Source organism: Sceloporus occidentalis, unplaced genomic scaffold (assembly GCF_023333645.1).
Source record: "Sceloporus occidentalis isolate IW3139 unplaced genomic scaffold, rSceOcc1.0.p SCAF_421, whole genome shotgun sequence".
Classification (NCBI taxonomy): domain Eukaryota; kingdom Metazoa; phylum Chordata; class Lepidosauria; order Squamata; family Phrynosomatidae; genus Sceloporus; species Sceloporus occidentalis.
In genome coordinates, this window is record NW_028317401.1 from 60,498 (window position 1) to 182,011 (window position 121,514).

The 121,514-nt window shown below is 51.5% G+C and overlaps 7 protein-coding genes and 1 pseudogene across 8 annotated transcripts; 6 read left to right on the forward strand and 2 right to left on the reverse strand.

The window, feature by feature from the left end:
• Nucleotides 1–4,035: 4,035 nt before the first annotated feature.
• LOC149272749 (heat shock factor 2-binding protein-like) lies at nucleotides 4,036–12,035 on the forward strand. Its single transcript, XM_089506763.1, has 8 exons — nucleotides 4,036–4,117; nucleotides 4,590–4,672; nucleotides 5,082–5,231; nucleotides 5,657–5,786; nucleotides 7,057–7,174; nucleotides 8,906–9,009; nucleotides 10,926–11,124; nucleotides 11,531–12,035. The coding sequence occupies exons 1-8, from the start codon at nucleotides 4,036–4,038 to the stop codon at nucleotides 12,033–12,035; spliced, it is 1,371 nt and encodes a 456-aa protein (XP_089362889.1).
• Nucleotides 12,036–21,625: 9,590 nt separating this feature from the next.
• Nucleotides 21,626–27,621, forward strand: LOC149272750 (putative serine/threonine-protein kinase SIK1B). Its single transcript, XM_089506764.1, has 15 exons — nucleotides 21,626–21,772; nucleotides 22,554–22,670; nucleotides 23,078–23,141; nucleotides 23,328–23,489; nucleotides 24,191–24,315; nucleotides 24,398–24,521; nucleotides 24,743–24,942; nucleotides 25,029–25,166; nucleotides 25,256–25,330; nucleotides 25,412–25,544; nucleotides 25,642–25,914; nucleotides 26,004–26,234; nucleotides 26,322–26,514; nucleotides 26,900–27,097; nucleotides 27,234–27,621. The coding sequence occupies exons 1-15, from the start codon at nucleotides 21,626–21,628 to the stop codon at nucleotides 27,619–27,621; spliced, it is 2,568 nt and encodes an 855-aa protein (XP_089362890.1).
• A 608-nt stretch (nucleotides 27,622–28,229) lies between these two features.
• Nucleotides 28,230–30,946, reverse strand: LOC149272751 (alpha-crystallin A chain). 2 transcript variants are annotated; one of them, XM_089506774.1, is made up of 3 exons: nucleotides 30,758–30,946; nucleotides 29,746–29,868; nucleotides 28,230–28,439 (listed from the first exon to the last, which is right to left on the reverse strand). In XM_089506774.1, the coding sequence occupies exons 1-3, from the start codon at nucleotides 30,944–30,946 to the stop codon at nucleotides 28,230–28,232; spliced, it is 522 nt and encodes a 173-aa protein (XP_089362900.1). The 2 variants fall into 2 exon arrangements, with proteins under 2 accessions (XP_089362900.1, XP_089362901.1); XM_089506775.1 differs by having other exon boundaries at nucleotides 29,746–29,858; nucleotides 30,754–30,946.
• Nucleotides 30,947–35,956: 5,010 nt separating this feature from the next.
• LOC149272752 (splicing factor U2AF 35 kDa subunit-like) lies at nucleotides 35,957–42,725 on the forward strand. The gene is made up of 8 exons (XM_089506772.1): nucleotides 35,957–36,000; nucleotides 36,951–37,038; nucleotides 37,532–37,598; nucleotides 40,753–40,802; nucleotides 41,136–41,234; nucleotides 41,929–42,062; nucleotides 42,146–42,238; nucleotides 42,593–42,725. The coding sequence occupies exons 1-8, from the start codon at nucleotides 35,957–35,959 to the stop codon at nucleotides 42,723–42,725; spliced, it is 708 nt and encodes a 235-aa protein (XP_089362898.1).
• Nucleotides 42,726–49,239: 6,514 nt separating this feature from the next.
• On the forward strand, nucleotides 49,240–55,489 carry LOC149272753 (cystathionine beta-synthase-like). Its single transcript, XM_089506773.1, has 15 exons — nucleotides 49,240–49,427; nucleotides 49,622–49,728; nucleotides 49,876–50,010; nucleotides 51,775–51,854; nucleotides 51,953–52,087; nucleotides 52,321–52,390; nucleotides 52,520–52,611; nucleotides 52,976–53,101; nucleotides 53,236–53,320; nucleotides 53,504–53,609; nucleotides 54,064–54,141; nucleotides 54,272–54,406; nucleotides 54,673–54,781; nucleotides 55,071–55,155; nucleotides 55,332–55,489. The coding sequence occupies exons 1-15, from the start codon at nucleotides 49,240–49,242 to the stop codon at nucleotides 55,487–55,489; spliced, it is 1,689 nt and encodes a 562-aa protein (XP_089362899.1).
• Nucleotides 55,490–60,071: 4,582 nt separating this feature from the next.
• On the forward strand, nucleotides 60,072–68,097 carry LOC149272754 (homeobox protein PKNOX1-like; annotated as a pseudogene).
• Nucleotides 68,098–73,528: 5,431 nt separating this feature from the next.
• Nucleotides 73,529–82,108, forward strand: LOC149272755 (tRNA (guanine-N(7)-)-methyltransferase non-catalytic subunit wdr4-like). The gene is made up of 11 exons (XM_089506765.1): nucleotides 73,529–73,596; nucleotides 74,007–74,069; nucleotides 74,627–74,776; nucleotides 74,892–75,048; nucleotides 75,349–75,461; nucleotides 79,619–79,679; nucleotides 80,073–80,192; nucleotides 80,255–80,319; nucleotides 80,833–81,013; nucleotides 81,152–81,221; nucleotides 81,945–82,108. The coding sequence occupies exons 1-11, from the start codon at nucleotides 73,529–73,531 to the stop codon at nucleotides 82,106–82,108; spliced, it is 1,212 nt and encodes a 403-aa protein (XP_089362891.1).
• A 763-nt stretch (nucleotides 82,109–82,871) lies between these two features.
• LOC149272756 (glucose-6-phosphate exchanger SLC37A1-like) lies at nucleotides 82,872–106,278 on the reverse strand. Its single transcript, XM_089506766.1, has 29 exons — nucleotides 106,223–106,278; nucleotides 105,905–105,986; nucleotides 105,472–105,601; nucleotides 105,212–105,290; nucleotides 104,313–104,448; nucleotides 103,880–103,956; nucleotides 103,434–103,600; nucleotides 102,805–102,842; nucleotides 102,219–102,296; nucleotides 101,649–101,783; nucleotides 101,477–101,567; nucleotides 100,972–101,034; nucleotides 100,384–100,469; nucleotides 99,223–99,271; nucleotides 98,842–98,915; nucleotides 97,984–98,062; nucleotides 97,659–97,756; nucleotides 97,217–97,319; nucleotides 96,468–96,552; nucleotides 90,571–90,622; nucleotides 89,950–90,018; nucleotides 89,391–89,477; nucleotides 88,149–88,184; nucleotides 87,466–87,548; nucleotides 86,088–86,244; nucleotides 85,084–85,188; nucleotides 84,098–84,226; nucleotides 83,566–83,643; nucleotides 82,872–82,913 (listed from the first exon to the last, which is right to left on the reverse strand). The coding sequence occupies exons 1-29, from the start codon at nucleotides 106,276–106,278 to the stop codon at nucleotides 82,872–82,874; spliced, it is 2,544 nt and encodes an 847-aa protein (XP_089362892.1).
• Nucleotides 106,279–121,514: the final 15,236 nt, after the last annotated feature.

The following is a 121,514-nucleotide window of genomic DNA, read 5'->3' on the forward strand; positions in this document are numbered from 1 at the left end:
TTTAATAACAAAAAGACAAAGATTACACAGTGCCAGAATTACAAAAAACAAGACATACAAAATAAAAATAAAACAGCAAACAGTTCTTAAAAACAAAGGGACTTAAACACAGGACCCTCACTCACGAGTTTCTCCAATAAGTAGGCCTGTGGGAACTCCTTAAATCCAGATGGTTTCTTATGATGTTGTTCTGATCACAGAATATCATGGAGTTCTGCTTTGAGGTCGCTGCTTTGTCCCTAAATCAGACTTTTGCAAGCAAACGCCCCTCTGACCACATGACTGATTATATGACACCATCCCCAAGAATCGGGTCCCATCTTTGATGTGCCAATAAGTTATGGTGGGGTAAAGGTGATGGAAACCCCTCCACTTAAGATAGGAATGGAATTCCTATAACTAAGGATCCTTATCTGTTAGGCCATGAATCACCACAGGGGTCCTTTGGGAAGATGACACCTCTAGCCAGAACAGATACAGAGGGCATTCACAAAGAAACACATTAAATCAACCTCAGATTAACTCATTGAATGCCTAAACAAATAAACTAACCACCTCTGCTGGGTTACCCTTCCATGCATCCACTACGTTATATGAGTTAATCATGACAATGACTGCCCCTAAAATTAACCCTTAACACCCCATTAAGCATAACTGCCCCCAAATTAACCCTAAACACCCCATTAAGCATAACTGTCCACAAATTAACACTAAAGACCCCATTAAGCATAACTGCCCCTAAATTAACGCTGAAGACCCCATTAAGCATAACTGCCCCTAAATTAACCCTAAACACCCCGTTAAGCATAACTGCCCCCAAATTAACCCTAAACACCCCATTAAGCATAACTGCCCCAAATTAACACTAAAGACCCCATTAAGCATAACTGCCCCCAAATTAACCCTAAACACCCCATTAAGCATAACTGCCCCCAAATTAACCCTAAACACCTCATTAAGCATAAATGCCCCTAAATTAATACTAAAGACCCCATTAAGCGTAACTGCCCCTAAATTATCCCTAAACACCCCATTAAGCATAACTGCCCCTAAATTAACACTAAAGACCCCATCAACCATACCAATTTATTAGGTAATTTATCTGGAGTACATGCAATTAATTTAGGGGCAGTTATGCTTAATGGAGTATTTAGGGTTAATTTCAGGGGCCGTTATGGTTAATGGGGTCTTTAGGGTTAATTTCAGGGGCTGTTATGGTTAATGGGATCTTTACGGTTAATTTCAGGGGCAGTTATGGTTGATGGGGTATAAGGGTTAATTTTATGCTGATGACTGAGGGTTAATTTAATTAATTTAATAAAGTTAACTGTAGGTGCAGGTATAGGTAAAGGGGGGCAAACTCAGGGGAATCTAAATCCTGGGGGCAGTGTGAACATTATTAATGTATTTATTTATAAAAGTATGGTATCAGTAATATTCTCTGAATGATTCGAATCTCTGTAAGATTCGGATCCTTGTAAGATCCGGATCCCTGTAAGATTCGAATCATTTGAATCATTCGACTCTTCGGATCATTCGACTCTTTGAACGACTCTCTGACTCTATGAGTCATCGTTCCTGTGTGAATTAATGAGCTGTAACCTGACCCCAGAGTCTGTGTCTGAGTGCTCTGCAGATGACTCACAGCTCTAGGATCAGGTTACAGCTGCATGATTCAGACTGAACCGCTATAAATGAATCGTTCAGTTTACTGAACCGATTCATCCGGATCACTAAAAAGAACCGGATCAAATGAACGATTCGTTCATGATCCGGACATCACTAGTCACAGAGTCAGGAGGGATAGAGCGCCCCCTGCTATGTCACAGAGACAGGAGGGATAGAGCATCCCCTGCTGTGTCATAGAGTCAGGAGGGATAGAGCGTCTCCTGCTGTGTCACAGAGACAGGAGGGATAGTGCGCCCCCTGCTGTGTCATAGAGTCAGGAGGGATAGAGTGTCCCCTGCTGTGTCATAGAGACAGGAGGGATAGAGCGCCCCCTGCTGTGTCATAGAGTCAGGAGGGATAGAGCGTCCCCTGCTGTGTCATAGAGACAGGAGGGATGGAGCCCCCCTCTGTTGTGTCATAGAGTCTGGGCAGGAAAGGATAGAGCGTCCTCCTGCTGTGTCATAGAGTCTAGGCAGGAGGGGATAGAGCGCCCTAGGCTGTTTCATAGAGATTAGACTGTTTTGTGTGAAGAAAATCATCTGTAGGTGAAATGCTGCTGCCCCTGCTGGCTGCCACAGGATGATGTGATTGGTTGTTTTCTCTCAATGTGATTGGTTGTTTTCGCTCCATGTGATTGGTTGTTTTCTCTCCCTATGATTGGTTGTGTTAGATATTCTTTGTCTTAAATATCTAGACTGTTCCAGTGACCAAATAGCAATAATAACCACAGCTTCTAAGATTGATGAACAGATGGTGGTCACAGGTAGTGTAGGCTTAGTATTCTTGGTGAGACGGAGGAGAAAGAGACCTTTCCCTTGAGTATTTATACCCCTTTACCTTCCGTTAGGGTATACATTGTTACTATATATGGGCAATATATGAAGTTAAGGAATCCTATTGAAGCATAGGATACACCGGCATTCCACAGAAGACCCTCTAAGCCAGGGGTGGGCAATTAATTTTCCCATGGGGCCACATGAGAAATTGGAATGGTTTTAGAGGGCCAGACCTCTACAAACTACAAACTCCGAAGCCTTGTCCATTTTGTTAACTTATGTGCTGTTTAATAAAGTTATTCAAGCCTACGTCATTGGTAGAGGTGCTTGAATAAGTAAGGCCTGAATAACTATTAGCACAGCACAGAAGTAAACAAAATGAACAAGGCTTCGGAGTGCATACCGTATTTTTCGCTCTATAAGACGCACCTGCTGATAAGACGCACCTAGATTTTAGAGGAGAAAAAAAAGGAAAAAATATTTTGAGCTAAAAAATGGGCTAAAATATTTATTACAATAACTGAATAAGCTATGAACACAGTAAGACACACGCAGTAAGACACACACAGACACAGTAAGACACACAGACACAGTAAGACACACACAGACACAGTGAGACACACACAGACACAGTAAGACACACACAGACACAGTGAGACACACACAGACACAGTAAGACACACACAGACACAGTAAGACACACACAGACACAGTGAGACACACACAGACACAGTGAGACACACACAGACACAGTAAGACACACACAGACACAGTGAGACACACACAGACACAGTAAGACACACACAGACACAGTGAGACACACACAGACACAGTAAGATACACACACACAGTAAGATACACACACACAGTAAGACACACACACACAGTAAGACCTCCCTCCCTAACCCCCCTTCTCAGTATCTCCCCTCTAACTCCCTAACCCCCCCTTCTCAGTATCTCCCCTCTAACTCCCTAACCCCCCCTTCTCAGGATCTCCCCCCCCGCCCCGGTCACTTACCTTAAACTCCTGTGTTGGAAGCGTGAGGCGTTTGTCTCGGGTGCCGGCGCTTCACTGCTGATCGCCGGCGTCTGACGTCATATGCCGGCGCCCAGCGTAAAGCGCCGGCACCCGAGACAAACGCTTCCAACACAGGAGTTTAAGGTAAGTGACCGGGGCGGGGGGGGACACCGGACTCATTGGTGAGTCACCAGGACACTCTTTGCGGGCCGGTCCGAGCTATTCAGCGGGCCGGATGTGGCCCGCGGGCCGTGCTTTGCCCAGGTCTGCTCTAAGCTATGTCACATAATTGATAACATATTGTGTTCCTAGCACTCAAGTTGCATTGAAGCCTAAAGTGTGTAGAACAGAATAAAAGCATAACAATGATTTCTTACAGGTTGTTTTCTCTCCATGTGATGGGTTGCATTCTCTCCCTGCGATTGGTTGTTTTCTCTTGCTGTGATTGGCTGTAGTATTTATTATAGTGTTTTTCTATTTTGTCTCCAGTATTGCGTTTCGATGTCTGGATCCTCAGGGGCAGAGTTTGTCCTCGTCAGAAGGCGGGACTTGGAACGTCTGACCACAGAAGTCATGCAGATGAAAGAGTTTCTGCCGCAGATCCTAAACCAGGAATTATTGTCTAATGTCCAGAGACTGGAGCAGGCGGAGAGCGGTGAGAGGGTCGTGCCAAGTGTCCCAGGCCTTGTGGTTCCTCCACTGCTTCTCAGATTCCGTGTTCATCGTCTGGTTGGCGAAGGGGTTAATATGCAAGTCATAGGCCTCTGTGGGGCATCTGGACAAGTGTCTCTCAAAGCATGGAGGGGTCCCAGGTGGTCCCTCCCATCACCGTGTCAGGGGGGGAATTAGTGCATCATGATCACCCGTCTGCTGTACCGCGGCACCGGTTATTAGCCCCTGACCGGGATAACAAACAGTTAACCAGCTTGTAGAAGGTGTTTAACGGAATGTGCCCTGCAGGCTCCCGTCTCAGGGTGTTGGGAGTTACCCTGGGGGCATGTTAAGCCCGGGCACATAATGGTAGGCCTACTGGTGCAGCTAAGGGTCATCTCCATTCAACATTCTGGATTTGGATGGGGTCACAGTGGCCTACAGTGTGACTGAGTATGACTTTCCTGACTCTGCAGCTCTGGATGTAAAGGAGTCGGACTGTGAACATTTCAGATCCCGCCTGGAAGCCGCTCAGAGTGAATGTTTGCAGGAGAAGGAGGTGAGGCAGGGGCCGTGTTGTGATATCGGGGGATCGGACTCGTGGCCCCGGCGTCCGGGAGATACTGGATCAGGAGGCTACAGTATTGCTGGATTTATCAGTGTGGGTCTCGGGTCCCTCTGTGGCGTCTCGGTTCCCTCTCGGGCATCTCGGGTCCCTCTGTGGCATCTCGGGTCCCTCTCTGGTGTCTCGGGTCCCTCTCTTTCTTGGCGTTGGGAGGAACCTGACACTCCGTTGGTTGGATTTTCTTTAGCGTTTTGTTACAATGTGACAGTCGCTCGCTGGTTTTGCTCGCCTCCCGACGCTGTCTCTTTCTCGCCCTCACTGTCTCTCCCTTATAGTTTCTTTCTCCTGATCCTTGTGGGCGCTCTACATCCTTTTATCTCTCTTTTTGTGTCCTTTTCTGCAGGAGAAGCTGTCTGTTCTGGCCCAGCTAAGCAGTCTCCAAGAGCAGTCTCTGCAGCAGGCTGAGTTCTGCACCCTCATGGGTTCCACTCTATGCACTTTACTGTGGGGGGTCTCTAGCCGAGAGGAGGTGGTGAGGAGCCTTCTGGGAGGGGTGAGTAAGGAAGGGGCAGATGCCGGGGTCACTCCAATGAATTCTTCCCCTGCAGAGTATGGCTGTATTATGGAGCAGTAAGAACAGGCGCTGCCCTGCTGGGCTTCCGACACTTGGCTGCGGATTACCCCCTGCAGCCTAACCGCAGCCATCAAATGATATCAGCGCCTAATCGCATGGCCTGCACCAGATGCAGCATTTCTGCAGGAAGCAGTCATCGTGATAAAGGATGCATGTTTGGAAATCACTCTTCCCTGCCCCTGCAGAATCCCTCAGGGCCGGTCCTTGTGCTGGATTCCTATCTGACGATAGCCGAGCACTCTCCTGCGCAGGCCCTGGCCCGTTGTCCGGCTCAGGCTTGCTCTCTGGCTCAGTGTTTGGCTCCCTGCTGGGCTCACTGTCCTGTGATCTCTGTTCCTCCTCAGGGGAAGGCAGTGGCATTTTTCGGCCTCGCGTCGCAGACTTTGTCCAGTTACGTGGAGTCTCTGGAGCAGCCGCAGGACGAGGAGGCTGAGGAGAGCCAGTTTGTTCTGGGTCTGGCTGGGACGATCACCAGTGAGAGCCACTTTGGAGGACAATGTGACATACAGTGCAACATCTGACCCTGGGGGACCCTGATTGCGTGACCCACACCTGGGGGGACCCTGATCGCGTGACCCACACCTGGGGGGGACCCTGATCGCGTGACCCACACCTGGGGGGGACCCTGATCGCGTGACCCACACCTGGGGGAGACCCTGATCACGTGACCCACACCTGGGGGAGACCCTGATCGCGTGACCCACACCTGGGGGAGACCCTGATCGCGTGACCCACACCTGGGGGAGACCCTGATCGCGTGACCCACACCTGGGGGAGACCCTGATCGCGTGACCCACACCTGGGGGAGACCCTGATCGCGTGACCCACACCTGGGGGAGACCCTGATCGCGTGACCCACACCTGGGGGGGACCCTGATCGGGGGACCCTGATCGCGTGACCCACACCTGGGGGGGGACCCTGATCGCGTGACCCACACCTGGGGGGGGACCCTGATCGCGTGACCCACACCTGGGGGGGACCCTGATCGCGTGACCCACACCTGGGGGGGGACCCTGATCGCGTGACCCACACCTGGGGGGGGACCCTAACGGCGCAAACAATACCTGGGGGGACCCTACCAGTGCAAGCCACACCTGTGGGGGACCCTACCAACGCAAGCAATACCTGCTGGGGAACCTACCAGCGGGAGCCATACATGGGGGGACCCTACCGGTGCAAGCCACACCTGGGGGGACCGTACCGGCGCGAGCCACACCTTGGGGGCACCCTAACAGCAAAAGCCACACCTGGGGGGACCCTACCAGCGCAAGTCACACCTGGGGGGACCCTACCGATGCGAGTCACACCTGGGGGGACCCTACCGGCGCAAGCCACACCTGGGGGGACCCTACCGGCGCGAGTCACATCTGGGGGGACCCTAATGGCGCAAGTCACACCTGGGGGGACCCTAACGGCGCAAGTGAAACATGGGGGGACCCTAACGGTGCGAGTCACACCTGGGGGGGACCCTAATGGGGAGCCTAACAGTGACAGACACGATCATAGAGATAGATGCTGGCAGAGACAATCACAGGGACAGAGACATAATCATAGCAAGAGAAACTGGCAGTGAGGGTGACATTGACACTTGATAGCAGAGACGGACGTAGACGGCACACTTCGGAGTTGGCTGTCTCTGTGTCGCTGTACGGGTGACTGTCTCAGTGATTGGCTCTCTGTGTACGCAGTTCTTTTTCTGTCTGAGGAATTTCCAACATAAAGGATGTTTTTTGGTGTCTCCAGATATTGCTGCTGTCTCTTTCGGACGAGAGTTCCTGGTGACCACCTGTAGAGATCTTCTAGAGACCTGGATTCACCTTCTGGGGAGGATCAAACCCGGGACCTGCTGTCGGCTCCGAGTGTGAGGACCCCCGTGATATATATATATCAATGTATACACCTATGCACGCAGACATATATATTAAATATATAAATATATATATATATATATATATATAGCACCGTGCAAAGGTTTTAGGCAGGTGTGAAGAATGCCGTAAAGTAAGAATTATTTTGAAATAGTTTATTTTTATCATTTAGCAAAATGCAAAGTGACATAAATAAAGAAAACTCCAAATTAAATCAGTATTTGGTGCGACTGCCGTTTGTCTTCAGAACAGCATCGGTTCTTCTCTGTGTCTTGCGCAGTATTTTCGTCAGGCAGGTCGTTCCTGACATCGGGGAGGAATAAATGCAGTTCTGTGGATTTTGTCTCTCGCACAGTATTTTAGGCAGGCAGGTCGTTCCAGACATCGGGGAGGAATAACCACAGTTCTGTGGATTTCAGCCCCTCAGTCGCTTCTCTCTTTTCGTATGATCCGAGTCTGGGCTCCATGAGGGCCAAACCATCACTTCCAGATCTCCTTGTTCTCCTTTACGGTGAAGATGGTTCTTAATGGCTTTGGCAGTATGTTTGGGGTCATCATGCTGCAGGATAAATTTGGAACCAAATAAATGCATCTTTTTTCACATTTTGACTCATCAGTCCAGAGCACCTGCTGCCATTTTTCTGCCACCCCCCAGTGCCTGTGTTGTTGTGAATAGTTGAGTCGCTTGGTCTTGTTTCCATGTCGGAAGTTTGGCTTCTGACACGACTTCTCCGGACAGTAGATGGCTGTACGAGGGTCCCACTGTTTTCTGCCAATGCTGGGCTGATGGCTCTGCTGGACATCTAACTGTGAAGGGAAGCACGATGTGTCTTTCATCTCCTGCAATGAGTTTCCTTGGCCGACCGCTGTGTCTTCGGCCCTCAACATCGCCTGTTTCTTTGTGCTTCTTCGAGAAAGCTTGTACAGAACATCTGGAAACCCCTGTCTGTCCTTGCTGACGCGGTAATACTGCCCTGAGGCTTGTTGCTGTGCTCAGTATCGTCCTGGTCAGCGAGTCTAGATGTTCCGCACCCATTTTTATTCCTCCTGCACAGCTGTTTCAGGAAAGGATTGTGTTTCAGGCTGCATATTAAATAGACGATCATTAGCACCTGTTCGTTATCATTGTTTAATCAAACACCTAACTCTATGCCTACAAACCCCTGAATGTGCCAGTGACCCCAGAAGAACTGATGCTGTTCACGTCAGGTTGCCCGGGGGCCCCGCTTGAGGTGTCTCCTGCTGGTGTCTCTCTCAGTGTCTCCTGCTGGTGTCTCTCAGTGTCTCCTGCTGGTATCTCCCTCTGTGTCTCTCTCTTAGTGTCTCCTGCTGGTGTCTCTCTTAGTGTCTCCTGCTGGTATCTCCCTCTGTGTGTCCTGCTGGTGTCTCTCTCAGTGTCTCCTGCTGGCGTCTCTCTCAGTGTCTCCTGCTGGTGTCTCTCTCAGTGTCTCCTGCTGGTGTCTCTCTCAGTGTCTTCTGCTGGTGTCTCTCTCTGTGTCTCCTGCTGGTGTCTCTCTCAGTGTCTCCTGCTGGTGTCTCTCGCAGTGTCTCCTGCTGGTGTCTCTCTCAGTGTCTTCTGCTGGTGTCTCTCTCTGTGTCTCCTGCTGGTGTCTCTCGCAGTGTCTCCTGCTGGTGTCTCTCGCAGTGTCTCCTGCTGGTGTCTCTCGCAGTGTCTCCTGCTGGTGTCTCTCTCAGTGTCTCATGCCGGTGTCTCTCTCTTACAGTCTCATGCTGATGTCTCTCTACAATGTATCTATTAATCGGAAGGGTGTTTCCTGGATGAGTCACAATGTCTCGTTAATCTCTCAGCTCCAGAGACTTCTAACAGGTGAGAAATACTGATTTCTTCAGCATGGGAGCCCTATATGTCACGTAAATACACACTGGATCCTATATATCTATACCATGTGATGTATATACGCAGGAGCCCTATATATAATGTGAAATATATTTATACCATGCGCCGTACATACACGCGAAATACTACATATGCACACTGGTACCCTATATAATTGTTAAACATCTACAAATGGGCCAAAACAATTTGGACATATTTTTCGGTTAGTTTTTGGCCCATTTGCCTCGGACGAAAATTCCGGGGGAATTTTTAAATCGGGAATGAAATTCGGCGACCGGTACCCACGTCTCTTACACTGTTACTCATTCACTCACCTGTTCACTCTCACACTCATTTACTCTCTCACATTCATCCACTCTCACACTGTCACTCACTCTCTCACACTGCTGACCACTTCCGCTTCTTCTTCCTCTTCTATCGTCTGCCTTCTATTATATCTTCAATTCTTAGTCTGGTATCTTCTTTCTTTGTCCGAATCTCCGCGGATATAACCCGTCAACTTCCACCCAAATGGCAGCGCTGCGGTGACGTCCTCCCTGATCCTCCAATCGGGTGAGAGTACAAAACCACAAGTGCCGTCATTTTGTCCTCACGTGAGCTGAGTGTGCGAATTAATGGGGACCCACACATTTTGGGCGGAAATTTACCAGCTTTTTGCTTCTTTCTTGTCCAAGTTGTGGGGGGTCTGGCCTCGTTTTCGGGGCTTCGTACGAATCACAGGATTTGGTAAATTTGCAATTCTTACGAATCCGATTGCAAACATCTAATATCTATACCATGTGCCATTTATCTGTGTGAACCCTATATATCTATACCATATATCCCTGTAAACCTATATATCTACACCATATAACCATGTAAACCCTATATATCTACACCATATATCCCTGTAAACTCTATATATTTACAACATATATGCCAGTAAACCCTATATATCTACACCATATATCCCTGTAAACCCTATATATCTACACCATATATCCCTGTGCACCTTATACATATATATATCTATACTATATGTCCCTGTAAACCCTATATATCTACACCATATATCCCTCTGAACCCTATATATCTACACCATATATCCCCATAAACCCTATGTATCTATACCATATATCCCTGTAAACCTTATATATCTATACCATATACCCCTGTAAACCTTATATATCTAAACCATGTGCTGTATTTTTGTTAATCTGGGGATCTGCTGATTTTGGGACCCTCGGCACTGTTAGAAAAATGCTTATGTGATCGTAAATATTATTGCTGACAAAGACATAAGAAAGTAGAAAATGTCTAGTCTATGATATATGCACGAGTTCCCGCCAACACGCCTACTCTTTGTTATTATATATATATATAATATGTGCTAAGGGTCAAGTCTGGGCCATTCTTAATTATGCAGCTTAAGAGGCGTAACCTGCTTGAAAAGTAACCAATCAGAACGATGCATGCTATTAGAAGTAGATAAGAGGTTAAATAAACCACATAATCCAAACATGTAATCAGACAACGCGTTGATGTATGTGTGTTGTATGCCTTGTCTCGATTCTGCGCATGATCTAAATAAATTAAAACTCTTTCTGAGGAGAATTCGACCATTATTTCAACCAACAGACATCTCATGATGGGGGGCACTGGGACCATAAGCTGTCCCCAGGTTGGGGGCTCCTTCCACTCGGGGTCTATAGGCAACAGGGACCCCCGTTTTTTAATTGTATGTCAGAGTTATTGAATATGGAGGGGCAGGAGATGAAGCCGTTTCCTGGACACGTTGGCTGCGCTGATGGGAGTTGCACCGACAGAGGGCCATGTTTTGTCACCATATGAAATACTTGCTTTGCACCTTTTGTTTCACACATGTCACACGCGTGTTCCCCCTGCAGATCAAGACCCTGATGTGTGCCTCCATACCCTGCGTCTCCTGCAGTCCGTGGCACTGGAGTCAGACGGACCACGCCACATGCAAAGTGAGCTGCACAAGTGTCTGCCCCGCATCGTGGAGCTGGCGCAGAGCCGGAGCGCCGAGCTGCAGACTGCAGCCGGAGAGCTGCTGGAGGAGATGAGAGCCCTGGAGGCAAAAGGGTAACTGGGGGCCCCAACCGCCCCGCGTACGATGCCACTTCCTGGAACTGATGCCCCTGCGTGTTGGGCTGTTGTGTTACTCTGTGTGTTTCGTTGCATAGCTTCCTGTGACATCACACCACATATTTTCTGCTGTTGTATGTGTGATGCCACTTCCTGCGAGATTTAGAAATGCGCCTGTTTTGCAATAAAGTGTGAGATTTGTGGTTCAAGGTCCGTCCCCCCCGTTTATATTCCTCCATCCCACCAAGTAATGTCTCTAACACTATTTCACATCTCAGGCCCCAGACACCGCGCTCCCAGGAGCCCCGTCCGCCGCACACCGCGCTCCCAGGAGCCCCGCACACCGCGCTCCCAGGAGCCCCGCACACCGCGCTCCCAGGAGCCCTGCACACCGCGCTCCCAGGAGCCCCGCACACCGCGCTCCCAGGAGCACCGCACACCGCGCTCCCAGGAGCCCCGTCCACCGGACACAGCGAATGTCGGACACCACGCCCCGAGTGTCCAGTCCGTCAGACACTGCGAGCCCCGGACACCGCGCCCTGAGAGCCCCGGACACCCCACCCCGAGAGCCCCGTCAGTCGGATAACGCGCCCCGTCCCCGAGAGCCCTTCTATCAGACCTGTGGCCCCAAGAGCCCCGTCTGTTGGACACCGTGCCCCGAAAGCCCCATACGGCGGGCGCCACGCCCCGAGAGCCCCGTCCACCAGACACCGGGCCGCGAGAGCCCTGTCCGTCGGACAACGGGCCCCCAGGAGCCCCGGATAACGCGCCCCGAGAGCCCCATCCGTCGGACAACGGGCTCCCAGGAGCCCTGGACAACACGCCCCGAGAGCCCCGTCTGTCGGACAACGGGCCCCCAGGAGCCCCAGATAACGCGCCCCGAGAGCCCGGTCCAGGGGACATACTAAAACGAATGACAAAATGGAATGCCCATAGACTTTAATGGGGAGGAATGCCCATAGACTATAATGGAAGGGAAAAGAATATTGATTTTGAAATAAAAGTTTAAAACATATCATTTAGATCTTTGGCACACATACTCCCCTAGCACAGACACAGGATCTAAAACTCAGATTATGTGGGATTATATCTTTTTTTCTATGGAATGACAGGTGAATGACAGTATTGATGGAATGCCCATAGGATATAATGGGAGAAAAATCAAACCTGTTTTTCAGACAAAACCCTCTGAAATATCATATCGATCTTTGGCACACATACTCCTCTAGTACAGGAATAGGTTCTAAACCTCATATTAAGTGAAATTATAGCTGTGTTCTATGGAATGACAGGTGAATGACAGTATTGATGGAATGCCCATAGGATATAATGGGAGAAAAATGTAACTTGTTTTTTAGAGAAAACCTGACATATTATATAGATCTTTGTCATGTATAATCCCCTAGTACAGTTATAGGTTCCAAATCTCATATTAAGTGGAATTATAGCTGTATTCTATGGAATGACAGGTGAATTACATTTTTTAGTGAATGCCCATAGGATATAATGGGAGAAAAATTAAATTGTTTTTTAGAGAAAACCCTCTGACATTTCATATAGATCTTTGCCATGTATATTCCCCTAGCACACACACATGATATAAAAATCAGATTATGTGGGATTATAGCTGTTTTCTATGGAATGACAGGGGAATGACAGTATTGAGTGAATGCCCATAGGATATAATGGGAGGAAAATCAAACCTGTTTTTCAGACAAAACCCTCTGAAATATCATATATATATTTGGCACATATACTCCCCTAGTACAGACACAGGGTCTAAAACTCATATTATGTGGGATTATAGCTGTTTTCTATGGAATGACAGGTGAATGACAGTATTGAGTGAATGCCCATAGGATATAATGGGAGGGAAATCAAACTTGTTTTTCAGAGAAATCCATCTGAAATATCATATAGATTTTTGTCATTTTGAACACTGGTGACACTTGTAATATGTTGGTCACCAGAATGAGGAATCTGCACTCACACCAAAGGAACTCTGGTGCTTAACTGTGCCAGGAAGGGCCAGATCCCCAGTAGATCAAAATAAATAAAGGCTCCAGGCACTCAAGGGTTCCAGCTCAGGCAGATTTATTAAAGGAAGACAGCAACAACGTTTCAACCTCACAATGAGGTCTTTATCAAGTCGATAAAACTGTCGATAAAATTTTGTTGAATTGAGTCCTCACACAAGTATGCCTTCCACTCTTCTCTGATAAAACATAAGTTTGCCAGTTGGTAACAAGCAGCTGCAATATTTTCTTTTGCTCTTTATTTTTCCTTCATGGAATCTATGACTATCACCTCCCTGGTATTAAAAAGGACTACACCAAGGCACCAGTGCTGTCGGGAGCCCCAGGAATCCGTGTTAAATTTTCCCCCAAGAAGCTGTAGAAAATGTCTGCTCTTCCTCGCACCAAACTTTGGTAAATGTAGGTGGGGCATCAAAATCTTTTCTGTAAGATTTCTCTGGCAGATGAAGTTGCTTCATCACAAAGCCATTGTCCGGGATCCAGTGTTTTCAAAATCTGTTCTTTTACTGTTTCTAGCAATTTGTTATCTGAATCTGTTGGTGGCAGCTTCCAGGGGGTTAAGTCATCCCACGCAACAAGTTCATTCATTTCATGCCCATCCTTCTTTGGCGTCGAGTGTTTAGGCCGTTGGCCCAAGGATTTGATGGAAATATCAAACTCAATCATGGCTATATGACTATGTGGCCGGTATAACTGAGCTGCAAAAGCAAATTCTGCATTTCTCACCACTAACTAAAGTAAACCATCTCATACTTACAGGCAATAGGAAGCAACTTTGAATAAAGTAAACATCGCCCTAGTAAATTAGATAAATGGTTTAAATGTTATAATGAGGCTTAAAGTGATATTTATTAATTAAAATAAACTGAGATAGTGGGTTCTATCCAATTATGTGAGAGAAATCAGTTATTGTTTTTTTATTAAATAGGTTGTATTTCCGTTGGTATTCAATGAGCTGAGATGGATAAATTTAAGCCTCTGAATAGAGCTGGATATTTCAATATGCTGATTTAGACCTGTGTTAAACTGGACCAAACTAGGCTAATTCGGCTGTTAAAACATTTCCAAATTAGCCCAGCATAATTCATAATTAAATTGGTAACATTTATTTAAAGGATGTGATTAACCCCAGCGTTTATTTTACAACGCTTTCCAAAAAACTACCAGATAAATTTCCATCTTTATTCATCTATAATTTCCTACCAACTCATTCAGCGCATCCCCAAAAATTATATATTGAGTTTTTAGAGGACAAGTAGGATCTTATATACACAAACCATTTAATATTGAAAACAAATTCTAAAAAATGCGAAGAAAATACCATTCTTTTCACAGTTGCTTCTATTAAAAAATATACATAGCCAGTGTAAAGTAAGTAGAATAAAAAATCTAACTTTATTTAGGTATTTACCTTGATTTTGGAAATACCTCCTATGCCTGGTATTTATATTTATTTTGGTAGTTACTGGGCAAAATATGAAAGATGTGCATCACTGTTTTCAAACATATATATATATATATATATATATATATATATATATATATATTATAGTTTGGCCCCAAAAGTATAGAAAAAGCTATACTGCTGTATAAAGGTATTCAGTGCCCTTCACTAATATTGACACACTTTGTAAATATGAGCAAAAAATGCTGTGAAAATTTGTCTTGTCGTATGTTTCCATTGATAGTTTACATTTTTTAGTACATCTGGGTGACTTGGAATAGGAAGTTGTTCAACCATGACTTCCTGTTTCACAGGGGTATAAATATTAGGTAACACATAGGCCAAATTCCCTTAGTCATTGATCATAATGGGTAAAACCAAAAAATATGGTGATGTGATGTGGGGCAAAAGATTGTTGAGCTTCACAAAATGGGAAATATTTTTTATTAGTGATATTGTGGATGGAAAGGGATGTCTTTTTGCAGATGACAAAAGTTTGCAACAGGGTTTATGTTCCTGGAGGGATAAACCAAATGGCAAATCATTTAGATAAACTGAAAAAATAGTCAGAGCTGTGGCATTGATAAATGCAAAGTAATGCACCCGTGCAAAACAACCCAAGGGCAGAGTATAGAATATTTGATACGGTCCTAACCTCAACGTGTGAGGAAAGGGATTTAGGGGTAATTATTTCAGAGGATATGATTTAAGTTTTTAAATACTTAAAGGGAGTTTATTTAAAAGGAGAAACATCAGAAAATATTTCTTAACTGAAAGGGTAGTGACTTCATGGAAGAGCCTTCCATCAGAAGTAGTAGATGTTAATACAGAGGTGTTTAAGAAAGCATAGGATAGGCATAAGGTTAAGCTAGATATAAGATAAGGCCAGGTACTAAGGAGAGTTTTAAGATGTTGGGCAGACTGGATGAGGCGAATGGTTGTTATCTGCCGTCACCTTCTATAAGTGGCTTTAAGAAAATGGCAAAAGCACTGAAAATGCCTACTTCCACCACCAGTGAAATAATTAAGGAGTTCCAGTCAACTGGAAATGTTATGAATTAAGGAACCTGGAAGGAAGAGTATGTGTGTCTATATTGTCTCAAAGCACTGTGAAGAGGATGGTTCTAGTCGCAAAAAAAATCTCCAAGGATCACAGCTGAAGAATTGCAGAAATAAGTTGCATCTTGGGGTCAGAAAATCTTCAAAAATACAATCCAACATCACCACAAGTTGTTTGGAAGGTTTGAAGAAAAAAGTTTCTACTCTCATCCAAAAACAAACTCAACTGGCTTCAGTTCGCCGGACACTACAACAACTTCGGGTTCTATGGTCGTGTGAAACCAAAGAACAGTTTTCTTGCCAATAAACACCAGTAGTGGGTTTAGCGCACACAGAGAGGTAGCCATATGGAAAAGGACCACATGCCCACGGTTAAATATGGTGGTAGCTTTTTTAATGTTTTGGGGCTGATAAAATCCATCCTACTATGGCCATCGCTGTCCCCTGATTTGAACTCCATAGAAAACATGTGGACAGTCCACCAGCGTCGACCTTGAAATTTAACAGATGGGGAGAGATTTTGTATGGAGGAATCTGAGATCCCTCGCCATGTATTCTCCAACCTCATCGGCATTATAGAAGACTCAGAGCTGTTATCTTGGCAAAGGGAGGTAAGCACAAAGTATTAACTAAAAGGGTGCCGATAATTCTGCCACAGATATATTTCATTTTTATTTATTTTTAAAAAAAAAACCTGTGTTGTGTTTGCAATTGTTTGATATCCATGATAGCAGAGCATTTCTGTGTATTATTTGAAGAAAAGATGAAAGGGTTAAACAATAAAGACAAATTTTCACAGCATTTTTAGCTCATTTTAAACCAAGGCTGCCTATGTTCGTGGAGGGCACTGTATACCTTTATACAGCAGTATAGCTTTTTCTGGCCACTTTTGTGGGTTAAATATTATATATATCCCAGTAACCCAGTAACTACCAAAATAAATACCAGCCATATGAGGTGTTTCCAAAATCAAGGCAAATACCTAAATACATTTTTTTCTTACTTTGCACTGGCTATGTATATTTTGTAATAGAATAAACTGTGAAAAATTGAATTTTTCCTATTTTTAGAATTTTTTTTCGTATTAAATAATGGTTTATGTATAAAATATTTTTTCAAATGAAGATCCTACTTGTCTTCTAAAAACACAATGTATAATTTGTAGGGATGTACTGAGTTGGCAGGAAATCATAGTTGAATAAAGATGGAAATGTATCTGATATTTTTTTGGAAAGCATTGTAAAAAAAAAAACAAAAAAAAAACCTGGTCTCTAACGGGTTAATCATAGCCCTAAATAAATATGTTACCAATTTAATTATGTATTATGCTGGGCTAATTTGGAAATGTTTTAACAGCAGAATACGACTAGTTTGGTCCAGTTTAACACATGTCTAAATCAGCATATTGAAATATCCAGCTCTATTCAGAGGCTTAAATTAATCTATCTCAGCTCATGGAATACCATAGACGGAAATACAACCTATTTAGTAAAAAAACCAATAACTGATTGTAACGGGTTCACCAAGAGAGCTGTAGCAACTCCCAGAGATCACCCACATGTATCCTCCTGTTGTCCCCGGAATCACTTCCAGCACCAGCCAGCATGCGCACCTTGGAACCCTGCTATGTGTACCCAATAAGTAGACACAACTACCTTGAACTGAGTACAGCAGGAATGAACAGTTTATTGATGTAAAAAATAGACTCATATAGCCACAGAACTTCATTAACATAAATTAACATTGATAAACAGGTAGACAACCCAACCTTTAATCCCATTTAGCTACTGAATTTCCCCCTGGTAGCCATCCTGTTAATGGGATTAGTTTAACAATGGAGTTCCTGCCTGTTTGGCAGCCAGGCTGGGGCCATCTCTGAGTACCTTGGGCCCCTGTATGACAGGTCATTCTGTCACACTGATTTATCTCACATAATTGGATAGAACCCACTATCTCATTTTATTTTAGTTAATAAGTATTACTTTAACCCTCATTATAAAATCTAAGCCATTTATATTGGCCACAAAGTCATGTAGCCATAATTGGTGAGGTGGTCATTTTAGTCTCCTTGAACTTGCGGTGCATCTTGATGATTTCGTCAAAAAAATTAAAATTTTTCCAGATCTTGTCGTATCGTTTGGGCATCTGGAAATAATTAAGGAAGCTGGTACACTTCTTCAAGTTTCCAATCAAGACACTACACTGCCACAGCTCCTGTCGTATGATACTACATTTAATGTTGGAGACTTTTACCTATCAACGTTGGTAATGAGAAATATTACTTTAATCAGTAACCCGATATTTCCTGTAGCTTTTCTTCTGCATGAGAGAAAATTCAAAGCCTACCATAGTGATTTCTTATGTGAACTTCTCAACAGTTTAAATGGACACCAGATTACATCTATTCCATTTGTTACTGACAGAGAAAGGGGTATTGCACAACCTCTGCAAACACATTTTCCAAAGATTCCTCATATCTTTTGTACAAATCACATTTTGAGAGATGTTGATACCTGGATAAAGAAACATAGCGGAAAAACCGACGACATTAAAGTTTTGAAAGACCACGTAGCCCAGATGATCGACAGTGAATGTTTCACACCCGTTACAATTTATTTAGGGTGCAGTGGAGCAAAGACTTTAGAAACTATTTTGATAAACAACTAAAGGATTGCATCTCCAAACATTCAGCAAAATTTGTAACATCCAAATTTGAAAATGATGGAAATGCAACTAACAACATCTCCGAAAGTTTAAACAAAGTTCTGAAAGACCAGACTGGATGGAAAGAAGCACCTGTTGATGTCCTTGTGCTTGCTATGTTTTACATGCAGTGCTATTATCTGCACGAATTTAAAAGAGCAAACTGTGGACTTGGCAACTATGAGCTAAAGAAACAATTTTCGTATCTTGAAAAAATAGTTGCAGATGTAAACTTCCCCACCTTTTACCCGCTAGAAACTATAATTGAGAACATTAAATCATCTTACCTGGCGCCAGTGAAAGGGATGGAGAAGGGAAAACATTACCGAATGAGTCAAAGATCTTTGGCAAAACATTGTCTAGAATCTAATGGTGTATCTCTGTGTCCACAATCATCTACCTTTGTTGTGCGCAGTATTAATGGCACACATGTACATGCTGTAAAGCTCCTACCAGAGCCTGCTTCTTGTTCGTGCCCCAGCACAGGGCTGTGTTATCACATCATAGCCGCTCAGCTGTCAATTGGATGTAAGGAATTACCAGATAAACAAACATATTCACCGTCAACGCTTTGCAAAAAGAAACGCGGACGATCAAAAAGATCTGGAAGAAAGAAGCCAAGGAAAGGAGATTATGATTACGATGTCGAGCCTGCACCAGATACCATTCTTTGCTGCTCGTCTGAAATAGGATTGTCACACGAAAGAAATACCAAAGAGGAGCCTGAGTTTGATATTTCCATCAAATCCTTGGGCCAATTGCCTAAACACTCAACGCCAAAGAAGGATGGGCATGAAATGAATGAACTTGTTGCGTGGGATGATTTAACCCCCTGGAAGCTGCCACCAACAGATTCAGATAACAAATTGCTAGAAACAGTAAAAGAACAGATTTTGAAAACACTGGATCCCGGACAATGGCTTTGTGATGAAGCAACTTCATCTGCCAGAGAAATCTTACAGAAAAGATTTTGATGCCCAGCTACATTTACCAAAGTTTGGTGCGAGGAAGAGCAGACATTTTCTACAGCTTCTCGGGGGAAATGTCGCCTTAAACAAAGACATTTTGTTGGTTCCTTTTAACACGGATTCCTGGGGCTCCGGACAGCACTGGGGCCTTGGTGTAGTCCTTTTTAATACCAGGGAGGTGATAGTCATAGATTCCATGAAGGAAAAAGAAAGAGCAAAAGAAAATATTGCAGCTGCTTGTTACCAACTGGCAAACTTATGTTTTATCAGAGAAGAGTGGAAGGCATACTTGTGTGAGGACTCAATTCAACAAAATAACAGTTTTATCGACTTGATAAAGACCTCATTGTGAGGTTGAAACGTTGTTGCTGTCTTCCTTTAATAAATCTGCCTGAGCTGGAACCCTTGAGTGCCTGGAGCCTTTATTTATTTTGATCTACTGGGGAGCTGGCCCTTCCTGGCACAGTTAAGCACCAGAGTTCCTTTGGTGTGAGTGCAGATTCCTCATTCTGGTGACCAACATATTACAAGCGTCACCAGTGTTCAAAATGACAAAAATCTATATGATATTTCAGATGGATTTCTCTGAAAAACAAGTTTGATTTCCCTCCCATTATATCCTATGGGCATTCACTCAATACTGTCATTCACCTGTCATTCCATAGAAAACAGCTATAATCCCGCATAATATGAGTTTTAGACCCTGTGTCTGTACTAGGAGAGTATATGTGCCAAATATATATATGATATTTCAGAGGGTTTTGTCTGAAAAACAGGTTTGATTTTCCTCCCATTATATCCTATGGGCATTCACTCAATACTGTCATTCCCCTGTCATTCCATAGAAAACAGCTATAATCCCACATAATCTGATTTTTATATCATGTGTGTGTGCTAGGGGAATATACATGGCAAAGATCTATATGAAATGTCAGAGGGTTTTCTCTAAAAAACAATTTAATTTTTCTCCCATTATATCCTATGGGCATTCACTAAAAAATGTAATTCACCTGTCATTCCATAGAATACAGCTATAATTCCACTTAATATGAGATTTGGAACCTATAACTGTACTAGGGGATTATACATGACAAAGATCTATATAATATGTCAGGTTTTCTCTAAAAAACAAGTTACATTTTTCTCCCATTATATCCTATGGGCATTCCATCAATACTGTCATTCACCTGTCATTCCATAGAACACAGCTATAATCCCACATGATATGAGTTTTAGATCACATGTGTGTGCTCGGGGAGTCTGTGTGCCAAAGATCTATATGATATTTCTTAAGCTTTTATTTCAAAATCAATTATTCTTTTCCCTTCCATTATAGTCTATGGGCATTCCTCCCCATTAAAGTCTATGGGCATCCCTCCCCATTATAGTCTATGGGCATTCCTCCCCATTAAAGTCTATGGGCATCCCTCCCCATTATAGTCTATGGGCATTCCTCCCCATTAAAGTCTATGGGCATCCCTCCCCATTATAGTCTATGGGCATTCCTCCCCATTATAGTCTATGGGCATCCCTCCCCATTAAAGTCTATGGGCATCCCTCCCCATTATAGTCTATGGGCATTCCTCCCCATTAAAGTCTATGGGCATTCCATTTTGTCATTCGTTTTAGTATGTCCCCGGTCCAGATAAACGTGCAATTACAGGGACCTTAAGGTCTACCATCCTACCGTTATGTAAATACCCTCAGAGCGTAAGCTCTTTGGGGCAGGTCCTCTTGTGCCAGGAAATGAAACCCCAGCCGGTGACAAATAAACAGGTGAGTGCAGGCAGACTTCACCCCTATCACCCTCGGCCTTCCTCACCCCTATAGCCCTGCGCCTGCTGTTCTCCGTTTCCGCCAATAGCGCCGCTGTGCGCTGAGATCACTGCGCATGCGTGGTCTGCTGACCCTGAAACCACCGGGTTACGCCGCCAGCTGCTCTCTGACGTCACCGACCGGTAACCACGGAGACAGAGACATCAATTCTCGCGTCAGAGACTCGAGTTACCTAGCAACGGGGCGGAGCACGAGGAATGTTGACGCTAGAGATACGTCAATAAGGCGGAGCTACGGAAAGGTCGGGGCGGGATTACGGGCGTGTCCTGGGCTCAGAGTCTCTCACACATGTCAGTCGGGGACAGACGCAGGAGAATGTGAGAGGGGCCCCGGGGTCACACGGCGGGTAAGTAACTGCCCCACTGTATCCCCCAACCGCCCCGGGATATTCCCCTCTGGTTGTGACCGCGTCGGCCGCTGACGCTCGGCTTTTGTTACAGGTAAAGTGCGACATGGTGATAATGCGAGATATCGGGGTCTCTGGGGCCACACCTGCCCGGCGGCCGCTCCGAGTCGGGTTCTATGATATTCAGAGGACACTCGGGAAAGGGAACTTTGCTGTTGTGAAGCTGGCCCGACATCGTGTCACCAACACACAGGTACGTGCTCCGGGGGGGGCGGGGTAGGTGGATTTACCCCAGGTATGTGCTCTGGTGGGGGGTAGGTGGCTTTACCCCTGGTATGTGCTCGGGTGGGCGGGGGGGTAGGTGGCTATAGCCCAGGTATGTGCTGGGTAGGTGGCTTTACCCCAGGTATGTGCTGGGGGGGGTAGGTGGCTTTACCCCAAGTACATGCTGTGGGGGGGGTAGGTGGCTTTACCCCACGTACGTGCTGGGGGGGTAGGTGGCTTTACCCCAGGTATGTGCTGGGGGGGTAGGTGGCTTTACCCCAGGTATGTGCTGGGGGGGGGTAGGTGGCTTTACCCCAGGTATGTGCTGGGGGGGGGTAGGTGGCTTTACCCCAGGTATGTGCTGGGGGGGTAGGTGGCTTTACCCCAGGTATGTGCTGGGGGGGTAGGTGGCTTTACCCCAGGTATGTGCTGGGGGGGGTCGGTGGCTTTACCCCAGGTATGTGCTGGGGGGGGTCGGTGGCTTTACCCCAGGTATGTGATGGGGGGGGTCGGTGGCTTTACCCCAGGTATGTGCTGGGGGGGGTCGGTGGCTTTACCCCAGGTATGTGCTGGGGGGGTAGGTGGCTTTACCCCAGGTATGTGCTGGGGGGGTAGGTGGCTTTACCCCAGGTACGTGCTGGGGGGGTAGGTGGCTTTACCCCAGGTACGTGCTGTGGGGAGGGGGTAGGTGGCTTTACCCCAGGTTGGCGCTGGGATGGGCAGTTGCTCGCTGTCAGGGCAGTTGCTCAGATCTGTGTTTCTCTCCCCAGGTCGCCATTAAAATAATTGATAAAACTCGGCTAAATGAGGAGAATCTGGAGAAGATCTACAGGGAGGTGGAGATCATGAAGAAACTGAAACACCCTCACATCATCCGACTGTACCAGGTACATCCACAGCCCCGCCCCTTTATCTGACTACCCGGTACATCCACAGCCCCGCCCCCTTATGTGACTGTACCTGGTAGATTCAAAGCCCCGCCCCTTAATCTGACTGTACCTGGTACATTTACAGCCCCGCCCCTTTATCTGACTACCCGGTACATCCACAACCCCCCCCTTATGTGACTGTACCTGGTACATTCACAGCCCTGCCCCTTAATCTGACTGTACCTGGTACATTCACAGCCCTGCCCCTTAATCTGACTGTACCTGGTACATTCACAGCCCCGCCCCTTTATCTGACTGTACCTGGTACATTTACAGTCCCGCCCCTTTATCTGACTGTACCGGTACATTCACAGCCCGCCCCCTAATCTGACTGTACTAGTTAATTATGCGTCTCCCGTCTGCAGGTTATGGAGACCAAAGACATGATCTACCTGGTGACAGAATACGCCCAAAATGGGGAGTTATTCGGTGAGTTTTTCTTCCTGGCTTCTAGTTTCCGGCCCTCGCGGGCCTCGTGAACCCATCCCCTATCCCCCAGCCTGTTCCGGCCCTCACGGGCCTCGTGAACCCATCTCTCACCCCCCAGCCTGGTCCGACCCTCACAGGCATTCAACTTTCTCTCCAGTCCTCCAAAAAATGCTATTTCCCCCCCAGATTACCTGGCGGTCCGCGGCCGTCTGACGGAGGACGAGGCCCGGAGGAAGTTCCTGCAGATCCTGTCGGCGGTGGAGTTCTGTCACGCGCACAACATCGTCCACCGAGACCTCAAGACCGAAAACCTGCTGCTGAGCGAGAACTCGGACATCAAACTGGCGGGTGAGAGCCCCTGAGCATGTGGGTGGACCCTTGAGGGTGTTGCAGGGGGGTGAGAGCCCCTGAGCATGTGGGTGGACCCTTGAGGGTGTGCCGGGGGGGGTGAGAGCCCCTGAGCATGCGGGTGGACCCTTGAGGGTGTGCCGGGGGGGTGAGAGCCCCTGAGCATGCGGGTGGACCCTTGAGGGCGTGCGGGTGGGTGAGAGCCCCTGAGCATGCGGGTGGACCCTTGAGGGCGTGCAGGTGGTGAGAGCCCCTGAGCATGCGCGTGGGTGAGAGCCCCTGAGCATGCGGGTGGACCCTTGAGGGCGTGCGGTGGGTGAGAGCCCCTGAGCATGCGGTTGGGTGAGAGCCCCTGAGCATGCGGGGGGACCCTTGAGGGCGTGCGGGTGGTGAGAGCCTCTGAGCATGCGGGTGGACCCTTGAGGGCGTGCGGGTGGTGAGAGCCCCTGAGCATGCGGGTGGACCCTTGAGGGCGTGCGGGTGGTGAGAGCCCCTGAGCATGCGGGTGGACCCTTGAGGGCGTGCGGGTGGTGAGAGCCCCTGAGCGTGCGGGTGGGTGAGAGCCCCTGAGCGTGCGGGTGGGTGAGAGCCCCTGAGCGTGCGGGTGGGTGAGAGCCCCTGAGCGTGCGGGTGGACCCTTGAGGGCGTGCTTTTGACCGCAGGCTTCGTACCTCTAATACCCGCGTTTTTTGTGCCCCCAGACTTTGGGTTCGGGAACTTCTATACGGACGGCTGCCCCCTGAGCACATGGTGCGGAAGCCCCCCGTACGCTGCTCCTGAAGTCTTCTTGGGGAAGGAGTACGAGGGTCCGCTGCTGGACGTGTGGGTGAGTGAGTGGCTGCCGTGACGGGGGGTATTTTAGAGCGCGCTCTGCTCTGTTCCTCACGTGTCGCGTGTCTCCCCGGCAGAGCCTCGGCGTCGTGCTCTACGTCTTACTCTGCGGATCGTTCCCGTTCGATGGACCCGACTTAGCGAAGCTGCGGCTGAGGGTGCTGGAAGGAAGGTTCCGGATCCCGTACTTTATGTCGCAGGGTAAGACGTCTGTGTGAAATGCCCCCGGGGTGACCTTTGCTGGTGCCCCCTGCGCATGCGCGGGAGGGATTCCAAAATGGTCGGACAAGAAGCTTTACTGACCGCTGGAATTCTGACTGCTGGATAGAGTGCGGCTCAGAGTAATGAGATGTGTAGTGGGGGTTCAGGGAGGCCTTTTCATGCGTCTGTCACGTTCGTCTCACCCAATGTCTCTCCGTCAGACTGCGAGTCCCTGATCCGCCGGATGTTGGCCGTGGACCCCGCCAAGCGGCTGAGCGTCGCCCAGATAAAGCAGCATCGGTGGGTGCAGGCGGGAAGCCCCCAGCCGCCCCCCTGCAGCACCTTCCCGTCACCCCAGCCATGTCTGCAGGCCCTCGGCATCATGCAGGGTCTGGGCATCGACCGAGAGCGAACCCTGCAGGTGAGACTGCCCCCCCCCCCCCCGTTTTCATTGCCTCCGCTCACATTGTCCCCACCCCCGCTCACATTCTTCCCTTCGCGTTGTAGTCCCTGCAGAACGGTCTGTATGATCACTACACTGCCATATATCACCTTCTGGTGGAGAAGCTGCAGCGGTCACGACCGACCCAGGGGGAATCTCTGCCTCCATCACAGAAGCTCCCGGCCCTGGCGGACAGCAATAAGGTGAGTGTGAGTGCGCCCTGGGTATGGATTGTGTGGAAGCCGCTGGGGTGTTTGTGGTCTGTATGTTTAGTTCTCCCTCTTCTCCGCAGGTGTGGCCCCCTGGGCCATCTCCTCTCCAGGCTGAGCCGGGGGACTCTGAGTGCGAGCTCAGCTTTCCTTTGCAGGTGAGTTGGGACAGAACGAGCTCGGGGTCGGGGGCAGCTTTGGGGCAGATAACCGGGTTAAGTTGGGTTGTTCTCTTGTAGACGCTCTTACACCTGAAGGAGCCTCCATGTCTCGGCCAGCCGGGGGGCGGCTCTCTTCCCCCCTTTACCCTCCAGGATCGCCCCCCTAGCGAGGAAGTGGTGGGCGCTGTGCAGGGTAACTACGCGGCACCATGTGAGTGTTTATTGGGCGCTGGCACAGCATGCGCCAAGTGTGTTTCCACTGTCACTCTTATTCTGTGTATCCTGATGTCTCTCTGACGCTCGGTCAGTCTATGCCCGTCATCTCTCCAACGCTTCGTCAGTCTATGGCCGTCATCTCTCTAATGCTCCGTCAGTCTATGGCCGTCATCTCTCTAATGCTCCGTCAGTCTCTACCCGTCATCTCTGTAATGCTCCGTCGGTGTATGGCGGCCTCCCCGATGGTCCGTCGGTGTATGGCGGCCTCCCCGATGGTCCGTCGGTGTATGGCGGCCTCCCCGATGGTCCGTCGGTGTATGGCGGCCTCCCCGATGGTCCGTCGGTGTATGGCGGCCTCCCCGATGGTCCGTCGGTGTATGGCGGCCTCCCCGATGGTCCGTCGGTGCATGGGGGAGTATAGAATAAAGTCTGTTTCTCTCCTCTCCCCCCACAGCCGTTCTGGGCTCCTCTTCGGCTCCCTCTGCGTGTCACAGTTTGGAGAGCTGTCTCCTTCCTTCCTGGATCCCGGCTTCTCGTGGGTTACGTGGCCAGTATGCTGCCCCACCGCTTAGTGCCCAGTCCGCCGCTCCCGTCCTCCAGGCCCCGGGCGTCTCGGCCCCGAGCTCTCTCCTGCCTGTAACGTTTCAGGAGGGGCGGCGAGCGTCCGACACGTCTCTCACCCAAGGTAAGGAGCGTGCATGCGCCGTGCTGTGAGCCGCTAGGTGGTTGGGATTGTATGATGTGTATGTCTCACGTAAGGTCCGTGTTACAGGAATCCGCGTGTTGAGACAGCTCCGTAAGGCTGCGCGTGTCCGTGGCCTCCTGTGTCTGAGTAAAAGCCGCCCTGGCAGCCGCAAACATGGCATCTTTTTTGGGGGGCTGCGCGGCTCTCATCACCCTCGACATCCTCCACAAGTCGGGCCCGATCCACAAGGACTTCTGCAAGGCGTTCTGCAGCAGCAGAGGTGAGTGTGTGTGGGGGGGTCCTGTCTGTGGAGGTGATACTAAGAGGGCCACCGGGGGGTTCGATGACGGGCCACGCTCCCCAAGGTAAAAGCGTGTATGGTTTTCCGGGCGTATTTTGTACCTGAGTGTACATCTCCGCCGTTGTCTGTTATGGGGCCTGAGTTGGTGTAACAGGATTAGTGGTCTCTGTGGGGTTTATATGACGATCGGGAGCCGGGGGTCGCATGTGAGATTCAGGAGGCAAACGTCTGTCCTGTTCATGATAAAACTCCCCCAGCGTATTTGCCTCTACCACTTCTGCTGGGAGGCTGCTCCACTTACCTGCTCCATCCCCACATATGTGTGGTCACGTGGCTTTGTGTCTCACGGTGTTTTCTCCGTCAGGTTCCTGCAGATGTCTGTCTCGCCCCAGAGAGCGCTGACGCCGTCCTCCTCGCTGCTTCTGTCTCAGGACTTTAGTGACCAAACGCTGACCCTGGAACTTCTCCCGTCCTCCTCGTGTCCCTCACAACCTCTACCTAACCACATACCCCATCCCAGGGCCCTTAACCCCGCGGACTCCCAAACCCCGGTCGAGCCCAGGTACGTCCTCGTCTCATAGGGGCCGACGGCTGCCGAGCTGCTAATCTCCGGGACGTTTCGCAATATTTCTGAGCACTGAAACTTCAAGCAATAATCGCCTGCAATAGTGTTTTTATACTGGGAATCTGGATCCCAGCTGGATCTATACTGGGAATCCAGAGCTCGGCTGGATCTATTCTGGGAATCCGGAGCCCAATTGGATCTATACTGGGAATCTTGAGCTCAGATGGATCATCTATATTGGGCAGGCCGAGCCCGGCTGGATGTATACTGGGAATCTTGAGCTCAGATGGATCATCTATATTGGGCGGGCCGAGCCCGGCTGGATGTATACTAGGCGGGCCGAGCCCGGCTGGATGTATACTGGGCGGGCCGAGCCCGGCTGGATGTATACTGGGCGGGCCGAGCCCGGCTGGATGTATACTGGGCGGGCCGAGCCCGGCTGGATGTATACTGGGCGGGCCGAGCCCGGCTGGATGTATACTGGGCGGGCCGAGCCCGGCTGGATGTATACTGGGAGCTGAGGTCTAGTGTTGGCGTGTATAGTAGGGTGGAGTTATAGGAAACCTACTGACACCCAGCAATGGGGCTACAAACCCATACCCAGAATCCCCAGTCCGTGGCCCAAGGAACGATCATTAGGGCAGAGTCTGGGTCCCTGGGCTTGAATGCACCTCTAATGGTTAACTGTATACGGCCCAGCCCCCTCCCCATACACTGTACCTTCCCCTGTCTTATTTACCCCAAGGAGGGGGGCAGATCACCAGCTTCTCTCCCAGATTACCTCCTCCTCTGGATGCACTTTAATAGTCCCGTTGTGCCCGGTCTGTACTGGTTTTATTACCGTGTAATTGCCAGTTTGCAGATGGGCTGCTGCTGGGAACCGTAGGGTTAATGATGTGTTTATACTGCTGAGAATAACCAAATAAATTATTTTTTGTACAAAACGTTTGCCCTCTCGTAGCCGTCTGATACCCCAAAACATTCCTGTCCCACCATCTGCCCTCTCTAGGGTGAATGCCAATGACACAACAAGTAGGTGATGTTCAGCCATCTTTATTGCGGGTTGTGCACAGGCTCCGGCGGTCGGGGAGGTTTGGGGGCCCCGGCGCTGGATGAAGCCCCCAGCTGTTTAGGAGGAGGGGGCAGAGGTGGGCTTCTCCTCTCGGGACACAGGAATTGGTCTCTCGCTGTGGCTGGAGTCCAGGCTGGAGAGCAGTTTGGGGCCGGAGAAGGTCAGGATCCCGTCCGCGGAGAGAGAGCAGGCGATGGCCGATTGGTCCAGAGTGGAAGGGAGACGATAGCGGCGGTGAAACTCTCTGGAGATGTATCCGTGGTCATCCTGGGGAGGAAAAGCCACTTGAGTACAGGGCGGTGTGTATATAGTACAGCATATATAATATATAGTACAGTGTAGTGTAGAGTATATAATATAGCATATCATATATAACGGTGTAGTGTATATAGTATTGCATAGAGAATATATTACAGGGTAGTGAATATAGTATTGTATATAGGACAGCACAGCGTGTGTGTGTATATATAATATATATTATAGGACCGTATAGTACAGTGTATATAGAACAGCACAGCATGTCTGTGTGTGTATATATATATCATAGGACAGTATGGTATTGGGTAGTGTATATAGTACTGTGTGTGTGTATATGTGTGTATATATATATATATATATATATATATATATATCTCTCAGGACACTATTGTATAGGGTAGTGTATATAGTACTGCGTGTGTGTATTTATATACACACATATATATATATATATCATAGGACAGCATTGTATAGGGTAGCGTATATAGTATTTTATATAGCTTGCTACTGAGCCTGTGTTAACGCATTCTTCAACGCTGGAATATGAGATCCTTACCGTATGGCGTCGCCACGGCTCCCGTCACAAAGAGTTCTGCATCCAAATGATTCTCTTATCACCATAGTAACCGAGGTGCATTGCATGAATATAACAGCGCTTATAATAATTGGATAAAATGGCCTCACAAGCGTCTTTATTACAAAGCCCCCTCGTCGCCGGCCCAGTGACACGATGGGGGTCTATGCTTAGCTGGCCAGCCACGCGCTGCGACCTCATCAGAACCCCCCCTCATGGTCTCACGTGTGCCCCCCGTGTTACTCCTGCCACCGATAGGTGGGAGGTGTGGAGTCCACTACTCTTATAGCCCCAACTGTGCCCACAGTGCACGCTGCCGGTAGCCCCCATTCGCCCTGACCCTGTGCTCACAGTGCACGCTGCCGGTGGCCCCCATTCGCCCTGACCCTGTGCTCACAGTGCACGCTGCCGGTGGCCCCCATTCGGCCGCCTGTGCTCACATTACATGCTGCTGGTGGCCCCCATTCGGCCCCCTGTGCTCACAGTACATGCTGCCGGTGGCCCCCATTCGTCCTCCTGTGCTCACAGTGCACCCTGCAAATGGCCCCCATTCGTCCTCCTGTGCTCACAGTACATGCTGCCAGTGGCCCCCATTCGGCTCCCTGTGCTCACAGTACATGCTGCCGTTGGCCCCCATTTGGCCCCCTGTGCTCACAGTACATGCTGCCGGTGGCCCCCATTTGGCCCCCTGTGTTCACAGTACATGCTGCCGGTGGCCCATCTTCACCCCCCCCCGCTCACCTGTCTCTCGCTGTGCTTTCCATGAATCTCCACAAAGTCATCGAGGATTTTCACGGTCAGGTCCTCGGGGGAGAAATGCTTCACATCCAGATTAATGACGAAACGCTCTCTGTCTGAACGCACCTGGAGGGACAGGGGCCACGAGAGTCCACGTCACACTCACCCAAGGGGTCTGTAGCCTCCCTGCCGGGGGGTATAAAGCTCTTCGACCGGGGCTGATGTTAGTATAGATGGAGTATAGATTAACTCCGACTGCCATCTGCCCCTTTTCCACAGTGACACTAGACCCAACTGCCCCCCTATCTCCCAGTGACACTAGACCCAATTGCCCCCCTATCTCCCAGTGACACTAGACCCAACGGCTCCCCTATCTCCCAGTGACACTAGACCCAACTGCCCCCCTATCTCCCAGTGACACGACCCAACTGCCCCCCTATCTCCCAGTAACACTAGACCCAACTGCTCCCCTGTCTCACAGTGACACTAGACCCAACTGCCCCCCTATCTCCCAGTGACACTAGACCCAACTGCCCCCCTATCTCCCAGTGACACTAGACCCAACTGCCCCCCTATCTCCCAGTGACACTAGACCCAACGCCCCCGTCTCGCAGCGACACTAGACCCAACTGTCCCCCTGTCTCGCAGTGACACTAGACCCAACTGCCCCCCTGTCTCACAGTAACACTAGACCCAACTGCCCCCCTGTCTCACAGTAACACTAGACCCAACTGCCCCCCTGTGTCACAGTAACACTAGACCCAACTGCCCCCCTGCTCCCAGTGACACTAGACCCAACTGCCCCCTATCTCCTAGTGACACTAGACCCAACTGCCCCCGTCTCCCTGTGACACTAGACCCAACGGCCCCCCTATCTCCCGGTGACACTAGACCCAACTACCCCCCCTGTCTTGCAGCGACACTAGACCCAACTGCCCCCCTGACACTATGTCCAGTTACCCCCATCTCACAGGAACTGTGGGTCCGGCTGCCTTCTTGCCCCCGTCAGACTTACCTCGGAGACGCCGGAGTCCATGTAGCCCCGGAAGAGGCTCTGTCTGTAGAAGGGGCTGACAGTGGAGGAGAGGAAGGGGTAAAGGTCGTAATCAAACAGCCCCTCACCGAAGATCTGCTCAAACAGGCGGTTGGGGTAAAATGGCCCCAGAGCGCGCTTGAACCAAGGGTGCTGGATGGTGATATCCATGATGAGATGCGAAGCCAGACAGACCAGTGGGGTAGGAAGCGCAAACGGCCCCCTTAAATACCCCCAAGAGAAAGGGGAGGATTAAACACACAAGAGGGGATTACATGGAGCCGTCCAGAGAGACGTTACCTCATCCGTGCTCAGCAGTTTCTCCATCCCACCCGCGGCCCCCGTCTGACCCAATCAAGCGTGAGGAACAGAGCGAGACACCACGAGGGGCCCGCTCAATATTACATGTGCAGATACAACGAGGGGCCCGCTCAATATTACATGTACAGATACAACGAGGGGCCCGCTCAATATTACATGTACAGACACCGCAAGGGGCCCGCTCAATATTACATGTACAGACACCGCGAGGGGCCCGCTCAATATTACATGTACAGACACCGCGAGGGACTCGCTCAATACTACAGAGAGAGGAGGTCCCTGGCCAACATTAAATGCCCTCCTGCATGTTAATTATACAGGGTCCGGTCACTGATTTATCTATACATTATACAGGGGGCTGGCTCGCTGATTTATCTATACATTATACAGGGGGCCGGCTCACTGATTTATCTATACATTATACAGGGGGCCGGCTCACTCTTCCTGCAGGAAAAGTTTCATAATGCTCGCTGAAGACACAGAGAGGAAACCTGCCATTTAGTGAATAAACTCCTTATCATTGCCGGAGACTTTGCTGTAATATTACATTTCGTTTTCAGGGGCCCAGTTAACCCTCGGTGTGCCTGGTGGAAGGGCCGGTATTAGTGCAGAATAAACAGTCTGCCCCAGTGAGCGGCACACGGCGCAGGCTCGGTGCCTGCGGATTATTGCTTTGTATCCGTGTGCTGAGAACGGATCAAACTGGAACCCGTTCAACCTTCACAGACAGTTCCCACGGCGCTGAATGACAGCATCTGCAGAGCATCGCTCCTAGCTCTGTATGACAGCATCCCCATCTGCAGAGCATTGCTCCTAGCTCTGTATGACAACATCCCAATTACTTTCAAGGGATCCATGTATAAAGTGGATCTAGAGGCAAAAGAAGATAATTATTAACCTTATTTGCATGTGCCTACCCAGAATCCTTTGTGGTTGTGGCAGCACCACGAGATTTCTGAGGGAAAAACAAGCCTTCTGTCTCGTCTGGTGTCTGTAGATGAGCGTTTAATAATAATGCTTCTACTACCCCTATAACCTTTACTCACCATAACTTATGTAATGGTATATAAAACAAAAATACATAACAAGGACAAGATGGGTTCCTAATTACATGACCATGACGTGTTCTTTAATACGTGACCATGACGTGTTCCTACACACAGGTATTAATCACTGACTTATGGATCCGGCAGGAGAAGCAGCGCATCGCAAGAACATCTGCCATTTATCAGAATGATATCACATTATGTATAACGTGATTTAATATCAAACCAGTTCATTCCCAGTCCTCTCGGGAACCACAAATAAAAGAAAAAGATAATTATTAGAATGGCAACAAAAAGATCACTTTATCTCACGATATTGGTCCGTAGCGACGGTATTAATACAACAATTTAAAGAGACAAGTACTCGGATATATCTGTAGTACGATAAAGTGTATAGATTATTAGTGAGCTTTTTAATAGATGCAAATAATGTCCAACTTCAGAAAAAAAAACGTAATTCCGGGTAAAAATCCCTTTTCCATCATTGTCATTATCACGGGTTATTATTTCCCCAAAACAGAGATAATCTCCTCTGTATCGAAGAAGACAGAATTCTCCTCTATTCAGAATAATAGAACCATTAAATTTACCGCCACTGGTCACTGTCGTCCAACCGGCCCCTGTAGATATAATTCCAGGTTCAGTGGAAAAATTAAGCGGAGGGAAAAAAAAAACTTTCATCAAATTCGGCAATCGCCATAAAATTCCAGTTAGCCGGGAGAAGATAGTAAATACGACAATTATTACATAATCACAGTAATTATGAGAGTAAAAATATGGCCCAAAATCAATTCTTCCTCTGCCGGTTTTATCTAAACTTTAGTAGAGATAAGTAGCTTCTACTCCCTAAAAAACCACACAGCTGGCTGTTCATCCCAGATCCCATGGGGGCGACTATAAGGAGACCCTTAATTATAGAGGAAAGCTGCATGATGTCATAATACAAATACATACCGGGGCCAATACCAGCCGCTCTCTGATTACCTGTGTTAATATGAGGAATATACAGGATATAACGGGTTATAAGGACGGGATTAGTTATACGGCAGGAGAGTATATAATATATAATATGAGGAATACACTGGAGATAACGGGTTATAAGGACGGGATTAGTTATACGGCCGGAGAGTATATAATATATAATGTGAGGAATATACAGGTTATAACGGGTTATAAGGACGGGATTAGTTATACAGCCGGAGAGTATATAATATATAATATGAGGAATATACAGGGATATAACGGGTTATAAGGACGGGATTAGTTATACAGGCCAGAGAGTATATAATATATAATATGAGGAATACACAGGATATAACGGGTTATAAGGACGGGATTAGTTATAAGGGCCGGAGAGTATATAATATATAATATGAGGAATACACAGGATATAACGGGTTATAAGGACGGGATTAGTTATACGGCCGGAGAGTATATAATATATAATATGAGGAATATACAGGGATATAACGGGTTATAAGGATGGGATTAGTTATACGGTGGGAGAGTATATGATATATAATATGAGGAATATACAGGATATTACCGGTTATAAGGACGGGATTAGTTATATGGGCCGGAGAGTATATAATATATAATATGAGGAATATACAGGATATAACAGGTTATAAGGACGGGATTAGTTATACGGCCGGAGAGTATATAATATATAATATGAGGAATACACAGGATATAACGGGTTATAAGGACGGGATTAGTTATAAGGGCCGGAGAGTATATAATATATATAATATGAGGAATACACAGGATATAACGGGTTATAAGGACAGGATTAGTTATACGGCCGGAGAGTATATAATATATAATATGAGGAATATACAGGGATATAACGGGTTATAAGGACGGGATTAGTTATACAGGCCGGGAGAGTATATAATATATGATATTAGGAACATACAGGGATATAACGGGTTATAAGGATGGGATTAGTTATACGGTGGGAGAGTATATTATATATAAAATGAGGAATATACAGGATATAACCGGTTATAAGGACGGGGTTATACGGCTGGAGAATATATAATATGAGGAATATACAGGGATATAACGGGTTATAAGGATGGGATTAGTTATACGGTGGGAGAGTATATGATATATAATATGAGGAATATACAGGATATTACCGGTTATAAGGACAGTGTTATACAGCTGGAGAATATATAATATGAGGAATATACAGGATATAACCGGTTATAAGGATGGGGTTAGTTATACGGACCGGAGAGTATATAATATATAATATGAGGAATATACAGGGATATAATGGGTTATAAGGACGGGATTAGTTATACAGCCAGAGAGTATATAATATATAATATGAGGAATATACAGGATATAACGGGTTATAAGGACGGGATTAGTTATACGGCCAGATAGTATATAATATGAGGAATATACAGTGATATAACGATTTATAAGGATGGGATTAGTTATACGGCCGGAGAGTATATAATATGAGGAATATACAGGGATATAACGGGTTATAAGGACGGGATTAGTTATATGGGCCGGAGAGTATATAATATATAATATGAGGACTATACAGGATATAACGGGTTATAAGGACGGGATTAGTTATACGGGCCAAAGAGTATATAATATATAATATGAGGAATATAACGGGTTATAAGGACAGGATTAGTTATACAGCCAGAGAGTATATAATATATAATATGAGGAATATACAGGGATATAACGGGTTATAAGGACGGGATTAGTTATAAGGCCGGAGAGTATATAATATATATAATATTAGGAATATACAGGGATATAACGGGTTATAAGGACAGGATTAGTTATACGGCCGGTGAGTATATAATATGAGGAATATACAGGGTTTATAACGGGCTATAAGGACGGGATTAGTTATACGGCCGGAGAGTATATAATATATAATATGAGGAATATACAGGGATATAACAGGTTATAAGGACGGGATTAGTTATACGGCCGGATAGTATATAATATGAGGAATATACAGGGATATAATGGGTTATAAGGATGGGATTAGTTATACAGCCAGAGAGTAAATAATATATAGTATGAGGAATATACAGGGATATAACTGGTTATAAGGACGGGATTAGTTATACGGCCAGAGAGTATATAATATATAATATGAGGAATATACAGGGATATAACGGGTTATAAGGGCGGGATTAGTTATACGGGCCGGAGAGTATATAATAAGAGGAATATACAGGGATATAACGGGTTATAAGGACGGGGTTAGTTATACGGCCGTAGAGTATATAATATATATGAGGAATATACAGGGATATATATACGGGGGGAGAGTATATAATATATAATATGAGGAATATTCAGGTATATAACGGGTTATAAGGACGGGATACTTTGTGGGGGGTTTGCTTCCACATCACTTGGTGGATTTGGGGTTTTTTCCACTATGATACTGCCGGGCGACTGTATGGCTGATGTTCAGCAGTTGAGAGACCTGTATGTCTCAAACAATGGCCAGTGTTCCCAGCTGTGTATCTGCACCCCATTGAGAGAGCGAGCGAGCCAGCGAGCCAGCGAGCCAGCGAGTCAGTCAGTCAGTCAGTCAGTCAGTCAGTCAGTCAGTCAGTCAGTCAGTCAGTCAGTCAGTCAGTCTCGGCACCGCCCCCAGATCGTCACTTACAGCATCGCGGCCTACTCCTCCCCTAAAACCTGGGCTAAAGTAGTTTCCGTCTCCCTGGCGACTTTGGCCACGCCCCCTTACCGCGCGGCCTGATTATGCTCTTTGTCACATTTTGATGACGTTTGCGGCGCGCGGTGGCCGGAGTGGAAGATGGCGGAGTATCTGGCGTCCATCTTCGGGACCGAGAAGGACAAGTGAGAGAAATTAAAGAGTGGTTTGGAGAGGAGAGGAGAGGAGAGGATGGCTACCCCCGGGGAGGGAGGGGAGAGGAGAGGAGAGGGTGGCTACCCCCGGGGAGGGAGAGGAGAGGGGGGCTACCCTGACTGAGAAAGGTGCGTAAGAAGAGGGCAGAGAGCTGCTACCCCGGGGCGACTGATTTATTGGATAACAGTAGGGGGGGGGAGGGTATTTATGGGGATGGGTGCTGACTGTATAGCGAAGGGGGGGCGGTCACTGGTAATGGGGGTGAAAGTACCTCCTGAGTGCATTGTGCTGGCCATCAGCGCGCTGACTATATGGGGGGGGTCTGTTACTGGTATACTAATAATGGGGGTGAGAGTACCCCGTGAGTGCATCATGCGGGCTGTCAGAGTGCTGACTGTATAGGGAAGGGGATGCCCCCCGGGGGGGTCTGGTAATCGGGGGAGGTGAGTTCCTGCGACTTGGTTTCACCGTAGGGTCTTTAAAGCGTATTCTTCACACTGTATCCCCCTTTCCAACGCGTGGAGAGTTTCCGCGGAGCCCTCCATGCCTTTGCCCTGCGCCCCATCTATTGCCCAAACGCTTCTCCTGACACGTGACACTCACCCCAGTCAGCTCCAGCACCGGCACGGGGGTTGACCCCCCCCCCCATGCATTTGCCCCGCGCCTCCATCTATTGCCCCTCCGCACAAAGCGCTCCCATTGAGTTCATCCGGCAGAGGGAATGGTGAGTGCGAGGAGGCAGCTGCAGCTTCTCCTTAACCTGCCGGAAGCTCCTGAGACGGCTGCCGCTCTCGGCCAGTGCCTGTGGGGGCCCGGGGGGCTCCTGTGTGGCGGTGGGAAGGGGGGGTTGGGTTGTGGATCCTGCAAGTGTTTGGGGCCAGTCTGTGTTATTCTGACCCCTAAAAACTTGTGTTTGGCGTTTTATTCATTTTCTCCTCAGGGTTAACTGCTCATTTTACTTTAAGATTGGGGCGTGTCGCCATGGAGACAGATGCTCGCGTCTTCATAACAAGCCCACCTTCAGCCAGGTATGTCCTCTGGACCGTGTTGGTAACGCTCGGCGTGTTCTGTGTGAGAGGGAGCCGGAAGGTTCTCGCATGGAGTGACGTGGACATTGTGCTTATTTCTCCCCAGTGTAATGATTTAGGGTGAATTAGTGACATTTCTGGGCTCGTGCTGTCCCTCCGTTATAATCCGTTCCATGTTGCATCCCAGGCCTTGCTGTCTATAGAGGTAATGGGAGTGTAAATCTGACAAATGCTACGTGACGCCTCGGCGGTCTCCCACTTATTTGAGAAGGTTGAGTGAATTTTGTGGCAGCTGCTCGGAGTGTTTGTAAGACCCTCGTGGTTTCTTTACTCCCCTTGGGTGGCAGCTGCAGCCGGCGAGGCTGGTGGCCACGCTTTTACTTTGTACCCCGGGACGTCCCGGTGTGTGGCTGCGGCGCTCTCGCTAACGTGTGCCGGGGGCGTCTGAATGTACTGTCTCGCCCGTGGTCCCTAACGTCTGTCTCCGTTTCAGACTATCGCCCTGCTGAACATCTATCGGAACCCACAGAACTCGTCGCAGTCGGCGGACGGACTTCGCTGTGAGTTGCTTTTTCTCCCCCGTTTTCACTATTCTCGGGAGTGATACCCGCCCCCCTGCTATCTCAAGCAATGTCTCGGTGCCCCCCCCCCCGCCTGATGTCTCGGTGCCCCCCCCCGCCTGATGTCTCGGTGCCCCCCCGCCTGATGTCTCGGTGCCCCCCCCGCCTGATGTCTCGGTGCCCCCCCCGCCTGATGTCTCGGTGCCCCCCCCGCCTGATGTCTCGGTGCCCCCCCCCGCCTGATGTCTCGGTGCCCCCCCCCGCCTGATGTCTCGGTGCCCCCCCCCCGCCTGATGTCTCGGTGCCCCCCCCCCGCCTGATGTCTCGGTGCCCCCCCCCCGCCTGATGTCTCGGTGCCCCCCCCCGCCTGATGTCTCGGTGCCCCCCCCGCCTGATGTCTCGGTGCCCCCCCCCCGCCTGATGTCTCGGTGCCCCCCCCCGCCTGATGTCTCGGTGCCCCCCCCGCCTGATGTCTCGGTGCCCTCCCGCCTGATGTCTCGGTGCCCCCCCCGCCTGATGTCTCGGTGCCCCCCCCGCCTGATGTCTCGGTGCCCCCCCCGCCTGATGTCTCGGTGCCCCCCCCCGCCTGATGTCTCGGTGCCCCCCCCGCCTGATGTCTCGGTGCCCCCCCCGCCTGATGTCTCGGTGCCCCCCCCGCCTGATGTCTCGGTGCCCCCCCCGCCTGATGTCTCGGTGCCCCCCCCGCCTGATGTCTCGGTGCCCCCCCCGCCTGATGTCTCGGTGCCCCCCCCGCCTGATGTCTCGGTGCCCCCCCCGCCTGATGTCTCGGTGCCCCCCCCGCCTGATGTCTCGGTGCCCCCCCCCCGCCTGATGTCTCGGTGCCCCCCCCGCCTGATGTCTCGGTGCCCCCCCCCGCCTGATGTCTCGGTGCCCCCCCCCGCCTGATGTCTCGGTGCCCCCCCCCGCCTGATGTCTCGGTGCCCCCCCCCCCGCCTGATGTCTCGGTGCCCCCCCCGCCTGATGTCTCGGTGCCCCCCCCGCCTGATGTCTCGGTGCCCCCCCCCGCCTGATGTCTCGGTGCCCCCCCCCCGCCTGATGTCTCGGTGCCCCCCCCCCCGCCTGATGTCTCGGTGCCCCCCCCCCCCCGCCTGATGTCTCGGTGCCCCCCCCCCCCGCCTGATGTCTCGGTGCCCCCCCCCCCGCCTGATGTCTCGGTGCCCCCCCCCCCGCCTGATGTCTCGGTGCCCCCCCCCCCCCGCCTGATGTCTCGGTGCCCCCCCCCCGCCTGATGTCTCGGTCCCCCCCCCCCGCCTGATGTCTCGGTGCCCCTCCCCCCGCCTGATGTCTCGGTGCCCCTCCCCCCGCCTGATGTCTCGGTGCCCCTCCCCCCGCCTGATGTCTCGGTGCCCCTCCCCCCGCCTGATGTCTCGGTGCCCCTCCCCCCGCCTGATGTCTCGGTGCCCCTCCCCCCGCCTGATGTCTCGGTGCCCCTCCCCCCGCCTGATGTCTCGGTGCCCCTCCCCCCGCCTGATGTCTCGGTGCTCCCCTCCCCCCGCCTGATGTCTCGGTGCTCCCCTCCCCCCGCCTGATGTCTCGGTGCTCCCCTCCCCCCGCCTGATGTCTCGGTGCTCCCCTCCCCCCGCCTGATGTCTCGGTGCTCCCCTCCCCCCGCCTGATGTCTCGGTGCTCCCCTCCCCCCGCCTGATGTCTCGGTGCTCCCCTCCCCCCGCCTGATGTCTCGGTGCTCCCCCCCCCCCGCCTGATGTCTCGGTGCTCCCCCCCCCCGCCTGATGTCTCGGTGCTCCCCCCCCCCCGCCTGATGTCTCGGTGCTCCCCCCCCCCCGCCTGATGTCTCGGTGCTCCCCCCCCCGCCTGATGTCTCGGTGCTCCCCCCCCCGCCTGAAGTCTCGGTGCTCCCCCCCCCCGCCTGACGTCTCGGTGCTCCCCCCCCCCGCCTGACGTCTCGGTGCTCCCCCCCCGCCTGACGTCTCGGTGCTCCCCCCCCCCCGCCTGATGTCTCGGTGCTCCCCCCCCCCCGCCTGATGTCTCGGTGCTCCCCCCCCCCCGCCTGATGTCTCGGTGCTCCCCCCCCCCGCCTGATGTCTCGGTGCTCCCCCCCCCCGCCTGATGTCTCGGTGCTCCCCCCCCCCGCCTGATGTCTCGGTGCTCCCCCCCCCCGCCTGATGTCTCGGTGCTCCCCCCCCCCGCCTGATGTCTCGGTGCTCCCCCCCCCCGCCTGATGTCTCGGTGCTCCCCCCCCCCGCCTGATGTCTCGGTGCTCCCCCCCCCGCCTGATGTCTCGGTGCCCCTCCCCCCGCCTGATGTCTCGGTGCCCCTCCCCCCGCCTGATGTCTCGGTGCCCCTCCCCCCGCCTGATGTCTCGGTGCCCCTCCCCCCGCCTGATGTCTCGGTGCCCCTCCCCCCGCCTGATGTCTCGGTGCTCCCCCCCCGCCTGATGTCTCGGTGCTCCCCCCCCCGCCTGATGTCTCGGTGCTCCCCCCCCCCGCCTGATGTCTCGGTGCTCCCCCCCCCCGCCTGATGTCTCGGTGCTCCCCCCCCCCCGCCTGATGTCTCGGTGCTCCCCCCCCCCGCCTGATGTCTCGGTGCTCCCCCCCCCGCCTGATGTCTCGGTGCTCCCCCCCCCCGCCTGATGTCTCGGTGCTCCCCCCCGCCGCCTGATGTCTCGGTGCTCCCCCCCCCCGCCTGATGTCTCGGTGCTCCCCCCCCCCCGCCTGATGTCTCGGTGCTCCCCCCCCCCCGCCTGATGTCTCGGTGCCCCTCCCCCCGCCTGATGTCTCGGTGCCCCTCCCCCCGCCTGATGTCTCGGTGCCCCTCCCCCCGCCTGATGTCTCGGTGCCCCTCCCCCCGCCTGATGTCTCGGTGCCCCTCCCCCCGCCTGATGTCTCGGTGCCCCTCCCCCCGCCTGATGTCTCGGTGCCCCTCCCCCCGCCTGATGTCTCGGTGCCCCTCCCCCCGCCTGATGTCTCGGTGCCCCTCCCCCCGCCTGATGTCTCGGTGCCCCTCCCCCCGCCTGATGTCTCGGTGCCCCTCCCCCCGCCTGATGTCTCGGTGCCCCTCCCCCCGCCTGATGTCTCGGTGCCCCTCCCCCCGCCTGATGTCTCGGTCCCCCCCCCCCCCCCGCCTGATGTCTCGGTGCCCCCCGTGTGATCTCTCTCTGATATCTGGCCCCCAGGTGCTGTGAGCGATGTGGAGATGCAGGAACATTACGATGAGTTCTTTGAGGTAAGCCGAGGGCCGCGTCTTTCTTTGTGATGTCGTGGAGTTTATGCCGTAGTCGCCTTGCCGCCTGTAACGCGGGGCAGATGGATAAAAACCGTTTGCCCCATGGTTTTCTTGCTGTAAAAAGCGATGGTTACCGGAGGGGTATGTGGCTTGTAATGGCTCCAGCGCTTGGTACTGGTGGTGGTGGGGGTTCCTGTGCCTGTGGGGGGGCTCTGCCGGTTGGTGTGTGTGTGCGGGGGGGGGTTCCTGTGCCGGTTGGGGGGGGGGGTTCCTGTGCCGGTTGGGTACAGGTTGTCAGAGCGTTGAGACGAGTGGCCGGTTCTTTTCTCTCAGGAAGTGTTCACGGAGATGGAGGAGAAGTACGGGGAGGTGGAAGAAATGAACGTTTGTGATAATTTGGGAGATCATCTTGTTGGAAACGTCTATGTCAAGGTATGTCAGGGAGGATGCGGGGGGGGCTCTGTGGTGGTGTTGGGGGGCGTGGCTCTAATGGTGAGCGGCACCTTCTGTGTTCCTTTTATTGGCCGAAGTTATTGTCATTTCCAGCCTCTTTCGTTATGGGGGTTAGAGCCCCTTCTGAATGCAATTGCGTCGCCCACGCATGTCTCTTCCAACCTCCATGCTGTCCTCTGCCTTTCCAGGACCCAAATGTCGCGCAGGCCTGTCTCTGTCGCGCAGGCCTGTCTCTGTCGCGCAGGCCTGTCTCTGTCGCGCAGGCCTGGAGTCATGTCTCTGTCGCGCAAGCCTGGAGTCATGTCTCTGTCGCGCAAGCCTGGAGTCATGTCTCTGTCGCGCAAGCCTGGAGTCATGTCTCTGTCGCGCAAGCCTGGAGTCATGTCTCTGTCGCGCAAGCCTGGAGTCATGTCTCTGTCGCGCAAGCCTGGAGTCATGTCTCTGTCGCGCAAGCCTGGAGTCATGTCTCTGTCGCGCAAGCCTGGAGTCATGTCTCTGTCGCGCAAGCCTGGAGTCATGTCTCTGTCGCGCAAGCCTGGAGTCATGTCTCTGTCGCGCAAGCCTGGAGTCATGTCTCTGTCGCGCAAGCCTGGAGTCATGTCTCTGTCGCGCAAGCCTGGAGTCATGTCTCTGTCGCGCAAGCCTGGAGTCATGTCTCTCTGTGTCTCTGCAGTTCCGCAGGGAAGAAGATGCAGAAAAGGCAGTGAAAGACCTGAATAACCGCTGGTTTAACGGGCAGCCAATCCACGCGGAGCTGTCCCCTGTCACCGATTTCCGGGAGGCCTGCTGCCGCCAGTATGAGATGGGGTGAGTGTTATGGGTTCTGGGGCCCTGGCCTCTGGGTTTCCGGGTGTCCAGTCCAGTTGGGGTTACTGGTCTTTGTTCCGCAGGGAGTGCACGCGCGGGGGCTTCTGTAACTTCATGCATCTCAAGCCGATCTCTCGGGAGCTGCGCAGGGAGCTGTACGGTCGGCGCAGGAAGAAGTGAGTACACGCCAGGGGGGTCTCTTGGCGCTGGGGGGCTTCGTTACAGGGACAGATTGTTAAACTTCTTTCTGTGTTCCAGGGACAGACCTCCAGGCAGAGACATGAACAAGTGAGTATCATCTTCATTTTTTGGGGGGGTTTAGGGAGCTGAGACCACATGGAACGGTTCCATGTACGAGCATGCGCTTTGAGCCCGCCGGCAAAATATTGTGTTATGACAGGCATTAATCCCGTTCCCCTGGAATTAATTGGAGCTGACAGAATGTTTCCTCCAGTCCCGGCCCTTCTCCCTCCTCTAGTCCCGGCCCTTCTCCCTTGCCGGCCAGTTCACGGCTGTCTGCTCTCTTACAGGCATCGTTCTCGCTCCAGATCTCGTGAGCGCCGATCTCGTTCCAGAGACCGCGGCCGGGGTGGCGGCGTTGGAGGAGGCAGAGACAGGGATCGTCGGAGGTCCAGAGACCGGGAGAGATCGGGGCGTTTCTGAGCCACCGTTTTTATTCCATGTTCTGGGACATTTCGGGGGATGGTGGGGGATCTGTGATTAGCGGTCCAGGGAGTGTTTTTTTTTTTTTTTTAATGTATTTTGATGGTTTTTTTTTTTGTTTTTTTTTTTAAAAAAGCTGGGCTTCTGATTAAACATTTGTAGTTCTCCAGTACTGCGCAGCTGTGTGTGTCGTGGTGCTTCGTGCGCCCCTCGGTCACTGATTTAACCATACATTATACAGGGGTGCCGGCATTATTTTTTGTTTTATATAGCGCCATCAGATGCTGTAGCGCTGTACAATGGGTAGACAGGACATAACAAGTAGTTTGTAACATAACAAATTTACTAACAGAGACAACAGGTGAGGAGGGCCCTGATCAAACGAGCTTACAGTCTAGAGGCATCTTGCCGATTTAATTATACAGGGGCCTGGTATCTTGCCAATTTAACTATACATTATACAGGTCCAGGCAAGCTCACTGGGTTGGCCATTTCTGAAATATAGTAAGTCAAGGAGCTGAAATCTCCGCTCTCTCTCTAGCTCGCTCACCTCACAGGAAAAGTGCGGGAAACTCTCCTGACCAGGGGGAAAACCCCAGATCATTAAGGGGTTAATAGAATCCGCTGGAATCGCGTGAGACGTCTGCCAAGGCAGGAAAGAGAAGGTTGCTGATCGGATGATTTGGCCCCCAGGAGTGCCGCCTAGTGGCTATTTGTATTATTGCTGCTGCAGTTAGCTTATTTAACACAAGTCATGGCAGGTAAAGGTGATGGAAAATCCTTCCGTTTAAAATTAAGAGGGACGTAGAAGCGCTATTGTTATTATTAAACACTCATCTACAGACAGAAATCTCATGCTGCTGCAACACAGGGGATTCTGGGTAGGCGCATGCAAATAAGGTCAACAATGATCACCTTTTGCCTCTAGATCCACTTTATACACGGATCCCTGTAAAGTAATCGCCTGCTGTACAGGGCAGCCTTTGCATAAAAGAGGTGCAGCAGCCAGATCACCGCGCATGGACGGCGGCTTCATCCTTGATGGGACTCGGTAGCACGAGGTTGGTTATTGGTATTTCTCGTGCTTCCCCCAAGCCTCGAGTATTAAGCCGGTATCACAACCTCATGCTGCCGAGCGGGAAAACAAGCCTTCTGGCCTGTCTGGTGTCTGTAGAGGAGCGTAATAATAATGCTTCTACTACCCCTTAATGTTCAGTTATTTTGCAGAGCTCACCGCCAGAATCCCGGTACAGGAAGGTGGACGGGTGAGGACTGCCGGTAGATCACCTACTGCTGGAACGTTGGATTCCTGTCCTCGCTCCTAAAATCAGGGTGCCGTTTGTTGCTGTCTCTCCATCGGTCTCCTGCTTTGTAGGTGTTTTTTGGAGGCCATCTTGTCTGGTTGGCTAAGACCGGGGGCCAGAGTTTGCACTTAAAATAAATAAAGTCACTGAGAAGCCCCTCCATCCGAGCGTCAGGGTTCTCGTTTACCCCTTACTGGTGTAGCGCACATCATGAAGAATGAGCGGAAGGTTCCGGACAGGACAGAATATCGCTTCACGTTCCTCCAAATGAGTCCCACCCGTCCACTTTCTGGTGAGTTTCACGTAAAACTCAGAGGAGTCCATTTTGGCCCCTAATGTTACAAGTGAGGTACTAAAGCGGCGGCTGCAGTATAATGTGAGGAGTAGGAGAGAGAGCAGCGGCTGCAGTTTAATGTTAGAGAAATAGGGGAGACAGCAGCGGCTGCAGTTTAATGTTAGAGGAATGGGGGAGAGCGCGGCAGTTTAATGTTAGAGGAATAGGGGAGAGCGCGGCGGCTGCAGTTTGTTAGAGGAATAGGGGAGAGAGGCAGCTGCAGTTTAATGTTAAATAGGGGAGAGAGCGACGGCTGCAGTTTAATGTTAAATAGGGGAGAGAGCGGCGGCTGCAGTTTGTTAGACGAATAGGGGAGAGAGGCAACTGCAGTTTAATGTTAAATAGGGGAGAGAGCGACAGCTGCAGTTTAATGTTAGAGGAATGGAGGTGAGTGCCGCGGCTGCAGTTTGATGCCAATAAATGTAAAATGACGCACTTGGGACACTTCTTAAACGGTAGATTTACGCTGAAGTAACCTCTCTGCACAGCGTCTGGGAGGCCAAAAGATCCAGAAACCGACCGACGCCACAAATGGAAGGCTTATGTCTGTTATTGGACAGAAGGGGGCTATACATTATCGCTCGCTGATTTTTATTTGGAAACGTCACAAAAGTTTATTTGTAAATTTTGAGTTTGTTTAGTATTCTCACTTTAACCCCTTGACGACAATTGCCGGTCTGGGCACGTCACGGAAAAACAAGTCGCTTACGACAAATGACGTGCCAGGACCGTCATTTGTTAAAATGGGTGAAAAAAAATCAATCCGTGATCGATTTTTTTCACCCAAACGGCGTTGCTGTAATGCCTCGACCTCGAGGCATTCAGCAACGCCACGATCGGCACCATGTCTGGCCCCTCCCCGGGGCGTCAACATCCGTGATCGATTTTAAAAAGCGCCCGTTTTAAAAAGCGTTTAGTAGGCGATCAACGATCACCTCCTAAACTTAAATGGTGTCGCTGGAATGCCTCGATCAGGAGGCATCCAGCGACACCAAACACTCACCCCAGGATGGACTGTGACAGCTGCCAGTGATCTTCACCATCAGCAAGATGGCGGCGGCCCGGGAAAAAAAACAATAAAGATGAAAAAGTTCGCTAGAGGGTCTCCAGACCCTCTAGGGAACTCTGGCTCCACTTGCAGGTTGAATACAGGTACTGTATTCAACCATGCAAGTCAATGGAGCCTAGCTGTCTAATCACAGTGTGATTAGTAAAAATAAATTAAAAAATAAAATTAATAATTAGAAAGAAATAGTAAAAAATCAGTAAAATGTAAAAATAATTTCCCACTGATGTCACTATCAGGGGAACCTTCAAGTTGAAATTTATTTATTTTTTAAATTTAAAAAAGGCAAAAAAAATATATATATAAAAAATATTTTTGTGAGCAAGTCCTAAAATTAGCACATTAGCTTAAAACAATTCTCGCATGGAAAGAGTTAAAATACTGGCATATTAAATGCCCATTGGGTGTCTACTTTTAAAAAATGTATGGGTTGATGGGGTAAATTGAATTGGCCGGGTTCAAGAATGTCCCAATTAACACGGGGGGGGGGATGGCCACACATCTAATTTCCAATTAGAAAAATGCACACGTACCAAATGTGGCCTTTTAATTCCCCCCAAAAATGACAAACCCATGCATGGGGGTATCGCTGTACTCAGGAGATGTTGCTGAACACATATTGGGGTGTCGTGTGACAGCGGCATATGCCAGGAGCTGTAAATTCATACATAACATAGGTGTGTGGGGGAAAAATACACACAAAAGAATACTACTGCAAACTTTGAAAACATTCTGGTGGTAAAATGTGTGCATGCAAACAGTTAAAATACCAGCATTTAAAATACCCTGGGGTGTCTAGTTTTCAAAAAAATATGGCTTTATTGGGCACACTGAAATGGCCCGGCTCAAAGATGTACCAAATAGGGCATGGGCAGTGGATCCCCAAATGCCAAAGTTCAACATTGAAAAATGCGCATGTCCCAAATGTGGCCCTTTTGACCCCAAACAGCCAGGCAAAATCATTCATGTGAGGTATCGCTGTACTCAGGAGATGTTGCTAAACACATATTGGTTTATGATAGTGACATATACCAGAACCTGTTTATTCATACCTGAAGTAAAATGTGTGACAAAACAAATAAAGTTAGCTAAAGGCTGATGGTAGAATTAGTGATTGGAAAGGGTGTGTGTGTGTGTGTGTGTGTGTGTGGGGGGGGGGGGGGGGGGGCTGTGTGTGTGTGTGTGTGTGTGTGTGTGTGTGTGTGTGTGTGTGTGTGTGTGTGTGTGTGTGTGTGTGTGTGTGTGTGTGTGTGTGTGTGTGTGTGTGTGTGTGTGTGTGTGTGTGTGTGTGTGTGTGTGTGTCCAAGGCCCCGCCCTGACTCACATAACGCAGCAGTATTTTCTGCTCCTCCCACTGATTGAGCTGCTTGGCTCTGATTTGTTGGGCTTGTATCTTAGCGACACTTCGCCCTTGTTCATTCAGCCAATCATGGAAAGGTCTGAGTGCCACCGCCTTCCCGCCAGCCAATAGCGTATCCCGGTCGCACCCACCGTCCTTTCAGACCAATTATTGCGCCCGGGCTGACAGCGTGCTGCAGAGGCAGCTGTTGCAATCTGGTTTTTGGAAGGATACCTGTCCAGGCGGTGAATCCCCGTTCTACCTGTCCTAGAGGTGAGCGACCCCCCCTTCTACCTGTCCAGGCGGTGAGTGAGCCTCCCCCCCCTTCTACCTGCCCTAGAGGTTAGCGACCCCCTCTCTACCTGTCCAGACGGTGAGTGAGCCCCCATACTATCTATTGTAGAGATTAGTGAGTTTTGTACACCTGTCCTAGGGGTGAGTGAGCCCTGTGTTCCTGTCCTGTGGGGTGAATGTGTATACAGGGTCCTGGGTCTCACCAGCTGTACAGCAGTGAGTACACAGTGCCTGAGGCCTGACTTGCATTTTGGGGGTCCGGCTGTACATGTATGTTTTAGGGGCCACATTGCCTTACCAAGGGCCCCATGGAGTGTATATCTGCTATGGTGCACAGATTGCCTGCTACATCAGTGTCACTCAGGGGCCGGCATTGGCCGGAGGCTGCGGAGGCCGGACTTTGCCCCAAGGGGTTTTTGGATGCTGTTTGTTTTCAAACCCAATTCAGTTGACTTTAGTTTTGTGTACACGTTATGTCATGCTTCATGCGTGTGCAAACCTCGGGGAGGAATAACGTGCGTTTACTGCGTACTAAGATGATAATGTATAAATCAGCGAGCCGGCCACCTGTATAATGTATAGATAAATCAGTGAGCTGTCCCCCTGTATAATGTATAGTTAAATCAGCGAGCCGGCCTCCTGTATAATGTATAGATAAATCAGCGGACCGGCCTCCTGTATAATGTATAGTTAAATCAGTGAGCCGGCCCCTGTATAATGTATAGATAAATCAGTGACCGGCCTCCTGTATAATGTATAGATAAATCAGCGAGCCGGCCCCCTGTATAATTTATAGATAAATCAGCGAGCCTGCCACCTGTATATGAATCGGTGAGATGTTCTGTGACCCCGCCAGCTGCCCCTCTGTGTGTTATCAGCGCAGGTTCAGGGCCGCTCCTTGTTTGGGAACTGCAGGTGTGTTTACGGGAATATTCCACGTGTTGCGTGTCGTGTGTTCCGTGCAGCTGCTGACATACAGGCGGACGTGTCATTAGAAGGGGGGGTGCTGCAGCCTGAGCTTTACTGCCCTGCCTAAATACCCCCTCCCTACCCATGTGTCGGGTACATGGAGGAGGTACAGCCCCTCATCCGCTGCCCTGTTTGCCCTCCCTGCACACGGAGCTCCGGGCTGTGTTTATATAGCGCCAGCACAGTGAGGGGGATGTGGAGGAGATGGTCACCGGAGATTATAAGAGGAGAGCCCCGGGGGCAGTTAGCAGAGTTATAGGGGCCGCAGCGGAGGGACCGGCACAGAGCGGTAGCAAACGGGAGAGCGACGTTCAGCCAGTGAGAAGTCATCCAGGATGAGATTTCAGAGGGAGGGCGAGAGGTCGGCATAGAGAGATTACATTTCAGACGGGGCCCCAGGACTGACCCCGGGGCAGTGAGAGCGCGGCGGGGGAGAAGTGACAGAGGAGACGGCGAGTGCCGGGCCAGAGACGTCGGGTTTAGCGAGATCACCAATTCACACGGGTTATGTGCAGAGTGCCGGAGGGGGAAGACAATCCCAGACGCACCATCTGAGCTTTGCCGGATCCCCTGTTTATCCAGGGAAGCCGTTTCCAGCCAGGCTTGCCCCGGGGCTGTCGTCTTTAGTATGAAAACTGTCCCTTCCTGTCCTACCGGCAAAGAGCGGGCCGCAGAGTGCCAGCCGGCTGTAGAAAAATGCTTATGTTATCGTAAATATTATTGCTGACAAAGACATAAGAAAGCAGGGAATGTCTAGTCTATGATATATGCACGAGTTCCCGCCAACACGTCTACTCTATGTTGTTTTATATATATATATATATATATATATATATATATATATATATATATATGTGTGCAAAGGGTCAAGTCTAGGCCATTCTTAATTATGCAGTTTAAAGAGGCGTAACCTGCTTGAAAAGTAACCAATCATAATGATGCATGCTATTAGAAGTAGATAAGAGGTTATATAAACCATGTAATTCAAATATGTAATCAGACAACGCTTCGACTTTTGTGTGTTGTGTGCCTTGTCTCGATTATGCGCATGATCTAAATAAAGGAAAACTCTTTCTGAGGAGAATTCGACCATTAATTCAACCAACAGCGGGGAGCCGGGCAAAGAGCCGGCTGCAGAGTGTCAGGGTGCGGGAAGCCGGCAAAGAGCAGGCTGTATGTTAATCTCCTCTTTTCATTCGCAGGTCGTCATGCCTTCTGTGCCCCCCAGCTCAGATTCTGCCACCTGCCCCCACCTGGCCGAGAACCACGTGACCAACGGCAACGTGGCAGCCGACCTTGGGGTTGATCGGAAGTGGATTCGGCCGGACCTTGCAAGCAAGTGCACGTGGGCCCCGGGCAGACCCCAGACTGACTCTCCGCATCGCCGCGTGGAAGTGTGAGTGCGCCGGCTCCAGACTACTGCGTGTTACCCCTGAGGGCCGGCCGCGGGTTGGGTGCGCGGGATAAATGACGGGCTGCTTTAGGGAGCAGGTGTGGTGCATGCGCTGCCTCCACCCACCTCTCCTGTGCCCCATAGTAACGTGTCATTCTCAGCACATACGTGATGCAGACTTCCTCGTGCCCCCGCAGGACGCCGAGTCCACACGTCCTTCCCAACATCCTGCACAGGATCGGCGACACTCCGCTGGTCCGCATCAACCAGATCGGGAAGAAGTATGGGCTGAAGTGTGAGCTCTGTGAGTATCGGCTGCTTTCTGCCCCCCCCCCCAGGGCTGTCTCTTTGCCCCTGTCTCTGAATCTTCCTGTCTGTTGAACCCCATCACCCGGCTGCCCGGGGCAGTTTTCCGCCCGTGGTTACAGACCCCATGTTGTGTTTCTCCCAGTGGCAAAGTGCGAGTTCTTCAATGCGGGCGGCAGCGTGAAGGATCGCATCAGTCTGCGCATGGTGGAGGATGCAGAGAAAGATGGAATCCTCAAACCAGGAGACACCATCATAGAACCGACGTCTGGGAACACGGGTGACGAGAGCCTTTTCTATATATATCTCTTTCTACAGTGGGGCAAAAAAGTATTTAGTCAGCCACCAATTGTGCAAGTTCTCCCACTTACAAAGATGAGAGAGGCCTGTAATTTTCATCATAGGTACACTTCAACTATGAGAGACAGAATGAGACAACAAAGTCCATAAATCACATTGTCTGATTTTTAAAGAATTTATTTGCAAATTATGGTGGAAAATAAGTATTTGGTCAATAACAAAAGTTCATATGAATACTTTGTTATATACCCTTTGTTGGCAATGACAGAGGTCAAACGTTTCCTGTAAGTCTTCACATGGTTTTCACACACTGTTGCTGGTATTTTGGACCATTCCTCCATGCAGATCTCCTCTAGAGCAGTGATGTTTTGGGGCTGTCGCTGGGCAACACGGACTTTCAACTCCCTCCAAAGGTTTTCTATGGGGTTGAGATCTGGAGACTGGCTAGGCCACTCCAGGACTTTGAAATGCTTCTTACGAAGCCGCTGCTTCGTTGCCCGGGCGGTGTGTTTGGGATCATTGTCATGCTGAAAGACCCAGCCACATTGCATCTTCAATGCCCTTGCCGATGGAAGGAGGTTTTCACTCAAAATCTCACGATACATGGCCCCATTCATTCTTTCCTTTACACGGATCAGTCGTCCTGGTCCCTTTGCAGAAAAACAGCCCCAAAGCATGATGTTTCCACCCCCGTGCTTCACCGTAGGTATGGTGTTCTTTGGATGCAACTCGGCATTCTTTCTCCTCCAAACACGACGAGTTTTTGGTTTCTACCAAAAAGTTCTACCTTGGTTTCATCTGACCATATGACATTCGCCCAATCCTCTTCTGGATCATCCAAATGCTCTCTAGCAAACGTCAGACAGGCTCGGACATGTACTGGCTTAAGCAGGGGGACAGGTCTGGCACTGCATGATTTGAGTTACTGATGGTAGCCTTTGTTACTTTGGCCCCAGATCTCCGCAGGTCATTCACTAGGTCCCCCCTGTGTGGTTCTGGGATTTTTGCTCACCGTTCTTGTGATCATTTTGACACCACGGGGTGAGATCTTGTGTGGAGCCCCAGATCGAGGGAGATTATCAGTGGTCCTGCATGTCTTCCATTTTCGAATAATTGCTCCCACAGTTGATTTCTTCACACCAAGCTGCTTGCCTATTGCAGATTCAGTCTTCCCAGCCTGGTGCAGTTCTACAATTCTGTTTCTGGTGTCCTTCGACAGCTCTTTGGTCTTGGCCATAGTGGGGTTTGGAGTGTGACTGTTTGAGGTTGTGGACAGGTGTCTTTTATACTGATAACAAGTTCAAACAGGTGCCATTAATACAGGTAACGAGTGGAGGACAGAGGAGACTATTAAAGAAGATGTTACAGGTCTGTGAAAGCAAGATATCTTGCTTGTTTGTAGGCGACCAAATACTTATTTTACCGAGGAATTTACCAATGAATTCATTAGAAATCCTACAATGTGATTTCCTGTATTCTTTCCCCCCATTCTGTCTCTCATAGTTGAAGTGTACCTATGATGAAAATTACAGGCCTCTCTCATCTTTTTAAGTGGGAGAACTTTCACAATTGGTGGCTGACTAAATACTTTTTTGCCCCACTTTACATGTGACTGTGCTTGTGAATAGATGCGGGGAGGGCAGGCCTACATGGTGTGCGCTGCGGGGGAGGGCAGGACTGGGCGGTGCGCGCTCCGTGTAACGGAAGCCACATCTGTCCCGTTAACCCCCCCTCTGCTCCGCAGGCATTGGTCTTGCTCTGGCGGCTGCGGTGAAGGGCTATCGCTGCATTATTGTCATGCCGGAGAAGATGAGCATGGAGAAGGTGAGCGGGAGAGGGGATGTGCAGCTATAACCTCAGCCAGGAGTGGGAGAAGGTTCCATTTTCTGTACGCGGGGGTAACACGGGCTCCTCTGCCATAGGTGGATGTGCTGCGGGCTCTCGGTGCTGAGATTGTCCGCACTCCGACCAACGCTCGCTTCGATTCCCCAGAGTCCCACGTCGGAGTCGCCTGGAGGCTAAAGAATGAAATCCCTAACTCGCACATCCTGGACCAGGTACCGGGGACCGCAGGAGAACATGCGGAGAGAAGGGGGGGGAGGCGGCATTTAAATCTGTAAAGGACATTAAACACACATGGGATAGACATACGGCTCCTGAATCTAAGATGAGACCAACGACTGATTAAGGTCCGAGATATTAACGGCAGGGACAGAAATGTGCAGATAAGACGGGCGGCTCTGATCTGCTGGCCGGTTCTTACGCTGTCTCGTTTCCCCCCCCCGCTCAGTACCGGAACGCCAGTAACCCCCTCGCTCACTATGACACCACAGCAGAAGAGATCCTTGCGCAGTGTGAAGGTGAGTGTCCAGTGAGCGTGCGGCGTGGGGTCCGAGCAGGAACGACTGTGTGCCCCCCTGTGTATTTGGACCGGCTCATGTCGGTGTCTGTTACTGGCGTGTCTGAGGATCACCCCTTGTTTCCTGCAGGCCGCTTGGACATGTTGGTGGCTGGCGCTGGAACTGGAGGAACAATTACTGGAATAGCGAGAAAACTGAAGGAGAAATGTCCAGAGTGCAAGGTGAGCAGGTCACGCAGACTGAGGGGTCAGAGGTCATACAAGGGTAACATGTTCATATTTAGGGCAGGTTCTCCTAAAACATCGATATCAAGTATCGCCTTTTCCTTGATATTAAAGGAAAGCTTCGGCCCAACTGCAAATGACTCCTTCTTTAAGACTCAAATCTGAGTGCTACTGAGCATGTGCAGGAGGTATATTGAAGTACACTTCCTGCTTGAAGTATAGGCAGCTGGTGGAGGAGCTAAATGAGACAGAAGCGTCGTTCTTCAGCCTGTAACTAAAGAACTGCTGCAGCGACTCGCATGCCGTAAAATGCACTGGAGTCCATGACGTGTTAGAAATCTTGTTTACCTTCTTGATTCAGGTAGTTGCCGTGGATCCAGAAGGTTCTATCCTGGCAGAACCTGAGGAGCTGAATCAGACAGACAAGACTGGGTATGAGGTGGAAGGCATTGGATATGACTTCATTCCAACGGTTCTGGATCGATCGGTGAGATCCCGAGGGGGGTAGAAATCCTGGAGAAGTTTGGAGAAAAAAAGTCTGATGACTCCTCCATTACCCTCTGTCACTCCCTGCCCTCCATTACCCTCTGTCACTCTCTGACTCCTCTGTTACTGCTATAGGTGGTTGACAGATGGTTTAAGACAAATGATGAGGACTCCTTCTCCATGGCACGTATGCTGATCCGAGAAGAAGGTCTATTGTGCGGTAAAGGATGTTTTTTACTCTGTTGCCTCTTTTAGAAGTATCTCTAATAATAACCCTTGGTATCTATAAGCTTTTTTTCCCCAGCTGTGGGCCAAACAATATTTTTATTTAATATTCCACAATTGCTCCTGAAAGTATAAAGATAGGCTACTGGGTGTTAATATTTGGTATTTGCCCCTGCAGGGGGCAGTTCTGGCAGTGCTATGTATGCAGCTGTAGAAGCCGCTAGAGAACTGAAAGAAGGGCAGAGGTGTGTGGTGATCCTGCCAGACTCCGTGCGCAACTACATGTGAGTTACAGATCTCTGAAGGGGCCCTCAGAGCCACGACACTTCACTTCATAAGCTATAAGTATAGAATCTGACTAAAGAGTTTATTCACTAAGCAGAGAGTTATGGTGGGCTTCACTTCCCTGTTTTCCTTGAGCATTATGAGAGCCCTCCCTGAGGATGATCTGATTTGTAGGGTGAACCTTGTTGGGGGGAAGCTGGATTCATGTTACTAAGACTGTCTGTCGATCCAAGGAGCTCCAGCTGGCTTGCGTATCATCAGCAGAGACCCCCAGAGGTCTCCCCCCCCCCCCCCCGCATTCTGGATCTGCTGCACCAGTCAGTTCACACACATGGTGGAAGATCTCATTGTCTTTCTTGCTTCTTTCTCTTTGTGCCCCGGTGGCTTACTTTGGTTGTTTTCTCTCGATGGCTCCTTGAGTAATGGTCCCTCTGATTCTCATCTCTCTCCCAGGTCCAAGTTTCTTAGTGACAAGTGGATGACGCAGAAACAGTTCCTAAAGGTGGAGGATCTGGAGGGGAGGAAACCTTGGTAAGATCTTGGAACCATTTGTTTCTGTAAGTCCACTCCTTGCCCCTCTGCCCTGTTGAGGATGCAGTGGAGTCCTTTCTTACCCTGGATAGTGCACGGCGACATCCGACAATCTCTTCCACTCTGTCAGGTGGTGGAATGTGAAGGTCTCATCTCTCACTCTGTCTGCACCGCTTACTGTCCTTCCATCTGTAAGCTGTGACCAGACCATCCAGCTGCTGCGAGAGAAGGGCTTCGACCAGGTACCCATCGTGTCCGAGGCTGGGTGAGTGAAGCTCGTTGTTTGAGTCATAATTTGCACCGTGTCTTCTCTGTATCTGTTTAAGGCTGTTCTGGGGTGTAGAGGGAATGCAGGCGACTCGTCATCACATCCCTATCGTCTGTTAGGATTATTGTTGCCATACTAGACTACCCTAACCCACACCATATGCTGCACCCTATACACGCAGCCAATACCCCTCCCTGGGCACACAGTATAGGCCAGTCCTCTCGATGGTTACATTTGAGGACGCTCATTTCTCTGTCTCACAGGCTTGTCCTCGGAATGGTCACGTTGGGTAACATGCTGTCCTCTGTACTGGCTGGAAAGGTGAAGCCATCAGACCCGGTCTCCAAAGTGATCTACAAGCAGTTTACGCAGGTATTGGGCGAGGAGGAAGGGCTGTATTTACACCCCATTCTGTCTGCTGGAGGGGAGGTCAGGGTTTGCGCTCTTTCACCTCATCAACCAAGGTGTGCGGCTCAAAGTGGCTCTCGCTGACAGAGTAATGTCTGCGCATGCCTGGAAGCAGGAAGAGATATTAAGGTCCAAAAGTGTTTTTATTTTTTAATAAAATTGAAGTATGCATACCTTCCCTGGGGATACTCATTCCTGGTGCAGACCCCTTATTCCACCCCCCCCCAGGCTATTAATCCATTTGGTGTTTCAGGTGCATCTCATGGATAACCTGGGGAAGCTCTCCCGGATTCTGGAGACCGATCATTTTGCTCTTGTGGTTCATGAGCAGATTCAGTGTGAGTATTTTATGCGTCTTGTCTGTACCTTGATCTTGCTTCTCTTTCCTTATTTCCCCATCATTTGATCACCATCACCTACTGAACCCCTAACCTTACCTGTATCAGGTATCTCCTGCCCGGCCATGCTCCCCCTTCCAGAGAACCATCTAACCGGTCAGCTTGTCTCTCAGCAGATCACAATGATGGCTCCTCTAGTAAGAAGCAGATGGTGTTTGGTGTGGTGACGGCCATCGATCTTCTAAACTTTGTGACCAGAGAGCGTGAGCGCCGTGTCAGTGAATCCAGTGATCGCGATCTGAACGAGAGAGTGAGACATTTCAGTGCCTCCTAAACAGTCTACTAGGAAGACCTCGCACAGGATCGTCGCTTGTCTGATGCGTCAAACTCCTGCCTGTGTTGTCTGTCCCCTCATCCATCTTCGTGTGTCTTGTTTATCAGATGAGAAGGAATTTTTGTTATTTAGGTCACTTCTGATTGGCTGTTACATGATCACTTTACTTTGGTTACATGGTCAATAAAATAAGATCCAACTCTGCAGATGTGTTACACTCGCCATTCTTTATATTCTGGAAATAGGAACTGTCCTATGATGAACTTCTCTGAATGCAGGGCTGGTCCTGGGGTTTCTAGCGCCCCCTTCTGTATAAAGAAGCTGAATATGAAAATTAAACATTTTGGCAATCTTATGTAGATCCCATTGTAGTGATTGTCTCACTCCCATCACCCCCAGTCTGTTACATTTCTCGCCTAACCAGAGTGACAAACGTCATGACAAGATCCTAAACGAGGACTGTGCAGTGCTGCAGCGCTGGCTTTGTCATGGCTCTTCTGAAAATAAATCCCTGTCAAGTGTCCTGTAGCCACAGCCCATGCGCCCCCAGCTCAGCACGGGGATCTCTCCACTCGGGTCCCACTAAATTACGTTGCTGCTCCATGAGGATCTACAGCCTTGCATCCCTGCACCAGTGGCAGCTGCTGTGCATGCTCTTCTGCCCCACATACTGGCACCTGCTGAGCTATGGGGCTGTGGCATTACTGCTTCACATCGAGGCTCCCGGCACCTTGCATGGGCAAATGTATCGAGTTCTGGCCATAGCTGAGGGGGTTTAGTTATTTTCATTATGTGCAATCGATACATTTGCCCATGCAAGGTGGCAGGTAAGGCTGTCCCATGACCTTTGACCCATTCCAGTGATGTTTTAAGGCCATCAGTACCAGAGACAGCCCTACAACTGGAACCCCAACCATATCGGAACGTAGGTAGGTTGTTCTTTTCCTTCTAGTCTGCTCACTATTGTCACGACGCACCCTGGGCCAAGCAATAATACTTACATTTATGAATTCCTTGTGAATTATGAAGTCCATGGATATGTCACACTCGCTGCTTATGAATGAATACCACGGACTCCTAAATTTCTTCCAGTTTGAGTTGCGCCACCATATTTGTATTTTTTTGTAGGGTGTGCTTTCCCCGCACAAAAAAGAGGTATGATTATGAATCTATGGGTTATTACGGATGTATGTGTTGGATATGACCCTGGAAGAAGTATCAAAGAACTCACTATCTATGGTGAATTTATGGTCAGTTTACATTGGAGCTAGACGTAGCGGCACCTTTTTCCGTAACATTTCACACCTTGCAGATGGTCTGGCTTCATAAGACAAATTCATGTTGTAAGACCTTTTGGTACCACATGCCTATACAATTGAATTAACCCCTCTCATACTGAAATTGGCCATATCATCTCTAGTCCATATATGCGCTACGCAAGTTGGCGTGACAGCTATTATTTTTTCATACCTTATCAGAAAGGGCCACCAATATACACAACGCTTCTTACAGTCCATACATTCAAAGGGTCTGACAGACCGAGGTGAACCAATACATTCAGAGGGCCCCTACAATCTGGATACCATAAACCTATGGTTGGCCTGTAAACTTTTTTACAAATAAATACATTTTCCCGGAATGATTGTGGTTCCACTGTATTGGGGTTCTACGCAGTGCTCTCCCCTACAGTTTGCACCAAGACCTCTCTGATCAGTTTTCCTCCTGCTGCCATGTCCCGGGAGGTTATTGATGAATATTCTAATAAAGTAACCAGTGTGTTGGCAGCCAATAGCGAAAGTACCTATTTACAACAGTGACCAATAAGAGGGGGTGTCAACCCTCTCCATGTTGGACGGTCTCCGTATCCCCCAATACAGAGCTCGTACCGTCTCCGTATCCCCCCAATACAGCGTTCGGACCCCCTCTGTATCCCCCCCAATACGGGGCCCGGACCCCTTCTGTATCCCCCAATACGGGGCCCGGACCCCCTCTGTATCCCCCAATACGGAGCCCGGACCGTCACCGTTTCCCCCCAATACAGCACACGGACCGTCTCTGTATCCCCCCCAGACCTCAGATGGACTGTCTCCATATCCCCTCCAATAAGACCCCCCTGCCTATCACCCCCCATACATCGCCTGTGTATGTCCCCATAGAGACTGCTTATCCCCATCCCTTCAGCGTGTAATTGCGAGCATTTACCACACAGCTGTGAGACCACTGCGCATGCCCACAGACGGATCGCTCAGTAGGCGTACCTACGCCCGAAAGGGGCCGAGACAACTATGTATATTAATAACCACAGTAGGTTTCGTCTTTAAAGTTATATCAATATTAAAGAGGAGGCGGCTGTACGTGACGCCGTAACCACGCCCTCCATCCCTATGCTAATTAGCAGCGTGCTGCGTGATGACGTAGGCGCCCCTGCGGGTCCCGATTGCTGCAGCCGCTTGTCAGTGTGACGAAGATTGGCACCGGGTAAGCTGTCAGTCACAGCGCCCGCCCGCCGGCCTGCACCGCTCCCATAGCCCTCCTGCTGCCTCCTCGCACCCCCACTCGCCCCTAGTGCCCCACGGGAGCCGCCAGGGACCCCCGTTACCGAGCTGCGCGCCCCCGGGCCCTCGTCTTGCAAACAGCGCGCGCCCCCGGACCCTCCCCCTCCTAGTGCGCGCGCCCGCACCCACCCTCCCCTCAAAGGAATCGCACCTCCCCCGCCGTCGCGCGCTTTTTCTGCCAGCTAATCACACGCGGCTGCTGGATCGCCCAGCCAATCGCAACTCTAAGATCCTGTTGCTGAGTCTGAGAGAAGAGGGACTGGAGGGAGTCTCGGGAGGTTTAGGGCGGGTCTTGCTGAGGGGTGGAGGTGTAGGCAGGGCAACAGCTGGGTGTGTGTGATAGTGAGGGAGAGACATGTCTACATGCGGAGAGACATCACGTGCGTGAGAGAGAGAGAGAGATCTCACCGGTCAGACATCACGTACAGAGTGATGTCACGTGTCTGATAGAACATAGAGCGGGAGAGGCATCACGTGTGATAGAGAACTCTCATGGGTCAGACATCAAATACAGAGTGATGTCAAGTGTCTGATAGAACATAGAGCGGGAGAGACATCACGTGTGATAGAGAGAGAATTCTCATGGGTCAGACATCACATACAGAGTGATGTCACGTGTCTGATAGAACATAGAGCGGGAGAGACATCACGTGTGATAGAGAGAGAACTCTCATGGGTCAGACATCACATACAGAGTGTGTGATAGAGCTAGAGAGACATGTCTACATGCGGAGGGACGTCATGTGTTACAGATCGATATTGTGAATGGACACAGAAATCTTGTGTCTGGCACATAGGGACGTCACCTGTCTGGCACATAAGGATGTCACATGTCTGATGGCACGTAGGGACGTCACGTGTCTGACGGCATGTAAAGATGTCACGTGTCTGATGGCACATAGGAATGTCACGTGTTCCTGCAGGAACCTTACCTTGACTTGTAGACAGATAAATGCACGTGTACATGTTTACTCGCTATACGCTGATTCACGTCTGCACGCGTGACACTTGTATACATACACACCTTGAATATGTTCATGTAAATACACATGTCCATTAACCCACTCTAACCTCTGACTCCCAGAGGGCCTGCGGCAGGCAGAGCAATCACCCCAGCCGCGCGCCCTCCAAGACAGAACATACATGTCATATACATTCGGGGCCCCTTCCTTCTCGCCCCAGCTGAAAGGACAGCAATAGGGCTGGAGCTTCTTGTTGCCCTCCAATCCCCAAAGATGGGAGCCACCAAAAAGCATCCAGGGGCCCAGCCCCATTGGGGTATTTCCAGTGGCTGCGAAATGGTGTCAAAGTCCAAATCTCATCCAATGAAGAGGTGTTACTGCCCCCGGCACGCGTGTTACATGTGCACCGTGGCTCTGTTAAAGGGTATCTGTGGCCTGCCGGTGCCGCTGCAACACCCGTTACTCTACACCCAAAAGCCTCCAAGCTCTTCCTTGGGGCCACTTTGATCATTGGGGCCCTGAGACGGCCCCTGGGAGTTCTGTAGGGGACGCTGCGCTGCTCCATTGGCGTGGAGAGACATAAAAGCAGAGAAGTCCTCAGAGTTTCGTCCGCGTGCGTGGAAATGCATGATATAAATAAAGTTATGGATGAGGTTGCTACAGAAACCTGCGTGTGGTTTGGAATCACATGTTCAAAGGATAGGTATCTGTCATGTGTCCCGTGGTATGTAACGCGGCACGATTGGCTGTTCTATGTGGCCGGCTGTAGTTAACGGGGTGCGGAGGCCAAATCCATAATAATGTGCGAGCAACAGCCTGTCATACACGGAGGGCTTTGATGCTGGGAGAGCGAGGGTTAAAATGCACTGTTTTTTAGTGTACTAGATACCTGGAATAGCCTTCCAGTGCGGATGGCACAGAAAGTAGTGGAGGAGGGCTGGCAATGGCCGTATAGCTATCCTTCGCGTAAGAATGAGGGTTTTGTGGTCATGTCATGTAACGTGTGGTATGTTTCCTGCAGGTTGACACGGCTCACCATTATGTGACGGTCGTGTGTAGCTCACAATGATGTCCTCTCAACAACTGACCATGGATAGTTACACCGAAGAACAGGAGGTACGGTTCTGCTTCCCCCTACCCCGTGGGCACATAGATGTGTATATACCCCCCACACATGGGGCAGTTGTGTATATACCCCCCACACATGGGGCAGTTGTGTATATACCCCACACACATGGGGCAGTTGTGTATATACCCCCCCACACATGGGGCAGTTGTGTATATACCCCTCCCACACATGGGGCAGTTGTGTATATACCCCCCACACATGGGGCAGTTGTGTATATACCCCCCACACATGGGGCAGTTGTGTATATACCCCCCACACACATGGGGCAGTTGTGTATATACCCGCCACACACATGGGGCAGTTGTGTATATACCCCCCCACACATTGGCAGTTGTGTATATACCCCCCCACACATGGGACAGTTGTGTATATACCCCCTCACACATATGGGGCAGTTGTGTATATACCCCCTCACACACATGGGGCAGTTGTGTATATACCCCCCACACACATGGGGCAGTTGTGTATATACCCGCCACACACATGGGGCAATTGTGTATATACCCCCCACACATTGGCAGTTGTGTATATACCCCCCCACACATGGGACAGTTGTGTATATACCCCCCCACACATGGGGCAGTTGTGTATATACCCCCCCACACATGGGACAGTTGTGTATATACCCCCCCCACACACATGGGGCAGTTGTGTATATACCCCCCCACACATGGGACAGTTGTGTATATACCCCCCCACACATGGGGCAGTTGTGTATATACCCTCCCACACATCGGGCAGTTGTGTATATACCCTCCCACACATCGGGCAGTTGTGTATATACCCCCCCCACACATGGGGCAGTTGTGTATATGCTCTTCAGGTGTACATTTACTGGGTTACTCACGGCGCTTATTGAAATTACAACCTCTGTCTGTCTCTGTGTGTCTGCCTGTAACCTCTGGCTGTCTCTGTGTGTCTGCCGGTAACCTCTAGCTGTCTCTGTGTGTCTGCCGGTAACCTCTAGCTGTCTCTGTGTCTGCCGGTAACCTCTAGCTTTGTGTCCGCTGGTAACCTCTGGCTGTCTGTGTGTCTGCCGGTAACCTCTAGCTGTCCTTTACTGCCCCTCTCTTGCCCCCGTTGGTTGGGGTAACCTCTGGCTGTGTGTCTGCCGGTAACCTCTAGCTGTGCTTTACTGCCCCTCTCTTGCCCCCGTTGGTTGGGGTAAGTATCGGTTCCCGTGGGCGGGGTTATAGGAAATGCCTCCAGGGTGTGACCCTCTCGCCCCGTACTGACCCTGTCTCTTTCTAGATCGAAGTGGTGACCCAGTTTAAGACCGAACAAGACCCTTCGTGTTCTGAGCCAACTCCGCAGGGTCCGGCGAGCGGAGACAACCCGATGGAGGCCGACAAGCAGGCCATATACCGGTGAGTGCTGCAGTACCGGCCCTGACCAGAGACATCGCCGTCTCTCTCTCCATCTCAGTCCGCTGTCTCTCTGTATATCACTGTCAGTCCGCTGTCTCTCTGTATATCACTGTCAGTCCGCCGTCTCTCTCTCCATCTCAGTCCGCTGTCCCTGTATATCACTGTCAGTCCGCTGTCTCTCTGTATATCACCGTCAGTCCGCTTTCTCTCTCTCTCTGTATATCACTGTCAGTCCGCTCTCTCTGTCTCTCTGTATATCACTGTCAGTCCGCTGTCTCTCTGTATATCACTGTCAGTCCGCTGTCTCTGTCTCTCTGTATATCACTGTCAGTCCGCTGTCTCTGTCTCTCTGTATATCACTGTCAGTCCGCTGTCTCTCTGTATATCACTGTCAGTCCGCTTTCTCTCTCTCTCTCTCTCTGTATATCACTGTCAGTCCGCTGTCTCTGTATATCACTGTCAGTCCGTTGTCTCTCTGTATATCACTGTCAGTCCGCTGTCTCTCTCTATATCACTGTCAGTCCGCTCTCTCTGTCTCTCTGTATATCACTGTCAGTCCGTTGTCTCTCTGTATATCACTGTCAGTCCGCTGTCTCTCTGTATATCACTGTCAGTCCGCTTTCTCTCTCTCTCTGTATATCACTGTCAGTCCGCTCTCTCTCTCTCTCTCTGTATATCACTGTCAGTCCGCTCTCTCTCTCTCTCTCTCTCTGTATATCACTGTCAGTCCGCTTTCTCTCTCTCTCTGTATATCACTGTCAGTCCGCTGTCTCTCTGTATATCACTGTCAGTCCGCTTTCGCTCTCTCTCTGTATATCACTGTCAGTCCGCTCTCTCTGTCTCTCTGTATATCACTGTCAGTCCGTTGTCTCTCTGTATATCACTGTCAGTCCGCTGTCTCTCTCTATATCACTGTCAGTCCGCTCTCTCTGTCTCTCTGTATATCACTGTCAGTCCGCTGTCTCTCTGTATATCACTGTCAGTCCGCTTTCTCTCTCTCTCTGTATATCACTGTCAGCCCACTCTCTCTCTCTCTCTGTATATCACTGTCAGTCCGCTTTCTCTCTCTCTCTGTATATCACTGTCAGTCTGCTTTCTCTCTCTCTCTCTATATCACTGTCAGTCCGCTCTCTCTCTCTATATCACTGTCAGTCCGCCGTCTCTGTATATCACTGTCAGTCCGCTGTCTCTCTGTATATCACTGTCAGTCCACTCTCTCTCTCTGTATATCACTGTCAGTCCGCTTTCTCTCTGTCTCTCTGTATATCACTGTCAGTCCGCTGTCTCTGTCTCTCTGTATATCACTGTCAGTCCGCTGTCTCTCTGTATATCACTGTCAGTCCGCTGTCTCTGTCTCTCTGTATATCACTGTCAGTCCGCTGTCTCTCTGTATATCACTGTCAGTCCGCTGTCTCTGTCTCTCTGTATATCACTGTCAGTCCGCTGTCTCTGTCTCTCTGTATATCACTGTCGCGTCTTTGGCGCGTGCTGTCTCTCTGGCGCGCTCTCTCACGTTCCGGTTATCTCCTGGCTAGGCACCCGCTCTTCCCTCTCCTGGCTCTGCTCTTTGAGAAGTGTGAGGGTTGCACTCAGGGCTCCGAAGGCACAACCTCGGCCAGCTTTGACCTGGACATTGAGACGTTTGTGAGGAGACAGCACAAGGAGGGGAAGGATTTCTTCTCGGAGGACCCGGAGACAGACAGTCTGGTGAGTGGGTGGGTGGTTGAGTGAGTGAGTGAGTGGGTGGGTGAGTGAGTGAAGTCGCCGGCTGTGGATCCGCTCCACGCTCTTCTGGTAGTTCAGGCTAAAGGACTGCAGCCCGGGTTTCTGTGACGTTGGCGGTTCTGGGTCCGGTCCACGCGTCCTGCGCCTCACATTCTAGTTCAGGATTATTGACGCTAAGAGGCTTTGGTTTGTGATTATATGTGGGGGGGTCTTTTTAAGAGAGCCCCCCAGGAGACTGCTGGAGGTAAGGGGGGTTAGAATACTGGGACAGCTCCTCAGAACACCTAATAAGATATGAGTGGGGGTCTGTTTGTGTTACAGTAGCAGATATCATTATCATCGTTATTATTATCATTATTATCGTTATTATTATTATTATATGACGGGCTTGGGGGAGAGAAGAGAGAGAGAGTAATGGGGATGGGAGTGTGATGGGGATGGGAGTGTGATGGGGATGGGAGTGTGATGGGGATGGGAGTGTGATGGGGATGGGAGTGTGATGGGGATGGGAGTGTGATGGGGATGGGAGTGTGATGGGGATGGGAGAGTGATGGGGATGGGAGAGTGATGGGGATGGAAGAGACATTTTAAATACATAAGGGGATAAAGGACGGGAGGGTCAGCGGCTGAGATGATTGCTTGTGGGGCAGCGGGTATCTCGGCAGGTGGCATTGTGGATATTTTTGCTCCTGTCCGCAGATGGTGAAGGCGATCCAGGTTCTGCGGATTCACCTGCTGGAGCTGGAGAAAGTGAACGAGCTCTGCAAGGACTTCTGTAGCCGCTACATCTCCTGCCTGAAAACCAAGATGAACAGCGAGACGCTACTGAGTGGAGAACCCAGCGGGGCATATTCCCCAGTACAGGTAACTCCTACAACCCCGTGCCTGTACCTGCCAGACCCCCCAAGACGCCTGCCCCTGCTACAACCCCACCACCCAGTGCCTCCTGAGACGCCTGCCCCTGCTACTCCCCACCACCCAGTGCCTCCTGAAACGCTTGCCCCTGCTACCCTCCACCACCCAGTGCCTCCTGAGACACCTGCCCCTGCTACTCCTCACCACCCAGTGCCTCCTGAGACACCTGCCCCTGCTACTCCTCACCACCCAGTGCCTCCTGAGACACCTGACCCTGCTACTCCTCACCACCCAGTGCCTCCTGAGACACCTGCCCCTGCTACTCCTCACCACTCAGTGCCTCCTGAGACACCTGCCCCTGCTACTCCCCAGTGCCTCCTGAGACACCGGCCCCTGCTACTCCTCACCACTCAGTGCCTCCTGAGACACCTGCCCCTGCTACTCCCCAGTGCCTCCTGAGACACCTGCCCCTGCTACTCCTCACCGTCTCAGTGCCTCCTGAGACACCTGCCCCTGCTACTCCCCAGTGCCTCCTGAGACACCGGCCCCTGCTACTCCCCACCACCCAGTGGCTCCTGAGACACCTGCCCCTGCTACTCCTCACCACCCAGTGCCTCCTGAGACGCCTGCCCCTCCTACTCCCCACCACCCAGTGCCTCCTGAGACACCTGCCCCTGTTACTCCTCACCACCCAGTGCCTCCTGAGACACCTGCCCCTGCTACTCCCCACCACCCAGTGGCTCCTGAGACACCTGCCCCTGCTACTCCCCACCACCCAGTGGCTCCTGAGACACCTGCCCCTGCTACTCCCCACCACCCAGTGCCTCCTGAGACACCTGCCCCTGTTACTCCTCACCACCCAGTGCCTCCTGAGACACCTGCCCCTGCTACTCCCCACCACCCAGTGGCTCCTGAGACACCTGCCCCTGCTACTCCCCACCACCCAGTGCCTCCTGAGACACCTGTCCCTGCTACTCCCCACCACCCAGTGCCTCCTGAGACACCTGCCCCTGTTACTCCCCACCACTCAGTGCCCCTGCCGAGACGCTTGCCCCTCCTGAGACGCGTGCCCCTCCTGAGACGCGTGCCCCTCCTGACTCCTTGCCCCTGTACTCTCTCCTCCCCGCTGTCATTAATGCGTAATGTTTGTCGTTACAGAGTGGACTCGGTGGGGCTCTCAGCTCTCCGGGCATCATGGTTCCTGCGACTGCTCTGCAGCAAGGAAATGTGGCCGTGGCCACCGTGTCAGGTATGGGAAGCAGCCCGTGTCCCCTAAAGCCTGTAACGCAGCTCTCTCTCTAGCTGCATCCGCCGTGTTCTCTCCCAATTCCTAACGCTCTCTCCCCTTTCGCTGGTTTTAGGCGGTACCGTGTATCAGCCGGTCACCGTGGTGACACCACAGGGACAAGTGGTCGCTCAGGCTTTGTCCCCCGGCACCATTCGGATCCAGAACTCTCAGGTGACGATGGGACTTGCATGTGTGTCTGTGTGACTTCGAGGCGCTCCCTTTCGCCCGGCTCCGCGCTCCCTTTCGCCCGGCTCCGCGCTCCCCCTTCGGCCCGGCTTCCCGCTCCCCCTTCGGCCCGGCTTCCCGCTCCCCCTTCGGCCCGGCTTCCCGCTCCCCCTTCGGCCCGGCTTCCCGCTCCCCCTTCGGCCCGGCTTCCCGCTCCGCGCTCCCTTCGGCCCGGCTCCGCGCTCCCTTCGGCCCGGCTCCGCGCTCCTTTCGGCCCGGCTCCGTGCTCTCTAACCCTCTGTCTCTCTGCAGCTCCAGTTACAGCTCAGCCAGGACCTGGGGCTCCTGCACTCAGATGACAGCTCCGGAAAAAACAAGCGGGGCGTCCTCCCGAAACAAGCCACCAACGTAATGAGGTCGTGGCTCTTCCAGCACATCGGGGTGAGTTACGCTCTTATTTACGCTTATGTGAGAAATGAACTCGGAGGCCGCATCCTCTGAGTCTGCGCATGTTCTTGGGGAAACCCATTTACTCTGCCTGATTCCATTACTTCTCGGGGAACGGCAAACATTTCATCGGGAATGATTTAGGACAACGGATTGACATCGCTGAGCTGGCAAAGGGTTAACTCATTACACTGCATGGCTAACCTATATACACATACATGTAATGCCCCACTGCATGGATGATATGGGCCCAGAATACACGCTGGGGTAAGAGACGGTTGTTAGGGATAAATCACTAGCCCCTTTAGCCCCACGTTCACTTTGATGCCCCCATCCCCTGCGGTCGGTGCTTGATACTGATGTGTGATAATTACGTCCCACGCGCGCATGATACGGGCATGAAAAGGGCATCAAATTCCAACCGCTCAGCTAACGGTTTGTATCCCTGTGCAGCACCCCTACCCCACCGAGGACGAGAAGAAACAGATCGCTGCGCAGACCAACCTCACCCTGCTCCAGGTTAATAACTGGTGAGTACCGGAGTGCCACGTCCGGCCCCTGCCCGTCTACCTCTTCTTCTAAGCTCAGCTTAGCTTCACCACTTTGTTGGAAAAATGCTTATGTTATCGTAAATATTATTGCTGACAAAGACATAAGAAAGCAGGGAATGTCTAGTCTATGATATATGCACGAGTTCCCGCCAACACGTCTACTCTATGTTATTATATATATATATATATATGTGTGCTAAGGGTCAAGTCTGGGCCATTCTTAATTATGCAGCTTAAGAGGTGTAACCTGCTTGAAAAGTAACCAATCAGAATGATGCATGCTATTAGAAGTAGATAAGAGGTTATATAAACCATGTAATTCAAACGTGTAATCAGACAACGCGTCGATGTATGTGTTGTGTGCCTTGTCTCGATTCTGCGCATGATCTAAATAAAGGAAAACTCTTTCTGAGGAGAATTCGACCATTAATTCAACCAACACACTTGCCTTGGCTTCTCCATCTCTTTTCCCCCCCACCCCACTGCCCTGCCTGCTGGAATCCTCCATTTCTTTGCCCCCTTGGCTCCTCCATCTTCCCCCCCACCGCCCTGCCTCCTACCCTAGCTCCTGGGCTCCTCCATCTCTTTGCCCCCCAACTGCCCTGCCTGCTGGAATCCTCCATTTCTTTGCCGCCCCCCTGCCGTGCCTCCTTGGCTCCTCCATCTTTTTGCCTGCCCTGCCTTCTTGGCTCCTCCATCTCTTTTGCCCCCCTGGCTCTTCTCTCGCTCTGCTTCCCTCCGTGGCTCATGTTGTTGAATTCTTACTGATCCAGGTTCATTAACGCTCGAAGAAGGATCCTTCAGCCCATGTTGGACTCCAGCAGCACCGATACCCCAAAAACCAAGAAGAAGAGCGGCCAGAGTCGTCCTGTGCAGAGATTTTGGCCGGACTCCATCGCGGGAGGTGGATCTCAGCCTGGGGCTGACATGAGTATGTCTGAGGGTAAGTATTATCACTCGGACCACTAAAACATTTATGCTCGGCCTGGCTCCGCGCCCCTGCTCCGCCCCCGTGTACCCTGCTCCGCCCCCGTGTACCCTGCTCCGCCCCCGTGTACCCTGCTCCGCCCCCGTGTACCCTGCTCCGCCCCCGTGTACCCTGCTCCGCCCCTTGTACCCTGCTCCGCCCCTTGTACCCTGCTCCGCCCTCATGTACCCTGCTCCGCCCTTATTCTCTGTAGGCCTGAGGTCCGCTTCCTGCCCCTTCTACCTGCACAAAGCCCTTTTTTAGCCCCTCGGCATGGTGTGATATGTATGAGCCTATTGTGGCTAGCTATGGCCGCGCATGCTTAGCAGCATCCGTTTACACCTTCTGCTGGCCCCTAACGCACGAGCAATGTGTCCTCTTTCAGATAAGGTGGTGACGCTGTCGGCCCCCAGCTCCCTTGGAGCGGACAGCCTGCAGTCACTTACGTCAGATGGAGCCACGTTTGCCGTCCAGCAGGTGTTGATAGGAGGACAGAGTGACGAGGACTCTCTGGACACGGATCAGGAGGAGACGGACACGGGGCTGAGCGCTCGGGACCTGCGCGGACTGGTGCTGAGCGGTGGGGGGCTGCAGTGACAGAGCCAGGCTCCGTGCACGGCCGCGCATGTTACTGAGCCGGTGGAACGGACGCTGGTCTGACGGCGGCGCTTTGTGGTTTCGGTGCCACGCGCTCGGTATGGCAGCTTCTTGGCGCCTCTCGCTGTCAACCTTTCACTGGCAACAAAATCTTTTGCACCTTAAAACATGACTGCAAGTCGCTTCCAAGGATTGACTGCCGAGCAGAGCCCCTCCCCCGTTCCACAAGCCGCCGGCAAGCCCACCATGAACAGAGCCAAGGTACTCTGACAAGGGGGGAGGAGCCCAGACGGGATCATGATTTTTTATGATATTAAGCCGACTTCCAGTCGGAAATCTGATGCCAGGGTCTCCGGCCCGGGGGTCTCTGTCTTGGGGGCCGTGCAGGGTCACACAGAGCACACGAGTGATGTTTTACTTCCCCAATCATAGACCTGTATTTTTGTAGCGTTGTGAGAGAATAAACCTTGGAAATGCCCGTAACGATGGCGGCGTCTCCCTCGGACGGGATGCTCGGTTCCGGTTACTGGTGGGACTGGCTGCCAGCACACGCGTGTGGATGTTTTCGTGTATTATACTTTTTATGTGTTTTGCAAATATAATGTTTTCCGTTGCTGTGGAGAGGTGAGCTCTGTGAACCGGCGCTGGGGAGGAAATCTGCTGCGAGGCAGATCATCGGGGTCTGTAGGGGGCGCCGTTAGCTCCCGAATTAACCCCTTTCACTCCTCTGAGTGCCCTCTGCGGTTATAACCTCGGAAAGCGCGCATCTTCTGGCCGTCCTGGGGCGGATTCGGTAAACATTGAGTTCTAAAATCAATTCTTTTTTTTTAAATTAAGCAAAAAATATCTATGAAAAAGGCGATTTATACGGCAGAGAGACGGCTGCGGTGCTTTCTACCCCGGGCTACTGGTTATTACTGGCTCAGGGGGTGGAGGTGGGGGCATTAACAGTACATTCCTCTATGGGGGAGGGCAGTAGTAACCAGCAGGGGGCATTAACAGTATATGCCCCTATGGGGTGGGGGCAGTAGTAACCAGCAGGGGGCATCCATCATGGGTATTTGCTTTGTAACTAACAAAATAAGTTAAAATCCTAGATTTGAAGATGTTCCAAAAACATACATTTTCACAATATATATAATATGTTGGCATGTATAATATAATAAAATAACTTCTAATATATAATAATATAGAATAATACAAGTTATCTAATAAATATTAGAGTGATGGTGCAGCAGAGAGGGGGAAATGCGCTGGAAATGCCTTCGCCCTGAAAGGGTTAATTGCTGTATTATGCTGATTATAATATGTGGCAGGAAATGCTGCGTTGAAGCCGGGGATGCGCATGCGCCGCCGCGTGAAGATGCATCTTCTCTGATTTCTGTGTTATAAAATATATTTTTAGCACCAGATTTATTAAAGAAACGGATGCGCTACCCAACGGCCGGCACCCGTTAGACTCCCCTAGGCAGCTTCCCGGGGAGGAATTATGGCCGACTCCACGCAGAACCGCTTTGTGGTGTTTGAGCTCCTTTCGCGTCCGGACGCAGCCTCTCGGTGCCGTTTGGGTCTGGGCTTCGCTGGTTCTGATGCGTAGCTGCCGCCGCGTCTTGGATTGTCGCACTTCATCTGACGGCCCGGCATCTCCCGAGGAATCCATGCAGCGGCTTTCACGGCCCCTTCAGTGATGGGAAGTTGGCCAGATGCTAATCCCACGACCCCGTGGTCACCATGCGCGATCGTTGGTACGAGGTCCTTAATGTGGAGCCCAAAGGTCTTCTTCCGACTCGCCGGTTCCTGACGTTATTCCAGAACCTCAGAGGGAAACTCCTGTTCTTCGCGAGCGGCCATCGAGGCGAGTCCAGTGTTTGCATGAGGGGGCCCATGGACCCCTGGGTGCTGTTCTAGGTCCTTTGTCAATTCCTGTACGATTTTGCTCAGAAGCGCTCTGGCGGAGCCACGAAGCGGCGGACTTGGCCGTGTTACCCACCGCGAGAGTTACTGAGAAATGTCTCGCCACCCGGAAGGGATGGTCCCGCAGCTGCTGATCGCCTTGGATAAGGCCTGAGGTGATGTTTGAGGTGCCAGACTACGGGGGTCTCTCACCCCGTCCCCATCCAGAGCTCATCCGGGTCTCCTGTACAGCTCGGGGTTCTCTTGGCTGCTAGAATTTGGGGAAGTCCACGCCCGAGCGAGACGCCACAGAACTCCAGAAGGACGACCACATGGAGGATCCATCACACGATACCAAGAGCTTTCCTGTAGAGCGATCGCCGGTATTCTGCGGGCTCAGCTTCCTTCGAAACCCTCGTCTTCTGTGCTCTCGTGCGGCCGGCGGGATGTCTCCTGACCCCCGGCAGAGGTTCTTAGTACTGGAGAGCGCGCATGCGGACCCAGCGAGCGACCACCGTGTCAGTATTTATACCTTATCGCGGGTAACATTGTTACTGCGCAGGTCCAGCGGGTGTCCAACCAACGCGCAGTAGATCCACAGGAGCACGGCGTGAGCGTCTAACTCAACGTGCGGTAAATCCACGTCAGCGCGGCGTGAGCGTCTAACTCAACGTGCGGTAAATCCACGGGAGCGCGAGCGAGCTGGTGTCCAACGCAACGCGCAATAAACCTACGGGAGCGCGAGCGGGTATCTAACTCAACGTGCGGTAAATCCACGGGAGCGCGCGCGAGCTGGTGTCCAACGCAACGCGCAATAAACCTACGGGAGCGCGAGCGGGTATCTAACTCAACGTGCGGTAAATCCACGGGAGCGCGAGCGAGCAGCTGTTAACCCAACGAGCGATAAACCTACGGGAGCGCGGCGCGAGCGGGTGTCTAACTCAACGTGCGGTAACTCCACTGGAGCGCAAGCGAGCCGGTGTCTAACTCAACGCGCGTTAAATCAACAGCGACGTGACGTGGCAGGAGACGAGGGCCGCCGTCTCGTACCCCGGCCGTCAGACACAGAAAGGAGTCACGGTGTACAGATATATACAGATTTATTGTTTCCGTGGCAGCGCTCCGCGCTCTCGCACCGCAGAGGTCTCAGTGACGAGGCGACGGTCTTCCCGCGGAGGGCTGAGGGAGGCGGAAGCGCGCAAGCTCCACGTCGTAGTCCACGAAGGTGAACGGGTCGTAGGAGTGATGCTGCAGGTTCTGGTACCGAGAATTATCGAAGGGCCGATCCGCCGCTGGGGGCTCCGGGGCCGCTGAGGAGAGAGCAGAAAGAGGAGAGCTCAGAGACCGTCGGGAACATTAACCGACACACAGGGGGGGAGAGAGCGTTACCGAGACACGCGGACAGTGACTATCACAAGCATGAGAGATAAATGGCGTCAGCAGCAGAGACCGCGCATGTTCCTGAGCCAGAAACAACCGTGTTAAGCGCAGAAAAAAAACATACGTGACCCTGACAGTGACAGCACGTGGCAGCAGGGGCCACACGCGATGCCTCCGACAGGACGCGGCAGGGAAAACTTCTTCAGAGGAAACGTACGATCCACGCAGAGCTATAAAATCAGCCGGTACAGCATGCGAGAACACGTCCTGTACACGCGTGTCTGCGCCGGGCGTACCAAGATGTGACGGGCATCAAAAGCGGCAGCAGAGAGCCTTTGGGGCGCAAAGCAAGACCTACTAGGTAGCATTCAGTGTGAACAACGAGAGAGCACCGGCACGAGAGAGCCAACGGAGCCGTGTCCTGCGAGAGACAGCAAGAGAGTGCTTCTGACCGGGGCTCTAAGGGAACATAGACGAGGAGGAGCGGGGCTGCTTCTACTTGCTACCATTCAGCGCTTCTCAACCTTCTTTTCTGACCAATCGGAGCAGCCGCTTCCCGCCAGCGAATCATTTACTGAACACGAGACGCGTGCAGAGGGATTAGAGGAAAGAGTTTCCTAAGCAGCCGGGGTGGAAAAAAGGAAGAGGCAGATGGACAGGGATAGGGGCAATTCACAGATCTCTGCTCACGTGGCCCCGCAAGCTCCTCTGTGGTTCCAGGTGGAGTCTCCTCGGGCGCGCTCTCAGTGGGGATTGGGGCCTCCGCAGATAACGGGGGGCCTGCCCGCTCCCCGACTCCGTCAGACACAGGCGGCTCTTCTATTTGCCCCTCTCTCTCGGGTAACAGAGAAACGTCAGCTGGAGATTTCTGCCCCTCCTCCTGTGAGGTTAGGGTGGCAGCGGGGGTGGGTTTTACGGGTTCTTTTCCTGGCTGGGGGGCCCGTGGTGCCCCATCCGCCGGAGCCATCCCGTCATGGATCTCTTCCTCGGGGGCCTTCGTTCCTTGAGGAGCCGGCGAGGAACGAGGCTCTTCCCTGCTCTGGCCCCCTGGTGTCGGGAGAGACCCTCGTTCTGGGAGAGGCCGTGGGCCCCCAACATCCCCGCCGTGCCCCCCACTCGCGTCCTTGGGCATCGATCCTCCTGGGGCCGGTTCTTCCTCCTCGGAGTCGGAATCAGAGCTGGAGGAAGAGGAGGACGACGATGGTTCGTCTTCTCGTTTAGCGGTTGAGCCTTCGCCGCGCATGTCTCTGAGTGACGCGCCGGGTCCTATGTGAATGGCCCTCTCTGACCCCAGGTTCTTGCCCGGTGCGCGGCCCACAATCTCCTCAAGTGGGGGGGTCGTCTGGTAAATGTCCTCACCTTTCACTGAATCCTTGGAGCCATCAGAGACCCTCTCTGGGAAAGAGACCAAAGTCTTGCTGTCTCTGGCCTGGGAGGCTGAGGAAAAAGACGAGAGCGTTAATGGCACCCCATCCCGTGTAAAGGTCACACCCCGGCCCCGTATTGGAGTCCACAAGGAGCGGCTGCCGGAGGGCAGTCACTGCGCAGGTGCGAGAGCGCGGGCTTCGTAGTCTATCGATAACGGTCGGAGTGGAGGACGAAACCTCCATTAGGGATCCAGACCTCGGAGTCCACCCTGCGTTAAACACGAGGCTGTCTCGGCGAGAGCACCTTACCTCTCTGAGACTGGAAGGGTCTCGTGCTCATCAACTGCCACCGGACAACCTACAGGAAGAAAACGCTGTCACTAATGACATCATCACAGACTGGCCAGTGTCTAACCCTGACATCATCACAGACCAGCCACTGTCTACCCCATGACATCATCACAGACCGGCCACTGTCTACGCCATGACACCATTAAAGACAAACCTTTGGTTGTCCCTCTACATCATTACAAACCAGCCTCTCTCTGCAGTAACATCTTCATCATCACCCTTATTGCCCATGACGTCATACCGAAGTCACTACCCGACCTGTCCTCAGCCCAGCTATGATGTCACCCGGTACCTGCAGTCCCCGAAGAGCTCGCAAACCCAGAGCCGCCATTTTGACCCTGAGAGGTTGAGTCACGTGATCGCGCCGAGTGATGACGCAATTTTAGCGCGACAGCGACACAAACCCACGTGGAGTCTGTGAGCAACCAGAACCCACAACCATGCTGCGGCTCCGGGCAGGCTGGCTGAGCGTGATAGGAGGCAGCATTCTGCTGAGTGATAGCGCGAGGTATCCGGGGTGACGCTTGGAGTGATGTCATTAATTTACCGATACTGAGGTTTATTGGACCAGATTCACCCCCTCCGTACCCGGGGGTCCCTCGTTTAACGCGAAACCCAGTGGTGACGTTGCAGAGGCCCCTGCGCCCCCTGGTGGTTGTGATGTTGCAGGGGCCCCTGTGCCCCCGTGGAGATGTTACTGCACAGGGCCCCCGTACCCCCCCAGTGGTTGTGATGTTGCAGGGCCCCCTGTTCCCCCGTGGAAATGTTACTGCACAGGGCCCCCTTAACCCCCCAGTGGTTGTGATGTTGCAGGGCCCACGTACCCCCCAGTAGTTGTGATGTTGCAGGGGGCCCTCCTGTGGCCCCCATCCGTCTCTCCTGGTCGTGCTGTCACTGACTGATGTGCTTTTCCTGCAGGGATCCCAGCGGTTCCTTCCTGTTTGACAGCAGCTCCCTGGAGAAGCCAATCCCAACTCCAGGGTGAGTGAGGGGCCCGAGGGCATTATCTGGGGCTGTAAGCTCATCTTCCTCTCTAGTCCCCGGGCCCTTGATGTTGGCCCTTAGGGACCCGGTCAGTAACAGTATTGTTATTTGTTTTTGTCTCTGATCTCTCTCTGCCCCCATCTCTTCCCTATCCATAATACCTCTTACCCCTCTCTCCGTAATGCCCCCCCACGTCTTACCCCTCTCTCCGTAATGCCCCCCCACCTCTTACCCCTCTCTCTGTAATGCCCCCCCACCTCTTACCCCTCTCTCCGTAATGCCCCCCACCTCTTACCCCTCTCTCCGTAATGCCCCCCCACCTCTTACCCCTCTCTCCGTAATGCCCCCCCACCTCTTACCCCTCTCTCCGTAATGCCCCCCCCATCTCTTTCCCCTATCTCCGTAATGCCCCCCATCTCTTTCCCATCTCTCCGTAATGCCCCCCCCCATCTCTTACCCCTCTCTCCGTTATGCCCCCCCACCTTTTACCCCTCTCTCCGTTATGCCTCCCCCATCTCTTTCCCCTCTCTCCGTTATGCCCCACCCCACTGCAGGCAGGATTCCTCAGTCGACCCCCCGACCGGTTCCGACAGGATTCTGGCCGCGTCTTTCTCCCCCGCGGGGGATTATTTTGCGTTGACCGATGACAGTAAAAGACTCGTCCTCTTCCAGACTAACCCCACGTGGGAGAAAATCAGCACCAGGTGAGGGGCAAATGTCGAGGGTCTTGGTGGTGGCACCCGAGTCTGCGTGGTGATTGGCCCTTTAAATGAGGGGTCCCGTTACCTCCGGTATCTGAGTCTTGTGTCCCGTGTGCAGGGGGGTCTCCCGGCGCTGCACGGCTCTAGCTTTCTCAGCGTGTGGGAAGCGTGTCCTGGTGGCAGATAAGTCCGGCGACGTCTTCTCGTTTTCGGTTACTCGTGCGCAGGAGGAAGGACGCCTGGAACTGGGGCATTTATCCATGTTACTGGACGTGGTGAGAATGCTCCTAGGAGCTTGCAATCTATTAGGTGTAGGGGGACGGGTGGAAGAGCGGCTGGGAGTTGCATGTTGGTGGAATGGGGCCCCCCGCGTGTGGTTGTCAGTGGCTCGCGGTGAAGTCGTTTTGCATCACGGCGTTTCCTTTATGCCCTGCAGGGGGGCAGTTTCTGTCTCTAATGGTAACATTACAAAAATCCTTTCTACATCCCGGTCTCCAGCGCAGCGCTGTGTCCTGGGAACACGTGTAACACATGTTACACACACGTCACCAGCTTTTTACGTGTCCCTTATGCAGGTCGTGAGTGACGACGGTGACTATGTCATCACGTGTGATCGCGATGAGAAAATCCGTGTCAGCGCCTGGAACTCCCCACACATGATCGCTGCCTTCTGCCTGGGACACCGAGAGTGAGTGGGGACCAGGTGACGGGCGGGGAGCAGCATGTTGGGGGCAGGAGGTGTCGGGGCAGTGTATGGGGGGGACGGGCAGGAGGTGTCGGGGCAGTGTATGGGGGGATGGGCAGGAGGTGTCGGGGCAGTGTATGGGGGGGACGGGCAGGAGGTGTCGGGGCAGTGTATGGGGGGGACGGGCAGGAGGTGTCGGGGCAGTGTATGGGGGGGAACTGGCAGGAGGTGTCGGGGCAGTGTATGGGGGGGGAACTGGCAGGAGGTGTCGGGGCAGTGTATCGGGGGACGGGTAGGAGGTGTCGGGGCAGTGTATGGGGGGGACGGGCAGGAGGTGACGGGGCAGTGTATGGGGGAACGGGCAGGAGGTGTCGGGGCAGTGTATGGGGGGGAACGGGCAGGAGGTGTCGGGGCAGTGTATGGGGGGACGGGCAGGAAGTGTCGGGGCAGTGTATGGGGGGACGGGCAGGAGGTGTCGGGGCAGTGTATGGTGGGACGGGCAGGAGGTGTCGGGGCAGTGTATGGGGGGGACGGGCAGGAGGTGTCGGGGCAGTGTATGGGGGGGACGGGCAGGAGGTGTCGGGTCCTGGGGCAGTGTATGGGTGGGGGGTGGGCAGGAGGTGTCGGGGCAGTGTATGGGGGGACGGGCAGGAAGTGTCGGGGCAGTGTATGGGGGGACGGGCAGGAGGTGTCGGGGCAGTGTATGGGGGGGCGGGCAGGAGGTGTCGGGTCGTGGGGCAGTGTATGGGGGGGATGGGCAGGAGGTGTCGGGGCAGTGTATGGGGGGGCGGGCAGGAGGTGCCGGGTCCTGGGGCACTGTATGGGGGGGCAGGAGGTGCCGGGTCCTGGGGCAGTGTATGGGGGGGACGGGCAGGAGGTGTCGGGTCCTGGGGCAGTGTATGGGGGGCGGGCAGGAGGTGTCGGGTCCCGGGGCAGTGTATGGGGGGGACGGGCAGGAGGTGTCGGGGCAGTGTATGGGGAGGCGGGCAGGAGGTGCCGGGTCCTGGGGCACTGTATGGGGGGGCAGGAGGTGCCGGGTCCTGGGGCAGTGTATGGGGGGGACGGGCAGGAGGTGTCGGGTCCTGGGGCAGTGTATGGGGGGCGGGCAGGAGGTGTCGGGTCCCGGGGCAGTGTATGGGGGGGACGGGCAGGAGGTGTCGGGGCAGTGTATGGTGGGACGGGCAGGAGGTGTCGGGGCAGTGTATGGGGGGATGGGCAGGAGGTGTCGGGTCCTGGGGCAGTGTATGGGGGTGGACGGGCAGGAGGTGTCGGGGCAGTGTATGGGGGGGACGGGCAGGAGGTGTCGGGGCAGTGTATGGGGGGGACGGGCAGGAGGTGTCGGGGCAGTGTATGGGGGGGAAGGGCAGGAGGTGTCGGGTCCTGGGGCAGTGTATGGGGGGGTGGGCAGGAGGTGTCGGGGCAGTGTATGGGGGGGACAGGCAGGAGGTGTCGGGGCAGTGTATGGGGGGAAGGGCAGGAGGTGTCGGGTCCTGGGGCAGTGTATGGGGGGGTGGGCAGGAGGTGTCGGGTCCTGGGGCAGTGTATGGGGAGGGCGGGCAGGAGGTGTCGGGGCAGTGTATGATGGGACGGGCAGGAGGTGTTGGGTCGTGGGGCAGTGTATGGGGGGGACGGGTAGGAGGTGTCGGGGCAGTGTATGGGGGGGACGGGCAGGAGGTGACGGGGCAGTGTATGGGGGAACGGGCAGGAGGTGTCGGGGCAGTGTATGGGGGGGAACGGGCAGGAGGTGTCGGGGCAGTGTATGGGGGGACGGGCAGGAAGTGTCGGGGCAGTGTATGGGGGGACGGGCAGGAGGTGTCGGGGCAGTGTATGGTGGGACGGGCAGGAGGTGTCGGGGCAGTGTATGGGGGGACGGGCAGGAGGTGTCGGGGCAGTGTATGGGGGGGACGGGCAGGAGGTGTCGGGTCCTGGGGCAGTGTATGGGTGGGGGGTGGGCAGGAGGTGTCGGGTCCTGGGGCAGTGTATGGGGGGGGCGGGCAGGAGGTGTCGGGGCAGTGTATGGGGGGACGGGCAGGAAGTGTCGGGGCAGTGTATGGGGGGACGGGCAGGAGGTGTCGGGGCAGTGTATGGGGGGGCGGGCAGGAGGTGTCGGGTCGTGGGGCAGTGTATGGGGGGGACGGGCAGGAGGTGTCGGGGCAGTGTATGGGGGGGCGGGCAGGAGGTGCCGGGTCCTGGGTCACTGTATGGGGGGGCAGGAGGTGCCGGGTCCTGGGGCAGTGTATGGGGGGGACGGGCAGGAGGTGTCGGGTCCTGGGGCAGTGTATGGGGGGCGGGCAGGAGGTGTCGGGTCCCGGGGCAGTGTATGGGGGGGACGGGCAGGAGGTGTCGGGGCAGTGTATGGGGGGGCGGGCAGGAGGTGCCGGGTCCTGGGGCACTGTATGGGGGGGCAGGAGGTGCCGGGTCCTGGGGCAGTGTATGGGGGGGAAGGGCAGGAGGTGTCGGGTCCTGGGGCAGTGTATGGGGGGTGGGCAGGAGGTGTCGGGTCCCGGGGCAGTGTATGGGGGGGACGGGCAGGAGGTGTCGGGGCAGTGTATGGTGGGACGGGCAGGAGGTGTCGGGGCAGTGTATGGGGGGATGGGCAGGAGGTGTCGGGTCCTGGGGCAGTGTATGGGGGGGGACGGGCAGGAGGTGTCGGGGCAGTGTATGGGGGGGACGGGCAGGAGGTGTCGGGGCAGTGTATGGGGGGGACGGGCAGGAGGTGTCGGGGCAGTGTATGGGGGGGAAGGGCAGGAGGTGTCGGGTCCTGGGGCAGTGTATGGGGGGGTGGGCAGGAGGTGTCGGGTCCTGGGGCAGTGTATGGGGAGGGCGGGCAGGAGGTGTCGGGGCAGTGTATGATGGGACGGGCAGGAGGTGTTGGGTCGTGGGGCAGTGTATGGGGAGGACGGGCAGGAGGTGTCGGGGCAGTGTATGGGGGGGCGGGCAGGAGGTGCCGGGTCCTGGGGCACTGTATGGGGGGGCAGGAGGTGCCGGGTCCTGGGGCAGTGTATGGGGGGACGGGCAGGAGGTGTCGGGTCCTGGGACAGTGTATGGGGGGCGGGCAGGAGGTGTCGGGTCCTGGGGCAGTGTATGGGGGGGCGGGCAGGAGGTGCCGGGTCCTGGGGCACTGTATGGGGGGGACGGGCAGGAGGTGTCGGGGCAGTGTATGGGGAGGCGGGCAGGAGGTGCCGGGTCCTGGGGCACTGTATGGGGGGGCAGGAGGTGCCGGGTCCTGGGGCAGTGTATGGGGGGGACGGGCAGGAGGTGTCGGGTCCTGGGGCAGTGTATGGGGGGCGGGCAGGAGGTGTCGGGTCCCGGGGCAGTGTATGGGGGGGACGGGCAGGAGGTGTCGGGGCAGTGTATGGTGGGACGGGCAGGAGGTGTCGGGGCAGTGTATGGGGGGATGGGCAGGAGGTGTCGGGTCCTGGGGCAGTGTATGGGGGTGGACGGGCAGGAGGTGTCGGGGCAGTGTATGGGGGGGACGGGCAGGAGGTGTCGGGGCAGTGTATGGTGGGACGGGCAGGAGGTGTTGGGTCGTGGGGCAGTGTATGGGGGGGACGGGCAGGAGGTGTCGGGGCAGTGTATGGGGGGGCGGGCAGGAGGTGCCGGGTCCTGGGGCACTGTATGGGGGGGCAGGAGGTGCCGGGTCCTGGGGCAGTGTATGGGGGGACGGGCAGGAGGTGTCGGGTCCTGGGACAGTGTATGGGGGGCGGGCAGGAGGTGTCGGGTCCTGGGGCAGTGTATGGGGGGGCGGGCAGGAGGTGCCGGGTCCTGGGGCACTGTAGGGGGGGGCAGGAGGTCCTGGGGCAGTGTATGGGGGGGACGGGCAGGAGGTGTCGGGTCCTGGGGCAGTGTATGGGGGGGGCAGGCAGGAGGTGTCGGGTCCTGGGGCAGTGTATGGGGGGGCGGGCAGGAGGTGTCGGGTCCTAGGGCAGTGTATGGGGGGGCGGGCAGGAGGTGTCGGGTCCTGGGGCAGTGTATGGGGGATGGGCAGGGTCTAGGTGTGGTGGTGAGGGCAGGCGGTGTCAGGGCAGTGTATGGGGGGGACGGGCAGGAGGTGTAGAGGCGTGGGGCAATGTAAGGGGGTGTGGGGGTGAGGGCAGGCGGTGTCAGGCATGGGGCAACCAGTGGTGATCGTCATGTTTTGTGATCTCGTTTCCCCAAAGGTTTGTGTCAAAGCTGCTTGTTCTTCCAGGACCTCGCAAGCTGCTTCTCTCTGGATCAGGGGTAGGTGTCTCCAGTGATGGGTGAGGAGGAGGAAGGGGGGGTAGGTGTCTCCAGTGATGGGTGAGGAGGAGGAAGGGGGGCTAGGTGTCTCCAGTGATGGGCGAGGGGAGGGGGGGGATAGGTGTCTCCAGTGATGGGCGAGGAGAGTGGGGGAGGATAGGTGTCTCCAGTGATGGGCGAGGGGAGGGGAGGGGGGGGGGGATAGGTGTCTCCAGTGATGGGCGAGGAGAGTGGGGGAGGATAGGTGTCTCCAGTGATGGGCGAGGAGAAGGGGGGTGTAGGTGTCTCCCAGGCCTGTTCTCTGAGCTGCCTGTTATTGCTGTCCTCGTGTCTCCGGCCTCCTCGGTTCCCCTCCCTCCTCTCAGCCTCTCTGTAATTTGTCTTCTTCTCCAGGACGGGTCGGTGCGGCTCTGGGAGTACGAGACGGGCCGAGAGGTTCACAGCATCAGCCTGAGTACTGCCTGTGGGGCCCCGGAGTCCCAGGTGAGTCTCCTCATGACGCCGGAGGCCAAAGTGCCGGATAAATCCCTTCCGAGTCCTCAGAACGTTTCTAATCGTGGTCGTTCATTTCACAGAGATTGGCCGTCTCCAGGATCAGTTGTTGTCCTCGTGGAGAGCACGTGGCCATCTTGTGTGACAGGTAAGGGGTGTCGGAAGTTCTTGTGTTTCTGGGCGATGGGGTGTAGGGGGGCCTTGTGTTTCTGGGCGACGGGGTGTAGGTGGGCCTTGTGTTTCTGGGCGACGGTGTGTCGGGGGTTCTTGTTTTTCTTGGCGACAGGGTGTCGGGGGGCCTTGTGTTTCTGGGTGACGGGATGTCGGGGGGGCCTTGTGTTTCTGGGCGACAGGGTGTCGGGGGGCCTTGTGTTTTTGGGCGACGGGGTGTCGGGGGGGCCTTGTGTTTCTGGGTGATGGGGTGTCGGGGGCCTCGTGTTTCTGGGCGACGGGGGTGTCGGGGGTTCTTGTGTTTCTGGGCGACGGGGTGTCGGGGCGCCAGGTGATGACTGATGTAACTGGTGGAGGGGTAGCTTTGTCTGTGACCGGTGGACATGCGGCTCCTGTGTTGTGATTTGACACGTAGGAGGCGAGTAGGGATCATTGCCATCCTGCCCCGGGGGTATTATTGGGGGCTCCGTACTCATCCATCTTGTTGCAGGGCGTGCGGCTTCTACGTGTTCTCGGTCTCTTCTGTTCCACGGCTGGAGACGTCACGGTTTGTCTCGGTCGCCTCTACCCCCCTCGATCTAGATTTCGATGACTCCTCTTCCCTTTGGGTTTTATGTAGAGATGCGGAGAGGCCCCTCGTGTGTTATGGACAGACAGATGGACGCTGGCAGGTGAGTCGCTGAATGGCACCCGGCAAGAAGGCAAAGTGGTGGTATAGGCAGCAGAGGGAGCCCGGGGTGAAGAGGCTGTGGGGCAGAGGGTGAGCTCTTGGGACGTGGAGAGACAGACCATGTGCTGCTTTTTCTTAGCCAGTACCAGAAGACCCCTCTATGAAGAGACATTCGGAGGCGATCAGGAAAAATTGGGAGCGTTTGGAAGGTGAGTCTGACCCCCCCCGATGTGCAGGAACCTGCCACTATCCACCCCCCCACACATGTGCAGGAACCTGCCACTAACCCCCCACACACACATGTGCAGGAACCTGCCACTATCCACCCCCCCACACATGTGCAGGAACCTGCCACTAACCCCCCCCCCCACACACATGTGCAGGAACCTGCCACTAACCCCCCCCCCACACACATGTGCAGGAACCTGCCACTATCCACCCCCACACACATGTGCAGGAACCTGCCACTATCCACCCCCCCACACATGTGCAGGAACCTGCCACTATTCCCCCCCCCCCCCCCCATGTGCAGGAACCTGCCACTATTTCCCCCCCCCATGTGCAGGAACCTGCCACTATTTCCCCCCCCCATGTGCAGGAACCTGCCACTATTTCCCCCCACCATGTGCAGGAACCTGCCACTATCCCCCCCCCCCATGTGCAGGAACCTGCCACTATCCCCCCCCATGTGCAGGAACCTGCCAGTATCCACCCCCCCTATGTGCAGGAACCTGCCACTATCAACCCCCCCAATGTGCAGGAACCTATCCACCCCCCTTTGTGTTGGAACCAGCACGACCCCGCACCCCAACCCCCACTCGTGTTGGAGCCAGTGCGAACCCCCCCGTGTTGGAACCTGCCCCTAGCCCCGACCATTAACGTTTCTTGCAACACTTTAACCGCCGTGTCCTTTCCCCAATCTCTTCCCGCAGGGCCCGAGACCCCTGAGAGTCCCTTCACCAGCCTCTACAAAGCGGTGTGTGACAACATGTCCTCTTACCTGCGCAAAAAGGAGGCGCGGATCGAGGCAGAAAAGCGCAAAGTCTCTACGGCCTCAGCTGTGTCGGCCAGTAAAATACAGAAGACCGAGCGGTAGGGCCGGGGCCCCAAACCTGTGAGGGCTCAGCCAGGGCCCGACACTGAAAGAACCGTAGATACCCCACGGATGAGGGGGGGTTATGCTCAGAAGAGAGGATCTGCGGCCAGAGCCTCCAGCTTCTACTTTGAATGATGGACGAAGAAGAAAAAGCTCTAAGGTGGTCCCGCGACGAGCCCCCCCCCCGATCTTGTGTATATTCAGTAGTAGAGACTTGTCCTGAGACCAGGAGGAGGTGGCTGCCATGAAATGTTTTGTTTGGTGGATAATCCTCGCTGTTTACATTTTGGATTAGAAAAGATTTCTGAACATTGACTTCTAATTTTTATTCCCAATTAAAGCCCCCGCTGCATGTTCACTGCTGCTGCGGAAGGTGTTGAGGGTAGAGCGGGGGGGGTGTTGAGGGTAAAGCGGGGGGGGGGGGGTGTTGAGGGTTTGTTTTCTGCGCATTAACGTGTTTGCCGTGTTAAGACACCTGTAAGTGGAGGACAGCAATGTTCTATAACCTCCGTGGCCGTGGAGAGAGCGAGATGCCCCCCCCCCACAGATCAGTCTGAGAGACTCGATTACCTGAGAGGGTTTAATATACGGTCTCATTATTCTAATAACTTATAAAACCTGGTGGATTGCCCCGCCCCTGCAGTGGATTGCCCCGCCCCTGCAGTGGATTGCCCCGCCCCTGCAGTGGATTGCCCCGCCCCTGCAGTGGATTGCCCCACCCCTGCAGTGGATTGCCCCGCCCCTGCAGTGGATCGCCTGGTCTTCACACAGATGGGGAATAAATTGGCAAGTCTGTCCGGTGAGTCTGCAGAAAGAAAACATAAAGGGGGAGACCTCAGGGTTATGGGGCAGAAGCAACAGGCACAGGGGCAAGCAGAGGGGAGGGGGTGGCAGGGTGACATGCAGAGGAGGAAAGCAGAGAGTGTACGGGGAGAGGGGCAGATAGAGGAAAAAAGACACAGGTGTACTGAATGAGGCGCTCTTTCCATCACAGCTAACTCGGGCCACAGTCTGTCATGTCTGGAGTCGGTGCAAGTTTTTAAATTTCTGTTAAGAGGCTTATTTGCCCCTTTTCGATGCAGGGCACATTCCTCCTGGGTTCTGTCCACAGACCAGGCCTATGCATAGAGTGCGTACTCAGTATGTCACAACATCTGTTTATGATGTCATTGTAAATTGTGTAAAAGCGCCACGTAATGTAGTGACGCTATGTGAATAAATATGTAATATGATGGCGCCATCTTGTGCCCACTATTTGTATTACAGCTCCGTGGAGCGTCAGGCCTCACTCGGTTACCCTTGTTTTGTAAGCCCAGACTCCCGGATACCACCCAAGCAGCCTGACCGCTCTCAGGAGAGCCTGCCGTGGCTTCTGCTGCAGTCATGACTATAGGGCCAAGTAGCTGCCAATACGCAAACACGCGCACATCAGTAAATAGAGCCGCCGCTCCCTTTACCTTTTTCATCTGACGCTGATAGCACCGTTTAGCTTCTGCCAAGGGTTTGAGCGCCAGGTTGTTCATCTGGGGTAAAATCTTGGGGTAGAAGTAACAGTTTAGAGTCAGATAATGAGTAGGAGGCTGAACCCTTCACCTTTTTAATTGGTTCTTATATGTTCATCTTTTCTCGGGACCTGCCCCTATGATGTCATTATACCCCAATCTGCGCCCTCAACAGATTAGAGTACATTTGCAGAGTTTTTAATCCAGCCCATGAGGACCCCACTAACCTTTTCCTGGGAACTTTGGCCTCACTCCATCCCTCTTGGGACCGTCAACTCCCCCATGATGTGCTCATACTGCCCTCCACCCCAACACAGTAGCCTCATACTTCCCCGCCACCCCAATGTAGTAACCTCATACTGCTCCTCCACCCCAACGCAGTGAGCTCATACTGCCCCCCAATGCAGTGAGCTCATACTGCCCCCCCAATGCAGTGAGCTCATACTGCTCCTCCAACCCAACCCAGTGACCTCCATCACACATTTACCTTGCCCAGAGCCTCACACAGTGGAAGAAGCAGGGAGTCGATGAAGGAGCTCTGAGCGGTGGCTTTTGTCACTGTGTCCCGGTCCATGTATGGGGTGACGGGGAGACCCTCTGCCTTCTCGCGGTCGCTCTGAAATGAGGAGACATGGCTTCAGTTTGGACAGGCAGGAGTTATGTTTCCCGTTCATGTTCTCTTCTCTGCCGTTCCCCGGCAACCTTCTTCCTGGTCTGCCCCGGCTTTGTGAAAATTTGGGAATGTGGACCCCATTGGTGGATCCCGTGAGGGGTGCGACAGTCTCTGCTGCCTTAGCCGGGTGCAGCTTTACCTGCGCTTGGCTAACAGTCTAAACTAAACATTCGAGTTCTAAGACCTTCTGGGTTGGGGTTGGTAGACTCCAGCGTTGTTCGGCATAGAAGGGACTCCACCGGGTTACCAGATGACGTCTGGCGTTACCACTAACCCCTGAGAGTTAGACCCTTGAGACCTCTCTATGGTTAGGAAACGTGATGCGCTAATGTGTGAGATGGGAAATGTTGGAAAAATGCTTATGTTATCGTAAATATTATATAAGGAAGTAGAAAATGTCTAGTCTGTGATAAATGCACGAGTTCCCGCCAACACGCCTACTCTATGTTATTCTATATATATGTGCAAAGGGTCAAGTCTGGGCCATTTTTAATTATGCAACTTAAAGAGGTGTAACCTGCTTGAAAAGTAACCAATCAGAATGATGCATGCTATTAGAAGTAGATAAGAGGTTATATAAACCATGTAATCCAAGCATGTATTCAGACAATGCTTCGATGTATGTGTGTTGTGTGCCTTGTCTCGATTCTGCGCATGATCTAAATAAAGGAAAACTCTTTCTGAACACGTCGCACACGTGACACACACACACACGTCGCACACGTGACACACACGTCACACACGTGACACACACACACATCGCACATGTGATACAAACACGTCACACACGCGGGAAGCACCTGCAGGAAGTATTCTTCTAATAATGCGTCCGCCCAGATCTCCGCTTGCTCCGCAGGCCGAACCTCGTTGGAGATGTCGCAGAACTTAATGAGTCCTTTCTTCAGCTTCCGGCCGACGAGGAGAAGACAAGAAGGGACGACAAGACAACAAAACACTAACACATCAGCGATTGGTGCAGCGGGTATAGGGGCGGGTCTCTAACTACAGTGATTGGTAGATGTGGTTATAGGGGTGGGTTATTGGGGGTGTGACAGAGGAGTGATTGGTGCATAAGGTTATTGGGGGTGTGACAGAGCAGTGATTGGTGCATAAGGTTATTGGGGTGTGACAGAGCAGTGATTGGTGCATACAGTTATTGGGGGTGTAACAGCAGTGATTGGTGCATAAGGTTATAAGTTGGGGGGCAGTTGATGTTTTTTCTCACCACGCTCACGTGTTTTCTGTTGGATGGATCCATGCCATGTATTTCCTGCAGGCATCGCAGGACATGGCCGTGATTGATCATGTCTGTCGCTAGGATTAACTCCTTAATTTCCTGAAATAGGATCCGTTTTCAACATCGTTCTGTAACCCCAATGCCACCCATAATGCTGCCTGTTGCTGCTCCCTAACCCCTCCATCTTCCTCATGATGTGCATGTCTGTTTTCCATGCTTTCCAAATGTCCTTGTTTATCGTGACCAGTCCCTCTTTCCTCCCCCCCTGATGCCCCTCTTTTCTAGGAGCTCTGAATGTTTGCTGGGTATGAGGGTATCACAGCCCTGATAATGTGTATAGAAACAGCAGGAATGGTTTTGTAAATTAAACCGGGTAAATAAACTCCATTATTCTTCTTCTAAATGCCCCACCCATTTATACAAATAGATGGCAATAGGTCACAGAGTCTAAGTAAAGCGCCGCCTCCATCCCTGCCCCTAACTACAAAAAGTGAAGACTCTCTGGCCAATTGGGTTCCTTCCCCCGGCCACGCAAGTTCTTGATCTAGAACACTAATTCTATTTCACCTCCTGCATGCGCGTGGCGTCCCCTGGGTCCGTGTTGCAGAATATGTTGGACTGTGGGTGGCTCAGTATCTGTTGGGTGACTGCCCAGTGATGGTTCTCCAGAGGCGATTTGTTCTTATACCGAGCGGCCAGTTCAGTGCCGGCATTAACCTGATATCTGGACACAGAATAAATAATAACCAATCATTATGCTGAAATTATTCCTGTATTTGGGTTCCAGACCGACTCCAGAGATGGCTGGGAGAGGAGGAAGGACCATGTGGGGCAGAGAGAACCAGGAGAGGAGGAAGGACCATGCGGGGCAGAGAGAACCAGGAGAGGTGGAAGGACCATGCGAGGCAGAGAGAACCAGGAGAGGAGAAAGGACCATGCAGGGCAAAGAGAACCCAGAGAGGAGGAAGGACCATGTGGGGCAGAGAGAACCCAGAGAGGAGGAAGGACCATGCGAGGCAGAGAGAACCAGGAGAGGAGGAAGGACCATGCGAGGCAGAGAGAACCAGGACAGGAGAAAGGACCATGTAGGGCAAAGAGAACCAAGAGAGGAGGAAGGACCATGTGGGGCAGAGAGAACCCAGAGAGGAGGAAGGACCATGCGAGGCAGAGAGAACCAGGAGAGGAGAAAGGACCATGTGGGTGTTAGAACAGTGGGGCAGAGAGAACTGGAAGAGGAGGAAGGTCCATGCGGGGAAGAGAAGGCCAGGGAGAGGCAGAAGGTCCATGCAGGAAAGAGATGGCTGGGGAGAGGAGGAAGGTCCACTTGAATCATCACACAATCCCAGCCTGATACTGGTGAAAAGGATAATTATATTGTGAAGGAACACATCTTGTCCTTGCTATGTAATTTTATTTGGTATAGAGTATCATACACATGGTATCGTCTGAAACAAAGTTTTGCCTATGCTAAGGAATGTGGAGATAGGATAAGATGTTGCAATTTGTACTTTTCCAGTGGTATACAGCCACCTTTTGTTCTGAACTGCGTATATACAAGTATATATATATATATATATATATATATATATATATATATATATATATATATATACATACATACATATACACACACACACACACACACACACAGCAGAGATCTTCTCATACATACACTGATTTCTCTGATTTCTCTCTCGATAAAAATATCTATAGAATTTGGAACCCCAAGGTATAGAAGTTCTCGGAAGTTCTCTGACAATATGTAAGATAACAAACATAGTGCTCATTAAGACACATTATATTGATTTAACAGCCTCTGTTTTGGATCCCTTGGACCACTGTGGGCCCTAAGCAATTCTTAATGGTTATATGGTAGAACGATCTCTGCTTCCATGACAGCCTGCATTCGGCCTAAAACATGGACTCAAAATCACTGTAAACTTACGCATTGTTAAGGCCAGGATGATCCAGGTCGTGGCACAGAGAAGCTACAATGAGGCCTACAATATCCGCAGGAGGCAGCCTGTCCTGAAACACGAGCAGAGAAAGAAAAATGAAGTCAGTAAATAATAACTCATGGAAGAGACTGAGAAGGTATGAGATAATTGAATACAGAACATGGGAGAAGCCACTGCCAAGAAGAGGGAGGCCATGCAGAGCAACAGCGAGGGAAGAGGACATCACAAAGAGGCTGAGTGAAGGGGAGGCCACAAGGAGGCAAATGGAAGCAAAAGTTGGCTACGAGAAAGCAGAGTGAATGAGGAGGATACAAAAGGGATGCCACATGGATGCTGATGTAAAAAGAGCGAAGCAATGAGGAGGCAGAGCTTAGGAGAGGAGACCATGAAGACGCATATAGAAGAAGGCCATAAGGAGGTAGAGCAAAGGAGATGGAGGCTGTGAAGATGCAAAATGGAATAAGATAATGAGGAGGAAAATCAAAGGTGAGGGACGCCACAGGTTGGAAGGAGAAGGCGGCCATGAGGAAGGGGAGAAAAGGAGAGCAAGGCTGTGAGGAAGCAGAGTGAAGGAGATGGAGGCCATCAGGGGACACAATAAGGAAAACACAGCACGCGTGCGTAAGACAAGCCATGTTACGAGGGTTAGAAGAATAATTTGCACGCGTACCTGCAGCCGACATGCGCAGATAACGCTGTACATCATCTGAGTGACACAGAAGCCGTGTCTGAAGTTGTGGAAAGGATTTGCTCTATAATTATTTTGAACGCGGCACTGAGAGCAAAATAAATAAAAATGAATAAAAAATAGATACATTTTTCATCAAATAAGCAAATGACACATTAACTGCTGCTCTCTGATCCTGAAACCCTCGTCATCTTCCCTACGAGCTAAAGAACCATAAAGCTCAGGCTCGCAAAGCCTTCTTCGCCCAAACCGTAACAACCTCCCGTCTATTTCATGCCCTTTCACTACATCCTCAGGATAACTGTTCAGTTGTAGTAGGGGCAGATGGGTAGAAATGGAGAGGAGGAGGACATATCATATTGAGGTGAGCCATAACCAACGTATGAGGTAGGGCTTGTTACAGGGTCACCATACCCAAGGCTGGGTCCCCCTGTTTGAGGGCTGAGGAATCACCAGTCAGTCCCTCATACGGATCGCACTCAGCTATCCACGGATCATCCAGACCACCATTCGTAGTAAACCAAGAAGAACTCTCTTTATTACAAACACACAGAACTTTATACAATCTCAATGCAATGTGTACCGAACCCAACCCCCAATCCCATCAACCACATCCCATCACAAATCCCATCAGTATACAGGGGATGTATCAGGTGAGGGGATTACAGAATACAATGGGTTCCCCCACCTGTGTTATCCCCCCTGTAGTGCGGGTGCCGTCTGGGCAGACAGGGCTGTGCTGGCTGATTAAGAGCCCCAGCCAGATTATAGGATCGTCTCTTTGAAGGCTGGGGCTGAATCCACATCAGTCTCTGGGTCGGTTACACAATAAACACAATATAATATATTACCGGGTCACAGTATACAGAACCGGACACAAAAGTGCTCCGTGACCCGGCTAAACTTCATATGACACATGAGCCAGCTAGCCTGGCCCTGTCACAGGGCTAGAACATGGCGCCCTGTGAGTGAAGAAAGAAAAGGAAAGAGACGCATACAGAGGAAATGAAAGAAAGGAGGGAAATAAGAAGACACTGTGGTGCTGTCGTGGGACAGAGAGGCTTTAGCCAGTGCCCCCCCACACAGCCACATCCTTAAAATATATATGAAGAAAATCTGTGATTGTCCGTGGCCGCTCAGGTCATTTTGGACAAAATGGCCACCATTTGATACAGGACCTTCACCCTTAGAGTTAGCATTAGCTGACCCCCAGCCCTCACTCACCAGGAAGTTTTCAAGGATCTTGTCATCTATCTTGAATTCTGTCACCAGGCCCAGGTCATGAAACATGTGTTCCAGGAGATCAAGCATCTGCCGGAGAGAAGCATATGTTATGGTCCCCTCAGCCTGGAGGAATGGAAAATTATGGCCACTCTATTCTCCAAGATAACCCGCCCCGATCATACTCACTCCATGGGAATCACACCACAAGTCTTTCTCCAAGCTCCATCCCTCTACTAACCCCAATGGATCAGGGTGACCATGCTGGCCATGTTCTAGGGCACACATATACATTCCACATGTTACTGCCAGACGCATGTAAAGTGCTGCCCCGTGCAGTATGTAGGGTGTATAAAACCATAGAGAGGAATCAGTCACTCCTTCCAGACACTGCGGGGAGCACGTTACCTGTGCTGGTCAGCATTATGGACGAGATGTATGTCTCCTGGTTTAGGGACTCTGAGCCTTGGATCTGCGTCATATTCCTTTCCCTCTTCAGTTCCCAGACCACCCGGCTTGCACACGCATTGTCTGTAGTATAAGTCATGTCCCCTGGCCTCACCTGCTTGTCCTGTATATTCCACACGTTCAGCGAGGGTCTCTTCAGACCAAGTCTGATCTCGTCGGATAACTGGAGTAAAAAATATACCGAACACAGAGATGTGACACGAGATATGGCAACATGCTACCCATTGAGGTCTGGCACATTCTGGCCTGGGAGGCTGAGTGGCCCCCTGGACCCTGCTCCCCACCACCACTAACTAAGATACTATCACTCTAACACAAACTCTAGCAGACACACATACTAACACTTACACACTCAGGCTAACATTCTTACACTCACTCCATCACACTTACCTTGTCTGGAACCTATCTTCCACTTCCACTTACCTATCTGTGCCTATACTCTCTTCTGTGCTATTACCTATTACCATTGGGCCCCCACTGAGCTCTGTTAGGAGAATTAGGACTAACCTTGGGAGTGACCCTGACCTCCAGCTCCGACACCACTCAGCACTCCCTCTCACACGGGCCACGTGTGACCCTGACCCCCAACTTTAACACCACTCAGCACTCCCTCTCACACTGAGCCATGTGGGACCCTGACCTAACGCCACTCAGCACTCCCTCTCACACCGGGCCACGTGGGACACTGACACCCTGTGGCATCCTGACTTTGTACCTGTATGAGATTCTTGTCACTCTGAGATGATACTTGGTTAAGTGAATGTTCACTGTAAAGAAAATTCAGAGAGTCACATAGACCGTATACCCCATTATCATGTGTAAAAGCCCCATGTGATCCAGTAACTACCCCGAGGGGGGTGGGGGTGGCATTGGGTTCAATATCTGTTTTTTCCTATTTAATTAAAACAATCAATTTTATCTCTGTATCCAGAGCCTTTTGCCCTGGGTTTTTATGTGATTTCTTTGCGTCCTCGACTCTCATACCACAAATCACAGCGTGAGGCTACATATCAGTTTAGGAGACGGTTGGTGTGGTTTCAACAAACCGGGGGTCACACATTGGGATCCAGTGGATCTCCTCTCAGTAACAAATCTTTAAAAGATTTAAGACACTTCCCGCAGTAATAAATGGTGGGAAGGAACGTGGCTCGTGGGTTGGTTGGATGGATTTTGCACATCCGGGCGAGTTAGGGTCGAGCCTTTATGTGATTTAGATAATTGGCTCCCACATTTCTATCTATTCACTAAAAACTAAAATTTGTGCGAGTGCATGTGAATGCCGGCGGCCTGCGAGTTTCAGGCGAGGGCATGAGTCTTACTTTAACTTCCACATTCCACTGTGGACAGGATGAGGGTGATGGGGAGGCACAGCTGGGAATCCATGCCTTCTATAGTTTGGAAAAAAATATTATTTAAGCCCCCATTAGCAGCCGAGGGGGGGGAGAGGGGGATATATAGGTCAATATACATTGCCCCCAGGTACTCTAATTGTCCGAACCCCCCACTGTGCACAGAGTTGTGGAATAGGGGGGAAATCTTTGACACCCCTTTGGTTACTAGAAGGTCCTGAGGACCCCCATTTTGTTTTTCTTTAATGTAGAGGGACGAGAGGTACTATTTTGGGGGAGTTTTGAATCTGCGAGTCGCTTGCTTTTTAAGCTTGTATTCGCTCGCATCTCCCGCTGAAAACATTTTTAAGCATCAGGCAGATTAGTGAATAGACAGTGAATAGACAGTTTGTGTTACAGTGGGTTTTAGAATGAAACTGGTTATACAGTGGGGCCGCCGGATAAGAGTTGTTCTGGAGAACACACATAAGGATAGAGCGCGAATCACATTAGAGAAACCTACGCTAGCATCATTAGCTTTTGTTTAGAAATGGGGGTCACCATGGGAGTCCCCGTGATGACTCCTCAATTTTGAAGGGCTACTGATTATATTCTCGGTAACTCACCTGACTTTTTCTGTTGTATTTTCCATCCTGATTTGAGGGAATAAATTTCTCAAATGCCCGTAGTGGCCCTTGTCAGTATGCGACTCTCTCTAACTGTCTTGTTCAGTCTGTGTCACTAACTGGTCCCTTTTTTGTAAACACTGCCCGTTACCAGGGACAAACAAGTCGCCCTTCATTCCTCTCCCGCCCTTGTGTCCTGTTCAGTTCACGTGTTAAAAGTGACAGATCAAGAAAAACCGCAAGATAATCGACAACAACAGAACACCCAATGCAACCAAAATCCAGAGACCTCAACCCAACTGTAACATGCAGACTGTAAAAATACAGCGTAACCAGAACATGTAGAGCCCCTACAGACTGTACAGATACAGCGTAACCAGAACATACAGAAACCCCACAGACTATACAGATACAGCGTAACCAGAACATGCAGAGACCCCACAGACTCTACAGATACAACGTAACCAGAACATAAAGACACCCCGCAGACTATACAGATACAACGTAACCAGAACATGCAGAGACCCCACAGACTATACAGATACAGCGTAACCAGAACATGCAGAGACCCCGCAGACTGTACAGATACAGCGTAACCAGAACATACAGACACCCCGCAGACTGTACAGATACAACGTAAGCAGAACATACAGAAACCCCACAGACTGTACAGATACAGCGTAACCAGAACATGTAGAGCCCTCACAGACTGTACAGATACAACGTAACCAGAACATACAGAAACCCCACAGACTGTACAGATACAGCGTAACCAGAACATGTAGAGCCCCCACAGACTGTACAGATACAGTGTAACCAGAACGTGTAAAGACCCCGCAGACTGTACAGATACAGCGTAACCAGAACATACAGAAACCCCACAGACTATACAGATACAACGTAACCAGAACATGCAGAGACCCCACAGACTATACAGATACAGCGTAACCAGAACATGCAGAGACCCCGCAGACTGTACAGATACAGCTTAACCAGACCATACAGAGACCCTGCAGACTGTACAGATACAGCGTAACTAGAACATGCAGAGCCCCCACAGACTGTACAGATACAGCGTAACCAGAACATAAAGACACCCCGCAGACTATACAGATACAACGTAACCAGAACATGCAGAAACCCCACAGACTCTACAGATACAGCGTAACCAGAACATGCAGAGCCCCCACAGACTGTACAGATACAACTTAACCAGAACATACAGAAACCCCTCAACCCAACCCAACTGTAACATGCAGACTGTAAAAATACAGCGTAACCAGAACATGTAGAGCCCCCACAGACTGTACAGATACAGTGTAACCAGAACATGTAAAGACCCCGCAGATTGTACAGATACAGCGTAACCAGAACATACAGAAACCCCACAGACTATACAGATACAGCGTAACCAGAACATGCAGAGACCCCACAGACTGTACAGATACAACGTAACCAGAACATAAAGACACCCCGCAGACTATACAGATACAACGTAACCAGAACATGCAGAGACCCCACAGACTATACAGATACAGCGTAACCAGAACATGCAGAGACCCCGCAGACTGTACAGATACAACGTAACCAGAACATACAGACACCCCGCAGACTGTACAGATACAACGTAACCAGAACATACAGAAACCCCACAGACTGTACAGATACAGCGTAACCAGAACATGTAGAGCCCTCACAGACTGTACAGATACAACGTAACCAGAACATACAGAAACCCCACAGACTGTACAGATACAGCGTAACCAGAACATGTAGAGCCCCCACAGACTGTACAGATACAACGTAACCAGAACATACAGAAACCCCGCAGACTGTACAGATACAACGTAACCAGAACATACAGAAACCCCACAGACTGTACAGATACAACGTAACCAGAACATAAAGACACCCCGCAGACTGTACAAATACAACGTAACCAGAACATAAAGACACCCCGCAGACTGTACAGATACAACGTAACCAGAACATATAGAAACCCCACAGACTATACAGATACAACGTAACCAGAACATACAGAAACCCCACAGACTATACAGATACAACGTAACCAGAACATGCAGAGACCCCTCAGACTCTACAGATACAGCGTAACCAGAACATGCAGAGCCCCCACAGACTGTACAGATACAGCGTAACCAGAACATAAAGACACCCCGCAGACTGTACAGATACAACTTAACCAGAACATACAGAAACCCCGCAGACTGTACAGATACAACGTAACCAGAACATGCAGAAACCCCACAGACTATACAAATACAGCGTAACCAGAACATGTAGCGCCCCCACAGACTGTACAGATACAGTGTAACCAGAACATGTAAAGACCCCGCAGACTGTACAGATACAGCGTAACCAGAACATACAGAAACCCCACAGACTATACAGATACAAAGTAACCAGAACATGCAGAGACCCCACAGACTATACAGATACAGCGTAACCAGAACATGCAGAGACCCCGCAGACTGTACAGATACAGTGTAACCAGAACATACAGAAACCCCACAGACTGTACAGATACAGCTTAACCAGACCATACAGAGACCCTGCAGACTGTACAGAGACAGCGTAACCAGAACACGCAGAGACCCCGCAGACTGTACAGACACAGTGTAACCAGAATATAAAGACACCCTGCAGACTGTACAGATACAGTGTAACCAGACCATACAGAGACCCTGCAGACTTTTAGAGATACAACGTAACCAGAACATACAGAAACCCCAGACTGTACAGATACAACGTAACCAGAACATACAGAGACCCCGCAGACTGTACAGAGACAGTGTAACCAGAACATGCAGAGACCCCGCAGACTGTACAGATACAACGTAACCAGAACATACAGAGACCCTGCAGACTGTACAGATACAACGTAACCAGAACATCCAGAGACACCGCAGACTGTACAGAAGTCTTTTAGGACTACTTCCTCCCCCTGCTATGAAGTGCCACGTTTCTCCAAGTACCAGAGACTCTAAAGACTGTGGGGTTCGGACACAGATTTGGGGCGCCTGCATTTTGGGAGGGGGTCTATGTGTGGTTTTACTCTCCATCGGGTCAGGACTTACAGGACAGAGACCTCTATGGCCAGTATTTGCACCTGGATCAACTGCATGTCCCTCTAAACCTGCGCCTGCGCCGGGAGGATTCGAGGGTCTCCGTGTGCTGAGACGTTCACTTCGATCACCGGTACATTTCTTCCTCGCTGCATGATGATGAGGTTAACCTGGTGGGGGTTTGGACTTTATAGTAACCGACAGCCCACCTCGGCCTCCAAACGTGACTCTTTTTTTAGGAGTCAAATCACTTGATGCCCACTTTGGCTGCACAAGCTGAGGCAGAACTAGGAAGGTATTTAAAGCTGTTATTTATGTTTATTCTTTCCATGCCCGAGTCGAACGATCACTTTGTTTCATTGTTCCATGTAAAATCTGTGTGTTTTTTGCCTAGTGCCGTGTATCCGCGTTTCGTCTAGTCGTGGTGGGATACGCAGTTTCATAAGAGGGCTATAATATTACTTTATTACACAGAGTGATGGCAACGGAGCCTCCCCTGGGACCCAGGTCACCTCTCCTTCAGTCTCATTCCTCCTCAACCTCTTAATAGATTGTAAGCTCCTAGGGGTAGGAGACTGGAAGTCGGTGCTGGTTTTGATGATCCGAGACTTTGATGCTGGCAGCAGGTGAAGGAGATTTAAAGTCCTCGGACTCAGGGAGGCTGCTGAGGGGAGAGGAAAAGCCCCAAGTGATAAACCCCGGAGCCAGGTGAGGCATTACCTGTCGGCCCCTGTGTGTCGCCTGGGATAGGTTAAGCTGGGTCGGACAGGAAGTGAGAGGACGTTTCAGGCCGGTGAGTCCGGGCAGACAGAGGCGGCTTATTGCGTTTTGGGGTGTTTGTTGTGCCGCTATTTGCCATAAATATTGCAGTTCCTGAGCCTTATTGCCATAGAGGGTCGGGCTTTATGGGAGAAGTGACTCTAGTGGCCCTCGGCCATTGGATTAATCGCAATTCAAAACACATACACCAATTTTTTTTAGAATTCATTATTTATTTCCCAGAAATCTCCATAAAGGCACCGATTCACAAACACGCTTTAATGCCCGTCTTTGACCTGAAATTCCTTCATTTTATGGATTAACCTTGCGTGAGCCCCTCAGCCACAGCGACCCAGGCGGCAGCGGGATGAGCTCGCCGTGATGTCATAACCCGGCAGCGTTTGGTCAGAGGCCCGAGGCTTCTTGTAAATTTTTCTTCCCAGGTAAAAGCGAGATTCCTAGACACACAATACACAGACGCTCACTCTGTAACACACGCGCACTCACTCTGTGACACACGCGCACACTCACAATGATGCACACACTCACTCCATGACACGCACACATTTCCCTGAATGCATAAATATTTAAATAATCTATAAAATAAAGTCTTCCGTGACTTCATATACTGTAAAGCGTGAGCTAATCATCAATATATCACGTCCCTCGGATACCGCGATCAGTCCCTATAGTAACAACGTATCAATAAATACAGGTATCCGTGGCACTATCATATATACAGTAAGTGTTGTGTACACGTAAAGTACAATATATACAGGTGTTTACACACACGTGGATGACATAATCACACACGTGCACACGGACACATGCAGCACCCGCAGCTGGTCGCAGATACATCCCGTGTCTTGGTGAGAAAACTTCTCAGTGCTCCTTAAACCTGCAAAGAGTGAGACACGGAAGAGAGAGCTGTGAGGGAGAGACACGTGAGACGGCGAGGGTGGTATGCGGTGGCGGATGGGGAATACCAACAAGGACATGTATCAAGAGGACACGGGGCATACGTGGAGGTAAATGTAATAAGGGGGCAGGTGGCATACGTGGAGGTAAATGTAATAAGGGGGCAGGTGGCATACGTGGAGGTAAATGTAATAAGGGGGCACGGGGCATACATAGAGGTAAATGTAATAAGGGGGCACGTGGCATACGTGGAGGTAAATGTAATAAGGGGGCACAGGGCATACATGGAGGTAAATGTAATAAGGGGGCACGTGGCATACGTGGAGGTAAATGTAATAAGGGGGCACGGGGCATACGTGGAGGTAAATGTAATAAGGGGACATGGAGCATACGTGGAGGTAAATGTAATAAGGGGACATGGGGCATACGTGGAGGTAAATGTAATAAGGAGGCTCGGGGCATACGTGGTGGTAAATGTAATAAGGGGGCACGTGGCATACGTGGTGGTAAATGTAATAAGGAGGCTCGGGGCATACGTGGTGGTAAATGTAATAAGGGGGCACGTGGCATACGTGGTGGTAAATGTAATAAGGAGGCTCGGGGCATACGTGGTGGTAAATGTAATAAGGAGGCTCGGGGCATACGTGGTGGTAAATGTAATAAGGGGGCACGTGGCTGTGGTACATACTGCGCGGTTCCACTGCACCGGAGGCAGGTCATCTCCTTCTTTATAAGACGCAACAAAAACTGAAAAATAAAATCATGAAAACTAATTAAAACCCAGAAGGACACGTCGGGTATACCCAGGGCCACGAACCCTTACTCTTCATCGGTCATATAACACTGGAGGAGTCCTCAGGCCCAGGAAAAATGGCAGCCTCAGGGGTCTCACACATTAACCCTCTCCGCCCCAAAGAGGGGGTCTCGCTTTATCCCTCAGAAGATTGCACACTGGATTAGACTGGATAATAATCCCGACAGTACCCTATCTGCTAGCATCAGTATTAATGCTCTTCCAATCAGCATGCCCCCCCCCGCCGGGAGTAACCGACTGCCGACACGGGCCTTCTACATACAATCACTCACCAGCAGCGCGCAGCCGTCACTGACCATCAGCATGAAGAAGACATTGTGCCAGCCATACGGGGACAGGAGACCGGCCAGGAGAGGACCCAGAGCCGCACCTGCGAGTCAAACGAGAGGGGGTGAGAGGGGCATCGGGTGAAGCTGGGGGCACAGGGGAGAGCCCCGCATAAACAAAGATCAGGCAAATCTTGAGGATAATTTTAACTGCAATAATGTTTCTACATGGAGTCCTTTCTGGAAAACCAGCAGCTTCTACGGCCGGGGAGTTTCTACGGCTGGGTGGGGACGGGTGGGCAGGAGAGTGAAACTAATCATTGTTTCTCACCAACAGATCCAGTGCCATCAATAATGGCTGTGACAGTGGACAAGGCATGCGAATTCCCCTTCAATGATTTGTGTGTCCCCTGTTCAGAAACACATATGACATATTAGACACACTAAAACAGGGCAAGCGCTGCAGCAGACACACACACAGCAGACTGTGCCGGCAGCGTGAGCAGGGAAAGCTGTGTAAGAGGTAGAACTGAGAGAGAGAACGGTGTAAGTGTGAGTATGTATAAGTATACGGTGTTAGAGTGAATATGTATAAGTATATGGTGTAAGTGTGAGTATGTATAAGTATACGGTGTAAGAGTGAGTATGTATAAGTATACGGTGTTAGAGTGAGTATGTATAAGTATACGGTGTTAGAGTGAGTATGTATAAGTATACGGTGTTAGAGTGAGTATGTATAAGTATACGGTGTTAGAGTAAGTATGTATAAGTATACGGTGTTAGAGTAAGTATGTATAAGTATATGGTGTTAGAGTAAGTATGTATAAGTATACGGTGTTAGAGTGAGTATGTATAAGTAAATGGTGTTAGAGTGAGTATGTGGTATTGTATGATGCTAGAGTCAGCCTGTGTATGTCAGTGTACAGTGTTGGAGTGAGAGTGTGTTAGTATACAATGTTAGAGTGAGTGTCTGTGTGTTGGTGTATGGTGTTAGAGTAAGTGTGTGTTAGTGTACAGGGTTGGAGTGATAGTGTGTTAATATATGAGTGTGTGTTTTAGTATATGCTAAAAGTAAGTGTGCATGTTAGCTTATGGTGTTAGAGTGAGTGGGTATAAGATGTCTCATAGAAGACAGTTGATTAATGTGAGTGGGTGGATGAGAGGATGATGGGGCTACTAGATTACTCACCAGATCAGCAGACACGGCAGTCGTAATAAGAGAGTACGGACCATTCACAAGGGCTCCACACACCAGTAACATCACTGGAAGAGAGGGAGACGTCCCGGTTAGAGACAGTCGAAAGAGCCAACATATTCAGTGATTTACCTTACCCTACTAGGTGCATGCTTGGCCAGGAAAGCAGGGGCATATATAGGGTTAAAAATGTTACATTGACAAAGAAAAATTCAAATGTATCCATTCGCCGGCAGCAAAGCTAGTAGAGGGCAAGTGCCCAAGCCTAATGAGAGAGTTTCGGCACATAGTTTTGGTGTTTGGTGAACCTTGAGTGGTTTTATGTGATTTGGACGGCACAGGCAGTCAGAAGATGCCATGTCTGTGGAGACTCACCTGCAGTGAGCACGGGTCCGGTCTGGTGAACAGCGGAGAAGATGTAAAGCTGCAAAAGAGATCGAGGTCATTTCAATAGCCATCAGGCAGTCCTTTAGCTGTAAAGGAGGCTAATAGTGGCCACCAGACAGTAACATACAAGGAAAAGGAGACGGAAGGACCACGTGGCCCTGCCAAAAATTGACAATCCCGGCAGTGATCATTATTACAGAGGGGCGGGTCTAATACAAACACACTGTCATGGAGGGGTGGGGCTAAAACAAGCTGAGGGGGTGGGCCAGGGATAGACACGGACATAGTTTGTTACAGATGGAAACATTATTAAAGAGCCCCCCCTCGGTTAAACGTCAGAGCGAATCACTCTATAGTCTATACCCTTAAGGCCAAAAACTAAAAATGGATAGACTGTCAGATATACACGGCCCTTACAAATGCCTGCCCATAAACACACGCCTGTCCATACACACATACATACACACACATTCACGCCTGCCTTTTCACACAAACATCCTGGCTTAACCACACACTATCTCTCACGTTTTTATTTATCTTTCCTCTTTGTCGTTATCTGCCCACTTTATCACTTTCTCTCCCCTTTCACACTATCTCTCTTCATCTCTTACCTTATCGCCCTCTCCTTTTCTGGAGGTTTGTTTATAGAGACCTCTGCTTCAGCGCCCCCTTGTGGTGCATATAGCTTCAGTTTTGAGAGCTGGGATATGACATCATATCCTGTCACTCAGCATCAATTGCTGACACACTTTGCGAGGGAGCAGTGAAACATATCAGTATGAACTCTCTTTCCTATATTTTAGACCAGTTAGAGAGAGATCCAAGATCTCTCCAAATGGCCCTGCTACTCCAGCGATGGGTAATCCAGTCCACCTCTGGAGAGAACCTGTGGGGCGCACAACACTGTCCATATATGAACACCTTGTGGGGCTAACTGTCAACGACACAACGCTGACACTGTGTGTCTCTTCTGCTGTAGAGTCCTGCAATACCCTCATACCCAGTAAACTTTCTGAGCTCCTAGAAAAGAGGGGCATCCGGGGAGGAGAGAGGGGCATCAGGAGAGGAGAAAGGGGCACAGGGAAGGTAAAAGGGACTGGCCAAACTAAACAGGGACACTTAGGAGATATGAGTGAGCGCCAGACTTACCATGGGGGCGGCAAACAATAACATGAGGCCGCAGGTTGTTGCCCGTTTGTGAGATTTATCTGAGATGATCCCGGCCAGTACTCCCCCTGCGAGGAGATGAAGATGTTCACATATCTTGGTGTAACAGTAAAAGACCCCTATTTGATGGCGGCACAGAACAGAGCCTTTCTATGTTTGGGTCTGATACTTTATTCTATTTTTTTTTCAGTCCCATCTATGTTTACCTCCATTCATACCTTTGGTTGTAACTTCATTGCCTTCCTAAATCCGCCCTTAGCACTACCCCTTTACTTCTTCCAATCAGTCCCGACCCTAATCTGATCCCCTCACCTAAGTTATGGCTTCTGATCCAGCGAGATAAATCACCTAACCAGGGTGAGAACATAACCAAAAGGGGATAAAGCTGTCATTTCATTTGTGGACCATGCTATGACATCACACCACACTAAGGAAGTGTGGGTGGATCCCAAATGATGTCACTTAGTAGTAGGGTGTCCTGGGAACCCAAAGGTTGAGATGGAACTTGGGTCAGTCCTGTAACACAAACGACTCAAAACCACGTTCTGCACCAAGAAACCCTCATCTCACCAATAATGCCTCCAACATCAAAGAGAGTGGAGAGGTCACCAGCCTGACGCACGTCCATATGGCCTGTAAGGAGGACAAAAGTCACGTCCGTGAAGAGGAAGGGGAAGGGTGTTAATGTCTTACCAGGAGGGGTTATATAAAGTAACAGGTGGGGTTATATGAAGTAATAGAAGGGGTTACCAGGAGGGTTAAAGGGAGTAAAAGGAGGGGTTATAAGAAGGGTTATAGGAAGTAATAGGAGGGGTTATAAGGAGGGGTTATATGAAGTAATAGGAGGGGTTATAAGGAGGGGTTATATGAAGTAATAGGAGGGGTTATAAGGGGTTATGCAGAGTAATAGGAGGGGTTATAAGCAGGGTTATATACAGTAATAGGAGGGGTTATAAGGAGGGTTATATACAGTAATAGGTGGGGGAGCAGCATACGGGGGAATAAGAGGGGTTATAGTGAGTAACAGGGTACATGCTATATGTATGTATTTAATGTATGTACATATGGAACTCACCCACATTAGTGATGTAAAGTGGAAGCCAGAACAGGAAGGTATAACTGACAAGTTTGGCAAATAACAAACACATGGAAAATTCCACGACTCCCTGCGGAAGAAAACAGAATGACACAAACCCCGGCAGCGCTGTTACCCGGAACAAACCTCCTGATACCCCTTTTTCTCTCACCGGGATCTGGAGAGCTCCGAAGAAGCTGATGGCCGAAGATCCGCTTGTTCCGACGCTGGTGTCTTTCTGTAGGACGATAACGTGATGTGTGGGGTAAACGGGAGACGGACCCAGCATATCCTGACCTTCCCAGTCCTGAGTGGAACAGAAAAGTCTTTAGAAGACTAATACTATCCTGTAGCTTCCTGGGGCCCCCGGGGCCCGATGCAGGAGGCTGGGGAGTCAGGTGAGTAGTCTGGGTCTCAAAAATCATGTAATTTGCATGTGGCTGGCTAAGCAAATGCTATGTGCCACCCCCGCTGGGTGCACCTCACTGTCCTGGGCCGGAAATGTTTGGAGGTTCATGAAAATGTTCAAATCTCATTAAATAAACTTCAAAGAAACATTTTTACAACTGTTACAACCCGGAACCTGCCGCAGATCATCCCATATAGAATGTGTTCTGTATCATCCTGAAACCCATTATCGTGTTTGGTTCCCTGGACAGGGGTTGGAATCCGGCAATAAAAGCTAGGATCTATCACAGGTCATGATGTGACCTTTCCCTACTCACTTCTGTCTTCCCAGTACCTTTTCTGGAGTCGAGTCTCTGATCTTTAAGACCTGATTCTGGATATTAAACCCGTTACACGTGGAGCTGGATGGGGGCTGAGGAGAAAAGGTAAAGAATATTCATTAAAACCCCTGGAGACCATACTAAGTAAGAGACTCGGAGGAATGGAGGAAGCCGTATCAGAGGATGAGGATGATGAGAATTAAGGGATGAGAGCGCTGTATCAGAGGATGAGGATGGTGGAAGATCTGGATAAAAGGATGAGAGAAGCTGTATCAGAGGATGAGGATGATGCGAATGAAGGGATGAGAGAAGCTGTATCAGAGGATGAGGATGATGAGAATGAAGGGATGAGAGAAGCTGTAACCAGTATATGTGTTAGTGTGTGCAAGTATATATATATATATATGCGTTAGTGCATGCGTGCGTGCGGGTGTATGCATGTGTGTGTGAATGTGTGCACGTGTATGGGTGTGTGTGATTGTGTGTGAGTGTATGCATGTGTGTGAGTGAATGAATGTGTGAGTGTCTGCATCTGTGTGTGAGTGTGTGGATGTGTGTGTGAGTGTATGCATGTGTGTAAGTATTCTGAGCTCTACTCACTGGAGAGAGAGGCACATCGGACCTGATATCCCGCGGATCTACAAACACATGAGAGGCCACGTCAGGGAAAACAGCGAGACGATTACGGTACGTGACAGGAACAAGAAAAGGGATGAAAAGATAGTATCGGAAACAAGAGTGAGCATCTGAGAGATGCGTATAAATGATACATAAGGACAGAGATCAGACAGCGGCTGCCACGCGGATTCTGGAACTGCCCCCGCAGAGCGCTCCTTTCTGATTGTTGCCCTCATGAGAGCAACTCACCTGATTGTGAACCCTCACCGCACTTTAGTAAGTGAACTTGCTAAAAATTTAGTTAAAGGGTTAATGTGTGGGTTTCATTCATTTGGTCTCAAACATGATCTGAGTGAAAATATTTGTGTTTCAGTCAAACCTGTAAACACAACAATAAGAAATAATCAGTGGGGCAGGGGGCTTACTTTAAAAAAAGAGAGGGTTCTGTCCTGATGGAAAAGGAAACAAAGAGGCAACTTAACATTCTACCTAAAATCATGCGGACAGACGGACAGATATACAGAGACAGACAGAGAAAATACAGATGAGACAAATAGACAAACTAAGAGACAGAGGGGTCGATGGACACGAGAAGACGTTTTTTTACACACGTTCTATGAGGAACAAGAAGCAGACGATTCCCATCATGCAGATAATGATCCCGGGTACCAGGAAGGACATCCCCCAGCAAGAAGACACCCAGTAACCGGCAATGAGAGATCCAAGGATGTTTCCCACCGACGTGTGCGAGTTCCAGACTCCCATGATGAGCCCTCTCCTGCAGAGGTAAACAGCCAATGACCCTCAATGCATCCTGTGACTGCGGATCCCTGATCAGGGATCAACTTGGATATCTCCTATATCTCTAGATCCCTGATGAGGGATCAACCCGGACACCTCCTGTAACTCCAGATCCCTGATCAGGAATCAAACCAAGTGTCTCTTCTTAAGGGGTCTTAATGCCGCTATAATGCCACACAACATCCTAGATTTACTGCTCTCGCCTCAGTCATGTTTGTATGATGTCATTTGTTCACAGGTTCTATACGTCACTCACCTTCCTTTCCCAAACCAATTTCCGATACAGGTCACTACACAGGGCCAGCCGGTGGTCTGAACCAACCCGTTTAGGACCTGTGGAGAGAGAGAATCAGTCTAATGAGACAAGTCCGGACAAAGGGACTGAAGGGGCAAAATGGCAAAAAATCCAAAAGACCCATTAAGGGTGAGAGTCACGGGCACTTGGCAACAACCACTAATCATCCCCTTCCTCTGCCTGCGTGTCTGTCTGTCAGTCCTTGCCTGTCTGTCTGTCAATCCAGTGATATCCTGGTAGCTGGTAAAATCCATTAATTCAGGGTTTACTCCGACTGGCCCACGAGACACTCGTGTGGGTATAACTGGCTCGATCTGAAAGGATTTCTTCTGCCTTGTCCTGGGTTGGTGCAATTAGGGATTAGGGTAATTTGTGGAATGACTGTTACACACACCTGGATAATGATGTAATAGGACAGGTCATGGATGTTGTAAAAATAGCCGAATCCAAAGAGTATGGTGAAGAAGCCGCTCGCCAACATCCCACAGGATAGGAAATATCGGAGGGGCAGCCGCTCCCCAATCATCCCGCTGAGGGTAAAAAACGTCACAGAGATAGGGGGTAAGTATGGAGAGGGTACTCACCGCACCGTCTACCTGCCCCTGCCTACCACCTCTGCCTGCCCTGTTATACTTGCCTTCCCTCTCTTCACTCTTCCCCTTCTACCTGCTCTCTGCCTCCCCCTTATACCTGCCTGCCCATGCTCTGCCCTGTTTACCTGCTCTCTGCCTACCCCCTTATACCTGCCTGACCCTGCTCTGCCCTGCCTACCTGCTCTCTGCCCCCCCTTATACCAGGCTGCGCCTACTCTGCCTCCTCTACCTGCTCTCTGCCTATCCCCTTATACCTGCCTTTACCCTGCCCCGTCTACCTGCTCTCTGCCTACCCCCTTATACCTGCCTGACCCTGCTCTGCCCTGCCTACCTGCTCTCTGCCCCCCCTTATACCAGGCTGCGCCTACTCTGCCTCCTCTACCTGCTCTCTGCCTATCCCCTTATACCTGCCTTTACCCTGCCCTGTCTACCTGCTCTCTGCCTCCCCCTTTATACCTGCCTGCCCCTGCTCTGCCCCGTCTACCTGCTCTCTGCCCCCCTTATACCTCCCTGCCCCTGCTCTGCCCCGTCTACTTGCTCTCTGCCTACTCCCAACACTTTCTGCCCCCTTTCTTCCCTCCTTCCTCTGGCTACCCTGCCATATGCACTAACTGTCCCCCCACCACACTGTCCTCCTCTCGTGGATTCCTCTGCCCCTCCTAGACCTCTCTGGAATCATAGATGTCCTCCCTGTGCCTACCTGAGGTACATGCCCACGGCGTACGCGCACAGGAAGGAATAATCAAGCGCACCCAGCAGCTGCTTATAATTCTTCTTATCTGAAAGAATGATACCAGGTGAAGGAGAGGAGAGGGCGTGGCGGGAGGGATACGAGAAAGATACGGGGAGAGGAGACGGGGAGGGAAACCAGAGAAGAAAGGGTTAAAACTGATTAAAAGTGAGGGAAACAAAGGGCGTGGGTGGCAAATGTTAGGATGTAAGCGGGGTAAATGGGGTTACCGAACGGGGCCCAGCCGCAGGCGGACGCATTCTGTGCCGGGTGTAGAGGCGACTGCTTCAAAATGACGAACTCCTTGTAGCTGGGAAGCTCGATTTCATTGGTGTCGGCGCAGTGTTTGTGGAGCTCTCCCTGTGGAGCGAAGGTCCTGTTAGTATAGCGGGCCTCTAACCAGTAACACTAACTGGAAACCAGTATCATCCTATTGCTCCAACTAGAATAATTAGTATCCATTGGGTGAGACAACATATAGCATCTGGTAACAAAGGGTTAACAAAGAGACGTTAATGGTCTGGGTTAACAAAGGTTAATGGTAAAGGGCCAGGAGTAACAAGGCGTAATGACATCATCAGTCCTCGACTCGCCATCTCCACTCGCCCCGAAGCCCCCCCCCAACTCGCCCCGAAGCCCCCCCCCAACTCGCCCGCTTCTCACCTTAACAATCGTGATGGGTTTTCTGGACAAGTGGAAGCTGCAGTACAGGAGGTAGGTGAGGAGCAGAACCAGAGCCCGGAACCTGCGCAGGAACAAATCATATCAGAACCCCAGGCGGTGACTGGCCTTGGAGTAAAGAGGAGACCCCTCTGTGCCAATGCCTGGTATTACCCTGGGGGTACCAACTGTGACAGGGCCAGGCTAGTGTGAAGTGTAGCCGGGTCATGGGCACTTTTGTGTCCAGTTCGTGATACCGTGACCCGGTAATATTTTATATTGTGTTTAAACCTCCTGCCCCTCATCCTCCATCATACTCACCACTGGTCCCTGGAAAATGAGAGGAACAGACGGATTCCGGGGGGCAAAACAGCCATTTAAAGCGTGGGGCCTGCCGACAGAGGGGCCTGCTGGGAGAAGAGAAAGGGTTGATAGTGTTTGTATGGGGCAGCAGGGGTGGACATTTTGATTTAACTAGACAGGAGGATGATGGGTGAAGTGTTTTTGGGTGGAGAGAAATGACATGTGGGGGTGCTGTCTGTAGACCCCATAGTCCGGGAAGGCATGTGGTGGCTTCCATCGCACTGATGCATCTGCCCTGCTGCCGGGAATATTACACACACCATGGACCCCGTGAGGCCAGATCTGCTGGAGGCTCATGGGGTGCAGAGCTGCGCATCACCTTTGGATCCCCATTGAGCCTTTTGATATAAGAAGTCCTGTTTAATGCCCCCCCCAGGGGGGGATTTGTGGACATTTAGAATATGTTGCCCCCGTGGACAGGGCTACCTCACAGTAAAGGCCGTAAAGAACGGAATCCGCCAATCACAGCTCAGACTTTCTTACCCCACCCTGTGGGGGCATATTTTTATGTTGCCCCAGAGGGTCCATACAATCACCTAATTTCTTAAGGCCACTGCCGACAGATGGCTTCCTGACTTCGGGTTCATGTAACCGGGGAAGACATTGTGTGATCGGCAACCGGTGGTCACCTTCCACGCATCTCCGAGAAGCCACTGACTTCATTCTAACAGCACTTTCATGAATTATTCTGTTCTAAGCACTGGGGTATTAGTAGGATGGGAGTAATTGTTAATCAGGGCAGGTCCAGGGTAACAAATTGCCTGATTTAAGGCAAACAAACAGGAGTCATCCACGTCACTCGGAAAAATCAACAATAAAGAAGAAAGTAGCTGTGTCCATGCGCAGGAGCGTTCAGCCAGAACACACCTAAACAGGATACACACAATGGTGACACCAGGAGGAAATCATCCAGAACAGGAAGTGCAAACACACAAACTACAACTATTATACATAAAGAGAAGGGGCAATTACCCTGAAATGGGGACTAACGAGGCCTCACGGGAAAGAAGAATTTATATAAACAATTTGCCAGAGCTGGCGCACAAACCGAGCCGGAGCCAGAGCTGGCCCACAAACTGAGCCCGAGCCAGAGCTGGGCCACAAACCGAGCCGGAGTCAGAGCTGGGCCACAAACCGAGCCGGAGCCAGAGCTGGCCCACAAACCGAGCCGGAGCCAGAGCTGGCCCACAAACCGAGCCGGAGCCAGAGCTGGCCCACAAACCGAGCCGGAGCCAGAGCTGGCCCACAAACCGAGCCGGAGCCAGAGCTGGCCCACAAACCGAGCCGGAGCCAGAGCTGGCCCACAAACCGAGCCGGAGCCAGAGCTGGCCCACAAACCGAGCCGGAGCCAGAGCTGGCCCACAAACCGAGCCGGAGCCAGAGCTGGCCCACAAACCGAGCCGGAGCCAGAGCTGGCCCACAAACCGAGCCGGAGCCGGAGCTGGCCCACAAACCGAGCCCGAGCCGGAGCTGGGCCACAAACCGAGCCGGAGTCGGAGCTGGGGCACAACCGAGCCGGAGCCGGAGCTGGCCCACAAACCGAGCCGGAGCCAGAGCTGGCCCACAAACCGAGCCGGAGCCAGAGCTGGCCCACAAACCGAGCCCGAGCCAGAGCTGGCCCACAAACCGAGCCGGAGCCAGAGCTGGCCCACAAACCGAGCCGGAGCCAGAGCTGGCCCACAAACCGAGCCGGAGCCAGAGCTGGCCCACAAACCGAGCCGGAGCCAGAGCTGGCCCACAAACCGAGCCGGAGCCAGAGCTGGCCCACAAACCGAGCCGGAGCCAGAGCTGGCCCACAAACCGAGCCGGAGCCAGAGCTGGCCCACAAACCGAGCCGGAGCCAGAGCTGGCCCACAAACCGAGCCCGAGCCAGAGCTGGCCCACAAACCGAGCCCGAGCCAGAGCTGGGCCACAAACCGAGCCGGAGTCAGAGCTGGGCCACAAACCGAGCCGGAGCCAGAGCTGGCCCACAAACCGAGCCGGAGCCAGAGCTGGCCCACAAACCGAGCCGGAGCCAGAGCTGGCCCACAAACCGAGCCGGAGCCAGAGCTGGCCCACAAACCGAGCCGGAGCCAGAGCTGGCCCACAAACCGAGCCGGAGCCAGAGCTGGCCCACAAACCGAGCCCGAGCCAGAGCTGGCCCACAAACCGAGCCGGAGCCAGAGCTGGCCCACAAACCGAGCACGAGCCAGAGCTGGCCCACAAACCGAGCCGGAGCCAGAGCTGGCCCACAAACCGAGCCGGAGCCAGAGCTGGCCCACAAACCGAGCCGGAGCCAGACCTGGCCCACAAACCGAGCCGGAGCCAGAGCTGGCCCACAAACCGAGCCCGAGCCAGAGCTGGCCCACAAACCGAGCCGGAGCCAGAGCTGGCCCACAAACCGAGCCGGAGCCAGAGCTGGCCCACAAACCGAGCCGGAGCCAGAGCTGGCCCACAAACCGAGCCGGAGCCAGACCTGGCCCACAAACCGAGCCGGAGCCAGAGCTGGCCCACAAACCGAGCCCGAGCCAGAGCTGGCCCACAAACCGAGCCGGAGCCAGAGCTGGCCCACAAACCGAGCCGGAGCCAGAGCTGGCCCACAAACCGAGCCCGAGCCAGAGCTGGGCCACAAACCGAGCCGGAGCCAGAGCTGGCCCACAAACCGAGCCGGAGCCAGAGCTGGCCCACAAACCGAGCCGGAGCCAGAGCTGGCCCACAAACCGAGCCGGAGCCAGAGCTGGCCCACAAACCGAGCCGGAGCCAGAGCTGGCCCACAAACCGAGCCCGAGCCAGAGCTGGCCCACAAACCGAGCCGGAGCCAGAGCTGGCCCACAAACCGAGCCGGAGCCAGAGCTGGCCCACAAACCGAGCCGGAGCCAGAGCTGGCCCACAAACCGAGCCCGAGCCAGAGCTGGGCCACAAACCGAGCCGGAGTCAGAGCTGGGCCACAAACCGAGCCGGAGCCAGAGCTGGCCCACAAACCGAGCCGGAGCCAGAGCTGGCCCACAAACCGAGCCGGAGCCAGAGCTGGCCCACAAACCGAGCCGGAGCCAGAGCTGGCCCACAAACCGAGCCGGAGCCAGAGCTGGCCCACAAACCGAGCCGGAGCCAGAGCTGGCCCACAAACCGAGCCGGAGCCAGAGCTGGCCCACAAACCGAGCCGGAGCCAGAGCTGGCCCACAAACCGAGCCGGAGCCAGAGCTGGCCCACAAACCGAGCCGGAGCCAGAGCTGGCCCACAAACCGAGCCCGAGCCAGAGCTGGCCCACAAACCGAGCCCGAGCCAGAGCTGGGCCACAAACCGAGCCGGAGTCAGAGCTGGGCCACAAACCGAGCCGGAGCCAGAGCTGGCCCACAAACCGAGCCGGAGCCAGAGCTGGCCCACAAACCGAGCCGGAGCCAGAGCTGGCCCACAAACCGAGCCGGAGCCAGAGCTGGCCCACAAACCGAGCCGGAGCCAGAGCTGGCCCACAAACCGAGCCCGAGCCAGAGCTGGCCCACAAACCGAGCCGGAGCCAGAGCTGGCCCACAAACCGAGCACGAGCCAGAGCTGGCCCACAAACCGAGCCGGAGCCAGAGCTGGCCCACAAACCGAGCCGGAGCCAGAGCTGGCCCACAAACCGAGCCGGAGCCAGACCTGGCCCACAAACCGAGCCGGAGCCAGAGCTGGCCCACAAACCGAGCCCGAGCCAGAGCTGGCCCACAAACCGAGCCGGAGCCAGAGCTGGCCCACAAACCGAGCCGGAGCCAGAGCTGGCCCACAAACCGAGCCCGAGCCAGAGCTGGCCCACAAACCGAGCCCGAGCCAGAGCTGGCCCACAAACCGAGCCCGAGCCAGAGCTGGCCCACAAACCGAGCCGGAGCCAGAGCTGGCCCACAAACCGAGCCGGAGCCAGAGCTGGCCCACAAACCGAGCCGGAGCCAGAGCTGGGCCACAAACCGAGCCGGAGCCAGAGCTGGCCCACAAACCGAGCCGGAGCCAGAGCTGGCCCACAAACCGAGCCGGAGCCAGACCTGGCCCACAAACCGAGCCGGAGCCAGAGCTGGCCCACAAACCGAGCCCGAGCCAGAGCTGGCCCACAAACCGAGCCGGAGCCAGAGCTGGCCCACAAACCGAGCCGGAGCCAGAGCTGGCCCACAAACCGAGCCCGAGCCAGAGCTGGGCCACAAACCGAGCCGGAGCCAGAGCTGGCCCACAAACCGAGCCGGAGCCAGAGCTGGCCCACAAACCGAGCCGGAGCCAGAGCTGGCCCACAAACCGAGCCGGAGCCAGAGCTGGCCCACAAACCGAGCCGGAGCCAGAGCTGGCCCACAAACCGAGCCCGAGCCAGAGCTGGCCCACAAACCGAGCCGGAGCCAGAGCTGGCCCACAAACCGAGCCGGAGCCAGAGCTGGCCCACAAACCGAGCCGGAGCCAGAGCTGGCCCACAAACCGAGCCCGAGCCAGAGCTGGGCCACAAACCGAGCCGGAGTCAGAGCTGGGCCACAAACCGAGCCGGAGCCAGAGCTGGCCCACAAACCGAGCCGGAGCCAGAGCTGGCCCACAAACCGAGCCGGAGCCAGAGCTGGCCCACAAACCGAGCCGGAGCCAGAGCTGGCCCACAAACCGAGCCGGAGCCAGAGCTGGCCCACAAACCGAGCCGGAGCCAGAGCTGGCCCACAAACCGAGCCGGAGCCAGAGCTGGCCCACAAACCGAGCCCGAGCCAGAGCTGGGCCACAAACCGAGCCGGAGTCAGAGCTGGGGCACAACCGAGCCAGAGCCGGAGTCAGAGCTGGGGCACAACCGAGCCAGAGACGAAGCCTGAGCTGGCGCACAAACCGAGCCGGAGCCTGAGCTGGCGCACAAACCGAGCCGGAGCCTGAGCTGGCGCACAAACCGAGCCAGAGCTGGCGCACAAACAAAAAGATACGGCCCATTAATAAAGCACCCCTTATCAGGACTCTGTCCTCCCCTACATACATTCACCAAAAGGGACTGCGCAGAGAATGGATCTAGTCAAGGAGTAAACACTACCTAAGATTGCATTGGACACCCTGGTGGTTTTATGTGGAACTGCGAGTGAAATACACAAAATAGGCTTCTGCTTGTAGCCATAAATCTGCAAATTAAAGCAGCCCAGAGGGCGATTGCCCCTTTGTTCCTTTTGCCAGCCCTCCCAGATATACCCTGTTCTGTCTTTTAGGTCAACCATTATTGTAAGGATACATGCAAAGTGTCAGTTTTTGCCCCTCCTGGGGCAGATTCTGGGTTAGGCTACTTCATATTCTTCTCTAAATTAACGATATTTGAGCCTCCCGATTGGCGTTTTCTCCCCTCTACAGAGCCCTTCGCTAATATTGGCAGCCTTGCTAAATATGAGCAAAGAATGCGTTTTTGATCTTTTCTTCCAAAAATACACAAAAAATATTCTGCTCTCATGGATGTCGAACAATTACAAACACAACACAGGTTTATCCAGAAATAGGAATAAATAAAAATTGTTAAATATACGGCATGTGCGCCACAATATGAATTCATACGAGAAAAATCTATTTGCAGTATATTCCCAGTGATATTTTCCATTTTTTAGTACACTTGGGTGACTTGGAACAGGAAATTGTTTGGCCGTGACTTCCTGTTTCACGGGGGACTAAATATTAGGTAACACACAGGTCAAATTCCCTTCATCACAGTGAAACCAAAACAGAGCTTTTTGGCAATGAACACCAGAGGGGGGATTGGTGCATCAAAGATCACCAGGTAAGAACTCCTGACCGCCCGAAAGCTTAAAACGGGCCTCGGATCTTCCGGCAGGACAACGATCCAAAACATACATCAAAATGAACACAAAATGGTTTACGGACCACAAAATCGAGGCCCTGCCGTGGCCACCCAGTCCCCTGACTGAATCCCATAGGAAACCTGCGGGGTGGACTGGAGAGACCACCAGCATCGAGTTGGAAATGTGAGGGATCTGGAGGGGTTCTGTACGGAGGAACCGTCTCCGATCCCCTCCAATGTATTCTTCAACCTCATCGGCCATCGTACGGCTCGGATGGTATCCTGGCAAAGGGGGCGGCACAAAGTACCACTAAAAGTGCCGGGAATTGTGTCGCACGCACAGCGTATTTCACGCGCTGTATGTCTCACGCGCTGTATGTCTCACGCGCTGTATATTTCACACACTGGATATTTCACTGATTTCGCTGATATCCATGAGAGCAGAGTATTCATGTGTATTGTTTGATTAAAAGTTTAAAGGGTTAAACAATAGAGACCTTTTTTCACAGCCTCTTTACCATGGCATATTTACCAAGATTAGTGGAGGGCCCTGTATATCACAGCCGAAATCCCTGCTTGAATACAGGTGACTCCCTCAGAATATCTTTAACGCCTGTCAGGGTTTCCATAAATCATTTGGCTGCCGCCATTAAACAGTCACTGCAATAGGGTCTGTGAGATGGGCTATTAAAGGGTTAATATTTGTGGCCTCAGGGGTGGAGAATTTGGGTATAACAATATATGGACACGGAATATACACACGGAATGACACGTATACACAGATCCCCAACATTCATGCAGGAAGACACGCATACACAGACCCAACATACACACGGAATGACACATATACACAGACCCACCAACATACACGCAGAAAGACACGCATACACAGACCCCCAACATATACACGGAATGACACATATACACAGACCCACCAACATACACGCAGAAAGACATGCATACACAGACCCCCAACATACACACGGAATGACACATATACACAGACCCCCCCCAACATACACACAGAAAGACACGCATACACAGACCCCCAACATACACACGGAATGACACATATACACAGACCCCAAACATACATGCAGAAAGACACGCATACACAGACCCCCAACATACACACGGAATGACACATATACACAGACCCCCCAACATTCATGCAGGAAGACACGCATACACAGACCCAACATACACACGGAATGACACATATACACAGACCCCCCAACATACACGCAGAAAGACATGCATACATAGACCCCCAACATACACACGGAATGACACATATACACAGACCCACCAACATACACGCAGAAAGACCCGCATACACAGACCCCCAACATACACACGGAATGACACATATACACAGACCCACCAACATACACGCAGAAAGACACGCATACACAGACCCCCAACATACACACGGAATGACACATATACACAGATCCCCAACATTCATGCAGGAAGACACGCATACACAGACCCAACATACACACGGAATGACACATATACACAGACCCACCAACATACACGCAGAAAGACACGCATACACAGACCCCCAACATACACACGGAATGATACATATACACAGACCCACCAACATACACGCAGAAAGACACGCATACACAGACCCCCAACATACACACGGAATGACACATATACATAGATCCCCAACATTCATGCAGGAAGACACGCATACACAGACCCAACATACACACGGAATTACACATATACACAGACCCACCAACATACACGCAGAAAGACACGCATACACAGACCCCCAACATACACACGGAATGACACATATACACAGACCCCAAACATACATGCAGAAAGACACGCATACACAGACCCCCAACATACACACGGAATGACACATATACACAGACCCCCCCCAACATACACACAGAAAGACACGCATACACAGACCCCCAACATACACACGGAATGACACATATACACAGACCCCAAACATACATGCAGAAAGACACGCATACACAGACCCCCAACATACACACGGAATGACACATATACACAGACCCCCCAACATTCATGCAGGAAGACACGCATACACAGACCCAACATACACACGGAATGACACATATACACAGACCCCCCAACATACACGCAGAAAGACATGCATACATAGACCCCCAACATACACACGGAATGACACATATACACAGACCCACCAACATACACGCAGAAAGACCCGCATACACAGACCCCCAACATACACACGGAATGACACATATACACAGACCCACCAACATACACGCAGAAAGACACGCATACACAGACCCCCAACATACACACGGAATGATACATATACACAGACCCACCAACATACACGCAATAAGACACGCATACACAGACCCCCAACATACACACGGAATGACACATATACACAGATCCCCAACATTCATGCAGGAAGACACGCATACACAGACCTAACATACACACGGAATTACACATATACACAGACCCACCAACATGCACGCAGAAAGACACGCATACACAGACCCCCAACATACACACGGAATGATACATATACGCAAACCCACCAACATACACGCAGAAAGACACGCATACACAGACCCCCAACATACACACGGAATGACACATATACACAGACCCCCCAACATTCATGCAGAAAGACATGCATACATAGACCCCCAACTGTCAGATATTTTATCATCGAAAACATGTATTCTATATCTTCTGTATTTTACATGAGCACAAAATGGAGTCAGAGCCATTTTATTTTATATAATCGTATAATGATTATTTCTTTCTTTGTTCCCTCTATAATTGAGAACAAAGGAGTATTCATGTATAATGATGTTTCAGTGTATATGATCCAATTAACGTTATCTTCCATGAGAAAGTTAAGGAGTAGACACTGCATATCCTTAGGAATATATGTAATGGTTTTAAATTAATTCTTAGACAAGAGCGTCTCTCACAGGTAAATTAAGAAATTACAAGGTGTAAATATGAGTAGAAATTCTAATTATAATGGGTAAAACCCACCGTTATGATTGGAGGATTCCAATCAAAAGGTGGAGGCTATGATAATAAGCCCTGTCTTTAAAAGCTTATGTCTTTAATAAAAAAAAAAGATCGCACCCTGAAATGGACAGACCCTGACGGACTTATTCACCAAATTTACCCCAGAGAATTGGAATCTTAAGATCCTGGCACCATATTTCACTCTTAGAGTTACTTGGAGTCCTAACCTATATAATTTGTAGCAAGTGATATTCTTTCCACTTAATTTCTTGCCAATGAACCTGGATTAACTTCTACAAGGACCGGTGGGACAACAGCAACAAGTGGTGGTAATTATAATTGTTTTATTATTCTGAATAGAGATGAATTTTGTCTTCTTCGTATAGAATTCCCTGTTTAGGGGAAATAGTATATTGCATTATTGTATATGACGGCTTGTGAGACTGCAGCTTATAACCCGTGATAATAACAATAATGAAAAGGTATTTTTACCTATAGACGAAGTTTGACATTATTTGCATCTATTAGGAACTTCACTAATACTCTTAGACACAAACAAATTATTTTTAATTTGTCATATTAGTTAAACTAATATAAGAGAAATAGTGATATCTTTATTACTGCCCGGATTATTATCAATTTTTGGTTGCTGAGTGGACTGGAAATTAATTGTGTGTTAGACTCATCTAGTACTAATTCATATTGATAACTATCGATAATATATTGTATTTGAATTGATTCATTTTTGAAATCTGAAAGAATTTAGGATTGGAGATAAAATATAGGGTATCTCCTTAAATTAATATTGTGGATGTGGTTCTACAATATTTGGTAGCGTCGTTATTTTGTGTGTGTGACGAAATATTGGTTTTGCCTATTTTGTCTCATTAATATCCCTAACACAACATACACACGGAATGACACATATACACAGACCCCCCAACATACACGCAGAAAGATATGCATACATAGACCCCCAACATACACACGGAATGACACATATACCCTGACCCCGAACATACATACAGAAAGACACGTGTACACAGACCCCCAGCATACACGTGGAAAAACACGTATACACAGACCCTGAACATACACGTGGAAAGATACGTATACATGCGGAAAGACACGTATACACAGACCCCCCAACATATACTCAGAAAGACACGTATACAGAGACCCCAACATTCACGCGGAATGACACGCATACACAGAACCCCAACATACAAACACCACTACTAAAGCCCACAGGGATTATCACAAAAACAAATGATGGTGTAAAGTGACCATAGTAAAAAGCGGAGTAATCATACTCTATACAGCACACACAGTGCATCACGCTCGCCCCGCACTCACCTGCGATATGTCGTCTGCTGGCTCCAGGTATGCTGTCCGTGTCCCCCTCACCTTCCCTCCGCTCTGAGCTGCTCTCCTCCCTCTCCGTCTGTCGCTCTATTTCCTGGTTACTTCACAAACCGAAAAAAAACATTTCACTTCCTTGTGTAACCTCCTCCTCACACGGCACCCACTCACCCCAAGCCTCACACGGCACCCACTCACCCCAGCCTCACACGGCACCCACTCACCCCAAGCCTCACACGGCACCCACTCACCCCAGCCTCACATGGCACCCACTCACCCCAGCCTCACACGGCACCCACTCACCCCAGCCTCACGCGGCACCCACTCACCGCAAGCCTTACATGGCACCCACTTACCCCAGCCTCCAACAGCACCCACTCACCCCAGCCTCCAACGGCACCCATTTACCTCAGCCTCTGACAGCACACAGACTCTAACAGCGTCCACTCACCCTGTCTGACCAGGAACTAAAGGTCATGAAAACATTGTGCTTAATCCCCGCTTTACTATGTGTTCCCTCAGCAACCGGAACTGGACGGACCAGTTGGGTCAGAATGACATGAAACTCATAGGCGGAATGTGACACGGAGAGCAGGACACAGTCACACCCAGCAGCCACCTCCACCGGGAGTCGCATCACATCTACTAATACAGAGCATTATATTAGATTCATGTAATGGGGGTCTGTGTATACCCCACATACCCCTCACTGTAACACCTCCTGTTACCCCACATACCCCCTCACTATAACACCTCCTGTTACCCCATATACCCCTCACTATAACACCTCCTGTTACCCCATATACCCCCTCACTAAAACACCTCCTGTTTCCCCATATACCCCTCACTATAACACCTCCTGTTACCCCATATACCCCTCACTATAACACCTCCTGTTTTCCCATATACCCCTCACTATAACACCTCCTGTTTCCCCATATACCCCTCACTATAACACCTCCTGTTACCCCACATACCCCTCACTGTAACACCTCCTGTTACCCCACATACCCCCTCACTATAACACCTCCTGTTACCCCATATACCCCCTCACTATAACACCTCCTGTTTCCCCATATACCCCTCACTATAACACCTCCTGTTACCCCATATACCCCTCACTATAACACCTCCTGTTACCCCATATACCCCTCACTATAACACCTCCTGTTACCCCATATACCCCTCACTATAACACCTCCTGTTACCCCATATACCCGTACCTGGGAACTCTCCGGGTTTGACCCGTAGATTGCCGGGTGAGCGCTTCTCCTCCTGTTCTTCGGGTCAATGCCCGAATCCTCCGGGTCGTGGGGTCTTGACACGCCCCGCTCCCCGCCCATTTTTCCTTTAAATGCCGTCAGTGTGCAGTCCTGGCCGCGTCCCGCAAGGGAAGGCTCCGGATAGCCCAGAAGTTCCCAGGTGTTGGTATGCCGCTTCGCTTGGATCAGTGATGGGAGACATAAAGTCGAAACACGTTGTGTACTTTTATATTTGGAGAAACGTAGGTTTTTATACCCAGTTCTCCTCATTTTATGACTGACTGACGGCCTCCTCCCTACTGACTACGGGCCCTGGGTCTGTAAAGACTTCTGCCCCCCCCCCAGCAGTATCATCTCATCACTGGCTGACAGCCAGGATCTGCCACCAGGGAGAGACCGCCATTGGTTGTTTAATATCACCCCCCCACCCCATGGTACATTATTATGTTGTATAAATCAGTCCCCCCCCAATTGTATTGTTAGTCCCGTTACTACCCCTGTTGTCTCTGGGAGGCAGATTAAGGGGCGGTTTGTGTCCCAATATCTTGTTTTATGTTAATGTGTGTATATATATATATATATATAATGTGTGTATGTATATATATGTGTGTGTGTTTATATATATATATATATATATATAATATATGTTTTGCTGGATATATCCAGCCCTGTGTGTGAGAAATAAATCAGTCTTCGTTTGGTTTTACCCGACACTGAGTCTCGGCGAGTGACTGAGGAACCGGGGAAAGAGTGTGAGTCCCAGACTAAGGTCGGGTCTATCCAGATCCGTGAAAATCCTATGACCCGTTTACATTCAAACTGCACTTATAGGTTATACTATGATCTCTCCGTGTCTCAATTTACAGGACTAGAAGAGAGGTCTTAACCATATTCTATGCAAGTATATATATATATATATATATATATAGAGAGAGAGAGATATAGATAGATATATATAAAGATTCACACTTAGGTTGTGTATTGGGCTTGTGCCCTTTGACCGTTATGTTTATTGCGATAGGAGCATACCTGGGAACTCTCTGGGCTTGCCCGGGGATTGCCGGGTGAAGCTCCGGTGCTCCGGGTCAAGACCTGAATCCACTGGGTCATGGCCCCGCCCCGCCCATTTTCCCTTTAAATGGGGTGATCCCCCCCCAACGTCTTAGGGAACACCCCCAACGTCATCGGGACCTCCCACTGACATAAGTGGGGACCTCCCACTGACGTAACGGGACCACCCGCTGATGTCAGTGGGCAGTCCAGGCCACGTCCCGCAAGGGAAGGCTCCGCATAGCCGGAGCCCAGAAGTTCCCAGGTATGGATAGGAGAGATGGGAGTGACGGGAATGATAAAGGGCCTCTGTATGTCTATGAAGAGATTTAATTAAAGATCAGCCGTTTCCAGCTCCAATAGTCATTTACAAAATTAACCCGTCTGCGCTGGATTTCTCATCCAGTTTGTGTTATTTTAATGTATAAAAAAAAGACGACATTTCTAAGTGACCTCGAACTTTTGAAATATAGTTTGTATTTGTGTATTTATGTGTTTGTAATGTATGTTTGTAATGTATGTATGTATTGTGAGGCTGTTAACCCCAGGGAGATGATTAGCATGGCATTTTGGCGCAGGTGCTGTGAAGATCATATATATGGTTCCCTGGTGGTGGAGCAATCGGAGAGCAGGGTGGGCCAATGCAACCCCCCCCCCCCCCCGTTCAGTGGAAAATCCGTGCCAGTTTTTCCAAGAGGTTAGAAGTCTGCAGGATACGGTCCGGGATTCCTATGGGGCCGGCATCAGACACAGGTGCTGGGCATTAAAAATCCCTGGAGCCTGATAATCAGGGAGACTGTTGGGGGAAGAGGAAGCTCCCTGCGCTCCCAGGGCAAGGAGAGGCCCTGAAGAAGACAATCCCTGAGCCAAGTGAGGCATCACCTGCCTGGACCCTTTGTGTGCTGTCTGGGGAGGTGGTTTTCCAGAGCCTGGCGTAGCCGGGTCTGGCAGGGAGGTTGAGTTAGTGGGTGATTAGGCCGGTCCGTCTGGGCCAGCATAGTTCAGTTAGAGACGGCTCCAAATGGGAGCTAGGTGTTTCTTTTTATGATTTGGTTTTGGGATTCAGCAGTTAAAAATAAAGCGCTGTTTTTGCCACAAGCTGGTGTTCCTGACTCTCATTGCCCTTGAGGACTCTGCTTAAGACCCCAAACTGTAGCATTTATGGCCCTCGTGCTACAGGGTTTGTCACAGTATCTTATGTATGTAATATTGAGTTAATTTATATTTCTGTTAATTTATTGCAGTTTCTGCTCCAGTGGCTGTAAAGTATTTTTCAGTTTTGGGAATATTGAGGGTTTGGCCCCCTGTGGTGGAAAAGCCACTTTCATTAATGTATTTATTATTATATTTATTTATACTGTTTGGATCTATTATATTTATGTAATGTATGCGTGTTTGTATTGTAAGTATATCTATCCATTTGGTGTCACACTGAAAGGTCAGTCTCATCTTATATCACGTTGTACACAGAACTAAAGAGGTTGAGATCAAAGTCTCCAGCGGGAAGGGCCTCCTTACTCGTGTCTCAGAGACGATGTCACCCTGTTTGTTTTGTGACAAACCCTGTAGCACGAGAGCAATAAATGCCACGTTTAGGGATCTTAAGCCCGGTCCTCTGAGACAATATGGGACAGAAACAGCAAACTGTGATTTATTTGATGGTATCCCAAAAAGCAAAATGATAAGAATAAAGCCCCGCTTTACTTTGTTGGCCCAGACTGACCAGCCTGCCGGTCGGAAACGTCGCCCAGGTTTGCTACACTTGGCTCGGGGATCCTCTTCAGGGCCTCTCCTTGTCCTGGGAGCACAGAACATCATCTCCTCTACACAGTCTCCCCAGTTGTCAGGCTCCAGGGGCTTTTAATACCCTTTTAAGATCCTAGCCCGGATGCTGTGGGTGCCTGCTATCCAGATGAGCGCTCTTGGTGCCTGAGTGCAGTGTGTCTCTAACCGGACACGCGATTTCACTCTAACCGGACACGCATTCCCTGGACAGAGACGGTCTTTGGGAGACACATTCCCTGGACAGAGACAGTCTTTGGGAGACACATTCCCTGGACAGAGGCGGTCTTTTTTGGAAACACATTCACTGGACAGAGACGGTCTTTGGGAAACGCATTCGCTGGGCTGAGACAGTCTTTGGGACACACATTCTCTGGGGAGAGACGGTCTTTGGGACACACATTTTGGGGAACAATCATAGTGGAAGACTAGTTCTGTGAGGATTTATTTTGGGAGTGTGTCTATTGTGAGGAGCGAAAGGATCTCGGGAGACAGAATAATACATATACAAAGACGGCCCAGATAGCCTCCATCGCCGCAGATAATGCTTGAGGGTCGCTGGTTTGTGTGACTCTTTGGGTTACATGGTTCTGTGTAGCTATTCTGGCTGATGTCATAATTCCTAAAACTGGCAAAGCAGGGGGCACAAGGGACAGCGCAGTACCCGTAGTCTATGACCATAGCCAGTAGTTACCCCGGGAGGTTAATACAGATAAGATAAAGATGGTAAAAGGAACATGGAGATGGATGACGTATTGGGTACTTGGCAGGAATTGCTGTTGAGTAGTGTAGAGAAGCTCTTGTATGTGTCACGACCACCCACACTAGAGGCTACCAAGAGAGAAGCCCTTAGTAGAAATAATCTAGGATTTAGTTGATCCTAACAGCAAGGAGGCCTTAGTGCAGGCAGGTAATATAGGTGCTGAGTCAATGCAGCAAGGTAGAGGTACAGCTTCAGGCAGGATATACCCTACCAGTGTCCCACCAACAACACCTTCGTTTTTATAGAATAGGAGAAAAGGGGGGGGAATTT

Excerpts from the sequence above, each read along its gene's own strand:
- LOC149272749 (XM_089506763.1), top strand. The coding sequence starts at position 4,036 with ATGCAGATGAAAGAGTTTCTGCCGCAGATCCTAAACCAGGAATTATTG. Across the intron at positions 4,118-4,589 it reads ACTGGAGCAGGCGGAGAGCG|CTCTGGATGTAAAGGAGTCG; the intron begins GTGAGAGGGTCG and ends CTGACTCTGCAG. Across the intron at positions 7,175-8,905 it reads ACCTGCTGTCGGCTCCGAGT|TCTCATGCTGATGTCTCTCT; the intron begins GTGAGGACCCCC and ends TCTCTCTTACAG.
- LOC149272750 (XM_089506764.1), top strand. The coding sequence starts at position 21,626 with ATGGTGATAATGCGAGATATCGGGGTCTCTGGGGCCACACCTGCCCGG. Across the intron at positions 21,773-22,553 it reads ATCGTGTCACCAACACACAG|GTCGCCATTAAAATAATTGA; the intron begins GTACGTGCTCCG and ends TTCTCTCCCCAG. Across the intron at positions 23,490-24,190 it reads CTCGGACATCAAACTGGCGG|ACTTTGGGTTCGGGAACTTC; the intron begins GTGAGAGCCCCT and ends TTGTGCCCCCAG.
- LOC149272751 (XM_089506774.1), bottom strand. The coding sequence starts at position 30,946 with ATGGATATCACCATCCAGCACCCTTGGTTCAAGCGCGCTCTGGGGCCA. Across the intron at positions 29,869-30,757 it reads TGGACTCCGGCGTCTCCGAG|GTGCGTTCAGACAGAGAGCG; the intron begins GTAAGTCTGACG and ends CTGTCCCTCCAG. Across the intron at positions 28,440-29,745 it reads GAAAGCACAGCGAGAGACAG|GATGACCACGGATACATCTC; the intron begins GTGAGCGGGGGG and ends TTTCCTCCCCAG.
- LOC149272752 (XM_089506772.1), top strand. The coding sequence starts at position 35,957 with ATGGCGGAGTATCTGGCGTCCATCTTCGGGACCGAGAAGGACAA. Across the intron at positions 41,235-41,928 it reads TTGGAAACGTCTATGTCAAG|TTCCGCAGGGAAGAAGATGC; the intron begins GTATGTCAGGGA and ends GTGTCTCTGCAG. Across the intron at positions 42,063-42,145 it reads TGCCGCCAGTATGAGATGGG|GGAGTGCACGCGCGGGGGCT; the intron begins GTGAGTGTTATG and ends TTTGTTCCGCAG.
- LOC149272753 (XM_089506773.1), top strand. The coding sequence starts at position 49,240 with ATGCCTTCTGTGCCCCCCAGCTCAGATTCTGCCACCTGCCCCCACCTG. Across the intron at positions 54,142-54,271 it reads CTGGAGGGGAGGAAACCTTG|GTGGTGGAATGTGAAGGTCT; the intron begins GTAAGATCTTGG and ends CCACTCTGTCAG. Across the intron at positions 55,156-55,331 it reads GGTTCATGAGCAGATTCAGT|ATCACAATGATGGCTCCTCT; the intron begins GTGAGTATTTTA and ends GTCTCTCAGCAG.
- LOC149272755 (XM_089506765.1), top strand. The coding sequence starts at position 73,529 with ATGCTGCGGCTCCGGGCAGGCTGGCTGAGCGTGATAGGAGGCAGCATT. Across the intron at positions 75,049-75,348 it reads TATCCATGTTACTGGACGTG|GTCGTGAGTGACGACGGTGA; the intron begins GTGAGAATGCTC and ends TCCCTTATGCAG. Across the intron at positions 81,222-81,944 it reads AAATTGGGAGCGTTTGGAAG|GGCCCGAGACCCCTGAGAGT; the intron begins GTGAGTCTGACC and ends CTCTTCCCGCAG.
- LOC149272756 (XM_089506766.1), bottom strand. The coding sequence starts at position 106,278 with ATGGCTGTTTTGCCCCCCGGAATCCGTCTGTTCCTCTCATTTTCCAGG. Across the intron at positions 105,291-105,471 it reads CTGCGGCTGGGCCCCGTTCG|ATAAGAAGAATTATAAGCAG; the intron begins GTAACCCCATTT and ends TCATTCTTTCAG. Across the intron at positions 99,272-100,383 it reads TATTGTTTGCCGCCCCCATG|CTTTACATCTTCTCCGCTGT; the intron begins GTAAGTCTGGCG and ends TCTCTTTTGCAG.